This window comes from Petaurus breviceps, unplaced genomic scaffold (assembly GCF_028583685.1).
Source record: "Petaurus breviceps papuanus isolate PSGF00001 unplaced genomic scaffold, PetGlider_PUasm1.0 90847, whole genome shotgun sequence".
Lineage (NCBI taxonomy): Eukaryota > Metazoa > Chordata > Mammalia > Diprotodontia > Petauridae > Petaurus > Petaurus breviceps.
In genome coordinates this window covers 24368106-24505454 of record NW_027187360.1, presented here as the reverse complement: position 1 = coordinate 24505454, position 137349 = coordinate 24368106, and the positions used below count along the sequence as shown (strand labels likewise).

The following is a 137349-nucleotide window of genomic DNA, read 5'->3' as shown; positions in this document are numbered from 1 at the left end:
ATATATATATATATATATATATATATATATATATATATATATATATAAAATGTATATTGTATTCCTCCCAGGAGAACATGAAGTCCTTGATGGCTAGGACTTTAGCTTTATGTCTTTGAATCTTAGCATTTAAAGAGTCCACTGACTATAGAAGGTGCTTAATTCTTATTGAATTGATGGAACCAAACTGAGATTTGAACACAGGACTCTTTCCTTGACACCAAACTGCACTTTAGGTTCCAGGACCCTTCGTTTGGTTGGGTCTTTGGTCATGGGACAATGGAAAAAGCACTGGGTTTGGAGTCAGAGAACCTGGATCCAAATCCCAGCTCTGCCACTTATTCTCTATGTGGGCAAATCATTTTCCCTTTAAGGTCACCTTCTAGCTCTACATCAGTGATGTTCTTTTTCCATAAAAGTGACAGAGGATTCAATTCCATAAGCATCTATTAAGCACTTACTGTGAAAAAAGAACTAGGGATACAGAGACAAAGCTACAAAATACATAGAAGACCTTCCTCGAAGATAGCTGTGCTATATTTGGGCTACCCATCTTGTATATACTGTGTTGACCTATTTCAAAACTTTGGTTAAAGGGGACAAACAAATATTGATAAAAGGTTACAGTATTTATTCCCATAAAGCTAGTGAACTTGTACAAAGAGTCCAGGAGCTGAGTCCTAACTGATGAACAAAAAGATGAGTGAGCTTAAGTATATTTTAGGACCATACCAATTCAGGGTGGCTGTGTCACATAAATTTATGATCCCCATAAATGTTAAATCATTGTATGTAAAAGGAATTTTCTTAATTGAATAAATGGTAAATACAATAAAACGAGAGCTGACAAAATATCAACTGAAATTATGACCCAGGATATTTGTGTTTTCTTTACCATTAACATTCCATAACACAGTGTCCATATATCCAAAAATACTAAGATAAGAAAAAGTCGGGGTGGCTAGGTGGTACAGGGGTGGCTAGGTGGCGCAGTGAATAGAGCACTGGCCCTGGAGTCAGGAGGACCTGAGTTCAAATAGGACTCAGACACTTAACACAAAAACTAGCCATGTGACCTTGGGCAAGTCACTTAACCCCAGTTGCCCTACAAAAAGCAAAAAAGAAAAAAGTCCCATTAATCAAGTTTATGCCTCAAGTTAAGAATCTCATCCTTAAGGGACATAAAGTAAGCCTCATCTGCTTTGTTGACATAAGGAGAGTTATTCTCTGAGCTCACTCAGAGGGCAAAGACAAAGTTGGGTCTGTTTGGAATTTATGATCTCAGGATGCCTATTTTGAATCCTACTTTGAGACTTATCTGGTCTCTGGAGTTGCTGACACAGAAAAAGGTCTTTTTAAAGTGAAGCAAAGCAGTCTGATTAATTCAGACTTTGGCCAAAATATTATATTTAATGATTATCACCTACTATTAACATATAATCAACCTACTTTCCAGTCATACTATCCCTTCCACAAACCAATAAGAGATCAACATTTACTCACAAACCTCTCTGTCTCCTTAATGAACGTCCTTTCTCTCTCCCACTGTCTGGCTAGGTCTGACCAGCTTCCTGTGGGCTCTGCTTCCCTTCTGCAAATTCCCTCCATCATAGGCTCCATGTGACTACATTCAGCCTATCGGGGGGCACAGTTTACTTTCAAAGCAAGGGAGGTCTTCAAACTGCCCCCTAGTTCTATTCAGGGGCAGGGAAGATCTTCAAATTCCTATTCCCCTTACACTACCTCAGGGATGTGAAGACTTTCCCTGGCAGAATAGGTAGATGAGAACAGTTTATTCTAATAACCATGAAGGTGGTTAATTGTGGAGTGCTTAGAGCTTGGTTAGACATCAAAGATGCCAAGCTCACCACTGCATCCCAGGTCAGTCATCTTGACTTTTGTCTTGCCACTGGACTTTGGTGACTCAGGAAGAGAGTGAGACTGAAAACTGCAGCTTTGCCTCACTTAAATCTAATTCACCACAAGTCATCACCCCAGGATTTCAAAGGTCCTCTTTGAAAAGGAAGGACAAAGACACCACCCTTTACAATGCTATAAAGATAAATCATCTTCAGTGGCTCCCTACTGACCAGGATAAAATATAAACTCTGCTTTCTGGCTATCTTCTTTGGCTTATTTCATATTACTCTCCATTGGGTTGTTGTTGTTTGCATCTCCATTGTGGCAATCATTGCTTCTATTGTCTTCCTGATTCTGTCTACTTGAATTTGTATCCATTCACTAGTTTCTCCCCTCCCCCCACCCTCCAACTTCTCTGTAGTCTTCATCTGCATACTTTCTGATATATTGTATTATCTTTTCCTGAACATCTAATTAGTCTTGCATGCAAAATAGCCAACCAATGTCAACATTAAAAATACATTGTACATGGGGCGGCCAGGTGGCTCAGAGAGTAAGAGCTCTGGCTCCAGTGTTGGGATAACCTGGGGATCGAATCCGGGCTCCCAGAAATAACTGGCCACGTTACCTTGAGCAAGTTACTTAACCCTGATTGCTCATTAAAAAAAAAAAAATACATTGTACAAAAATGTTTTGTTATAAAGGATAGATCTCTGAAGGGAAGGGGGGGAAATGCTCCCCCTTCCCATCTTCCTCATTAACTAAATAGTTTATACTATTGTTAAGAGTCTTCTCACTAGTCCCAGCCTCTAGTCACTCTTCTTTTCAATTTCTCCTTCACACAGCTGCAAAAATAATCCTAATAATTTACAAGTCTAACACTTCCTTGCTCAAGTGGCTATTTGTTACCTACAGAATCATTTCAATTTAGTTAAACCAACATTGATTAACTGCCTAATGTATAAGGATCTTTGTACTAGATGTTGGGAAAGATTGGAAGTCTAGTTCCTGACATTGTGGAGCTCACAATGATGTAAGTGGCTAATGATGGAGTGCTAATGATAGACCCTTAAAAAGCCTTGGACTTTCCCACATGGCCCACCCCAGCCCACCTTAATTACTTAATTAGTTTATTTGCCATTTCTTAATCCCATCCAGATTTCCCTACAGTCTTTCGGTATAAAAGTTTCCATTTTTTCCCCATTAAATTGTGCGGATTCTTAAAATCTGGTCGATTGTATTGGCATCACAAATAGTGTGAACTCATTAGGAGTCTCACCCACTTCTATTGTCTATACAATAAACTTGCTACTGAAAGAAGACTTGAGTGGTCAAGTTCTTTGAAGACACACCCCCCGTCCTGTACCCTTACATTTCGGGGTTCCTAGCACCCCTAGATTGCAACAGGTAATAGAGTTTTCTCCTGGAAAGGAATTTATTATACAAGATGGTATTGGGCTTGGGATTTTTAAAATTTCTTCTACCACAAACAATGAAGAAGATGTAAAGGATACATAAGAACCAATATATATGTAAAATCATCATAAAAGAAACATAAAATCATCAAATAGCCAATTACATTTATTACACTGCCCAGAAAGGTAAAGACCCTCTGTGTATATGTTGAAATTTCCCACTGACTTCACATCTGTAGTATCTGAATGAGTCACAGAAGAACATCAGCAAGGTCCAGCTCTGCAGCATAGGAGCCAGCTTAGGTCCAACTTTAATCCTTCAGCTACAGAGTGGTCCTCTGGTTGGTGGTTCTCTTCTCTTCCAAAAAGCACACATTTGAGGATCTCACTCTAGGAAGCTGGTACCTGATCATCAGAGTCATCCTCATTATAACCCAAGGCTTCAAATGCTTGGGATTGCATCATTGACCTAAGAAGATCCACACTCAGCAATTTTATCAAGATCATTTGAAGGAAATTTATCCTTCCTACATAGTAATATGAGGTAGGAAGGGAGGTCATTATCAACTGAAAGGATGCTTCATGGAAGAAATAGTATTTAAGTTGGGCTTTAAAGGATGGGTATTCAATAAATGGGTAAACTGGGGGGTTAGGGAAAGAATAGAGAGTATAAGAATGATTTATGTGAGCAAAGACACAGAATTGAGAAAAGTACAAGGTAGATACAAAATAATTTAGTGAGATAAGACTAGAAAGGTACAATGGCACCAGAATCTGGAGAGTCTGAAGGAATGTGAACTTTACTAGATAAGCAATACTGAGTCTTTGAAGGGTTCTAGCACAGGAGTAACAGGATAGATTTTTTTTTAATTTTTGTTTTTTTTTTTGTCCTTTGGAGGGCAGTTGGGGTTAAGTAACTTGCCCAAGGTTAGACAGCTAGGTTGTGTGTGTGTGTTAAGTGTCTGAGGCTAGATCTGAACCCAGGTGCTCCTGGCTCCTGGGCCAGTGCTTTACTCACTGCCACACCTAGCCCACCTACCCCAACAGGATAGATTTTTGCATAAGGAAGATTAGTCTGGCAGTGGTAAGATGGATGAATTGAAGGAGTGAGAGAATAGAAATGGGAAAACCTGTTAGGAGGCTACGACAAGACTCCAGGAAAGTAAGTGATAATTACGGGCCCACTGTACTAGGATGGTAGCTGGGTGAATTAGGAGATGGATGTCGATAGTATTTCAGAAATGGATTTGGAAAGACCTGTTATGGACAAAGTGAAGGATAAGGGTAAAAAACCTGTCAAAGTCTGGAATGTAAAAGAGTGATGGTGCTAACAAAAATTGCGAAGAGAGAATAAAGACTGCTTTTGGGGAAAAGATAATAAGCTCATGTGTTCAGTTTTAATCCGTTGAATTTGAGGTACCTATAGGATATCCAGGTAGAGATGTAGGCAGTTGGAAGTCTAACATTTTATGGGAGAAGTCAGAGTTCTTCTCTGTGAAACCTTCCCTGATCCCCACAACTAAAAGAGTTTTCTCTTTCCTGGAATCATTCAGACCATTATTACAGCTCATTTTCACTTAAAGACAGTCTAACTGATATTTTATTTATGTTCATGTCTTTTCCCCTGTAAGATTCAACAGTAAGATTCTTGAAAGCAGGGTCAATGTCATCTTTCATCTTTGAATCCCCAGTAATTTGCTCAGTATCCTGCACATAGTAGGATATTTAATAAGTATTCGTTAAAAAGAACCAAACTCTCACTACTGAAGTCTTCTCAATTGCTCAAAACCTATAAAGTCATCAGCCAGGATTGGTAGGAGGAGAATTGTCGATGGATGGGGTCAGTATGATTCAATATTATGAAGTTATTTTTTTCTTATCTATTTTTAGTTTTTTGATCATTATTTTACTAGACTAGTTCTTCTGATCCACTTTTCCTTTTAAGACCTCCTTTGATCCCAAAACCTGCTGGGAGGGTAAGAGAAAAGACAGAATAGCAAACTAGAAACAGTCCAAAAAAGTTTATTTATTTGTCCTTTCAGTGAACTTCACTGAAGGAAATGTTCATTGAAGGCAGAAAGCACTTCTGGTATGAACACAGGGTCTGGAAGAAAAATATAGATTGAATGGCAGAATTTTAATTCAGAGTTTGTGTTTCTGCTGAGGTTCAGAAAATAGTCTCAGGATCCTGTAGCATGCAGAAGAACTGTAATTCTCCAAGACAACTGATCAGCGCTGCCACAGACCCATTTCCTTGCTCTCTCCATAAGACTGTGTTATAATCCCTGAAAGAACCCAACTGCATATTAAAAATCCTTTGCCTTGAACTAGAAGGAATAACCAGGCAAAATCCTTCTTGCATCATTCATTCTCCAAGTGTTAAGTCAGCCAAAAGAACCAACGTTTGTATAATAACTATATCATGTCATCATTTTTAAAGGCTCAAAAAAAAGGCATAATGACAAAAAGAGGGTACATTTTGTCTGACAAAAGGAAACTGGCATATGGTGGAGTAATACCAAGGCACTATGCCTTGCTAGATTTTATGTGCAGTTGTTTAATTAGTTGCTCCTCATAACATCTATGTAAAGTCACTTTTTTCCCATGTTTTCCATGAAAAAACTAAGGAAGAGACTCCAGGAAATTAGCTGTCTAAGGGAACAGAGGAATGTAATTTGAATCCATAAGTTTCTGATTCTTCATTTAATTTATTTTGCTTTCAAGTGTTTGAAAGGCTATCCTTTAAGATTGATTGGACTTGTTCTGCTTGAATTCAGAGGGCAGAACGAGGAACAACAGTGGAAAGCTGCAGAGAGGCTGTCCAAAATTGGAGGACTCTTCAGGAGGTAGTGATTTCCTCACCAAGTTTGGATGACTGTTTGTAATGGAGGTTGTAGAAGAGATGACTGGCTACTTAGCAATGAATGGCCCTTCTAAGAGTCTTTTATTCAATTAAATTCAAGAAATGATGGGGCTCTTAAACTTTCCCACAAATTTCAGTAGCCCAGATCCCTAGCATTTGCCTGAGGCATTGGCCATCCCAGTCAATAAATATTTCAACTGTCCTTTCACTGTATCACCCCCTACCCTTCCCCTGCCCCCAACACACACCCCAACCCAGCCCAGCCCTTCATTCTGATACCTCCAGACCACTCCATGTTACTTGCCACCCCTAGATCAGATCCAGATCTCCCCACAGTCTTTTCTCTACAAAAATATCAGTCTTATCCTTATCAAATGCACGAACTCACTAGGAATTAAGACACCCACCCCAACTGGTGTCTTAATAAACTTACTACTTGGACTGAAAAAAAAAAGCTTGAGTGGTCAAATTCTTTTGAGGCAGACCCCTGCCCTGTACCCTTCCATTTTGGGGTTCCTAGCACCCCTAGACTGCAACAGAAATATATATATTAAATGCTGTTCCAGTCCATGACAGCAGTTTGAAACTTCAAGGTTTCACAAAAAAATAAGATAGGCTGATATATAAACCCCATTCCCAATCCTCAACCGGCTGTTCCTTTGCTTCTATCCATCTCAACATTATCCCTACAACATCCCACTATAGATCTGCCCACTCCTTTTACTGTGACCTCTGGAATTCCTGCTACATAATTTTCTCTTCTCCTCATTTCTTGTCCTTATACTAGGGAACATCAACATATTGAATGACTTCTATATACATCATTTCTCATCTGGATGCTCTTCCAGACTTTAGAAATTCATCTTCTAAGGCGGCTTGGTGGCGCAGTGAGTAAAGTGAGTAAAGGAGGACCTGAGTTCAGTTCCGGCCTCAGACACTTAACACCCACACAAAGTAACTAGCCGTGTAACCTTGGGCAAGTTACTTAACCCCAATTGCCCTCCAAAAAGCAAAAAAAAAAAAAAGAAAAAATTCATCTTCCTACAAAATGGAATCAACTCTGAAACTCATACCTCTTCAATACCTTTTTGTCTCTGAACCCCTCTGATTAGAAAGGGTAGAAGGAGTGTATGTCCTCCCAGATCCTCTACTTAATGAGGCAGCCCAGGGTACCACCTAGCTGCAGGACTTCAACATATCTCCAACTCAGGCACCCTCTCTTCCCTCATCCCTTCCCACTTTTCAGTTTTTCTGTTATCTTCAACATTAGATTGTGTTGGGCTGTCTTTTACCTTTCTTTGCATTTCCAACACTTACGTAGCACAGTGCCTGGCATATAGTTGGTGCTTAATAAATGTTAATTGACTATTGTGAGTTGATTTTAATTGTTTTTAAGACTTAGTCAAGCTGCCGTAAGTCACTAACTCCATACCCTTTTAACTTCAGCTAAAGGTCAAGCTTTTGTCTTGTAAATACCTCCATCCTTTACTCAAGTAGTCTCTGCTTATTTGAATCTCAATTGTATTGCTTTATTTTATTTAGTTTTGTGTATGGGGCATTTTGGAGGACTATCATCTCTCATGGGAGGACTTGCCAAGCCCTTTTCAGGGCAGCTCATCCCCTTCTGGTGTTCACCTGATTCACCCAACTCTCACCTGTGGCTCCAAGAAGCTGTGGTATGGACAGTGACATGAGCCCTGGTAAAACCATCTCAGCAGACTGGCTAACCCAGGCTGAGGGGAACCAACAGGCCTCGAACCTGTTTGTGAACTAGGGGGATGTGTCTACCCAAGTATGTGAAGACTGCCCCTGGCAGAAGAGGGAGACGAGAACAATTTGTCCCCACTGCTATCAAGGTGGCTGAGTTGTACAGCCCTTAGAGCTCAGACATCAAAGGTGCCAAGGTCATTTACCACTGGATTTTGAAGACTGGAAGAGAGAGTGAAGCTGAAGACTTTGTGCAATTCTGCTTCAAATAAATCCAATTCACTAGCATGTCCAGACGTCACCCTATGATGTCATTATTCCTCTTTGAAAAAGGATAAACAATAACATTTCCACCCTGCCCCCAATAGTCCAAATTTGTAACCTCACCCACCACCCATTCAGCCTGAATTCTAGTTGATTCAACCCTGCAGACTACTATCATTGCAGCTAAATCCTGTTTTCTCAAGACTATTCCAATTTTCTGAAGGGTCTAAAGTGACTCGTCCCATCTCCTTATTAAAATGTCTACCAATCAGAATTGTTTTATCTTTTCCAGGGGAGGTCCAAATACTGTACTGTCAGGCCAGTCAGAAGAGAAACCCAAGTCTGAGGTGTCACAGTGAATAAAGTATCTGGCCTGGAATCAGGAAGACTCATTTTTCCAAATTCAAATCTGTCCTCAGACCCTTACTATCTGTGTAATCCTGGGTAAATCACTCAGCTCTGTTTTCCTCAGTTTCCTCATCTGTAAAATGAGTTGGAGAAGGAAATGGCAAACCACTCTAGTGTCTTTGCTAAGAAAACCCCAAATAGGGTCATGAAGAGTCAGACATGACTGAAATGACTCAACAACAAAAACCTAACTAATAAGTTGATCATGCTTAGGACCTTATCTCTTAGTTTACTTTAATCTACTCAATTCTTATGACCTATTTCTCTACTTAAGTAGAGTATATACCCAAAGATAGTTAAAAGGAAAATTTCTTTGGGCTTTTAACCTAATTAACAGGCAAAACTCAGGACAAAGAGAACTAAAAAGAGTTTATTAAAAGTATGTCAAGGTAGCAACAAGTTGATGTTCTGATCACTGGAGATCAGCTAGGGATTCAAGATGAAGCCAGTTTTTATTGATAACTTTCATAAAAAAGATAAAGACAATTTGGATAAGTAAAAAGGAATGGGCCATTTCATATCAGTTCCTCCCCATTTGCCTGTAAGTGATGTTTAACAGGTAGAAGTATGTGCTAAATAGCAGGTAATACAAAAGCTGCAGACTGAGTGACATTCCCCAGCAGAACTTCCATCAACAGAGCCTCCCCCTGGCACTGATTTACAAGGAGGGTCAGGGAGAAATAAAGCTACTGATTATAGTCATGCCCTTTATCACCCACAAGTATTCTCCTTCAGTGATCATGAGCCCCCAGGTTCTTTATCAAATCATAACCTTTTATCATTCCTTTTTCCCCTGTGACTTATGATACCTAATCCTGTTTAGAGTCTTCACAATGGTCTCCATCCCCTTTACCCTCACTTCTTTGGAAAGCTATCACTACAATACTATATGAGTCACACTCTCTTCTCTATCTTGGTTAACCAGCTAAACTCAAACATTGTCTTCTACTCTAGAATCCCTTTCTATTGCTCCCTTTTTCTATTGCTTATTATACCTTAAAAACCCTAACTCTAGATTAATTCTACTGTCCTCCTCTTTATTCCTATTGATATGCTACTGAACAGCTGGAATAAACCAAGAAATCCTGTTGATTGGGTCCATTACAAATTTTTAATCTAATCTCAACTGGGTCCTCACTGTAGCAAAGGCAACCTTTCTACTACTGAATAAATTCATTATCTCACTTTTCACAATAGCTGTTCCAAACCTTCTTAACTTTCCTTAAGTATCCCATGGTACCCCTTTCCCCCAAATTCTCAGCTGAAGATCTTGCTGAAAAAATTGAAGACTTTGCTGGGAACTCCTTCTCCTCACCTCCTTATCCTGTAGGCAGCATACAGACATCTTCCCTTACTAGATTCTTCCCTTAGGTCTTGAATGAAAAGATGGCTCTTTTTCTTTTTAATGCTAATTCTTCTAAATGTGCCCCAGATCCCATTCCTTCCCATCTTCTCTAGAAGATTGTCCCCACTACCATAAAGACTTTCTTATCTTCAGTCTCTTTCTACCTGCTAGTTCTTTACCTGATGCCTACAGACATATCCATGCCTTTGCCATCTTAAAAAAAAAAACCAACAAAAAAAAAGACCCAAACCTCTCCTTCATCCTACCATCCTCGGTAGTTATCATTCTAAGTCTATCCTTCCTTTTCTGGCTAAATTCCTTGAGAAAGCTGTTTTACTTCCCCTCCTTTTCTCTTCTGACCCTTTGGCAGTCTGGTTTCTAACCTTATCATTCAACTGAAAATGTTCTCTATAAAGTTAACAGTCACTTCACTAACAGAATTCAATGGCCTTTTCTCAATTCTTATCCTCCTTGTGACCTTTCTGCAGTATTTGAATAGCCTTCTAATTAATCTTCCTGCCTCAATAATCTCCCCACTCCAATCCATTCTCCACTCAATTGCCAAAGTGACTTTTCTAGAGTCTAGGTCTGATCCTATCACCCCCTCCCTCCATCATTCAACAAACTGTGGAGGTTCCCTACTACCTAAGGCATCAAATATAAACTTAAGTTGGAATTTTCTTCATAATTAATAATTTTCTTCATAACCTGGACCCTTCTGTGATAGTAATGGCATTTAAAGATTCCCCTGTATTGGCTTGGTTTTTCAAATTGATTGTGTTAAAACCCAGAGTTTGTTAATCCCACCTGTGGGATGGACTTGTTGATGTGAAAAGAGAGTCCTGAACTGGGAGGAGCTGGTGACCTAGATTTGGAGAGACAAGAGAGAGGCAGAAGAACTTTTTGGAAGCAGCACCTTGTGGAGGCAGAGAGAGAGACTGAGAGGATTGTTGAGTGCCGCTTTGAATCGCCCTGGACTTTTGAGACCTGCCCCCTGAGCTGCCAAGGACTGAGGAGACATGGCTGTTTTGCTGGTACTTTGTCTGTCCGTTTTGATGTTGTTTTGCCAGATTTGTCCACTGGTGAAAGACAGTCCTGTTGTTGAAGAAGTCCTGGAACCTGGCTTTTGGTTAAGAAGCCCTGAGACTGTCCTGCAGACAGAGAGTCTGGTCCACTGGTGAAGGACAGTGCTGTTGTTGCAGGGGTCTGGAGACTGTCCTGCAGACAGAGTGAATACTGTCCACTGGTGAAGGGCAGTGCTGTTGTTGCAGGGGTCTGGAGACTGTCTTGCAGACAGAGTGAATACTGTCCACTGGTGAAGGGCAGTGCTGTTGTTGCAGGGGTCTGGGAACCTTTCTGTTGGTTCAGAAGCCCTGAAGAAGGATTTTCTTGTTGTATGTTTACAGAAATCCTGGGAGAGGGTTTTGCTAATGTTTTCAGGGGTTCTAGGACTGTTCTACAGACAGAGGATGAATTAAGGAAGGGACTGGCAATGTATCTTGTGGCCTTGCTAAGCCTTGTCTCCCCAGGAACTAAGATTGCTGAGAACTTGCCTCGGGTCAAGATGAAGAAAAGACCTCCATTTGGGTATTAAGTGCTGTGCTTAAACTTGATGTAATTCTGGGGTAGATTCAATTGTGATCCAGGGGTGGGGAACTTTTGACCTTTTTGTGTTCTGTGGTTGAACAAATGAATGTACTTTACTTATGTTTGGAAACTAATCTCCATTTGAGAAGAGGGACTTTGTGGTGGACTAAATGAAGGTATAGCCTAGGGGTGGAGAAGTATTTAGAACAGGGACTTTGTAATTGATTGAATGATTGGAAGGTCCTGGGGTGGGGTAGTACTTGGAGATTATTTAATCACCCTTAGTAAATGCTGTATTTTGAATGATGTCATGTTTTGACCTTCTCTGTTCTTGGTTTGTCACTGAATAAAATGGAGAGCACCTATGCTGGTATTTTGAACCTTGGGAAGTTGCCTTTCCTTGGCAATTACATTACACCTTCCTACCTTTCCAGTCTTGCACTTTGCACGTCTCTATGCACTTTATGACACAGCAGTCTCCTTGTTCCTCATACATGTTCCTGCTCTGTCTCTTTGTACTAGTTGTGCCCCATGCCTGGAATGTTCTACTTCCCCATCTCCACTTCCTAGTTCTGGTTTCCTTCAAGTCTCAGATTAAATTCCACATTGTGCAGGAGGCTTTCCTGCTCCCTCCAACTACTATTGCCTTTCTCTCCAAGATTACCTTGCATTTTCTCTGTATATACCTTCTGTGGGCAGCTAGGTGATGCTGGATAGAGTGCTGGTCCTAGAGTCAGGAAGATTCATCTTCCTGACATCAGATTTGGCCTCAGACATTTACTAGTTGTGTGACCCTAAGCAAGTCACTTAACACTACTTCAGTTTCCTCATCTGTAAAATGAGTAGAGAAGGAAATGGCAAACCACTCCAGTATCTCTGCCAAGAAAATCCCAAATGAGGTCACATAGAGTTGGACGTAATTGAATAAATTCAGGGACTGGTTTTGCCTTTTTTTGTATTTCCAGCTCAGCACTGTTCATGGCACGCAGTGGGCACTTAGCATTTAATACTTGAAATGCTTGTTAATGACAACTAAGACCAATAAATTCTGCCTGGAATGCACTCCATCCTCATTTTTGCCCCCCTTTTCCCCTGGATTCCTTCAATTACAGCTAAAATTCCACCTTCTGTTGGAATCCTTCACAAATTCCTTTTAATTCTCGTGTCTTCTCTCTGTTGGTTATTTCCTATTTGTCTCATATGCAGCTTTTTTGTGCATAGCTGTTTATGTGCTGTTTTGTCCATTAGATTGTAAGCTCTTTGAGTGCAGGGGCTGTCTTTTGCCTTTTTTTGCTGCTGCCCAATGTGCCTGACATGTAATAAGCACTTAATAAATGCTTACTGATTGTATGACCAGGCCTATATTAACTTACATAAAGGAAGGCTTAAAGAGATACACTTTAGTGCAGAAATATAGGAACAAGGACAGGGCAACTAGATAACACAGGTAAAGGCCATGAGTTTTATAAGAAGAGATCAGGGATCTCAGGCATGTCTGGATGGTTTTCCATTTCTGATTTCATAAACAAGAAGACACTAGGCTTTGGACAGCAAGGTCCCAGCTGAACCGACACAGGGTATGGAAGTTTCCAAAAGTTTCCAGAAAAAGACAGGATAGGGGTCCCAGGCATAAATCGAGGGCATGTTTAGAGCAGAGAGAGCTGAGTGGCTAGTGTCCCCAAAACAGAACTGTGATGACCAACTAGTATCTGTCATGTACAAGTAACTATGCTTAGTGCTAGGGCTATAAAGACATAAAAAGTATAATTAATTCTTGTTCACAAAGAACTTATGTTCAAATGAGGAAACTGGAAAATCTTATGAAAGTTAAAAAAATAATGGGAGCAGAGGAGTAGACAAAGTGCTTTCAGGAATATTGAAAGATGGAGAGAATATTTGCAGCTTGGGAATCTAGAAAATGTTTCAAAGAGGAGATGGCACCTAAGCTAAGCTTTGAAGTAAATTTAAGATTCTTTTTTGTTGTTGTTGCTTTTTTGGAGGGCAATTGGGGTTAAGTAACTTGCCCAAGGTTACACAGCTAGTTTTTTTTGGGGGGGGGTGTTAAGTGTCTGAGGCCAGAACTGAACTCCTGGGGTCCTCCTGACTCCGGGGCTAGCACTTTACTCACTGTGCCACCTAGCCACCCAAGTAAATTTAAGATTCTGAGAGAGATATGAGGTAAAAATGCATTCTAAGCATTGGCGGCCAGGGAAAGGATGGCCTGTGTAAATTCATGGAAATGGGAGAAAACATGCAAAGTTTGGGGAACCATGAAGAGGAGTAATATGAAATAAGTCTGGAAAGGTAAGTTAGAGTCAGCTTAGGGAAGGCTTTAAATGCCAAGGAAAGGAGTTTGTATTTTAATTCTAGGAACATTTCAGAGACATTAAAGTGACCAATTCATGCTAATGACTTCATACTTTGTATTTATTTATATGATTGATATATGCTGTTTCCTTTGATGGGGGGCAGGGACTCTTTTTTCCCCCTTTGTATCCTTAGTGCCTAGCACAGTGCCTTGTATGTAGTAGGGGCTTTTTGAGTTCCAGATTCTATCCTTCCCTTCCTCTCTTCCCCACCCCCGCTCCCTGAGATGATATACTTATTGGATATAGGTTATACATGTGCAATTATGTAAAACATTTCCATGTTAGTCATTTTGTACAAGAAGACACGAACAAAAAAAAATGAAAGGGAAAAATTACATGCTGCAGTCTATATTCAAACAATATCAGTTATTTCTCTGGAGGCAGATATAGTATGCTTCATCATTAGTCCTTTGGGATTGTCTCAGATCATTGTATTGCTGAGAATAACTAAGTCATTCGCAATTCTTCATGAAACAATATTGCTGTTATTGTGTACATTTTCTTGGTTCTGTTCACTTCATTATGCATTAGTTCATGTAAGTCTTTCCAGGTTTTTCTGAAATCATTCTCCTTGTCATTTCTTATAGCACAACAATATTCTGTTATAATCATACCACAGCTTGTTTAGCCATTCCCCAATTAATGGGTATCCCTTTGACTCCCAATTCTTAGCCACCACAAAAAAGAGCTGCCATAAATATTTTTGCATAAATAGGTCATTTTCCCTTTTTTCTTTTTTTTTGATGTCTTTGGGATATAAACCTAGCAATGGTATTGCTAGATCAAAGGGTACATACAGCTTTATATTGCTTTGGGCATGGGAACTTTTTCTTCTTTTTTTTTTTGTTTTTTGGAGGGGGAAAGGTAGGGCAATTGGGGTTAAGTGACTTGCCCAAGGTCATATGACTAGTTTTGTGTTGTGTCTTTGGCCGAATTTGAACTCAGGTCCTCCTGACTCCAGGGCCAGTGCTCTATTCACTGGGCTGCCTAGCCACCCCTCCCCCTCAATCTTAACATATTACAAACAGAACTGCTTATTTCTTTCCCACCTCCAGCTTCTGCTAGCTTGCCTATTTGCCCTGCCAGCAGGAGCAGGCACCTAAAAGGCCCTTCTCCCCTAACTTTCTTATAAATGTTCCAATTCCCTTTCCCCCTCTTGTTTGGCTGCTGACCCCTCATATCCACCCTTATGGGGAAATGCACTGTAGGGGTGTGTTAGAGTCAGCTCAAACTGAGTCTTGAGAGGTGATTGTTACATTTTCAATGTGAGCATTTTACACCTTGGAAATCAGCAAAGGTTAAAAATCAGGGCTTAATTTATTATTTTTTGGCTGTCCAGATTTAGGAAAGTGATGGGGAAAAGTTAATAATGAAGATTAAACTTAAAAGTTTGTTATGTATACTTTTATTTGGAGAGCTGATTGTTAAAACATTACCAACACAACCCTGGACCTCAGGATCCCCACTCTACTCCAATCCTCAGCCCCACTTCCCTCAGTATGGTGAGCTGTGTCCCTTTAACTCCTCTCCATCCTCTTGCCAGGCAAAGATAACTATGCCACTTACAGGAACAGAGAATCACTAACTACAATTTTTCCTGTAAGATGGAGAATCACCAGGCCATACCATCTGCCCTGCAACTACACCCTCCCACCCACTGGGCTTTACCATCTGTCCTTCCACGATGCCCTCCAGACCCCCCAGCATTGCCATCTGTCCTCCATTCCCAGAATGTACTTATTTCTCACCTCCACGTCATAGAATTCCAGCTCCCTTCAAAGCTCAGCTCAAATGCCACTGCCTACAGAAAGCCTTCCACGACCCATTCTCCATATTGTGCTCTTCTAATTACTTTATATTTATTGGATATGTAGATTGCATTTACCTCTACGTGTATGTGTGTGTGTTTGTACACATACACACACACAAACCCACACACACATTGTTTCCCTCAAACAAAAATTCCTTTCATTTTTGTTTTTGTATCCCCAGTGCCTAGCACAATGTTCGACATGTAGTAAATGCTGAAAAATGCTTGATGATAGATTGATGAGCAATGAGGTGACTCTTTCAGGGTGGGGGTAGAAAAGGATGTGATTTAAGGTACAAATGGAAGAGTTGACCTTGGCAAAGAGGAAGGTTACCTCTTCCTCAGAGATTGAAGCAAAGAGAGGATGTGTGAGGAGGAAAGAGGGGTTGTGATGGGTGCAGTAGGGAAGTTAAGATAGCTCATGACAGGAAGTATCATTTTCTCAATAATGGAACCAAGATCATTTGATGAGAAAAACTAGCTATGAGAGGGTCTTTAGGAGCCTAAAGAGAAAGAAATTTTCATGCTTTTTTTGGGTCTTTTTATAGGGGGGAAGGTGGGGCAATTGGGGTTAAATGACTTGTCCAAGGTCACACAGCTAGTAAGTGTTAAGTGTCTGAGGCCAGATTTGAACTCAGGTCCTCCTGACTCCAGGGCCAGTCCTCTATTTACTGTGCACCTAGCTGCCCCAAGAAATTTTCAAATAGCCAGAGTAGGGAATGGCATAGTGAATAAGAATTGACTAAAAAAATATTTGTGGAAGCCCAATTGAATTATGTAACATGAATTTGTAGTCCCGACTCACCACAGTTTTTGACTTCTTATTCAGCAGCTTGGGGGGTAGGAATAGTTGGTTGTTGCCCTTCATTCTTGAAGAGGACCAAAATGACATCATATGTAGGAGTGAAGTAGGTGAAGAAGGAGTGGAGAAGGTGCTGGTGTGATCCAGAGTTGAGGGCTGTAAATGGCAAAAGTGAAGTGGACAAGGATACAAGGGCAAAGGACAGTGAATAGTTGAACTGGTTAACCGTAGGGTCAAGATTGTGAGGATATGAACATGAAACCATATGGGAAAGGGGCTGATAGACAAAGAAGACAGGGAATGAACAAGAGACTAGAGGTTTTGACAGAGAGCAGGCTTAGAAGGAATGTGGTAGTAGGAGAGGTGGGAGGACAGAAGATTTTGATCAGAAATGGTAAGTTTTAGAATTTAAAGTCATAGAGGTAGAACAGTTTTGGATAATGGTGAAGTTTCAAGCATGACCATCTTTATGGGTAGATGAGATAGAGCAGATATGAAAGTCATGGGTGTTGAGGAGATTAATGGACTAGGAGGCCAGGCGGTTGGAGAATGGTAAGGTAAGGTCAATTCAAATGAACGAACATTTTATAAAGTGCCTTCTGTGTGCCAGGCATCATGCTAGATGTTGGGGATATAGACAATAATGAAAACTGTTCCTGCCTCAAGGAATTAACACACTGTGTGTGTGTGTGTGTGTGTCCTGGACCCAGTCCATCCCTCCTTGCTCTTTCAAATTATTATTTACCTTAGGACCCAGGATAATAAGAGAGCTTCTGTATCTAATGTCATTTCCTTTCATCAGGAAGCTCTAGGAACATGTTGTCACAAAGAGCTATATAAAGATAGAAGGGACAACATTTAGATGCTGGTATCCAGAATTGGCCACCTTTATTTCCTTCTGGATACAGGCAGTGAGATCCTGCTGACATGGTACTAAGAATTTGGGAATGAGACTGTCTAGCTCTTGTGGCTCAAGGTTCTGCCTGTGAGGTATGTCCAATAAACTATAAGACACAGTATGCTGAGTACTATCTCCTGTAAATATGGGGACTCACTCCCCCATATCCAATCTGTTGCCAAGATTTTTGCCAATTTTACCTTTGTAACATCTTTCATATATGCCTTCTCTCCTATGACAATGGTACTACTCCGGTAGAGGCCCTCACAAGTCCCTCTCCATCGTAGTCCATCCTCCAGTTACTTTGTCAAGTGATCTTCCTAAAGTACAGGTCTGACCATGTTACTTCCACCCCCCCAACCAATCTCCATTCATCTCCATTCAGTCCAGTGGTGACTCCCCTATCGCCTCAAGGATCAAATATAAAATTCTCTGTTTGACATACAGTCTTTCATAACCTGCCTCCCCCCATATCTTTCTAATATTCTTACTCTGTATACCACCCTGTACTGTAATGCCAAGGAAAGGCAACTTCCCAAGGTTCAGAATACCAGCATAGGTGCTCTCCATTTTATTCAGTGACAAACCAAGAACAGAGAAGGTCAAAACATGACATCATTCAAAATACAGCATTTACTAAGGGTGATTAAATAATCTCCAAGTACTACCCCACCCCAGGACCTTCCAATCATTCAATCAATTACAAAGTCCCTGTTCTAAATACTACTCCACCCCTAGGCTGTACCTTCATTTAGTCCACCACAAAGCCCCTCTTCTCAAATGGAGATTAGTTTCCAATCTAAGTAAAGTACATTCATTTGTTCAATCACAGAACACAAAAAGGTCAAAAGTTCCCCACCCCTGGCTCACAGTTGAATCTACCCCAGAGTTACATCAAGTTTAAGCACAGCACTTAATACCCAAATGGAGGTCTTTTCTTCATCTTGACACAGGCAAGTTCTCAGCAATCTTAGTTCTGGGGAGACAAGGCTTAGCAAGGCCACAAGATACATTGCCAGTCTCTTCATTAATTCATCCTCTGTCTGTAGAACAGTCCTAGAACCCCTGAAAACATTAGCAAAACCCTCTCCCAGGATTTCTGTAAACATACAACAAGAAAATCCTTCTTCAGGGCTTCTGAACCAACAGAAAGGTTCCCAGACCCCTGCAACAACAGCACTGTCCTTCACCAGTGGACAGTATTCACTCTGTCTGCAGGACAGTCTCAGGAGCTCTTAGCCAACAGCCAGGTTCCAGGACTTCTTCAACAACAGGACTGTCTTTCACCAGTGGACAAATCTGGCAAAACAACATCAAAACAGACAGACAGAGTACCAGCAAAACAGCCATGTCTCCTCAGTCCTTGGCAGCTCAGGGGGGCAGGTCTCAAAAGTCCAGGGCAATTCAAAGTGGCCCCCAGCAATTCTCTCAGTCTCTCTCTGCCTCCACGAGGGTGCTGCTTCCAAAAAGTTCTTCTGCCTCTCTCTAGTGTCTCTCCAAATCTAAGTCACCAGCTTCTCCCAGTACTTGTCTCTCTTTTCAAGTCAACAAGTCCATCCCACAGGTGGGATTAACAAACTCTGGGTTTTAACACAATCAATTTGAAAACCAGGCCAATACAGGGGAATCTTTATATTCCATTACTATCACACACCCTCCCCTGCCCCATGAACTCTGAACTCTGCAATCTGGTGTCACTGGCCTCTTTGCTGTTCCTCAACAAGATACTCCATCTTCCAACTCCGAGTATTTTCATTGGCTATCCCTCATGCCTGGAATGCTCTCACTCTTCAGCCTGTCTTGTGATTTCCTTGCCTTTCATGGAGTCCCAGTTAAAACCCCATCTCCCTTCATTTTAGCACCTTCCCTCAATCGATTATTTCCAGTTTATCCTGTATATAGCTCATTTATACATAGCTATTTGCATGTTGTCTCCACCATTAGATGATAAGCTCTTTGAGAGAAGAGATTGTCTTTTACTTTTCTTTGTATACCTAGCATTTAGCACAGTGCCTGGAACACAGTAGGCACTAAATAAATCTTTATTGACTGACTGAATAGTGTCCTATTCCAGATGGGGGACAGGAGATAGAGAATCATAGATTTACAATTTCTTGATATTTAAAAAAAACATTCAAATAACCATAGAATTTTGGGTTATTTTGCTTTGGGGAAAAGTTCAGAAGAATTTAATGAATCCCTTTGACCCCATTTCCCAGTTCATACATTCTTATCTCCTGATGCTGGAGTTACAGCCCAGCACTAGCTCGAGTCCCTCAGTGTTTAATCTTGCTCTCCTTTTTGGTGCAGTAGAAAAAGCACAGGATTTGGAGTCTGTGGACATGGGTTCAAATTCTATTTCTGTGTAAGTCATTTAATCTCTTTGGGTTTCAGTTTCCTCATCTGAAAAATGAGAGGGTCGAACTAAATGGCCTCATATCCCACCCAACTCTAAATCTTTGACTATAAGGCTTATATGAACTACATTTTCAGAGAATCTGCAAAACAGTAAGTAATTATTTTAAAAAAACCCAACAACACCTGGGTTCCCCGCAAAAAGCCAAATAAAAAAAAAAACCCTCAACACCCATGTCACCTATTTTTTCCTCTCATCAATGGAGGAGGAAGAAAGGCTGAACTTTTCAGGCTGGTCCATCTACAACAGAGGGAGGGACATAGAAATAAGGGCGTTTTCCAAGAAGAAAAGCTGTCTATTATGACTGTCTGAGACTGCCCTTCTTTCCTTCCTACTACAGGCAGCTTCCATGGCATCAGGAGCAAAGGAAGACAGTTTCTAAAAGGAATGACTCCAACCTCAAAGCAACTTGCTTTGATCTGCCCATTGATGTTCTAAATAGATGACCCCTCTTTTCCTTCAACTCTTCCTTTTCCACTTCTCCGCCCCTCCTTTCTTCCTCCCTCCCTCCCTCCCTCCTCCTCCCCGTTTCTCCTCCCTCCCTTTTCTCTCTCCTCCCTCTGGATGGCTGCAGCCCCCTAGAGCTGAGTCGCTGGCTCTCTCTTTGCTCTTTTCCACAGCATTGCAGCAGTCGAGCCTACTGCAAGCAGCTTCCCATCTCTGCAGCCACCTGCGTCTTGGGCCTCCGCAGCTTTTCCTTCAGCCCCATAGCCTTGCAGAGCCTGAACACCCAGCACCATGGCTAGCACCGTATCTGGTAGGCGCCTGTACATCCCTCAGAATTCGACTGCTTCTAGTCTTTGCAGAGGGAGCCATAGCTTTTCAAGGGGCAGCTGGGCGGGGTTGGGTGGGTGGGGAGATAGGAAACCGTAGCTGCTATTGTCTTCGTCCTGGCTGTATGTTTTCAGAGATTTTGTTTTTTATACTAGAAAGAATGCTGGTCTTGGAACCAGATTGGAACGGAATTTCAATTCTGGAACCTATACGTATTGTGTGACCTTGGGCAAAATACTTAACCTCTCGGTGCCTTAGTTTCGTCATCTGTAAAATGGGATAATTACCCTTGCATTATCTACCCAACAGGAGTGTTTTGTGGAAAGCACTTTGTAAAACCATAAAGAAATAGATGCTATTTTTGTTTGCTCAATTCTCAGTTGCTTCCCCTCCCTAATCGAGAGTCAGGGTCCGCTGCCAGGTCAACCAAGCAGAGGAGTCCCCCTTAGGTGCCAGTATGAAGACCTGCCTTGTGGAGCAAAAGGGACTAGAGAAGCAAGGAGCAGAACAGCCTGGGGTCAAGAGGAACAGCCTGCTTACTGAGGATTGATTATTTGAAGGTAGAAAGTCCCGAGAAAGCTTGGTCAGAACCGCAGGATCTGGATACCTTGAACTAGCAGGATGAGAAATCGGAATAGGTTGGGGAAAGGTGAAAAGAGGAGAAAATATAAAAGGAGGATGAGGAAGCGGTGAGGGAGAAAAGGAATGGGGAGCGGCCCGCATTTGCAGTGTCTAGTCGCGTACTCCACTCCCCCGCCTCCCTTGCGGTAAGGAAGGGCAGGGCGCGGTTCATCTCCTTTCCCCAGAACCCCATAGGAACACCCTTTTTCATGGATTTGATACTACAAGGCGTCCTCTTTATGGGGTGTCCTTATCTACCAGTAATCTCCTCCCTTCTCTCACAACCTCCTTCCCCCCAGATGCCCTGCACCACTTGAGGGAGCTCCTGGGGCTGAGTGGTAGATGGGAGAGGGTTGAGCTTCCACTGCACTGGCCTGGGTAGCTGGAAGCTCAGCAGAATCCTCGAATTTCTCTTTTACGGGGTTAATGTTGCTCAGCCTCATGTTCCACAGAGACTTGGCACACGGGCCCAGGCTTTAAATGCTGATGGGGAGAGACCAGTGATCTGCGTAGATACAGTGAAAAGGAGGCAGCCTCCAGATGCATGGATCGATATCCCTGATACAAGTCATGAGCAAAGGAAGGGAGGTCATAGATATATTAAGAGATACATGATACTAATGGATTCTATTAGATTAACTTAAAGCTATAGATACACTGATTAATCAGCTAATAACAAAGATAAGGAGCATCCTCGGACTGGGATCCTAGTTTTAGGACCTCACTGCTGATGGTTCTAACTCCTTAACTGCTCAAATTAGTGACCTCTCTTTGCTTTTCTCTTTCTTACTCCTTTGCCCCTCCTTTTTCTTGTCCCTCCTCCTTAAGATTCTCCTTAGGTGAAGGGGATTGTGACAGAGGTAAAGTGAGGACTGTTGAGGAGCCATAGTGGAGGTGGTTTCGGAGACTCCTTCACAGCCCCACCCCCAAAGAACATCTCCGGAGGGGGTGGGGGACTGGGGAACACTCCCTGCAGTAGCAGCAACAGCTGCATTTTCTGCGCCTGGCCTAATTTTTTCCCATGTATCTTCTGTTCTCTGCTAGCTTTTGTTGGAAAGATTTTTCATTTGCAGTGGCTTGTCTCTGGGTTACCCTGTGGAAATCAATTCGATTCAATTCAACAAATTCATTGAACACCTACTATGTGCAGAAGAATAGACTGGGAGTACAGGAAAGGAAGCTAATAAAAAAAAGATGAAAAAAAATTAGTCCCTGATCCTCCAAGGCTTTATATTCTAGTAGAAGAGGGTGGGAGGGGGAGTCTTACTTGGTCTTAGATGGAGAGGAGTGTGTCCTTTATTCTGTTGCAGATCTGGCTCTGCTTTTATTAGTTCAGTTAAGAAAAAACAAACAACAAAGCCCCAGACCTCTCCAATTTGTGGTCCGTAAGTGAATGATACTGTGCATCTAGTAGGACTTTATGGCACTTGCCATTATTTGCTATCTCTTCATTAGGATTTTTCCCTTCCATTTCTCGGAATATTTTAAATTTATGGGGAAACTGATCCTAGTATCATCATATGTAGAGCTAGAAGGGACCTCAGAGGCCAACTAGTGCATCCCCATTATTTTATAGATGAGGAAACTGAGGTCCAGAGAGGTTAAGTGACCCAAGGTCACACAAGTATTAAATAGCAAAGGCAAGATTTGAACTCAAATCTTCTGACTACAAATCTGGGTTAAACAGAATCTTAGAAAAGACCTTGAGAGGACATCATATCTATTCTATCTCTGCACTTCCTGACAAGAACATACCTAAGCCATTTTAAACAGATGAAAATCTATTTTCTATTGCCCTCAAGACTCCAGAGAAGGAAATTACACAGCTTCTTGGGTCATCTATTCTCTTGGTCATCAATGTTTGGTAATTGGGACTGTCAGGAAATTATCTCTATCCAGAATGTTACTGTCTTTCCAATTCATTTCTTCTGATCCTGTTTCCAGAGATGAAGAACAACTGGTCATTCTCCTCTACATAATAATCCTTTGTAAATTTGAAAATAATTAAGCTCCATTTAGCATTCTCATCTTTATGGAAAATGAAATTATGAAAGGCACAGAAACAGGCTTTGGCTTTTACCTTTTAGATTACTGTTTTCTCCTGAACCCTTTCCAAATTTAATATACCTCTTTGAACTGTGGGGGCCAGAACACTACCATTTTTTGAAATGGCTGAATGATGCCGGCTATGACAAGAGTATTACATTGTGGTTCTGATTTTCTATATTCCCGGTAGATTTTTCATTTTGTTAGCAACCCAGCATTGCTGATTCATCTCCATAAAATGTTTCACTCTTTTGCCCCCTGGAGATTTTTCTTCTATGTTCTTCTACTTTAAAGGTCTAATGGTTGCCTTTCTTTATCCAGGGCATCACTCTTTTTTCCTAATTTAATTCCTTATGTTTTGATGTGGAAAGCATCTTAAAACCTAGGGACTGGGTTTTTATTCCATCACTGAGGGTCCTAAATATTAAGTAATACAGGAATGAGGCCCAGTCTTTGCTAAACAACATAATATTCTCTTGGGCTCATACTGAAGCAAAACTTTTAGAGTACAACCCTTCAGCTAGTTTGCACTTCATTAAGAGTTTTATTGTCTTGTACAAATACCCCCTTTCAAAAATGTTATTTAACATAAAAAACATTTTTTAAAAAAACCTCACTAAAGTTTATACACTGCACTTTAATACTCACAGAGTATTCCTCTCCTGTGCTTATGCTCCAACAAGAAGAACAAGTATTCGAGTTAATCTTTTGATCTCCCTTAGTGCCTCGAACACAGTAGGCCCTTAATGCCTATCTGTTGAATTGAATTGAATTGAATGCTTGAGAGAAGCCACATATTAAAGTGGCTAGAGTCCCAAACTTGGAATCAGAAGACCTCTTTGCTTTAGCACTTATACCTGTGTGATCCTAGGCAAGTCAAGTCAACTTTCTGAGTCTCATTTTTCTGGTTTGTAAAACGGAAATAATGATATCTGCCTACCTGCCTTACAGGACTGATTTGAGTCAAGCATTTTGTAATGCTACACAAATGTAAACTATTGTTATTTCCTAATCTGCTCTTGTCCTTCACTCTGTCCTAGAAGATAAAATTCACTGACAATTCTGTGGATAATTAAGCAATATTATCTTATAGAATCATAAAATTTAGAGCTGGAAATGACCAGTCTCTGCCAACAACCATGACTTAGAGATGATCTAGTAGTTGAATGTTCCCCCCCCCCTTTTTTTTACTGATGAGAAACTGAGATCCAGTAAAGTGAAATAATTTACCCACAGCCTGTGAGGGACAGAGTTGGGACTAGAAACAGATCTCTTAATTCTAAGCTCAGTACTTTATACTCTACACCACATATATTAGTTTGTATCTGATTGTTTTAAGCCTGTTTCCTATACTTTATAGATTCTCTAAAATTATAGTTAGTAGCCCTGGATGCAATTCAAGAGAATCATAGGATGAGGGGAAGTGACTTGCTTACAGCTATTAAGTGGCAGAGGCTGCAAACCTAAAGATCAATATGCATATGTTATTGCTATTATTATTATTATTGTTGTTATCATTGCCCAAGGTCACAATAGCTCTAAAGTGATAGAGCCTATTCTCACACTCAGGTCTTCTGATTCCAAGTTCAGCTTGGAGTTGCTGCTAATCTACTATACTAACATGGTACCTTGTGACCTCTAGAACTGAACTAATCTAACTGGTTGATTTATTTCTGAAAGGCCCTCCTCACTTTTGGGTCAGTTTCCTTTTATTCTGCTCTTCATATTGCCTGTTTTAATCTCTATGCTATAGTATAGTATGCTATTTTCTTTGGTAAAAGTTAAGCTGTTATTTTTAAAAAATTACTTATTTTTGAGATTCTTTTCTTTTTATTTGAAAAAAATAGGTTTTTTTATTTTCCCCAATTGCACGTAGAAACACTTTTTAACATTTTAAACAATTCTGAGTTCCAAATTCTCTCCTTCCCTCTTCCCCCCCCCCACCCCTGCCACCCCATTGAGAAGGAAAGCAATTTGATATAGGCTATAGATATGTAGTCATGCAAACATATTTCCATATTAGTCATGTTTTAAAAGAAAACATAGACCCTCCCCCCCAAAAAAAGAAGAAAAATAAAGAATGTTTTAAAAAGTATGTTTCTATCTGTATTCAGAATCTATCAGTTCTTTCTCTGGGGAGGGATAGTATTTAAAAACATTTTTTTTAAGTATTAATAAAAACATTCTATTACTAGGAATCCTTCCAAGTCTATTTTACCCTTTCTTCATCTTATATTTAACAGTGTTGGGTTTTTTTTCTCCCATGTCCTCTCCTTTCTCTAAAATCTCTACTGTTGAGGGCATCGTTGTTCTCGTCACTCAGGTTCACAATCTTAGAATCATCCTACATTCTTTCCTCACCTTCCCTGTCATCTTCAGTTGGTTGACCTTCACAATTTATCTTGCATCTATCTCCTGCTTTCCCCTTATACAACTACTACCCTAGTTTAGGCTCTTATTACTACTTGACTAGACTACTAAAATAGCCTTCTAATTGGGCTTCCTACCTCCAGGCTCCCTTCTCTTCCAGGGATCCTGTACACAGCTGCCAAATTGACATCCTTAAAGCACTAATCTGTCCAAATTAGTCAGAAAACTTCACTGGTACTCTTTGCCTATAGAATAAGATGTGACCTCCTTGATTTGGCTTTTTTTTAAATTTATTTTTAATTTATGGAATAAAACAAGTATTTCCATAACATAGTATAATAATAATAAAGATGATCACACACGAAACTGCAAATCTACTATGTACAAGTTATTATCCCTTTTAAATATATAATAAAGCTATTATGGAAATTCTTTTTTTTTTCCTTTTTTTTCCCTTCCCTCTCCCCTCTATTTGGTTTTTAAAGCCCTTCACAATCTGGCCCCAACCTACCTTTCACAAACAACCTTCTCCTTCACAAACACTACCTTCTAATTAAATTTCCCCTGTAGCTGCTCTCTGTAGATAACATCACATTTATTGGTAAGGAGCTTTCTCCACCAGTGCAATTTATAGTCCTGTAGAATTTCTGGAGTAACTGGGAGGTGAAGGATTACAACACCAGGAATTACAAAACCAGGATATAAAGGAGGGACGACTTGAACCCGTGTCTTTCTGGCTCTTAGAGGCCAGCTTCCTATCTGCTATGCCAAGCTGCCTTTCTACCTGGCTCCTCCTATCTATTGAATTGACAATCATTGGATTTCAGAGTAGGAATGAATGAATGAATAAAGTATTTATTAAGCATTTACTATCTGCAAAACACTGTGCTTTGGAAGGGACCTCATGGAGTATGTAGTCTAAACCCCTCATGGTACAATTCAGGAAACTGAGGTCCAACAGAGCATAAAGTGTTTTGACTAAGATCATACAGCTAATGAATGGCAAAGCCTGAATCCAAAGTCAGGTCTTCTGAAATGGAAGCTAACATTCTTTCCAATATACCAGACTGCATTCCACCTATATTGGCTAAACTCAAAGGAACTTTTACAAGGATACTAAAGGCAGGAGACCCAGAAGCATAGCAAGTTACGTGTTTGATAGAACATATAGTCACAAATTGGCTCTGCTGGCATTATGAAGCATTTTAGCGTAGGGACTTAAGAAATATTTGTTGTTATCATGTCAAAGGAATACTCAGGCAAGCCACCACAGTTTTATTCCACTGTTGGAAAGGGCAAGTAGCCATTGCCCAAACTATTTTAACCAGGTGTGCCACCTCAGTGGGTCCTGAACTAAGTCTATTTGAGACAAGAGAGGAAAAGTTTTTCCCGACTTCTCTGCACTGGAAATTTTAACCTTGACTTTTCCCTCTGTAGCCACTGACTCTTCCCTCTTCCCAATCTTCTTCCCATTTCCAATCAGTTGCCAAGTCTGTTGATACAGGATCTATGATCCCATATTTCTATGATTTTACATTCATAGCATTTCTCCTTTTCTTTCCCTTCTCTCCACTTACTTGGCAGTCATCTTAGTTTAGGCCTCCATCACCTTGCACTTGGATAATTGCAACAACCTTCTAATTGACCTTACTGCTTTCCAGTCTTTGCTCTCTCTAATTCATCTTACACTTAGGTGCAGAAATAATTTTTCTAAACTCCAGGTCTGACCATGTTAACTTCAATGCTTAGGACTTACCTTTGGTATCTTCCTACATTCTCTACAATAAGATGCAAACTCCTTCCCTTGGCATTTAAAGCCCTTTAAACTGTGCCTCCAATATAGCTTTCTGAATTTCACATTACTCTTCACATACTTTATGTTACAGCCAAACTGGCCTACTTGTTCCCCAAACTTGACATCCTAGCTTCAGCCTCTGTATAGGCTTCCTCTTAGTTTAACACCTTGCTTCATACCCTTATCATATCATTTTGCAAGTGCAATAACCATTTAATTAGTTTCCTTGCTTCCTGTGTCTCCCCTTTATAATTCATCCTCCATATAAACACCTAAGCCATTTTCCTAAAGCAGAGATCTAACCATGTTACTTACTTAGTCAATAAACTCTAATGGTTCCTTTTACTTTTAGGATCAAATATAAACTTCCCTTGTTTAGTGTTTAAGCATTTATATATTTAGCATTTACTATTTAGCCTTTGCAAATTGGTCCCAACCTCACCTTCTGGCCTCGTACATTTTTCCCCTTCATAAACTCTGTAGTCCAGTCAAACTGACCTTTTTCTGTTCCTCACATTGCACTGTATTTCCTTTTGCTTCAAAACTCATCTCAAGTACCACCGTCAACATGAAGTCTTTCCAGCCTTTCTCATTCCCCTTCTCCTAACTGTTCATGCCCTCCCCACTAAATTACCTTGTATTTATTTTGTATCTACTTAAGTATGTACCTGTTGTCTCTCCCCTTTGAACCTAAGCTCCTTGAGGGCAGAGATTGTATGCTGTGAAATCCTAGGTCCAGTCAAGATTTAAAAATATAAAGTTGGGGAGAATCTATTTCTTGGGTATAGCTGTAAAGACACTAAGAGGAGCAGAAGATAATGAGGAGCCAGGAAAAAGAGAATCGGAACCAGCTGGTGGTGACAGTCCATTCTTGCCTAACTTGGCGACCTTACAGTAGTAGGGTCAGTACAGATCTAGCATAATTTTCTATATCCATAGTCCTATAATAATAATAATAATAATAATAATGATATCTGTATAGCACTTGAAAGTTTACAAAATACTTTATACACATTTATCTTATTTAAGCATCACTCAGCTACAGGTATTAGAAACTTAGTATGGGGGGTGATTCGGTGGCACAGTGAATAGAGCACTGGCCCTGGAGTCAGAAGGACCTGAGTTCAAAGCTGGCCTCAGACACTTAACACAAAACTAACCACGTGACCTTGGGCAAGTTTCTTAACCCCAATTGCCCTACCTTCCCTCCTCCAAGAAGCAAAAAAACAAAAGAGAAACAGTATGAGAGAAGTTTTTAAATTTATCTTCATTTAGTTGTAGTGTTTTTTACTATATCCTAATTTTTAAAAAACTGATAATGTAGATAACTAGAGTATTAACTGTTGTGGATATTTCCTGTAATGGTACAGATTCAACCCATTCCACATGATTCGTGTCAATGATGTCTTATGGAAATCGGTCACAGGGAGTCCACCAAACATCTTGAGGGGTCTTTGTCTGAATCTTCTAACATTGTGTGGATATCAGTGTAACACTCAAAGTCTCCACTGGTTATCCCTTGTTTTTATGGCATGACTAGCCCACCTATTTTTCAGTCTGATCCCTGATAATATCCTTTAATCATTTCTCCTGAGCAAGCCTTCAGTGGTAATACACTATAAGTTACTCAGACCCTACTTTACTCTGCATTCACCTTTGGTTGGCTCTGATATTTAATCCTTTGGAGACAATATAGATTAGTTTCATAAAGATTTTTATAGAAGGGGCGGCTAGGTGGCACAGTGAATAGAGCACCAGCCCTGGAGTCAGGAGGACCTGAATTCAAATCTGGCTTCAGAAACTTAACACAAAACTAGCTGTGTGACCTTGGGCAAGTCACTTAACCCCAATTGCCCTACCTTCCTCCCTCCAAAAAGCCAAAAAAAAAGAGAGAAAAAGATTTTTATAGACATGGTAAAGTAGTAATATGATTCTTGTCAGTTCTCTCCTCCTACTCAATTTTCCTTATACTACATTTATTTGTGTACATGTTGCACAGTGGAATGTAAGCTCTTGGAGGGAAAAGAATATTTTATACATTTTTCTGTATCCTGGTCTTAGTATTTAGCATAGTACTTTGCATACAGCAGGTGCCAAATGTTTGTTGAATTGAACTGAGTGGCAATAATCAATATTTTTTTCCAGAACTCTGTTTTCAGTAATGATGAGGTCCATGCTACTTTAAAAGTATTTGGTACCTCCCCCCTTTTAGTTATCTGGAAAAGAGATATCTCAATGTCCTCAAAGTGGCATAGGTTTATATACAGTCTTCTTGACCTCTCTGCAATCTCTGACACTGTAAATTGCTCTCTCCACCTGGTACTCTCTCCTCTCTAGGCTTTTGTTGACTCTGCTCTTTCCTGGTTCTTCTTCATGTCTGTTTTTTTTTTTCTCAGCCTCCTTTGCTGATCTTTAAGTAAAGCTCTATCCTGGACTATTTTCTCTTCCCTCTCTATAATATTGTACTTGGAACCTCATTAGCTTTCATGGGTTCAATGACATCTCTATGCAGATGAAAGGATGTTGCACAGACTTCTTAAAGTCAACATGTCCAAAACAAGACTCACCTTTCCCCCCCAAACCCTTTCCTCTTCCCAGCTTCCATATTATTGTTGAGGGCGCCACCATTCATTCTCCTAGTCATATCCTTGACTCTTCACTTTTACTCCACCCACATATGCAGTTTGTTATCAAATCTTTCCAACATCTCTTATATATGTCCCCTTCTCTCTACTTAAACAACTATTACACTAATAGCCTTCTTCACCTCTCACCTGGACTATTTCAGTGACCTTCTAATTGGGTCTCACTTCTCCAACTCTCCCTCACTCTAATCTTATACTCAACTGTCAAAGTGTCTTTGAAAAAAAATTTTTTTCAGTCAATGAAAGAAAGGTAGCCACCCTCCTCTTCACTGAGAAAGCAAGAAAAACAAACCCCCTATTCTTCAAAACTAATTATTTTTACAATATTGTTACTGTATATTTTTCTGGTTCTGCTCACTTCACTTTGCATAAGTTTATACAACTCTTTCCAGGTTTATCTAAAACCATCTCTTTCATGATTTCTTATAGCACAGTAGTATTCTATCATATTCACATACCATAACTTGCTTGTCATTTCCCAATTGATGAATATCCCCTAAATATCTGATTCATTGTTAGAGAGCTGTAAAGAGAGCTGCTATAAGTATGTTTGTACATATAGGTCCCTTTTCTTTTATTTTTTTGAGTCTTGACCTTGTAGCAATTGTACTAAGTCAGAGGGTAAGCACACAGTTCAATAGTGTTTTCAACAGTTTCATTTTGCTTTCCAGAATGGCCATATCAGTTCACTGTTCCACCAATAGTACATGAATGTACCCATTTTCCCAACATTTGTCATTCTCCTTTTTTTGTAAACTTTGATAATCTAAGGGATGGAAGGTGAAACCTCAGAGTAGCTTTAATTTACTTTTACTTTTTAAATTTACTTTAATTTAAATTTTCTTTAATTACTCTAATTAGTAATTTAGAGTATTTTTAATATGACTATTAATAGCTTAGATTTCTTTCTCTGATAACTATCTATGCATATCCTTTAATCATTTAGCAATTGGGAAATGGCTCTTATTATAAATGGCTCTTATGTTATAAATGAAAGCTTTTTCAGAGAAATGCTGCAAATTCCACCCCACACCCCCATTTACTTCTTTTTGAATTTTAGCTGCATTGGTTTGGTTAGTACAAAAACTTTTAAAATTTTATGAAATAAAAATTGTCCACTTTACTTTCTGTGATTCTGTCTCTTATTTGGTCATGAACTCTTCCCCTATTCATAGATCTGATGGATGGCTAAATTATTCCTTGTTCCTCTCATTTGTTTATAATGTTGGAGAACTTGGGTCCTCCCAATTCCAGGTCCTCCTGACTCCAGGGCCACCTAGCCACCCCTCTGCCAGACATCTTTAGGAAACAGTGATAGTCTAATTTGGTGTCTTGTTCTTTTATCTATTTCTCATTTGTGAGTTTTAACAGCTTATTCCAACAGGTCAGGATAGAGTTGCCTCAGTTTTATGCCATATATTCTCATTTTTATTCTAATTTAGTATTGATTTTGTTTTGCTCTAACATGGAGGATGTCTGACATTGAAAGCTGATTCAGAAATGGCTCCCACATTGGCAACCAGTTGTTTTCTGTCAAAATATAATCAATTTCATTTTTTTTTTGCAATGTTATTTGGTGCTTGCCATGTCCAGTGTCTCCCAGTTTTCTTCTTGAAAAGATTACTCTTGATACATAGCTGTAGGACTTCTCTAAAATATACAAGTTCTTGGCCTCTCTTGTTTCTTACTCTTGAACCTATTTCCCAACTTATTTTCACCCTAGTTCTCCTCTTGTCACCTTTGCATCCACATAACTACTAAGGTACACAATGATTTAATTAGGAATTCTGTAGATACGGAGTTCTTTGTATAAATTATTTTCTGCCTCATCCCATGCAAGTAAGCTGCCATTTTTACTTCTTCCTAATTGGTTTCATATCCTACTCCCTACACAGTCTATTCCAAACATTCTCTACTCTCTTCAAACCTACCTCATTATCTATCCCCTGCCTAAAACTCTCAACTAAGGATCTTGCTTCACACTTAAGTAAGAAAATAGTGAGTTTACCATAAACTTCCTTTTCTCCTTTTTTTACACCTCAAAACCCCCTTGATATCACTCCCCTCAATTCACTGCAGGCTGTGATAAGGTAGTTCTTGACCTTGCCAAAACCAAGCCTTCCTCTACATATACCCCTGATCTCATACCCTCCTATTTTTTCCAGCATATTGCACCCATAATCATTTCCTCTCCCTCCATCTTCAATCTCTAATTAAATGCTCTATCCCTATTGTCTATAAACACACTCAAATATCCCCCATGCTTTAAAAAAAAATCTTGCCAGACCCTGTCATTTCCTCAAACTATCATCTTAGATTTCTCTGATTTCACAGCCAAACTTCTAGAAAAAGCTGTCCATACTCATTGCCTCTACTTCTGACTTTCTCACTCTATTCTCAACCTCTTCACTCTAGTATTCATCCTCACTGCTCAAATGAAACTACTTTCTTCAAAATTATTATTAATCTCTTAACATATCTGATACGCTTCTCAGTACTCATCCTTTTTGACATCTCAGCAGCATCTGACATTATTGATCAATTTCTTATGTATATTTATTCCTCTCTAGGTTTTCCTGAAACTGCTTTCATTTGGGTCTCCTCTAACTTGTTTTGACTGAAATTCCTCCTCAGTCTCCTTTGATAGTTCATCATCCACATCTCTAATTGTGGGCATACTCCAAGGTTCTGTTCTGGCCTGTGCTCTATCACTCTTACTTGGTGACATCATCAGTTCCCATGGGTTTTGTCATCTCTAGGCAGATGGTTCTTAGATCTTATATATCCAGATCTCATCTTTCTCCTGAGCCACAATCACACATCTTTAAATTGCCTATTGGACATATCAACCTGAATGTTCTGAGATAAATAAAATTCAACAAGATCAAAACAAAACTTATTCTTACCCCCAAGCCCATCCTTCTTCCTAAATTACCTATTTCAGTTGAAGGTGCCACCATTTTATCAATTGTCCAGGTTTGCAATCTCAACATAATCTCAATATTTTGGCTTCACATCCTACATTTCCAATTAGTTGCCAAATTTTGTCATTCCTACCTCTACAATGTCTCTCCCATCCATCTGATTTTTTTTTTTTACTCACAGTCACCATCCTAGTTCAAGACTTTATTGACCCTTCGACTATTATAATTACCTTCTAATTGGTTTCCCAGCCTTAAGCCTCAACCTATTCTAATTGTTCTTCCACATAGCTGCTTAAAAGGTTTTCCTAAACTACAGGTCTAACCACATCACTAGCCTAGTCAATAAACTTGATGGCTTCCTATGGCCTTCTTTGTTTGGCTTTTAAAGCACTTTATAACCTGGCTGTTTTGGTTGTTGTTATTCATTCATGTCTTACTTTCATGACCCCATGGACCATAGCACACTGGACCATTTTATCTTCCCTATCTCCTGAAGTCTATCCAAATTCATGTTTACTTTTCCCATGACACTATTCATCTCATCCTCTACCATCCTCTTTTCCTTTTACCTTCAATCTTTCCCAACGTCAGGGTCTTTTGCAATGAGTCCTATTTTCTCATTATGTGGCCAGAGTATTTAAGCTTCAGCTTCAGTATTTGACCTTCCAGTGAAGAGTCTGGATTAATTTCTTTAAGTATTGACTGATTTGATCTTCTTGCTATCCAAGGGAATCTCAAAAGTCATCTCCTTCTCCATGGTGAAAGCATTAACTCCGAAGTGCTTAGCTTTCCCCATAGTTCAATTCTCACAGTCATACATTGCTAATGGAAGAGCTTTGACCATATGGACCTTCGTGGGCAAAGTGATGTCTCTGGCTTTTACTAAGCTGTCCAGATTTGCCACAGCTTTCCTTCCAAGGAGCAAGCATCTTTTGATTTCATGGATACAGTCATTATTTGCAGTGATCTTCAAGCCCAAGAATATAAAATATGACACTGCTTCCATGTTTTCTCCTTTTCTTTTGCTTTTTTTTTTGAGGGGGGAGGGCAGGGCAATTGGGGTTAAGTGACTTGCTCAAGGTCACATGGCTAGTAAGTGTTGTATCTGAGGCTGGATTTGAACTCAGGTCCTCTTGACTCCAGGATTGGTGCTCTATTCACTGCACCACCTAGCTGTCTCCTCCTTTTATTTTCTAGTAAGTAATGGGACCAGTTGCCAACATCTTAGTTTTTTTGATGTTAAGCTTTAAGCCAGTTTTTGTACTCTCCTCTTTCAAGCCCTCATCTAGAGGTTCTTAATTCTTTGCTTTCTGCCATCAGAATGGCAGAATCTGAATATCTGAGATAACTGATATTTCTCCCAGAAATTTAATTCTAGCTTTTGATTCATCTAGCTTGGCATGTCACATGATATCTGCATATGGTAAATAAATAACAATATATAGCCTTGTCATGCTCTTTTTCCAATCAGTTGTTCCATGTTTGGTTCTAATTGTTGCTTCTTGGCCCACATACAGGTTCCTCAGGAGACAAATAAGACAATCTGGTACTTCCATCTCTTTGAGGACTTGTATTTTTTTGTGATCCACATATTCAGAGGCTTTAGTGTAGTCAATGAAGCAGAAGTCAATGCTTTTCTGGAATTCCCTTACTTTCTTTCTCCATGATACAGCAAATGTTGGCAATTTGGTCTCTAGTTCCTCTGCTTCTTTGAAAACCAGCCTGTTCTTCTGGTAATTCTCAGTTCACATATTGCTAAAGCCTAGCATAACATTGCTGGAGTGTAAAATGAATGCAATCGTTCAGTAACTGAACATTCCTTGGCACTACCCTTCTTTAGGACTGGGATGTAACAATCTACTTTCTGAGCCTCATTATACATTACTCTCTTTCCTGCACTTTACAACCCAACCAGACTAATCTTCTTGCTGTTCCTTACACATGATATTCCATCTGTCCTGCCTTTGCATCTGAAACGCATCTTTTCTTCCCCTTTGTGTCTTACATTTGTGTCTTTGTGTCTTTGTTTCCTTTTAAAACTCAGCTGAAATTTCACCTCTCTCTACATGAAGTAGAAGTGAACCCTTTTCTGAACCCTCTAGCTCCTAGTCCTTTCCTTTCAAAAATTACTTTGTATTTTTTGTGGTATATTTTGTAAATAAGTAATGGGGATTTGGCCCTCTCTCACCCTAAGTTAGCATGAAGCCAAGAGTGCACTACAAGTACAGTGGTTTGGCCAATGGTCCTCCTCCTTATGAATATCTGCAGAGTGTTTGCCTCTGCAATTCCCACATGGACTATGTAGCATATGGAAATATTTTGCAATTGGTACTGGTCTTTGCTTTAGCTATACACCTGGAATTGGGAGCATATTTGCAAGGTCATAGTTGATCTTAGCTTTCCCCTGTTGAATGGATTTCTTTCAGCCGGGGGAATTCCCATAACAGGAAATGCTCTAAGTGGAGATCATGTATCGATACTTTCTGGTTTCACTCTCTCAGAACAAAGTCCGCTACCTTGCCTCCTTGGGGTTCCAGGGATAGATACCTCTGAGGAGCTGGAGTCTTTTCTCACATGCCATCATCTTGAGCCCTCATTCCTCCATGTTCTTCTCTCTCATTTTAACCTCCAATGACCAATACCTTAGTGCCTTTAACCAATTAGCATCATTTTCTTTTACAAAAAGATTTACTTAAAAAATTTAGCAAGAACAGAAGCACAAACATTTCTGGGCAGCACTTCAGTGATACACTTTCTCTGATACCATCTCAGTCTCTAGGAGAGTGGGTTCAGACTTAATGCAGTTTCTGCATAATCTTGGGCCCACTAAGTTCACAATTTCTGCTGGAATAGCCCTTGTCTTGACTATTGCTGGTCTGGGCCTTTAAGACCCACTCTTCGGGGTCAATCAAAGAGGCTCCCATTTCCCATGTGGTTAGAAATTCAGAACTGGTTACAGAATGTCTATACGTTCTCCAGAGGCTACATGGGAATCACAGCAGTTACATATTCTTATAGGGTGTGATCATAGACCAGTCACCAATTATACTCATCATGTGTTCTTGGCTTCATTCTGGCTATGTACATGTACATAGATATGTGTGCACACATTATCTCTCCTGAGAGAACATAAGCTTCCTGAGGGCAAGAACTGTTTCACTTTTTTTTTTCACATCTCAGCACATAGCATAGTGCCTGACTGTATTTGCTGATTGGTTAATGGTGGTCTTTTTGCAAATACTTATCATGAGCACTGAAATATGAGATATGATTGAGCCCTAAAATTATGTTTCTTTTTGCCTTTGGATGAATGATAAAAAACAATTCTACCAGCTCTTTTATTTACATCTCACAAGAACTATTACCTCTCATAGGAGAAGTTATAAACAAATCTTTCATGTGGCTGCATCTTTCTTTCATAATGGTCTCATTTACAGTGAGAATGTCGAGCCAAGTCAAATCAATAAGCACTTATTAAGTACCTACTATGTGCTGGGCACTACAATAAGTTCTGGGGATACAAAAGTGGGGAATAAAAAGCAATCCCTGCCCTCAAGGAGCTCACAATCTAATTGGGAGGGGAAGGCAACATGCAAGCAACTACATACAAACAAGAATATATGTATACAACATATGTATACACACACTATGTATATATACACATACACTCTCACTTTCTCCCTTTTCTCTCTCTCTCTCTCTCTCTCTCTCCCTCTCTCTTCTCAAAACAAAATGTGGTAAGGTCAAAGAAGACATTCAGTCAAAATGTTGTAATGAAATTTAAAGAGAGAGAGAAAACTTTTAGGTTGGGTTGGCCATAAGGAAAGGCTTTATAGAGGAGTTGGCTCCTCAACTAAGCCTTAGAGGAGATGTGGAGGATAAACATTTCAGGCATGTATGCTGACCTACACAAATCCATGGAGGAAGGAGAGCTTAGGATGTGATCAGGGAACAATGAATGGTCCAAAGCAGGGGAAGAAAGGAAAAAGGTTATATTGGAATTAGTCTTATGTGAGAGCCTTAAATGTCAGGATAAGGAATTTGTATTTTATTCAATAGACAAAAGAGAGACATTGAAAGTGTTTGAGCAGAGGAGTGACATGGTCTGACACATGACTTAAGACAATTAATATGCCAGATATTTGAAGGATGGATGGAAGAGGAGAGACTAGGAAAGGGAGCCTAATTAAAGGGGCTGTTACAATATTCCAGTTGAGAGATGATGAGGGCCTAAATTAGGATAATGGCATTGTGAGAGATATTGTATAGGCAGAACAAATAGGGTTAAGCAAATGATTGCATATATGGGCTGAGGGAGAGGAAAAGGCTAAAGATAACCTAGAGTTTCCAACTTGTGTGACTGGAAGTATAGCTATGCCACCAACAAACAGAGATCTATGTCTGGAAGGAAGATAATTCACTTTTGAATATGTTGAGGGTGAGGTGTCAGCAGGACATCAAGGTGGAGAAGTAATCAGAGATGTGTCTTAGGAAACAACATGACAACAGTGTATAGGGGGGATTGGGAGTTGAGGTGAGCTAGGACTAGAGGTAAAAAAACTGATTAAGAGTCTTGCAAATGTACATGAAATAATCCTAAAACAATAAAAATAAGTATTACAAAATTATAAAGAACTTGGCTCTAAAAAAGAGATAAAGGACTACCTCCTTTCTCTTTGATGCAGAAGTTGGGGTTGATGGGTATGGGACACTGAATATAACACCAGAATTTTTTGGGAAATATTGATCAGTTTTGCTGAAGTTTTTCTCATTTTTCTTAAAAAATTTTTTTCTTACAAGGGATGGTTCCTCTGGAAGGAAGAAGATACACAGTTCTTAGGCAATATAAAAACAAAATATTTCAATAAAAAATATTTTCAAAGAGTCCTTTAAAGAGCAATCCTATATTCAATTCAATTCAGCATTTATTGAGTGCCTTCTGTGTTCAAGGCATTTTCCTAGATGCTGAGGATAAAAGAGAAATCTCCAGTCAATAGATGTACTTACCAAATCCCAGAAAATATCACTGACCACACATATACTAATCTACTCTGTTTCTCATGCCACGTCTATACCTTCTGGTCTCTGATATCCTATCACCCAATATCCAGTTCCAGATTAGGAGTGTTCAAACATTCTCCTGAGCTCAATACTACAATCCTGGCATTCTACTATACCTTCTGTTAAATAGTTCAGCATTGTGTATGCCTTCTCTGAAGGTTGTGACAATTGACATTATCTACAATTTCTACCTTACAATGTTAGTAGCAGTTACCCAAAATGAAATCCTCTCAGAAACTTTTTTTTTCCTCCTAAACACTTCTTCCTGGTCCCTCTAAACTACTGAGCTGTGAGACAATCTATTTGGTTCTATACTCATTGGCTTAGTACATTGGGTATGAGAGCCAAGGGTTTTTACAGCTGTCCTTTTAGTTATGAACCCTCACATTTGGAATGAAATTTATATTTATTAAGAGCCAACAGGGCAGCTAGGTGGCGCAGTGAATAGATCACTGGCCCTGGAGTCAGGAGGACCTGAGTTCAAATTTGGCCTCAGATACTTGACACAATTACAGCTGCGTGACTTTGGGCAAGTCACTTAACCCCAATTACCCTCCAAAAAGAAAAAAAAAAGAGCTATGTTCCACATACCATGCTAAATGCTTTACAAATATCATCTCATTTCATTCTTACAATCACCCTGTGAAGTAGGTGCTATTATGATCACTTTGATATAGTTGAAGAATCTGTTAAGTGACTTGTCCAGGGTTATTCAGTTGCATTTCAGTTGTGATATCATTGGTTCTCTTTGAGGACAAAGGATTGAACAGTCATGTCTGACTCTGTGACCTCATTTGGGGTTTCCTTTACAAAGACACTTGAGTGGTTTGCTATTTCTTTCTGCTGCTCATTTTACAAATGAGGAAACCGAGGCAAACAGGGTTAAGTGACTTGCCCAGGGCCACATGGTTAGTGTCAGAGGCCGCATTTGAACTTGGGTCTTCCTGAGTCCAGGTCCAGTGCTCTATCTGCTATGTAAATGTATGAGTGAGAGAGAGAGAGATTGAGAGAGAGAGAGAGAGAGAGAGAGAGAGAGAGAGAGAGAGAGAGAGAGAGAGAGTGAGTTTTTATGACAGGACCAGAGGGAATATTGCTTTCATTCTCATTCCATCCTGATTTTTGTCTCTGCAGCATACAAGGAGAAAATGAAGGAGCTGTCTGTGCTTTCACTTATCTGTTCCTGTTTTTACACCCAGCCACACCCAAACACTATTTACCAATATGGAGGTAAGTGTCCAGGCCACCACCATTTCAGTTAGCGAAATTCTATTCCCATAACTGTCTTTACTCAAAGTATCTCAGTTCATGCCACAGAGACTCAAAGCTAGGAGAATGATTGCCAGCTCACAAAGACTGCCCTGGCTTATAAAGGTGATTAGGGAACTGGCACTCCTTTATTTGGTCAGAAACATAGTGGGGTAACTACTTCTGGCATCTCCTTCAATACTTGCTATATGATTAAACAGAAGAGAGAAGTAAGAACCCAGAAAATCTTACTCTTCCCTCCCCCAGTCTTTATATTTGACTCTGGCCTTTCATTCATGAGCCTGGCTAAAATGCTTGGCAGAGTGTGAATGAGAGTCTCTGAATCAGAAAGAGAAGGAACCTAGTAAAAAAAAAAAAAACAGAAACAGAGTAAGGGAATCAGGGAAGATGCTGATTCAAAATATAGCCAGAAGTTAAAAGGCATGTCCCTCTCTCCTCCAACATATCTGTCTTAAACATGGACGTGCCCCAAAAGAAGATCTAAGGATTCTTCTAAGTCCCTCATCTTAATCCAGCCTTTCCCTAGGTAGTATGGATGATAAATGTATCAAACTTTCCTTCTTCTCATAGACATGGAAGTGAAGCAGCTGGACAAAAGAGCATCTGGCCAGAGCTTTGAAGTGATCTTGAAGTCTCCTTCAGATTTGTCTCCAGAGAGTCCTATACTTTCTTCCCCACCCAAGAAGAAGGACATTTCTCTGGAGGAACTACAGAAGAGGCTGGAGGCTGCTGAGGAAAGACGGAAGGTAAAGAATCTTCTCTCCTACCTGCTCTTAAGTCCTAATGATGGTGGCTATGACCTTAGCTTTTCCTGCTCTGGCTCTATTAGTCATATATATCAATATGTAAATATGAAGAAGTTTGGCAATCTTATTCTCCTTGAGTGTTGGTTGTTAAAATGCTGATCATTAGGGCTGGTGGCTTAAGTTATATTAGGGCTTTTCTTTCTCACAGACCTTTTTGTAAAATGTAGGGGGTTCTCTATAGTTCTTTCCACTCTGCCTTTCTTTGCCAAGACTATTGGATTAGAGAAAGGGTCCTGGGATCTTCAGCAGCTTGGAGTTGCTGGAACTGGCAGTTTGATGCAAGAACCAAAGGCAGCTCCACCCCCATATAAACCACACTATTTTGAAGAACTTGAATGAAAAATTTCACCCTAATTGGATCCCAGAATGTGGGACCTTAACATGTGACAGGGCATTTATCAAATGACTACAGAACTATGTTAGAGCAAGCTTGAACAGGTCTCTTGAAAGCCAGTTGTTAAATTTTCAGTGAGACATTTACACCTCTAAAATCAGCAAACACAGATCAGGGTTTAATTCGTTTTTTGATTGTCTAGACTTTAAGAAAACGATGGAGAATATGTTAATAATGTAGATTAAACTTAAAAGTACATCTTGCTGGGGTGGCTAGGTGGCACAGTGAATAGAGCACCAGCCCTGGAGTCAGGAGGACCTGAGTTCAAATCCGGCCTCAGACACTTGACACAATTACTAGACATGTGGTTTTGGGGGCAAGTCACTTAACCCCAAATGCCCTCCAAAAAAGCCCCCCAAAAATGTACATCTTGCATACATTTCCCCCTTCCCCCCAGCTGGTTTTTAAACATTTACTAACTCACCCCTGATGTTAGGCCAGCTGCTAGAACAGGGATTCCTAACCTCAGAGTCACAGAACCTCAAAAGTTCTTATGGATAGATTTCAAGGTCTATGAACTTGGATGGGAAAACTTTTCTTCATCTTTATTTTTACTAACCTCTAAATGAAATTTAGCACTTCTTTAATTTGAATGCAGTCAATAATGTGTCCATAGGTTTCATCAGATTGTCAAAGATGTCCATGACACACAAAAAATTTAAAAACTACTCCTATGGGGGCTTGCCTAGCATTATGCTTGCAACATACTAAGTATTTAATACCTACTGACTGCAGCTAATACTGTTTGTCAGAAGGGGTATCTTTTCTGCATCCCAAAGCATCACCTTCTAGCACTGGGCTAATGGGAGTACTAACCAGGAGTACCTAGTTGGCAGAAAAGACAGTTAACTCTCCTTTCCCCCCCTTCTATAGCTTCCCCTTGGGGACTTTCCTGCATCTTTGTGGAATTAATTGGCATCTCAGGACCCAATAGGTCTTAGGGGAATTAATATTATTCAGAAAATTCTGTTGCCACATTCCCTGCCTCATTGGATCCCTTGGACCCCTGAAATGCTAAGTTATCCCTGCCCCTGTGGCCAAAGCCTCCCCATTATTTTGGTTTCCTAAATAGGATCTAGTCTTAGTCTATTAGAGGCTAGTCATCTTTTCAAAACCTGCTCACTGTTACTGAGTCACTGATCATTTATCTGTTCTCAGCTCTGACTGACTGGTACACAACTGAACAGAACTCCATTCAGTTAAATTCAGCCGGTATTTATTGAGTAGCTGTGTTGTATCTAGCCTGGTGTGTTGGTAGTATTAAAAATTCATTCAAGTCAACATACATTTAATAAGTGCCTCCTGTGTGCAAATGTACTGTGCTGTGCACTGGGAATACAAAAATGAAACAGTTCTTGCTTCTAAAAAATCTAGTAGTATCATGATGGGGATAAGGAAAATATACACAGCATGTAATAGAGCACAATAGGACAAGCAGACAGACATCTAAACAGAATGTTGTGGGATGCTCGAAGTGCTTGGTCAAGAGACTTATACTTAGTTGTTCTGGTGTTTCAGTCACGTTCAACTCTTCGTGACCCCATTTGGGGTTTTCTTGGCAAAGATTTGTGGTTTGCTATTTCCTTTTCCAGCCATCTTTACAGATGAGGAAACTTAGGAAAACAGGGTTACACATAGTGGGTGCTAGCAAATGCTTGTAAGATTAAACTGGACTTATCACTGGTAGAGAGGATAGAATAAGCATTTCTATAGTGTCTACTATGTGCCAGGCACTGTGCTAAAGTGCTTTTTACAAATATAATCTCATTTGATTCTTAGAATAACTCTGGAAGGTGGGTGCTGTTATTATCCCCACTTTACAGATGAGAAACTGAGATGGACAGAGGTTAAGTAACTTGCCCAGGGTTGAACTCAGGTCTTCCTGATTCCAGGCCCAGTACCATCAAGTTTTCCCTCTATCTGGGGGAATCAGTGAAGGTTTCAAGAAAGAATAACACTCAGTTTTGACCTTTAAAGTAGAAAGGTTATAGCAGGCATAATGTAATAAGAGGTATCATGTTGCACTGGCAAGGGCTAGCCTTGGAATCATGACTGTTCAACTTTGACATTGATTAGCTGTGTAAAACTTACTAGTTGTATGACTATGGGCAAGTTATAACTTCTCTGAGGCTCTATTCCCTTGTCTGCAAAATTAGATGAATGAAGACTTGTGCTACCTACCCTTCCAGGGTTATTGTGATTAAAACATGAGGTAGAAATCCTCAAGTGCTATAGAAAATGTGAGCTGTAATATTTGGAGATCTAGAAAGATGCTATTGCAGTCATGGCGGGCAACATATACACAGGTACAGCTGGGAAAAAGCAGGATGAAACAGGGGTGCTGTGAAGAGGCCAAAAGAACACTTACAATGTCATACACATCATTCAGTTAACCAATAATACGCTGCACACAGCTGCATCTTCATTGGTTTGCAATGAGACAAGGAATACATTATTACCAAGCCCTACCCCATATATCTATACATAACTTTTTTTTTTTTTGCCTTTTTGGAGGGCAATTGGGGTTAAGTAACTTGCCCAAGGTTACACGGCTAGTTTTTTTTTGTGGGTGTTAAGTATCTGAGGCCAGAATACACTTTACTCACTGCGCCACCTAGCCGCCTCTTAACTGGCTCCTGTAATATTGTTTCAATTAATATTATGCTTGCTCATTAGACAGGGAAAGTCTAAATGTCACATGACATTTAGGTAAAATGTATATGTTATTCAATACATAAACTTTATGTCATATATTTACATGGAATATATAAATACAACTTTGTTGTTGTTCAGTTGTTTTTCAGCCGTGTGTCCAACCCTTTGTTACTATCCCATTTGGGGTTTTCTTGGCAAAGATACCAGAGTGGTTTGCCATTCATTTTCCAGCTCAGGAAACTGAGGCAAACAGGATTATGTGACTTGCCCAGGATCACACAGCTGGTAAATGTCTGAGGCTAGATTTGAACCCAAGAAGATGAGTCTTCCTGACTCTAGACCTGAACAAGCTCTATCCCTTGCACCACTTAGCCGACCATAAATATGATTTACTACTACATAAATATAAATACTGCTGCTGTTACTGCTACTAGCTTGCAAAATGCTTTTCTCCACAGTAATATTTAGTTCAAGTAACTCAGTGAGTAAGCTCAGGGAAGGGTGGGCTAGCGTAATTTTTAATTTAAAAAAAATTAATTTTGGTTTCAACATTCATTTTTATAAGATTTTGAGTTCCAAATTCTCCCCTCCCAAGATAACATGCAATTTTATATACGTTACATATGTACAATCTTTTAAACATATTTCCACATTACTCATGTTGTGAGAGAAGAATCAGAACAAAAGGGGAAAAAAAAAAGAAAAAACCCCACAGAGAAAATAGTATGTTACCATCTGCATTTAGGCTCCATAGTTCCTTCTCTGGACGTGGATAGCATTTTCCATTATGACTCTTTTGGTGGGTTAGAGTAGTTGGGAAAAGCTTCTTGGGAGATGAGACTTGAAATATTTAGAAAATTTTCCCATCCATTTCCCTTAGGGAAATTCCTAGGCAGGAAGCACTTTAGCAGGTAAACTATTATTACTGCAGAGAAGAATGGGCTGCTGACTGAATATATGCTTGGAATGTAATGGGAGATAAGGTTGGACCTTTCCCATTTAATTCTTTGTGTTGTAATTCTGTTATTATACAGGGTATCCCCAAAGTCTTAGTGCAGTACTAGGCTCTTAAAGTTTAAAGATAACAAAATCTTACTTAAAACTTCACTAAGACTTTGGGGATACCTTGTAAAGTTTATAATCTCATTCCCCCTATTTGACAGCTCTTTTAATTCAACAAACACTAAGTACTTATTTTATGCTGATAATAACAGCTAGCATTTCTGTAGTGTTGAAAATGTTTAAAACTCTTTACATGTATTATTTCATTTGATCCTCACAATAACTCTGTAAAATGGGTGATATTATCATTCCCATTTTACAGATGAGGAAACTAGGGCCAAGGGAGGTTAAATGACCTAGCTAGAGTCACGATGATGTCAGGAACAAGATTTGAATTCAGGTCTTCCTGATTCTAAGTTCAATATTCTATCCATTGCTCCATCTATGCTAGGTACTGGGGGTAATGGGGGGGGGAGGAGGAGTGGGTAATAAAGATTGCAAAATAATATATAGTTCAGTCTTCCATGGTCTTATATTAGAGTGGGGAGGGGAATGTAGAACAATACAACATATTCAGATATAATACAAGGTAGAGGGCGACAGAGGCAAAGAAAAGAGAAAATTTGTGAAGGGTGAGAATACTCTCAGTTGTCATCTTTCAATTAATTAATCAACAAACATTTACAATGTGCCAGGAACGGTACTAAGCATTGGAGATACAAAGAAAAAAAAGGGTCTGTCCTCAAAACTTCTATTCTAACAGGTTAGACAACAAGTACATGTTTAGATAGAGGATGCATACAAGGTAGATACAAAATAACCTTTAGAGGGTTACAGAATGACAAATATTCCAGGCATAAGGTTCAGCCCATGCAAATACAGAGAAAATGTTGTGGTATGTGTGAGGGACAGTAAATATGACTTGGATTGTAAAGTTTTTGGATGGGATTGATAAGTGAGATTAGAAAGGAAGGGGTCAGATTGTGAAAGCTTTAATACTTGATCCAAAAAATAGCAGGGAGCTCTGCAGTTTATGGAGGGGATGGGTAGCATGGCAATACCTGTGCCTTAGGAAAAATCACTTTGGCTGCTCTGGGGAGGATGAATTGGAATAGGCAGAGATTTGAGGCTGGGAGGTTAGTTAGGAGGCTACCGTAGACTTCCAGGCATTCAGGTCGGAGGAGGGAGAAGCCAGAACTGTCTTGGCTTTCATTTCTGCGCATCTAGTGCCAAAGTGGGGTCTTGCACATGAGGAGCGTAATAAATGTTTGTTGAATTGGAGGATTTGATGTTTTAGCACTATGGAATGTGACTCTGCAGGGGACTGACATGATTAAAGTAATGGTTTTGGGAAGATTACTTTTTTTTTCGAAATGGGGACAAACAACCTTCTAATCCCACGGCTGTGAGAGAATAGCTTCAGCACCACGAGTCTACTCTTGAAAAAGCAGTAAATTATGTGCCCCATTTCTGGTTGTGTTCCATGTTAAGGGAAATTACTGTGTGTAATGTACTTACGTTGAATAAGGAATAGATCTTTGATCCTTTCTGCTATCTGCCGAGGGAAGACTGGTGACTTTATGTAGTTGGGTAAGCAAAGCCTTTTAGTGTCTGTGGGAGGGAGAAGAAGAGGGGCCCCTTCAGGAACGGATTGCTGTATTTCATCTGGGGCCCTTTGGTTTGCCAGACTCAGGAGGCGCAGGTCCTGAAGCAGCTGGCGGAGAAACGCGAGCATGAGCGGGAGGTGCTACACAAGGCCTTGGAGGAGAACAACAACTTCAGCCGTCTGGCGGAAGAGAAACTCAACTACAAGATGGAGCTCAGTAAGGAGATCCGTGAGGCTCACCTGGCTGCTTTGAGGGAGCGGCTTCGGGAGAAGGTGAGTCCCACATCAGAACAAAGAATCCTTGGGAAAAGATTTCATCTTTCTCCAAGCCAGTAGGAAAGACTAACTTTACCTCCCCTGCCCTAAAAATCCCCATACCACCGAATACCAATGAAAAACCGATGGAAAGAATTCAGTTTCCATCATTAATACCCTTAGTATCGGGGCTTGGTGGGTTGGAATTATAATAAACATCCCTTATAAAAAATGTTTTCTCCAGGCTAGTTACTTTCAATGTAAATAACCTGCTGATTGTGTGTTATGTGCTTTGTGGGGTGGGTGTGTGGATCGAGAAGAATACTGAAAGTCAAGGCTTTCATGAGTCCTCAGGTAATTATCTTTCTACTCCGAAGCCTTTTCACCCTCCACCTGTCATACCCAACACCTTCCTACCTCAATTACTTCAATTAAGAAGCTCATTTAAATATTTGGCCCAGACCTTTCCACTCTCCTCCCCCCCATTGGACCCAGCATTTCAGCCAGGGTTGAATACAGTAGTTCTTTCTCTTACTGTAGACACTTCTGTTACCATTGTTCTGTTCTTGTTATTGATTTGGCCTAAAAACACCTTAGTTCTTTTGATTGCCACATCACCGTGCTCACATTGGAATGACAGCAAGAGAGTGGGGAGGGATAATTCATGTTACTTCTAAGAGCCTATTAGGCTATCAGTGCCATGAATCCAAGTTTTCCCCATTAATCTGGTCTCATCTATCCCTGAAGAATAGGGAATGAGGGACCAAAGTGGGGGTTGAAGGATCTGGACCTAGGTATGAGGTCTCTTCTTCCTCCTTGCTTAACCCTTCCGTGTCTTTGCAGGAGCTTCATGCAGCTGAAGTCCGCAGGAACAAGGAGCAACGGGAGGAGATCTCTGGTTAATGGGCTTTTCTATATGCTTAGCACCGGGTTCCTGATCAAACAAACAAACAAAAAAACATTTTAATTTTGTCTAGATGCAACTTTGTTTCTTTACTGCCCTGCCCCTTCTCTTCTGCCTACTCCTATGCTAACTTCCCTAGTTTTTGCTTCTCTCTTAGGATCCTTATCTGTCTAGTCCTTGTGGAGGGCCTTGCTGGCCTTGGAGAACTCTAAACAGAGTAGCCACTAGTTCATAAGAGTATAGTCAATCACATTAATCACCCAACAAGTCAATCCACTTGGTTCCTTCCTGGAATCTTTCTTAATCTTATGTAAAAGATGGAGACATTAATAAATTCAACCAACAGTGGCATGGACATGTGGATTTCTTATCCAAAGTTTGTTCATGATACTTTTTTTTTCATTTAAGAGAATTTATTTTGAGCCAGCTTTCAGAGTCTAGGGGATAGGGAATCAAAAGTAATCATTGCTTCTTTGATGACAAACCATGGGAAGAATAACAATATATCCATATGTCTTTAGGATTAGAGGAGGAAGGAAATAGGGTGGGAGAGTTAAAATTATGGCAGTTTCCCTTTGGGTTACTGGTTCTACCCCTGATGAGGCTAGAGGTTCCAAAAAATAAACATCACCTGGGGACAACTGTTAGTGGACTTGCATAGATGGTCTGTGTCTTAGCTTTATTCCTAGAAAATAAATGTTGGGGGACTGAATATATGGATGTCCAAGATTAACTCATGGCTTTTTTTTTTCATTATTAATCATATCAGTGCTTAGGGGGAATGTGGAGACTGAAGATCTACATTCTATGGTAGAAAGGAAGTTTGGAGTTGGGAAGCCTGGGGCTGTCTATGGTAGTTCCAATCAGAAGCATGGACATGTCTATTCCCTAGGACAGAAATTTTCACAAAAACATTAGGATAGGGATGATTAGGTATTATCAACCAATCCAAAGCAATCAAAAATCCAATACTTTGCAACAAGGGATAGTAACTTGTCCTATATGGTACTTTTCAGACTTTTTATGAAGAGGTAATTAGTACTAACTGATTTAACTCCTCAAGCACTACTTAGAAAAGTTCACCAGAAGCTCTGCTTTATCCATCTATATAAGTATATATGGTCCATAGTTTATTTTTCACAGAAGACTCAAAGATTGGAAGATAAAGGGACAATAGGTACTCATTTCTGTTGTGTGGTGGATGGAAGGCCAGGTTTTCTACTAACTGTAGAGGAGGCCACCAGTGTGGACTGATTTAAGAATGTGTTGTAAAGTTAATGTCTTACGTGTTCTATGAAAGCAACAACCTAGGTGGACACAAATTCCAGATCCAGACCATACATGGGAGCAGGCTGAATACTAGAAGACAAAATAAAAGGCAATTACTCATGACTTAAATCTTTCATCTTTTTTAAATAGCCAAACTGTAGTTTCTTTAGTGGCCATTAACCTAGATTTATGACTCTGAGCTTGGCAACTCATCTGTAATTTACTGTCTGAGAGCTGCCTAGGGTACTGAGATGTCAAGTGACTTTCTCTGGTCACACAGCTTATCTGTCATAGGTTTGGATTTGAACTCAGAATTTCTAGATTCCAAAACTGTCCCTTTATCCACTCCCATCAACTATTCTATGATTGGTAGACAGTAACAATTTTAATTCTTTTCCCTTCTTATGTCTTTGAAACTTGGGAAAATTGGATACGATTTGCTTCTAACTTCTAGCACTTATTAAATATTTATTTTATTCACCTCTCTCCGGCACTCAACTCTGGTAGTGTAACTAAGTTATGTCACCTGAGAAGTTATTCCATAGGGCATAGGTAGCTCACAGATAGATCAGACTAATGATCTATCCCTGTGAGTTTGAGGTGGCCGGGATCTTAGAAGTCAACTAATCCTACTCCCTCATTTTCCAGATAAGGAAACTGAGGTACATAGATAACTTGTTCAAGGTCAGGTAGTAGTAAAAAGTGATTATATTCAATTATCTTATGATTTAAGTCTGGGGAGAGTGAAAAGGGCTGAAATCCACCTAAGTATCTCCTTAATTGAATCTCCCCCAAACATTGCTTATATTTTCTATTTTAATGATGGGAAAAATAAACAACAAAAAAATCCCAAAGCTCTAGCAGTTCCAATGGGGTTGGGCCATCTTTAGTGTTGCAATTCCTTTCTCTTAAAGTGTAAGAGCCACTTTATGGCCCTGTTTAAACTAATCTGAGAACTGAGAACAAATTTTCCTTTCCAGACATTTGCTGAATCTAGTAGAAAAAAACAGGTTAATTCCTCTTACCTCCTAAAGCACTTCCATGAATAAAAGCCAAGGCAGGTAATATTCACAATTACCTTAACTTGGCCAAAATATTCCTTTTACACAAAGTTGTTAATCTACTCACAAAAATTTAGCAAGTGTTTGGCTAAGTATGTAACAGGTGCCAATTTACCTCCCATCCTCTTTGGAAAGATGATCTACTTTAAATTTCTCTCATGATGGAAGCAGTGTTGGGGAAGTGGTGAAGTTAGTGCTACTTTGTGTTTCATTCATGTTCCAATGTTAGGTATGACTTAAATCTACTGGTGGGGACCCCAGCCGTCAGCATCAGAGACTGAGTCCCCACAGCTGAACCAGTTTTGCAATTATTTCTCCTCAAGTTACTGAGGACTCACCACCAATACTGCCTCCAGAGGGAGCTGGAGGCCATGATTAGGATTTAGCTGTGGTCAAAGGCTAAAGTTGTTTGGGGGCAGGGAAAGGGAAGAAATGAAACTGAAGGTTGAATTTCTTAATAGTCACCAGTTTCTAGCAGGTAGCAATTCTCATAGCAGAAATTTACTATAATTCAGACTCATCTTACTCATATAAGGTAAAATTTAAAAGTTAAGAATTACTTAAGTTAAATTAATAGTAATAATAAAATCTCTGTGTATGTGCTAGGGTGTAATGGTTGAAATGGTTCAAATGTGGATGTCCTGCACCTGTAGGATATGGGAAACTGTCTGCAATTTATTAACTGGGCTACTCTGTGATTGCTTGGGGTATAATTCCAAACTGAAATATGTAAATACTTTTTATTAGTAATAATCCTAAGAAATGTTGTTCTCACCAGTTTGAATACAACAGAGCAAAACCACTTTCTCTTTAGACAAGGGGTGGGGACAGATATGGGTTAGGAAATAGGACAGCCTCGGGGTACACAAGTCATTCTCAAAGGAGGATATGGAGTTGGAATTAGAGAGACCTACAGAGTAGATTTGGACTTAAAGCTAAGGATGTTTGCCAGTGCCTCCTTCTCAAGAAGACTTTAGCCTAAACTTCAGTTTCCTCTAAGTAGCAAGTGATGGTAATCAGTTTTCCTCTTAAGTCCTGTTTAAGGCCTAAGGTATATATAGCTTAAAAGAAAATGAAATGGGCAATATAAAAAGAATCAAGACCAAGGTTCCATATTTCTGTGAACTGAAAACGTAATATTCCTTACTTTAATCCTTAGATGCTATTAGATTTCTTTGGGAAAGACAGTTGAACTGCTTCACAGGACACAGAATTCCAATGCCCTTATCAGTTGGCTAAGAGGATATGATCCACAGCATCAGGGAAGGCCAATGCCATTCCTCAAGGACTCTTTCTTGGTGGCTTTGCCTATTGCTTTGATTTCTTGCTAACTCACTTCGATTGTCCAAGCTGGTCATTTGGTTAGCTTGTATCAGGAGTAGGCAGTTTGGGAAAGGCCTCCATCTCTTCTCCTAATTCCTATAACCTTACTCTTTACCTATGTCTCCCAACCTCCATTTATTAAGGAATAACAGCAAGTCTTAAAAATAATTATGGGGGTTTCTTCATGCTGTCCTGAACCCCTGGCATTCCCTAGGTTGTAAAGAGGCAGGTAGTATGCTTTGGTCATGGAGAATTCAGTAGAAATTAAAGTTTTTAAATAAAATCTTTAGTGCTGGAAATTGCTTCTGACCCCTCAAGGACAAAAACAGTACTACTGTTGATTTTGTGTAAGATCAACAATGTAGAGGGTTATACCTTCTTTCACTCATGTTTGCAAGTCACTTCTGAGCTTACCTAGATTTCAAATCGCATCCCCAGAAAAGGCACAATGCCTGCCCCTTACATCTGACTAAAAAACCTCAACTATCCCCTCCTCTTCCTACTAGCTCACTGGGCATTATCAATCATTCAAGGTTGGAAGGGAAGCCTTAACTTGTATGACACAAGCAGCAATTCCCATGACTAGGTAGGAAAAGAACTGTTTTCTTTTTGATTACTTCCTATCACAGCTTTCCATGACTTTAAAGTAGGAAAATAAGGGAGATAAAAAAAATTGAAAAGCTACCATTAGAAACCCTGGAGAAGTAAAAATGTTAGAAAAGAGACTGGGATATTGTAAAAGGGGGTAAGTAGGGAAAAACCCAATCCAATGCCATTTTCTCTGTGCAGAGTTGGCAGATGAGACCAGCTATTCTGGGAAGAGAGTGTGTGTGTGTATATGACAGGGATCTGTGCTCTTAGGACATTTGCAATTATAGCCCATTTCCTCTTGAAACTTTTGGTTATGCCTCCCCCCCTCCCCAAACTGTCAAATCAGGGTAGTCCTGGTATAACATTCACACCACTTAAAAGGCTGTAGTCATGCAGTAGGAAGGAGGTTGGTTTTGTTCTAAACATTTTTTGTGGTAGAAATATAAAGATAAAATAGAAATACCGATTGCAGACTGTCAGTGTAAGTAGTTGTTTACAAATTAATACACACTCCATACAAAGCCTGTTAAGTATCCATCTAAAACTGAAATTTCAATGTTCCATTTGGGTTGGTCACTGAGCCAATGTGGTTTTTCTAACAATGATCTTAATTGCATAGTTCACCTTTATCTGCTGTACTCTAGCATTTTATCAAACCTGCATTATTTCAAACATACATCCGTAATGTGTATACATCCACTATGAAGCATATAGATGTGCAGACACGTACATCCACGTAATATGTATACACTGACACTTTCATCCCCACATGGTGAGAGAAAGGCTGATTATGGTGCTATAGTGATTTAGTTCCTAACCATGCTAGGGGATAAAGTGATATAGGATGACAAATAATGCATCCTTTATGGAACAAAGAGGGAGTGCCGGCCACTATGAAGGCTTCTTCTATCATTAAGCTGGTGGATCATATCCTCTATGTAACCAATTCAGTTTCTTTTAAAAAAGGCCAGACCACTGACAAAGAAAGTCAAAGCCAAAAAGGCACTCAGTATAGCCCTCAATGGATCAAGTTTAGGTTTTAATGTCACTGGCCCTACACAGGATCCATTCCTCATGAAGTTGTGTACAGCTTTCAAATATACAAAACAAGAGCTTGTGATGGATTTCCTACCAATTTGACATCATCTAGTTCCTTTAGTGCATTTCATTGTCAACTTAAGGTTGTTGTTGTGCAAAAGAAGTGATGATAAAAAAGAATAAAGTTGGTATTAAAACTATGTGCTTCTTTTTTAACTAAAGAAAATTTCTGATGCCCAGAAAGTTGAGGTAATATTAAATAATTAAAAAGGAATAAAAAAATTACTTCACCACTAAACTGGACTAAGCATCAGGTTTCCCTAAGAATTCCCTTAATCATTTTCTCAAACATGTTAATATTAAATGTCCCCAAATATTGAACTAATAAACTTTACTATTGCCTATGTTGATCCAGTACAACCTCCAAACTTCTAGGGCATTTATATTACAATAGGTAACATTTACTTCACGATGTACTTGCTTTCAAGACTGTTATTCTGGCTACTAACATGGACATATATATGTCTATATATAGATACATATATACACACACACACATATGAATGAACTAGACCAAGTCTTCAGAATACATGTTACCTGCTATAATGAAGAGCATCATATTACACCCCTACAATGACATGACTTGAGATGTTTTGCAATGAGATTTCATTATAGTAAGATACTGGAAGATATCTGAACCACCCATCAAATTAACTGGTTTTAAAACAAATGGTTAGAAGCACAATTGAGTGAGCTACAAAATTCACTAAGGTTCTTTTTTTTTGTTTTTAAAAGTTTTTATTGGCATATTTTGCTTTTACAATCACATACATTTCCCATTCTATACTCCATTTCCTTTCTCAGAGCCATTCCTATAATAATGAGGAAAAAGTGGTTTTGCAAAAGCAACCAATATAGCAAAAAAGTCTGACATTCTAAGCAGTGTTCCACACTTAATTTCTGGGGGAAAAAAGGAGGGTTTGATTTTTTTTTTTTAACAATCTCACCTCATCTTCAGAAGAAAGTTAGCATTTATTAAACACTATGTGCTAGGCACTTTCATAAATATTTTACTTGTTCCTCACAACAATCTTGTGAGGTAGATGCTGTCACCCCTATTTTACAGGTGAGGAAACTGAGGGAGGTTAAATGACTTGCCCAGGGTCACATAGCTAGTCAGTGTCTGAGGATGGATTTTAACTCAGGACTCTGTACTCCAGGTATAGTGTCACCTAGCTTTTCTTTTGTAAATGAATAATATCCACTTACAACATAATAGTCATTTATATGCATGCTTTGCTTCAGTTTGTAGCATTTATATAATAAGCATTATCCTTTTCCCCTCTATTCACCATATTAAACAGTAATATTTTATTACTCACATATTACTATTTGCCTTTGGCTTTTCAAAACCAAATCAATACAGAGCAAAGGCATAAAAACAAGCTTTATCTTTTACTGTATTTTATAAAATTATTATTTAAAAGGACACAAGTTCCTTTTATAATGCAGGATATGCATACACATCCAAATACAGAGCTCACTTAAAATTCGTGGGTATAATTGGTGGAATCTTTTGGAATAACAATTTATGTAACACATAAAGTTTACAAAGCACTTTCTTTACAACCTGACGGGATGGGAATAATACCTGCTCTACCTACTTCACACGTGAAGAAACCTGGGCTCAGAAAAATTAAAAAGAACCCTCAAAAATAGAGTCAAGTGGAACCTGGATATTCTGACTCGACCACTTCGATTTTTATCATCAATACTGGCTCTTTGGCTAACATAATGGAGTATTTTGCCTTTGTTAAAAAAACAAACAAAAGGGGCTAGACTCACTATTGCTAAAAGATCATGGTAAAGTGGAATCCTTAAAAAATCCCAACTTCTTTACCTCAGCATCAACAAACAATTTAATAAGAGGAAATTATTCCCCCTACTCTGGATACCTCACCATGGTGACTGACTGCAAGAAACACCTAAAAATGGACAGAATTAAAAGGACTGAAGATCACACATGTAACTAAAAGAAACCTTTCTAAGAATTAAGACACTGAGATATGAGATTTTAAGACATGAGAAATATAAAGTTGGAACCTTGTGGCCACCAACACTGGAGAGGAGAAAGAACAAGTGTTTCTCCAAGTGACTAAAATATTTTGCTGGGGCGGCTAGGTGGCCCAGTGAGTAAAGGGCTGGCCCTGGAGTCAGGAGGACCTGAGTTCTGTTCCGGCCTCAGACAGTTAACACCCACACAAAAAAACTAGTCGTGTAACCTTGGGCAAGTTACTTAATTCCAATTGCCCTCCAAAAAAAAGCAAAAAAAAAAAAAATTGCTACTCCTTTTGGCATAACTATGAGGCATTTCTAAATAAACAATGAGACAGTGTAATCAGGAGTGATTCTGTCAAGATTTCAAGGGCTTACATATACAGCCACTTACATTTTTTTCTCACGTTAACTGGGGACATTATTAACACGGAACTGGGAACATTATTAACACCCATACATACTACCAGAATGGAGTAATGAATAAAAAAAAATACTGCACTTGGGGAATAAGCAAAGCAGAAGTTCAAATACAGACTCTGACGCATACTTTCCTTATAGGGTTGTTGGGAGCAGGGTTAGCTGTAGGCAAAACTGAGGAATTTGCAGGATTCTTAAGCGTACCTCAAGAGAAACTCAAGACTGTCACTTGATTTCTGCTAGATTTCTCCCAAAGTAAAAATTTAATTTCCGACCCATCATCAAAATACAACATTCCTGTATCAAATTTCCTACAAGGTGAAAGGGGTAACTTGTATTATGATGCCAATTTTACAGGCGGGGAAACAGAGGCGCCCACAGCTGGATTTGTTGAGGGTTGTTTCCTGAACATTCCCATCATTCTCACTAGACTACAGAACTACCTTCCTGTTTTCCTCTCTAGTTTCACTTAGCGATCCACCCACAACCAGCTTCCCTCAGTGGAGGCAGGACGATACCAGAGAAGACGCCCAGTTCTCTCCACCCAACTTGAAGACCCAGTCGGCTAAGCGGTTACTCGCTGCAGCATGGACCCTGCCTTCTACGCGCAAGCGCGTAGGGGCCCGCCCAGGACTTATTTCACAGTTCCCAATCAGCCCTGCTCCCGCCTCCCTACGGAGGCTTTTCAAACCACAAGAGCACCAAAAAAGTCACCCCCCTCCCCCTTCCGCACCCCTCCTGCGTGCGCGCCCCTCGCCTCCTGCGTCACCCGGGAGGCGCGTGCCCGAGCCGCCGCCGCCGCCGCCGCCGAATATCCAACAAGGAGCGAGCCCAGTGGCCGCCGTCCTCGCCAGCGGAGTCACCGCCGCCGTCCCCTTCCCTGCCCCCGTCGTTAGGCGTTTGAGCAAGACTGGTTTCGGTTCTCCCCGAGGTAAGCGGCAGCCACAGTGGGGTCTCCCCGGCCCGATCCCTTCCTCTCACCTCCCTCTCACCCCCCCGCGGCGAGGCCTCTCCGGCTCCCCTCACGCACCCGTCCGTCCAGTCAGGGGTCCCTGCGGAGCGTCAGGACGTTACGGCAGGAGGGGGGGGAGAGGAGGAGGAGGAGGAGGCGACGGCGACGGCGACGGCGGCGGCAACGGCCGCAACGGCCGCCGGCGGCAGTGACTGCAGCGTAAATACGGCGTGAGACGAAGCCGGCTGCCGCGTGCGTCAGGCCATTCCCACGCCCTCCCCCTCGCCTCGCGCCTCTGCCCCCACGGGGGGAGGGGGAGAACAGGGGGGAGAGGAGGGGGGAAGAGAAGAAGGGACTGGGACGTGCTGTAAAAAGCGGCCTGGGGGTGGGGGGGAATTTGGTGGTGTCCCCGCCAGCTACCCCCGCCGCCTCCTCCAGCTTCCCGGGGCGGGCGGCGCGTGCATGCCGTCCTGCTTCTCCCTTTTCCGGAGAGCGCCGTAGCCAGTAGCTTCCTCCCTCGCCCTTGCTCGCCCGTTCCCTCCTTCGGAGCTCCTCCTCCCCCGGTTGCATGCAACATGCAGGCCTCCTCTCCGCATCCGCATGCCCCGAGAATAGCTCCCCGCGGCGCCCTTTTGGTTCCCTCCATTACATGCCTAGAGCTGGCTCCCCGCCACCCCGCGGCCTCCCGGCTGTTGCATGTACCGTGTCCAGGTTGGTCCGAAGCCCTCCCCGCCCCTGATGGTGCTGCCTGCAAAATCTCGCTCCCCCCGCCCCAAGTGGAGGCTCCCTGAGCTGGGTCTGCGGGCTCTGCCCGGCTACCTGGCCCGGAGTTTCCCGAGCTGGCTGGCCCGGGTGGCTGGGAGCAGGAGGAGGAGGCAGAAGGAAGGAGGGGGCCCCCCGCGCCGCGCTGGACGGGGTTGGGCGTTATGCCCTTCTCTGCGACGCCGTTGGGAGGCGGCGTTTCCGCCCTCCCTGCTCGGTGTCGGGGCCGCTCGCCGCCTGCGCCTGGGCCCCGGGCCCGCCTGGCCCCTGCTGGCGTCTGCTCAGCCCGGGCCCCCAGGCGCTGCTGCCATGGGCTGCTTGGCCAGATACCCCAACACTCCTGAAACTAATCCTCCTTCCCCAAGCACGGCCTCGATCCTCTTTCATCCCACGAGTTCCTCTATTAACTGAGGAAAGTTTTTTTTTTTTTCAGAGCCCCCACCCCGATTTTCGGAACAGCATTATGCTGCCTTCTAGAAGGAAAATCAGTACTTTTTTTGGGGGGGGGAGGTGGGGAAGGTCAGAAGTGTTACAAAATCAATATTAAGGGAGCTCATGAACACGGAAAATAACTTTAGAAAAATCTTAATATGCTAGAATTTATGTGACTGTCACATTTGATGCAAAATTTGAATTATTTGACCGGAATGTCATTGACATAAAGTACTGTGCAACCAGTAATGCACAGCACTGATGTCCATACACTTAAGGTTCCAGATCTGAGTTTCTCCGAATTAAGATACTCGACCTAATTTACTTAGCCAAATTCTTGCTTTGCCAGTCTACTTGACTATGTAGATCTACCAGTTTTGTGGGTAAACTAGGAGGGGGAAAATTCATATGACCATTTCTAGACCTTTTTTTTCCTCATTAAAGAAAAGTAATTGCAATAATATTCTTGCGTGTTCTGGGTTGGGGTCTGTCATTTCACAAGGGTGGATGATGAGAGTTTTTAAGTAAAAATAGAAGAGACGACTTTTTGTGGACATTAAAGTAGTGTGACCCCAAAAGTGTGTGCAAAATCATTTCTTATGGATGTTGGGAGATTTGATGAGCTTAAGCAGTGTTTCTGCTTTATGAAGAACTGAATGCATTTTAGCAAAGTGAGTGAGCAAACCTACCAATCGTAGGTGTGTTCAAGTGGGAACTTGTACATGTAACATTTCTATGTGGGTGTAGAGTATCTGTGTAAAAATCAGAAGCTCATCTATATATTTCTTTTCTGGTTGCTGAGATGTGGGGGAGTACATACCTCTGGTTGAAGCTGATGTTTTAAAAATAGTTTTAAAAGAAACAAAGTATTGGTTGATGATACAGCTGTGTGTGAAGGATCCATCTGCTTTAACTGGCATTATTTAGCTGACTAGTAAAATATGACTATAAATATATAGTCTATATATATATAAATGATAGTCCCTGTTAATTTAAAGACTAAGGAAGTAATTTTAATGAAACTTCTTGAACAGTTAAAATTGAAAGGATACTACAGATAAATATTTGAGTTAGGAATGTAAAATAGGTTTAACTGTTAAATTGCATTTTAAAAATTGATTTTCTCTATTTTACTGCACATTTGCTTTCACTTCACACTCATTTAAAATATATTCCACAGCTTTCTTTAACAAAGTTTTTTTTAAACAACACTTTGATATAACAAGGTTTAAATTAGGTATTTTAAAGAATACTGTTCTGCTCTTTTTGTATTAAAAATAGACTCATTTACAGGAACTGCATTAATATGGACTTGACTGTATTTTGTATAGAAAATATTTTTCATTGATAAGTACATTTTTTGCATTACTTTCCTTTGAAGAAAGATGAATTTTAAATACCAAACAATAACTTGTTCATTAAAAAAAAACATAATGATCCTAGTTGAGGGGGAAATATTGAAATGATTACTGACTAGTCCCCCCAAAAAGTTGGGTGCCAGTTTTTGGCTTTCAGTATTTATGTGTATAGTGCACATACTGTGCATGTGTTTTATATACTATTTTTGTGGTAAGGATAAGTTAGTTACACATTGCCTACCCACATAATCATGCTAGTTTATTTTTTGGATGTCTGTGGGTATCATATCTTCTATACCAGATTAAAAGCTCCTTGAACACAGGATGGGCCTGTATTAGCCCTTGAGCTAGTAAGAAATTGATAAGTATCATGAAATTGTTTTATTGTCACAGTTCTCATTTCCCTCTGTTACTTCTTTTAGCAAATTGGCTCTTGAAAAAAACACCAAGTTTTAATTCTATGAAAATAAACTGTATACAATATAGATTTCATTTGTACCAGTTTGGTTATCTTTCAGGGAAGCTGAAATAGGTGGTATGTATAACAAGAGGAATAAAACAGATTTTGATTCATAAGTTGTTTTCTTAGGAAAAAGGCTTGGATAAAATGTATGTATTAGACACATGTACATTTAGGACATTTTTGCCAAGTGCATTCATATACTCCCAAAAAAACTTTACAAAAACTTTAATTTTTGCCAGCAGGGTTCTTCAGATGTGCTGTCAGAACAAAAGACAAGTTTCCATGAACATTTTTTTGTTTTGTATGACATTTTGTCAAAAAGAGAAAGACTAGTATTTCCATAAGAAATGGAAAAAGTAGGCTTTTTTGATTTTGAGTGTACTGATAGCACATTGAAGTTGAAACATTATTTGTTTTTACCTTGTTTTTGTGTACAGGCTCTTACCTAAAATGTAGTTCATAGCTTTTTCTAATTTATATTTGGGCATAGACTGAAATCTGTTGTGTTTGAATTTACCACGATGTAGATTCTTTGGACCCCATATTGGAGATATGGAAAGTTATGTAGGTATACTGTGGAATCAAATCTTAATAACCTTTTATAACCTTAGTAACATTTTGCCATATAACTAGTTTATTTTGTAGCCAAGGATAAATGTACACGACCTCTATTAAATTTATTTCCATTTTAATATTAAAGTAGTCTAGTTTCCATTGGAAAAGTAGGAATTTTATTCAGCATTATCTGTTAAATAGAGCAATTAATCAAGCAAGATTTGGAAGGCCTTGAATTGGTGGGTAAGGAATTTGGAGTTTATTCAATAATGACAGTCTCCAAACATTAAGTGCATATTCTGTGCCGAGTCTGTGCTAACTGCTAGGGATGCAAAGAATGACAAAAACATGGTCCCTGCCCTGTAGGAGCTCCTATTCTAAAGAGAAAGAGGAAGACAATATGCAAACATAGGTATATTTCAGAAATTTTCACCTGAGGATATGCCTATGACACTGAGAGTCAAGTTTCTATTTAAGTTTGACTATTTTAGTGTAACAGCAAAACTCAGAGCTCAGCATAGTTAAAATCAACAGAGCAGTTTTCTGCAGGTAAATTATTAATAAAGATAAGAAAATGTGAATGTCCTTTTTTGGTTTAAATGTTTCCAGTTATAAAGAGAGCTAACATTTAAGAAGAAAAATTAAAATTAAGAAAGAACTAGAATTTGAATCAGTGTAGGATATTTACTTTAGAATTATTAGATGTGATTTTTTAAAAAGCTGTAACAAAATAATTGTTCATGTATGTATCTTAAATTTACAGACTTGTATAGAAGCTTTAAGCTGCTTATGTAAATGTGAAATTTATTTAAAATATATACTGTTCATAAAGTAAGTGTTTAATACACTTTGGAGTATAAATTTCAAACTGTAAATATAACTAGCTTCAATTTTGCAGCTTCTCTCGCAGAATTGTCTGAAAATGGAATCCATCTTCTGGAGATTCTGGCACAGGCTGGGTCACATGCAGCAACTGGAAGATAAACTCATGCATATGTGAACACTTCCCTTCCACTCTATACAGACATTGTATTAGCTTACTGTTTTGTTTAAAATTGAAATGTTAATAAACAATGTATTATGTAAGATTACTTTTTGGAGCTGTTTATTTATATACTTAAACCTACTTTTTTTTATTACTGTTTTCTGCGTTCATCACTTTCCCATGGCCCTCTAAACACAGTATCTTTCCCTTATCCTGTTAATAACTTGGAAGTTGCTTGAGTCTTACTCCAAGATGACCTTTATTTTCCTAGAATTCTTTCCTCATTTTTTCCCCTCGGAATTCCTTCCCCATTTAAACCTTTCATCTCAGAAGAATACCACTCTTAAGACATCCACCTATAATTTATTTCTTGCTATTTTTCCCTAAGAAGCATGGATTTTTTTTTTTTTTTGAGAAATGGTACTTTTCTTTCTCTGAAAGAAATTTATATTTAAGTACTGTCTTCATACTTAGTTGATTTCTTGGCTCTGATTTCTAGATCTAGGACTAAAGAGGAAAGTGGGGGGTAGGGTAGGGGAGATGGCTAGTTGGCACAGTGAATAGAGCACCAGCCTTGGAGTCAGGAGGACCCGAGTTCAAATTCGGCCTCAGACACTTAACATTTACTAGTGTGACCTTGGGCAAGTAACTTAACCCCAATTGCCCTGCCTTACCCTCTCCAAAAAGAAAAGCAGTGTAATTTGCAGTTTGGTGGACCTGTAAACCGAATTTGGTCACTATGCTCTCTTACCTCATTTTTTACTAGTCTTTCTGGTTGTTGAACCAGGAGTGTTGGGGGAACCATTCCCAGGGGGAAGAGGATTCTAAAAGCTGTGAGCTAGTACACCAGTCCTCATATTTTCCCATTCTCTTCATTATTTGTGGACCAAGAATTAATAGCCTGCTGAATCCAACTTAACCAGCCTCTTGTAAAGGTATGCACATTCTCCATGCCCACCCAAATGAATTTAGATCAAAAGCTGCTATTATGTCTGTTCTGTTCTTATTATAAGTGCAAAATTTGTACTTAAGTATGAGTGCAATAGTTAAATGGTCTGTTTTTCTTTGCTATTGAAATACCGTGAGGTGTAACTCCTGTGTATTCAGGCAGTTACTTAAAATTTGTCCTATCTTCCTTTTACATTTTGTTTTTCAGTCGTCATCTGACTCTTTGTGACCCCTTTTGGGGTTTTCTTTGCAAAGTTACTAGAGTGATTTGCTATTTCCTTTTCCAGATCATTTTACAGATAAGGAAACAGACAAAGAGGGTTAAATGACTTGCCTAAGGTTACACAGCTACTGAATGTCAGAGACCAGATTTGAACCCAAGAAGATTGACTCAGGGCCCTGCAATCTATATATCAGACAACTGCCCATATGTGTCCTTTTATATTAAATAAAAAAATAGTATTTATAGCTTTTTTAAAAAAAGGGATAACTACTGAGATATTCTTTGATAGATCTCTGTACCTTGAAGAAACTTTAGGTGCTAAGTACAGAATATGTGTTTAAGTGAAGGTTTAGATTTACCTTGAGCCATTCAATTTTGTACAGATTAAGTGTTGAATTGTACAGTTTTCTAGAAAGTGCCAGGTCACAAAAATGTAAGAATGTGTTTGATTTTGCCCAAAATATATTACCTCTGCTAAAAAAAGCAACTCAAAAGCCATGTCTTAGTGTTGCTTGATAGCACTGTAGTGAAAGGAGACACTAGTGATCTCTTGAAATGTAGCACACAATGTAGTATGGCACACTTTTTATAGTACCTGGAACAGTAGGTTTTATTAGTGATTATTGGAGTTGAGAGTTTTATAAAATTTGACACGGCTATTGTCACTTTAAATCTGATTTAGTATATGTTAACAAGGTTTTTCCAGGTTTTTCTTTGGACAGTTTAAATGATTAAAAAAATATCTGTCCATTCTTTTCTGGTATGTACTTGATAAAGAGGCAGGGATATCTAGCTGACAGTTTTCCTTGCTTATTAGTAAGTTGAATTTTTCTACTCAGAGTTGTAACCAGTGGTGGGTTATGGTGCAGCCACTTTGACAAGGTTCTTTTCTCCAATTCCCACATTATTTGGAAAGACACTATTAGCTGCTGATGAAAATCAGTTGCTACTTAAACCTTGAGTTGTTGAGGCCTGTGACACTTCCTTTGAAGTGCTGCCATACTTTTAGAATCTTTTCTGCAGGGCATTAGGCCAGAACTCCTGGAGGAGGGACCTTGGCTGCTTAGCAATACCTTATCCTAGCAATTTTTAGATTCACAAAAGTGATAGGACTTTAGATACTAATTTGTTCCTCTCAAATCTAAAGTCCTTTCATTTTTCTGAGTCAAAAATATTGCTAAGATGCTGTTAATATACTTGATCTCAAGGGGAGAAAGTATTGTAGTAAAAGATGGATCCTTGCCTTTAGTCAGTTAATTGCAGCTCAAAAGTTTTTATTTTTAGAATACTCCTATATACCTAAGACCCTTTACTACAGAAGACTTAACAGTTAAAGCTTATGTAATCTTGTACACTGTGCTTCGTGCATTTCATTGTGAAAACTGTTGTAATAGAAATGTAGTCATAAGTGTTCATTTTCTTCTTTAGCAACTTTTACCAAAACATCTCAGTTTCTGTGTGTCAAAACTTCTTAAAATAAGCTAGAAAGAACTGCTGTGATCTTTTTGTTGTACTGGAATTTTAGTGTTAACAACTTTTGCTCAAAATAATTGTGCCAGCAGTTGGATTGGGGGTTTACTTACATTATACATAGCATTAAAAAAAGAGTTTTGCCCTGTAGTTATTTAAGCCAAAAAAGATGACTTCCATGTGACCCATTTGTGATCTTATTTATTTTTTGGCCAGGACTTATAATCCTGGGGGAGTCACTGCATTACTGGTAATTGGTATCCTCATCTGACAAATCATGGCAACCCCTGATGTGAGTGTCCACATGGAGGAAGTAGTGGTTGTGACAACACCTGACAATGCAGTTGATGGCAGTGGTGTAGAAGAAGTGAAAACTGTGTTGGTGACAACAAACCTGGCTCCTCATGGGTAAGAATAATCTTTCATCTTGCTTTTTGCAAGGTTAAAAATTGGAATCTTGTTAGGGCTTTGTCCTCATCATCCCCATTACATTTTTCTTGGATTTTTTTTTTTTTAAAGAGTAGCATTCTGCAAGCTTATTTTTTAGAGGCAGCTTGATGGCACAATGGAACCCTGAGCTTGGAATCAGGAAGACCCGTGTTCTAATACAGCCTCAGACACTTGCTAACTGTGTGAACCTGGACAAGTTGCTTAACCTCTCTCTGCCTCAGGCTTCTCAACTGGAAATTGGGGGTAAATTGAGGGTACCTACCTCACAGGATTGATGTGAGTATCAAATGAGATGATATTTGTAATGTGTTTATTAGCACAGTGTCTGGCATATACTAGGCACTTAATAAATGCTTATTTCCTCCCTTTTACTTGGACACATTTATTTTACAGTCAAATTAGTTGACATGTTAAGTGACTTTTTTTTTAGAGGAAATAAAGCATATTGATCTTTGCCTGAAATCTAAGAAAGCAACTCTAACTCGATAACATTTGTTTTCTATTTTGCCTATATCAAATTGGTGTGCTAGTACTTTTTTTGCATGGCAGGTGAGCTGCCATGGAGGTGGTAACTATGGATTTTTCTTATTAAAGATCTTCAAAAACTTTTTCTTGATAGAATTAAAAATTTGATGATTTCTATTAAATTTCTATTAATAACTTCATTTGTGAATTTTTCTAATCTTACTGTATCCTATAGCAATAAAGAAATGTTGATTAATAAGAGGTTGATATTTTGTTTTCATTGACTTTTCTATATGTAAAAAAATAGCCATGTGATCAAAGTGATTATCAGTCTTTCTTTTTTAAAAAAAAAAGATAATGATGGTGGGACAGCTAGGTGGTGAAGTGAGTAGAGCATCAGCCTTGGAGTCAGGAGGACCTGAGACACTTAACTCAAATCTGGCCTCAGACACTTAACACTTACTAGTCGTGTGACCTTGGGCAAGTCACTTAACCCCAGTTGCCCTGCCTTCCCCCCTCCAAAAAGACCAAAAAAAAAAACAACAAACAGACAAAAAATAATGATGGTGATATAGATCCCATAGAGTGAAAACTTTAAGATTTATAAAAATGTATTTCTACCAGTATCCTTATGTAGAGGTAGGTACTATTAAGTATTTGCCTTTTGCAAATAAGGAAACTGAAACTCAGAAAATGAAGTAAGTTTGCTTAAGGTCACACACCTAATGTCAGAGCTGTGAGCTCCAGGTCTCCTGACTCCAAGTCCAGTGTTCTTTCCATATTACTGTGTACTTCAATATCACTTTATGTGTAGAGAAGTATGTACTTTAATATTTTAAACCTAGAGGATGATGATCAATTTTGTACTGCTTTCCAGACCTGATAAATATTAGTACTTAGCAGATACTGTACTTGTTAACTTAGTTGCTGCAGCATAACTGAGGTTTCCCTACTGTTCTGCCACTAAACTGCTTGATTTAGCATATAGAAGTAATTGGAAGTTAAAGACTGGTGTTTATAGATATTTGCTTGTAACTTAAAGTGATTCTTAATCTAGGCTTTGAGACTCCTTCTTTCCCATTGCTTTCAAAATTGCCCTTGGGTAGTATTGGAATTTAGTGGGGTTTTTTCCTGGGATTTTTCCTCCTCTTACTTAGAATCTACTTGAAAAATATGATGTGTATGTATCTGAGCTTTCTTGCTTAGTAGAAGAGTATCTCTGAAGTATAGATTTAAAGGTGAAAGTTTGCATGCCTCTTGTCCTCTTTCCCTAGCTTGTTCACATTGGTGAGGTACAACTTCAAAGTCTACACAACCCACATTTCAGCTCTAACAGTTTTTTTTCCTTTCTAACTATAAATCATGAAGAGGAAATGTGAAAAAAAAAAAACCTGTCAAAGTAGGTGACTATTAATACCCATGTGAAAGCTATGATTTAAAAAAAAAATGTTTCATGGTCTCTTTATGGCCTTATTGGCCAATTGCACAGGGGTATCTAACCATTAGCTTTTGCATTCTCTAATTTGGTTATATAATGGGTTTATTAGCTTTCTAGAAACTGTCTCATTTTATTCTTACAAAATTTATAATTTGTGTTCTAGCATATTTTTTAAAAACCTATTAACTAATGAACTTTGAGTTTTATATGAAATAAGAAAATTAAGAACTAACAATAAAGGCAAATGTTTGTCACTTTTCGCTTTGTCCTAATTCTTGTGTGTATAATTTTAAAGAACTGCTCTTAATTTGTTAGATATTCATAGAGTCATAGAACTAGAATAAGAAGAAAAATTGTGGGTCATCTAGTCCAAGTCTCTATTTACAAAAGAGGAAACTGAGTCCCAAGGAAGTTGGAAATTGCCCAAGGTCATACAGGTAGTAAATGACAGAGCTGGGAATCAAACTCAGATCCTTTGACTCAAAGTTCATCATTCATTTCACTGGGTCACAGAAAGGAAAGTAGATCTGTACATTCCACTTTGAGCAAGAAATTTTCTAATACTTGAGGCAACTAAGGTAGATTATTTAAAAGGCTTAAAAATAGTTTGTCTCTGTTTCTGTTGGAATTTCCTATTTATCCAGCCCCTTACAGAGGTTTGTCTGATTGAGTTTGAAGTTTGTTTTAAAAGAGCAGAGACAAACCAATATCTTTGTGAGCACTGGATCTCTTCTCTGTTCTTGTCTGTTGGATATTTTTCTGGGAAAAATTTCCTCATTAATGAAATTCTAGTAGTGTTTTTTTTTTCCATTGTTTTATCTTGGCATCTAGCTGATTTCTGTTGGGTGGAAATATTTACTGCTGGGGATGAAACACGTTTTATGTGGCTTTTTTTCCTTTCCATTTTCTCTTACTAGAATGAAGTTATTCTACTCCTTCCCTGAAAAGGAGAGGAAGAGTTAACACCAAATTGCTATTCTTGGTTTTATAATGTCTCCTTGAGCATCTATTTAAAGGAACATTTCATAGTACTTTTCTATCTCAACAGTATATACCAACCTTTGCTTCAGAGTTATGATCTCTAAGGCTTCTCTACTCCTAAATGCAAATTTTAGTGAATTAAGCTCCTTTTAGCTGTGATTAGTATGTAGTATTGCAGCAGTGATCAATTTCCATGTAGAAGCCATCCTCCATAAATTCATTTGATGGAGCTTGTCAAAAGATATTAGATTTTAAAACTGGTAGGAGACTTGGGAAATTGCCTAGTCCGGCACTCACTTCATTTTGCAGATGAATAAATTGAGTTACTTAAATGACTTGTCCAAGTTGAAACAGCTAGCAGGTAGAAGAGTTGGAATTTAAACTTGGGTCCTCTGACTCTAATCTGGTTCTCTTTCTACCATGGCCATACAGCATCTATACTGTTCTGCCAACTACCTTATTCACTCAATTCACAAATTTCCTCTGAAGAAAAGGTATGAATGAATTGAGGGAGTTTCACATTTTTGATGTAAAAAATGGAAAGAGCATTGGATAAACAAGAGTATTCTGGGCTTAGTTTTGTCACTAACCTCTCTGAGCCTCAGGTCTTTCATCTTTAAAATAATAGCTGTCCAATTTACTTCACAGGGAGTGGTGAGGATTAAGTGAGATTTTCCATGTAAAGTGATTTGTATTCTCTAAAAATGCAAATTGTTATTTTTAATAATTAAATCACCTAAATAAAGATTTACATTTTCATCTCCACTTTGCACATGTGTCCACCAAAGTATGGTGATTTTTATACTAGTTGAACCTGGAAGTAAGCAGCACCTGACTTGCACTGAGTTGAAGGTACTTTTTAACCTTCTTGGCTTTTGTTTTTCTTTTTGTTTTTGCTGTTACTAGGATAACATTATTTCATGCGGCTTAAAAGTTTAGAAAGCACTTACAAAGCTGCAAAGTGGAAACCTCTATTTTGCAGATGAGGAAATTGAGGCTTAAAGAGGTAAAGCAGCAAAACAGGCTATTCGACTTGCTTCTTCTGACTTATGTCATATATTTAGAGGTTAAATGACTTTAGAGGCCATTGTGTGCCACCTCCTTATTTAGAGAAAACTGAGGCACAAAGACCTGTCCAGGGTCACATAACTGGTAGGTGCTTGAAGTGGGATTTGAACCCAGTCTTCCCAACTTTAAGTCCAGTGTTCTGTCTACTATGTACTTCCTGTAAGACCAGAACTATTTTTCTTTTCTCTTTCTCATTGATCTCTTGTCCCTTTTCAAGACACTTTTCCTTCCCACTGCTAGTACTTTCCCTTTGAGAATACTTTCCTTTTATACTGTACTGAGCTCATATGTTCATAGTTGTTCTCTCCCCCATTAGAATATAAAATCTTTGAGGGCAGGGACCATATTTTTGCCATTCTTTGTATCCCAACCCTTAGTGCAGTGTGTTGGCACATAGTGCTTAATAAATACTTGTTGGCTGACAGATTTCCATAGTCTGGCTTCTGACCTTATCATTCAACTAAATGACCTCTTTGCAATGTTACCATTGACTAATTAATTTCCAAATCTGATGGTATTTTCCCAGTTCTCAGTCTTCTTGACCTCTTTGTAGCATTTGACACTGTTGAACACCTACCTCCTCCTGGATACTTTATCTTCTTTGGGTTTTTGTGACTATATTCTCTTCTGATTGTCTCCTATTTGACCTTTTTTTCTCAGTCTTATTTGTTAGCTCATCATTCATATCATAGTGGGTATACCCTTGGGCTCTGTCCTGGGTCCTCATCTCTATGTGTTTTCTTTGGTGACTGCATCAAGCTTCCATGATTTTAAGATTATCTTTATGCAAGTGACTCTAGTTTGTATATATCCAACCTCAGTCTTTCTCTTGAGTTCTAGTCATACATCACCAATTGTCTGTTAAACATCTCAAGTTAGATGTCCTGATGACATTTTCAGTTCAGTATTTGCAAAACTGAACTTTCCCTTCAAAGCCATCCCTCTTTCTAGCTTCCCTGTTTTTGTTAAGGGTGCCACAATCCTTCTAGACTCTCAGGCTTGGCATTATTATTAATGCTTCACTTCCCCTTGCCCCACTTAATCTGATCTGTTGTCTCTTCTGGATATTTTAACCTCCACTACTTCTTTTACCCCTTCTCTACTCACACAGCCACCTCTAATTCAGGCTTTCATCACCTCTCACTTGGATTATTGTACTGTCCTCTTGCCCCATTTAAATGAATCCTCAACTGCCAAAGTCATAATCCATAGGTGCAGCTCTGGTCATAAACTCCAGTATGCTGCCCCTGTTGTTTCTAGAATCAGATGCAGACTCCTCTGTTTGGCATTTAGGCATTTAAAGCCTTTCACAGCCCTGCCACAATCTACCTTTCTGGTCTTACTGGCCACCTTGATGTAACCTGCACATATACAGATGCACACATCCATGTGGCTCTCTGTCTCTAATTTCCTAGCTTCTTCAAGAAGCCTTTCTTAATGGTTCTGTTCCCTCCTACCTCCCTAAACTATATAAATATATATATATACACAAAAAATATATAAAGATGTATAAACTTTCCCCCCCACTAGAAAGTAAACTTTTAAGAGCAAGGACTCTTGTGCTCTTGTCTTTGTATTCCCAGCACTTACTAGGTGCCTGGTAATTTTTTTTTAACAGCCTTTAATTTCATCTGTATAAAGGCAGTAGGTGTTGAAGTGGATAAAGTTCTGGTCCTGAAGTTAGGAAGACTCACCTTCTTGAGTTCAAATAGCATCTTATGCACTTACTAGCTGGTGACCCTTGGGGATTCACTGAACCCTGTTTGAGCTGGAGAAGGAAATGGCAAACCACTCCAGTATCTTTGCCAAGAAAACCCCAAATGACTTATGATGAAAAATCCTATCCATCCCTAGAATAATAACTGATGGAGTCTGAATACAAATTGATGTGTGCTTTTTAAAAAACTTTATTCATGAAGGGAGTTGTTCTATATTTTCTTTTACAACATGATGAATATGGAAATGTTTTTCATAATTACACCTATATTAAATTGCTTGCCTTCTCATTGAGGGGGCAGGGAGTGAGGAAGAGAATTTGGAACTCAAAATTTTTAAAACGAATATTAAAAATTGTTTTTACATGTAATTAGGGAAAATAAAATACTAAATAAGGAAAAAAAAAAAAGAAAACCCCAAATTGGGTCAAGGAGAGTAGGACAATACTGAACTACAACAAATAAGTAGCTCGTGAGGAACTCTACCATAGTATATAAATACCTACTCTTCAACTTAGGTTTTTTTTTTTTTTTTTTTGGCTTTTTGGAGGGGGAAGGGCAGGGCAATTGGGGTTAAGTGACTTGCCCGAGATCACAGGACTAGTAAATGTTAAATGTCTGAGGCTGGATTTGAACTCAGGTCCTCCTGACTCCAGGGCTGGTGCTCTATTCACCCCCCCTTCAACTTAGTCTTAAAGAGTTGCCTGGGGCACTAAGAAGTGAGATAACCTGTCCAGAGTTAGGTAGTATATGAATCTACTATGGAGCTTGCTTGCTGGTCTTCCTGACTTCAAGGTCGGGAATACTTGACAGTAATAAGTAGGTACTTAACAAATGCTTTTTGTCTGATTGATTACATCACACCACTTTCCCTGGTTTTTATCTGCTTTCAGATTCCAGACATATACACTCCTAAGAAGCTTGTTACTTAGAGTCGGGAAGAAACTTATAGGGCTAAAATTTCATAAATTTCACCTCGAAGCCTTATTCCTGAACTTGAGCCAGACAGTGAATCATATTAATATAATTAATCCTAAGTGCTGATGAACAGATTTCAAGTTTGCATTTTTAACAAACTCTAGTTTCTGACCTGGTTTAAAGTAGAACAAAACTTTGAAATTTTGGAAAGTAGTTAATTATCCGTTTTTAGTACCCGAGCTCACTGCACAGAAGGGCGGTTGCCATAGCAATTAATCTAGGTCCTTGACTGGAATAGGTTATTAATGGCCCTTAGGATGGACAGAAAAATTTTAAGCAAGATGCTCTTCATTGCCAGACATAATCTTTAAAGGATGCTGGTGCCCATTCTGCTCTTCAGAAGGAATCTTAGTATTTACAGGGAAAAAATGCCTACCCTGCAGAGTTATGAGAAATGTACTTCTTGAACCTTAAAGCACCATATACCATGTTTCCCCGATAATAAGACATTGTCTTATTAATTTTTTTGGACAGAAAAACACCAGAGGGCTTATTTTCAGGGGAGGGCTTATTTTAATGAACATTGACAGCAATTTTAATAAACAGGTAAATGTGAACAAAAAAAATGTACCTTTATTCAATAAGCAAATCACTGGGGAAGAACAAGATGACGCACTCACTGCTGCAGCTCTGATTGGATGCAGCTCGGAGCGCGGTGTGCGTTTCACGGGGGGGGGGGGGACGGTGCATACAGAGGGTACTGTAATGTAGCGTGTAGCGCAGGGGATCACCTTCACTACAGTAGCAACCTCAATAGGGCTTATTTTCGGGGGAGGGCTTATTTTAGAGGAATCTTACACAGTAAGGGGAGGGCTTATTTTCGGGATAGGTCTTATTATCAGGGAAACACAGTAGCAGAGTTGTTATTAGTCACAAGGGGTTTGAGCTCAGCCTGTGGCAGTTTCCTTCTGAATGATGTCAGCCAAAGACAGACTGTCCTAAAGTATGTTATGCTCAGCCCTGATTATTATAAATGCACATATGGAAACACTCATGTATTAACAGAAACACTGGGGCAGAAAGCATGCTTGAGGAGGCAATGGAAAATACTTGGGGCTTTTATACACATGGTCAGATAAGACAGCTACCTTTTTTTGTACCTCTCATATATTTTCCATATTCTGTTTTGCATTATAAGGGGTATTCCAATAGCTTAAACTGCACTAAGACTTTTGGACACCCTGTATTTTCATGTATACATAGCTACCTCCCTTACCTTATTAAATCTTACAATCATTCTTGAAGGCAGTCAATAATAATATCCTATTTATCTTTGTAGCCTCCAGTTCCTGGCATAGCTTATTTTTGCTGTTTGTCAAACATATGATGTTCCTAGTAACCTATGAGATCCTTTCCATAGGCTTGTGTGGATTTGTATTGACTGATAGATATTTTCGTTTCTTGGGACTGATAATATTTATGTCAATCATTGGTGATACAGTCTTGATCATGAAATAGAATGCAGTTAACTGGCCCGTATTGGGTCCAAATGCCTCTTCTTTTTCTCATTAGCATTATATATACCATTATATGCCAAACTGGCTGACTTATTTCTTCCACCTCTTTGCTTTTGAACAGGCTGCCCCCATGTCTGGTTTGTTCTTCTCATTTCTATCTCCTAGAATCCCACATTACAATGTAATTCACTCCTAAGGGCAGAGAACATTTCATTTTTGTGATTATATACCTAGCATTTAACACTGTGCTTAGTATGTAGTAAATAGTCACAACACAGTGCCTGCCACATAAGAAGTGCTTAATAAATGTTTATTGACTAATTTAATAATACTTATTGAATTGAATCATGTTCCAACCAACACAGCGTAAGTGATAGTCCTTATGGAATGAGCAATGGTAGACAGAACCAGAACATTTCATTGAGATGATTTCCAGTCAGAGTTTAACTATGCCAACTTGTTTATTATTGTTGTTGTTGTTATGATGCTGTGTTGACTACCTGAAAGCTGTTGTCTTTCCAGGTCATCAGTTTCCATGAACAGAGACTAAAGTCTGGTAAACCTTAAATTCCAGAATCTGAATGCAGACTAGAAAGGAAAAGCTTTATTTGATCCCACAGTAACTTTTTTTTTCCTTTTTTTGCTTTTTGGAGGGCAACTGGGGTTAAGTGACTTGCCTCAAGGTCACATGGCTAGTTTTTGTGTTGCGTGTCTGAGGCTGAATTTGAACTCAGTTCCTCCTGACCCTATTCACTGCGCCACCTAGGGCCCCTTCCGAAGTAACTTTTGAACAGATTGTCAAAAAGAAAATTAAAAGACAAAGAGCAGGAAGCACCAAGTTACTTAAGAAATTAGCTCTGGAACTATGATTAATTGATTTTAATGAATTGATTAAATATTATACTTTTTTTGTATGTTTGTTGTTTTCAGTTGTGTCTGACTCTTTATGATCCCATTTGGGGTTTTCTTGGCAGAGATACTGCAGTGGTTTGCCATTTCCTTCTCCAGCTCATTTTACTGATTAGGAAACTGAGGCAAACGGGATTAAGTGATTTACCAGGGTCACATAGCTAGTAAGAAGTGTCATGAGGCTGGATTTGACCTCAGGAATATGAGATCAGCTGATTCCAGGCCTGACACTCTTATCCACTGTGCTACATAGTCACACATGTAATGCTTCTTAGCTTTCAGGATTATTTTTTTAGGACTTTAGGGATCCATGATTTTACTTAATTGTAAGGGCAACTATCCTGGGCATCCCTTCCTTAGGGTGCTAAATAAGGACAAGTAGTTGTTTGATTGACTGAAAACAAGAATATTAGAAGTGATTATCTGTAAAATTAAGGATAAAATAATTTTTAAAGTCCCTTCCACCACTTAACATTCTGTGATCTCTACCTATTTCTTGTTGGAGAGCAGAAACCAGGAGTGTACTGATTATCAATTCAGCATGGGACATCTTGTTAAAAGAGAAAAGTGGTCTTGACTCAATGGTTAACAAATAAAATAAGTCAATCATCTAGTAGGCAAGGACTAAGTGTTTAATATGTGCTAGCCACTGTGGTAAGAAGGGTATAACAGAAAAGGCTGGAGCAAAGGTCTCCTCTAGTTTGAATTCTAGTGGAGGAGATGGAATGAAAATAACTAAGTACATGCAAGATATACTGAGTAATAAAGGCAGTTTCAAAGGGAAGCTTTGAACTCTCTTCTAGAGAAATAACTATTCAGATTAGACTGCACTCAAGTTTAGTAGTTTTGATATGTGTACTAATTTTTAAAATTTTAATTGCTTATCAGGGGAGACCTTACAGAAGACAACATGGAAACAGAAAATGCAGCGGCTGCAGCTGCAGCTGCTTTCACAGCTTCTTCACAGCTGAAGGAAGCAGTATTAGGTAGGAAACATGCAAAGCATTTCTTTTTTCATCACTTATTCTCATTACTCTACCTAAAAATATTCTGAAAGACTATGTTTGCCTTTTATCAATATTGGACTCTAAACTTAGAAGACCTCTAACTTAGAAGACCTATTTTACTTTTTGAAGAGACTACAGGCCGTCATTTTTAATGAATTTTCTTTTTTTTTTTTAACTTCCATTATAGCAGTTTTAATTTTTTCTTAAATTAGATTATCTCTGATGTCATTCCATAACTTTAAAATTCTGAGTCTGTGATTCATCTCTGTTATTAATTTATTTGAAGACAGAGCTTATCATGGCACTTTGCTGCCCTCTTCTGTTTCATTCTTTTACTATGTTACTAGTTCATTTGAATAATTTATCAGAATTTATTGTTATGGTTGTATTGGTAACTCAATCAAAAACTATTTACAGAGAGTGTTAGTAGATATTTTTATAACAACTTCAATATTTTTCTTTCCATAAAATTTTTAAAAATCATAATAATTGAAAACAGTATAAGGAAATTTCAGTATAATTGTTTACCTCCTAAAAGAATTCTTCAGGTTCTGGACTTTTGACTTTGCTAAATTAGTGGGCATTTCCTGAATATCTTTTAGGTTTATAAGCAGCCCCAAAATTGATTTGTGTATTGGTTATTAGGAAGTTAGATCAAATTTCTCATAGAAATATTGTTTCTAGGTGGTAGGTTACCAGGTTAATCTAGATTGTAGCCCAAGTTGTAGCTGAACTATCGTGGCAATAATTTAAGCTACATCATTGATTAAATGGTTCTAGCTAAACCAGACTAATTGCTATTGCCAACCTCATCCTGTCATTTCCTCCTCTGTGCTTTAGCACATGCTGTCTTCCATGTCTGGAACACACTCCTTCCATCTGCTGAAATCTTTCTTTTCCTTTATGACCCAGCTTGGGTGACACCACCTCCATAGAATCTTCTCAGATACCTTCTAGCTATGAAGTAATCATCCCTTATTCATATTTCTCATACCATTCTATTATAATTTTTCCTATGGGCTTTGGCTATTTTTGCATGTGGATTTTTTTTTATAGTTATCTAAATGTTTGTCATATTCCTGTGTAGAATCTAAGTCCTTTGAGGGTAGGTCTTATCTTTTTGTACCTAAGGTCCATTACATAGCATATGGTAGGTATTTAATAAATGTTTGTTGAATTGAATTGAAATAGACTGTAATGGGTTAGCTTGAGAACTTTGCTACCACTTGTAAGCATTATTTCTATGGGAGATGATTTTTGAATTGCCAAATTGGAATTCAGGATGGTGAAAACACATTTGCTCTATAGTAAGAGTAAAAGGGAGTCCTTTATCCTTGTCTTTTTTTCCTCCCTGCAATATAATAGATGTTTATAAATTAAGTATCCTATCTCAGGAGCTGCCTATAACTGAATTTTCAGTCTGTAGATAATTAGTTGTGCTTTCTGCATTTGCAGAAAATAGTACTGAGAGATTGTAATTGATTTTCTTTCCTTTCCTTCTTCTTATCTGTATACCTTGTGAGAAGTGAAGATGGCTGAAGAGGAGGAGAGTTTGGAGACTGAGATTGTTTACCCCATCACCTGTGGAGATAGTAAAGCCAACTTGATATGGAGGAAGTTTGTATGTCCTGGCATTAATGTGAAGTGTGTTCAGGTGAGGATATATAACATTCTTCTGGGTTTGAGAGAGATTAAAGGAAGACAGACTTTATTTTTGAGTGGGAAGGCTAGTGGTGATACTCTATTTCTGAGAGTAAACCAGAACTTACATACAATCATGAGTTACAATTAGATTTTCACTTGAAAAATTAAAGAAGATTAAAATGTAACCCCCTTCTTGTCATGGAATTAAGCTCTTCATGTGGACTGGTAGGTTCTAGGGATTAAAAGGAACACATTTCTGCTCAAGTAACAGTATTAGGATTGTCTTATGCTATCTGGATGATCAAATCAGCAAGAATTTATGAAGTGCTTACTAAGAGCCAGGAACTGTGCTAAGTGCTACACATACCAAAAAAAGGGGAAAAATTTTTTTTTTGCCCTCAAGGAACTTACATTTTAAAGGCAGGGGAGATGGAGGGGGAGACAACATGTATATAAATATAGGCACATATAATATCTATATTTTGAAAGACTGTAGGAGGAAGCTATAAGTGGGAATTTTGTATTAAAGTTGTTAGACATTTCAAGCCCTCTGTACATTGTCTTTGAGTATCTTCTCTGTTCATGCACCAATTAAAAGAATATTTAACAGCTAATGGACTAAATTCTATTAGGAAAATTTTTGATTAAAATCATACCTACAAAGAAAACTGTTAACTAAGCTATACCTTCATTTGTCAACAAAGCATGAGATTTTATTACCACTTCACTTATGATTTTCACTATTCATTTAGTCAACAAATATTAAGTGGCTAGTATGTGAAGAGTATATGTATTCCTAGTTGTTTTTATGGGGCCTTGGGAGAGGTTTACTACTTTTAAGATTGTAAAGCTCTTTAAGAAAAAAATTGGATTTTGAAATATGAATCGTATATAAAAGACTATTCTAAGATAATAACCTTTAAAAGCATTAGATTTTTTTACAGATATCTCTGCTAAGCACACAAGAAGATCTTTTTTGGTCATCTTACAGATGTAAGAGAGAGTTTATATTCACATGTAGTGATAGCATGAAGTTCTAATCTCTACTGTAGGTAAGAGGAATTGGTTACTCCAATCAACAACCAATAGCTACTGGAAGCAGATAAGCACAATTAAAGATAAGAAGTGGGAAATGAGACACTTTTCCACAAATTGTTCTTAGCTCAAATTCTACTAGGAAATCAGGAAATTGTCCATAGAGTCTTCCTTCCTGAAGCACAGTTCTTACAATCAAAGCAAGAATCAGAGCTCTTTTTTCTCTCTTCTGCCAAGATCCAGTGACTCATCCCCATTTTTTTGCTTTTTTATTTTTTGCTTCCTAAATTTGACTATTTAGCCCTAACAATTATTTGTTTATTCAAGATGGTAATTCTAAAGTCTATTTTGTTAGAGGGAGAGACTCTCTGTTTACCATCTTGATATGGTTCCTTTATCTTTGTTCTCTCTATTCAAGTCCCTCTTATATGTACTGCAGACAAGATAGTCTATCAGTTATACAGACTGTCATAACCAATTTTGGATTTCTTTAGTGGGCATCCTGCCACCTAACATAACAAGTAAGCATTGATCTTTATTTTATTTTCCCAGGACACTCTGTAAACTTGTCTTATTCTAAATGTAGCTGCTTTCTCTATTGTAGCCAGGTCAACGTACATGTCATCCCCTATCCTTTCTGCTGCATCTAATATTTTATCTAAACTGCCCTCTATGTCTAGAGTAGGTTTCCATGCTATATCATCCTGGGTTTTCTTTTCATACTGTACTTATAATCCATCCCCTTTAGGAAGCCTTCTCTTATTAATCCATGTGCACCTCATACCCTATATCAAATTGTGGTTTCCACCTAACTCTTCCTTTTGTGTAAGTGTTAATATGAATTTTTTTGTTCATTCTACCAGAGATGTCAAATTCAGCCTGCAAAACTCCTGGGTGCCAAACCAGATTAAAATGTAATTAGGAAATGTTTAACAAAATAAATGAAAATATGCTATAACATCAATAATGTTAACTTGTGTTTTTGTTTTTTTGCCTTTTGGAGGGCAATTAGGGTTAAGTAACTTGCCCAAGGTTACATGGCTAGTTTTTTTTGTGTGGGTGTTAAGTGTCTGAGGCTGGAACCGAACTTGGGTCCTCCTGACTCCCGAGCTTTACTCACTGCGCCCCCTAGCCCCCCCAAGTTGTGGTTTTCTAAGTCAACATGTGGTCCAGAGGGATCTGTTTCTCTTTGAATTTGACACCACTGATATAGACAATACCTTTTTCTAGTCACCCATATTATAATTTATAATCTAATGTGCATTCACATATAGAATTTATCTATATCCAGTTATATATTGTCTAATACCTTGTGTAGCTTCTTCTTTGACTCTTCTTCTCAGCCCCTTAAAGTGGTGGCTTCTCAGGGTTCCATTCTCCTTTTGAATGCCCTCCCTCAGCAATTTCATCTACTCTCACAGCTTCAATTCTCATCTTTATTGGGATGATTTCCAAATTTCTATCTCTAGGACTAATTTCTCTCCTGAACTCCAGAGGCCTACCTCTAGCCTCAGTGTGCTGATAGCACTTCCAACTCAACATACCCAAAATAAAATTTACTTTTTCGCTAAAACTGACTCCTCATTCTCACTTCTCAGTTTCTGTCAATGTCACTGACATTTATCCACTCATCCATGCTCAAAATCTCTATGCTATCTTTGATTCTTTCTTCTCCCTCGTCATCTATAGGCAGTCAGTTCCCAATTTCTATCAATTCTAACATTTCAGTCAGTTTCAGGACTTTCTTTTCTGTTCTCACTGATATCATCCTAATATAGACCCTTATTGCCCTCTCAATGGACTACTACAGAAACTTCCTTGATGGCCTTCCTACTGACATTCTGACTCCTTCCCCACCCATCCTTCATACTACTGCCAAATTAACCTTCCTTATGTAAAGATATTCCTAGAATTTTGCTTTAATGCTCATTTCTTTTCTAAGGCTTTACCAGCAAAGTTCAAGCCCTGGAAGGTCATACCAAGCTGGTATGATGTAAAATATAGGCCTTAAAACATTTATCTGTAATCTCAGGAGCAATGTAAGTACAGTGGCTTATGACCGGTATGTTGGTCACTAAGTGATGATTTATTTGACCATGGCAACTCATGAAAGAGGGAAAAATCCAAAATGGCCCTTATTCCTTTGTGTCTCCCTTCCACATCCACAGTAGTGGAGGAAGGGGCAGAAGATGTTTCCTAGTTTTTACATCATTTCTGAACTTTAACTGTTTGGTGAATTGAAACGCCACTAAATTGTGTTTATAAGGTCACTTTCAATACAAATGAAATCAGTACACAAGAGGAAGTTGTAGCTAAATGGAAGGATGGCGTCACAAGCTCTTCTTGAAAGGCAATTAAAGAAGTTGTTAGCCAAATTGGTTTCATTGTGCACTCAAGGATAACAAGAAACTCTTTTTCAAAGAACACTTGGCTATTTTATATTTGCCCCATTCATGATGACAGTAGGTAAGGGCACCACCCTGCCACGAACATAGTTGTAGCTTATGAGCTATCATCTATTGCAGAGGATGAAAAAGTAGAGAAATTCTACAAGGAATAAGACAGGTTCCACCAAACCACATTAACATATACTTGGTTACTACAGTGTGAAGGTGAGTACACGGAAGTATGAAAATTATGTTGGGAAAATATAATTCAGGATAAGAAATGGAGTCAAAATCGTATAGATTATTCAGAAAGTTAATTACGAATAATTTTTTTCTGACATCACAAAAAATTAAGCTACCTATGTTTTAACAGACTCATTTGGTTACTCTAGGAGTCATTTCAGAATCAGACATCTATATATTGATTGGCTTAAAAGGCAAAAGTATTAAATTATAAGAAAAAAATAAAGATGAGAAACTGCTGTTATAATGACTCATTTAAATGAGATGTTGACTTTGAAAATGGGAAGTAGACAAAAATAAAGACATTGATTGTGATTATTGCCTTTCCTTAAACTTTAACTAGGAGACCAAAAGAACCTAGAAACTGCCTTAGCCAGCAAACAATTTCCTTGCCAAGTGGAGAGACATGGTAGCCGAGGTAACAACAGTTTAGAATACAAGCTCAATTGTAAAACATTGAGGAGGATGGAACATTTTGAGCAATTCTATACAACAGTGAAAAGTTGTAGAAGGAAAATAAGTCCCCAGAAAGCTGGACATGAAGTCCAACTAAGCCAGATTATTTCACAGGCATTTATCGAGTAAATCAGAAGGACATGTAGAAATGAAAAGGGTTAGAGCATTTCTATAGCAGTTTATTCTTTTCACTGAAGAAAGTGATGTGACTTTCTTTATTTTATACAACTCACATCTGTATGCATTATGCTTCATCCAAACTGGACTATATGAAATCTTTTATTTATAGTCAATATTTTCTTATGCCTGGAGTACCTCTGCCACCATCTCTCCCTTTTGAAATAATCCTCATCTTTCAAGATCCAGCTCAAATGTCAATGTTTCTAGGAAATCTCCCCCTAATTTCCAAAGTTGGAGTGCATCATACATCAAGGACCTATGATTTTGTTGATATGGAAACTTCCTCCATTGAGGCAGATTCCAATCCATATAATAGTTGCCTGAGGCTCAGAGAGGTTAAATAACTTGCTTACGGGTAATCAGCTAGTTAAGTGGGAGAGACAAAATTTGAACCTAGTTCTTCCTAACTCCCAAGGTAAAATGCTGTCTCTAGCCTTTGCTACCTTTCATTTACATGGAAATCTACTGACTCTTAGCTCCCTTCCTGTTAGCCAATCTTTTGTTTTCATCAACTTCAGTCTTTTTGAATAATCGGGTTTATCCCTAAAACCATGCCAGATCCTGATAAAACCAAAGATTTTGCCTGATCTAATAACTTCTAACATTCTATGCCATGAACATTACTTACTGCTAGAAGATTGCTGATACAGAAAATGATCCTAAATTTCCTACATTCTTGCATATTACTTTGTATTTACCTTACCGTCTTGTTATATTTTATTCTACACTATTGTAGCTTTATATTTATTGAATAACTTTTCAAATTTGTGTGTCACACACAGATTGTAAGCCCCGTGAGGGCAAGGATTACTTCTTAATTTTCTTTGTATCTCCTTCAGTATTTAGCATTGTACTTTGTGCATAAGTAGCACATAATAAGTGGTTAATGTAATGAATGAATGAATTCCTGGTAATCTTTGAATACTCCATAGAGTTTTGCTAATGATGATGTAGTCAGAATTTTACACTTGGCTACTGATTGTTTTATTTTTCTTTCTTCTTCAGTATGATGAGCATGTGATCAGCCCTAAGGAGTTTGTCCATTTGGCTGGCAAGTCAACTCTGAAGGACTGGAAAAGAGCAATCCGAATGAATGGGATCATGCTCAGGTCAGCCTATTTGGTAGCAAGCACCTGGATGTAGTCTCCCTCTGTTATGAAGATATAGTCTCCCTCTGTTATGAAGGCTCTTAGGCTGAGCAACAGGTTCTGATCCAGCAGTTGAGCCAATGAGTCATTGCTGCTTTAATCATTCACATTTGTCATTATGATTATCGTCAGAAATACCCAAAGTAAGCAGCCCAGTTGCCAGGGCCAAAGCGTCCCCTCTATATTTGCTCATTTGCATCTAGGTAAGCCCTTTAATGCTTCACTCTATCAATATTCATAAGTCTTTTGGTGACAGGAACCAAGAATCCTCTCTCCATTTTAAAAAAGCCAAACAAACAAAACTTTAGTAGTGGCTATTTTTTCCTGCTCAGAATGTTAAAAGTTAGTACCCGTGTTTCCCCGATAATAAGACACTGTCTTATTAAGTTTTTTTTGGACAGAAAAATACCAGAGGGCTTATTTTCAGGGGAGGGCTTATTTTAATGAACATTGACAGCAATTTTAATAAACAGGTAAATGTGAACAAAAAAATGTACCTTTATTCAATAATGATCATGTCATCTTCTCCAACAACATCGTCATAAGTGTCCATACCCTGAATTCCGTCCTGGATGTCTTGCGCCTCCATTTCCTTCAGAAGAAGTGGACCCAATCTGTCATGTCCAGCAATATAGCTCTCTTTAAATGAATATGTCTTGTCCAGGTAACCTGCTCGTAGTGCCTTGGCAACACAGCTGTCAGTAATTTTATCCCATGACTTCTTCACCCAAGTCACGACTTCTTGCAGACAGGGCTTCACAAAGTTTCCAAGCTGATTTCTTTCCATTCTGTTTTCAATGTAGTCATTGACTTCCATGCGCAAATGGTCCTTGAATGGCTTGTTTATTGCAATATCAAGAGTCTGGAGATAGGCAGTCATTCCTGCAGGAATCATTACTTGATCTATTCTTCTCTCTGCAAGGAAGTTCTTCATTTCTTTAGCGCGGTGAGTGCTGGCTGAATCCCAGACTATCAGACCTCTTTGGTTACCTCGCATAACAAGTGGCAGCATTAAATCAACCCACTTTCTTATAATGGCTTGTGTACACCAGGCTTTTTCAGTTTCAAGAACGTAAATGCCAGATACACGTTCAATCTTATCTTTCTTGCCCTTACTGATGATTAGAGGTGTGGCTTTCTTTCCATCCAAACGAATTGCCAAAACACAGGTGACCCGTGCACTTTCATAGCCAGTGGTGGGAATGTAGATTGACGTTGCACCCCTGTGATGAATTGTTGTTTGAGATCCTTGTCCCATAAACACTGCAGTTTCATCCATAGCAATCATATTGCAGGTTTGGTACTTGGAAATGTTGATCCTATCAATAAAGGACTTGAATGCAAGTGCACGTTTAATAACTTCAGCATCTTCCAGCTTAAACAGTGTTGTTGATCTTCTTAGGGACAGTTCATACCGTTGAAGGAAACCGTCCAACCAGTGTTGTGCTGCTTTGAATCCTTCTGAGACCATTTCAAACTCTGGTGCCATTGAAAGGGCAAATTCTTAAATATCAGCCCTGCGCACAACCAAGGCCTTTGCTCTCCTGTCAGCAATCCATTCACCAATGAGGATCTCCAAGTCAGGATATAAGGGCTGCCGACCTGATCCAGACCTGCGCTTTTTCCCTTTTCCCTCATCCACCTGTTGATTGAGGTTATTATAATCTGCTCTCCATTTTCTGACCATTCGAAGATCCAAAAGTTTTTCTTTACAGAAAACTGCAAGATTCTTGCCATGTGACTCCTCTACAATTGCTTTCTTACACTCAACAGTATAGCTCTTCCTTTTTGTACTCATGTCTGGGGGTCAAACAGACAGAATAATAAAATTATGACCATCAGTCCTTCTTTTCACTCCATCATGCCCCCTGAGTTCTTCTTTTTTCCTCCATCATGCCCTTTTTATCCTCTATCATGCCCCCTCACTCCCGTTTACATACCGGGTTTTTATGTTGTCCTGCCTCAGCTCTCCTCCGCGGCACTGCTCTCATTGGCGCCAGCAAGCAAATCACTGGGGAAGAACAGGATGACACGCTCACTGCTGCAGCTCTGATTGGATGCAGCTCGGAGCGCGGCGTGCGTTTCGGGGGGGGAGACAGTGCATACAGAGGGTACCGTAATGTAGCGTGTAGCGCAGGGGATCACCTTCACTACAGTAGCAATCTCAATAGGGCTTATTTTCGGGGGAGGGCTTATTTTAGAGGAATCTTACACAGTAAGGGGAGGGCTTATTTTCGGGATAGGTCTTATTATCGGGGAAACATGGTAGTTGAGCTAAAATCCTCGACTATTCTGGAACTGGCCTTGGTCTTTGGCATGAGGCTACTTGTCCAAAAATTCTGTAGTTGACTTAAGGACAGGTGACTAGTTATCAGGAGGGAAGATCATGGAAGATTTGGATAATTGAAGATAATAAGTGAAGCTAAGTCCCTAGTTAAACAAAGACAGAGAGAAGATGAGGAAGAGGGAAATCTGCTTTAGAATTTCAGAGAACCCATTTATAAGCTTTTAAACTTTCCTTTCTCTCCTTTATTTAGGAAACCAATATATATCATTTGCCTGATTTTTCCTGTATGAATAATCTAGCTACTCCCACTGAATCTGCCATAGTAATAAGAAGAAATTGAAACCAACTTGATACAAATTTTTATTTCACCTGACTTCCAGTTCCACCTTTTCAGTTGTCTCTTTAAGACAGCTAGATAGGTGGCTTAGTGGATAGAGCACTGGGGTCTGGAGTCAGGAAGAACTGTGTTCAAATATGGCTCCAGACACTTACTAAGTGTGTGACCCTGAGCAAGTCACTTAACCTTTGTCTGCCTCAATTTCCTCAACTGTAGAATTGGAATAATAATGGCACCTACTTCCCAGGGTTGTTATGAAGATCAAACGAAATAATATTTGGGAAAAAAAAGTGCTTAGCATAATGTCTGGTGCATAGTGGGTGCTATATAAATGTTTATTCCCTCCCCTTAAGACTAATTTCTGGCTTATAGTTCATCAGTTATACATTTGTGGCCCTTTTCTACATCTTTCCTTTTTTTGACAGCTTATTACAAAGTTAGTGGCAAAGCTCTTAGGCTCTTGTTTTCCATATTGTCTTCCTACAGGGAGTGTAAATGAAGCCTTTTCTATCAGCAGTTCTTCCATGAACATCTTGCTTGAAGTGTTTATCATATTGCTCTCAAAAACTTCTTTCTTCCGCCTTCTCTCTCCACCCTCTATCCTCTCTCTTTTCTCGCTTTCCCTCTCCATCTCTCTCTTTCTTTCCCTCTTCTTCCCCTTCCTCCCTTTTCATTTTGACTGAACTCATCATCCTTATGAACAACTTTTAGTAAGCTGAAAGGTTGAGTCACTTTAATCTCCCTCTTAATGTTTCCTTTGATTAATAAGAGTAACTGACATTGATATAGTGCTTTAATGTTTGCAAAGTACTTAATGTTGCAGAGTCTCTAATAGGTTCTGAAACTGTTCTGGGGTTATGTAGGGATTTGTCAACTACAAATGTTTATTATTATCAGTTTTAGAAGTATATTTATTTATATTTTCAGACATGTCTAATATTGCTATGCATATATTCCTTAGGCTCTTTTTTTAATACTTCCCAGTTTACAGATATAATTTCAAGTTGTCCTCTCTGCCTAGTGGCAGCTCCCAGTATCTTCTTTCATTTTGAGGTCTCCTGGATATATTTTCCTATTGCCTTTTGAGTATAATTGGGTCTTTCCAGATTATTGGTTCTCAGCCCTTTGGTCTCAGGACCTATTTATGCTCTTAAAAAATTATTGAGGAGCCCCTAAAGAGCTTTTGTTTATATGGGTTTTATCTATTCATATTTACCATATTAGAAATAAAAACATAATATTATTATGAAAATAGTTTTGACCTTGCTGTTCCCCCGAAAGGATCTTGATGACCCCCAGGGGTACTAGGATCTTAATTTTAGAATTGCTGGTCTAGACTTTGAAATGAACCTCTTTCACTCTCTTCCTTTGATAATTTACAATCTGCCCAAGTACCAAGAGTTCTCTGGTTGCAAGTCAATCCTAGAATGCTTAGCATACTATCCTCCTTCTTGATAAACTTGAAAAAGAAGGAATGGGACACTCTCAGGCTGAATCTATGGACTTAACATCTTTCAGCTGATACCTTTAGAAAAGTTTATTGTTAAGTAAAATTGAATGTTATATTCCTTCTAGTCCAATTAAATTTTTTTTTTTTGCCTTTTTGGAGGGCAGTTGGGGTTAAGTAACTTGCCCAAGGTTGCACAGCTAGTCTTTTTATGTGTGGGTGTTAAGTGTCTGAGGCCAGAACCGGACACGGGTCCTCCTGACTCCGCCGGCGCTTTACTCACTGCGCCACCTAGCTGTCCCAAGTCCAATTAATTTTTAACCAAATCTCTGCCTGGCTATTTTAGCAGTGATGACTTCTTTTCAAGTTGGCCTAAGGCACAGAAGACCTTATGACCTTTAATGCCCCATTCTCATTCTCTTGTTTGCCAAAGTTGGCTTCCAGAGGAAGAAGCCATTTCTTCAGCAGAATAAACTCTTTTTTTTTTTAAGCAATCAGGGTTAAGTAACTTGCTCAAGGTTACACGGCCAGTTATTTCTGGGTGTGGTGCTGAGTGTTTGAGTCCGGGGATTCGATCTCCAGGTCATCCCGACACTGGAGCCCGTGCTCTTACTCGTTGTGCTACCTGGCTGCCCCCAGAATAAACTCTTGATTGAAAAAATGGAACCTTTTGGCAGAATCTCTGTAGCAAAATGATCCATCCATCTGTGCCAGACCTTGGCAAACAGATTTTAAAATATTTAGACACAGACTTACAAATAAACAAGCTTTAAAACTAAACCCTACCCTCTCATGAACTTTCTGTCTTAGTTTTCCCTTGCCTGTATAACTTCGTTTTTTTTTTCTTCCTTTTGACCACAAATCAGTGACACCTTATATTTGTAAAGCACTTCATATTTTTTCAAATCGGTTTTTCTGATATTACGTTTTAAATTCCATTTATTTCATTTGGCAGAGGGAAGTATAAGTAAGTTGTTGATTTCGTAGACTATGGCCTGATATCAGAGCTATAGGGAAAAATATGGAAACTTTTTTTTTTTTTGCTTTTTGTAGGGCAATTGGCATTAAGTGACTTGCCTAAAGTCACACAGCTATTAAGTGTGTCAGGTATCTGACACTGGATTTGAATTCAGGTTCTCCTGACTCCAGGGCCAGTGCTCTATTCACTGCGCCACCTAGTTGCCCCTAGAAACTTTCTTTTAAATAACCTCTGTTTAGCAGTGATGCTATAGGAAGGAGGAAATGGAGAATCTTCATTCATATAGTAACTTTAAAAAATGTAGCTGATAGTATCTGCCTAGCAGTAATGAGTATCAAGGAAGCCAGAGATGAAAATAAGCTACTACTAGGGGCGGCCAGGTGGCTCAGCAAGTAAGAGCATTGGCTCCAGTGTTGGGATGACTTGGAGATCGAATCCCTGGGCTCAAACACTCAGCAATACTCAAACACACCCAGAAATAACTGGCCATGTAACCTTGAGCAAGTTACTTAACCCTGATTGCTTAAATTAAAAAAAAAAAAAAAGAAAAGAAGCTACTACATTATCTCCATTCCCTTAGAGCCCAAGGCAGAAGGGTTACCTGCACTGGGCTTTCTGACATTTATTTCTTAGGTTTTAGTTAGAGAGCATAAATTATACAAGCTCTTATATTCTAATATCTTAAGACTTTGTTGCCCATTTCCTTCTCCCCTCTGCTTTTTTTTTCCTGTTTGAATTTTGCTTCTAGAATGACATGGGAGAATGACTTGGAAATTGTCTAATTAGTTAGCTTCTGGAGAGGGGACTTTCTAATAGTTCCTTTTGTTAGATAATTTTCTCTACATGTACTTTGGGATTTACACTAATAACCAGAATTCTTAAGTGCTATTCCTTTCCTACTGGTTTGTACAAACATTCTTCAAATTACTTCTTACCACTATCTATGAGTCATTTTTACTAAATAATTAGATAATAGTCCATTATGAATCAAACACCATTATTTTTCTGTCTTTGACTTTACGAAAGCATAGTGGAGCATTTGAATTTTCAAGCAAAAACATAAGAAAGGGCACCCTTACCCTTTCATTGTAAAGCAAAATAATCTCTAGACCCAGCTGCCATGCAGGGACTTGTTCAATGTTTATAGTTTGGAGAAGGGGGTTTGTCAACTACTTCCTTCTTCTGGCTTTTCTACTCTTGTTACTTATTTTCCATTGGCTTTTTTTACTTTTCCCGTGCAGGAAAGAACAGATGATAAGAGGAATCTTGGTCCAGTTCATAATTTATGCAGTTTCACTAATATATTTCTGAAGAATCACAGTCATAGGATTTAGAACTCGAGAGGGAAATCTTAGAAAAAACTTCCCTTCTATCCTAATCTTCTATAAATAAGGAAATTGAAGCCCAAGAAAGCTTAGGGAACAAATAAATGGCAAAGCTAGGACTAGAATTCAGGTCTCCTGATTCCCAATCCAATGCCCTTTCCACTACATAACATTTTCTTTTTTTTTTTTTTGGAATTTAAGAGATCTTTGACAATAATCTAAATATCCCTTACTAAATTAAAACCTTTGAATAAATTGAAGGCTACTGCTAACTGGTTTAGCTACTGTGACTTTTCTTTTTGGCTTTTTGGTTTAGTGGAAAGAGTGTGTATTTGGAGTCAGAGGACCTGGTTTCTAATTCTGGCTCTGCCACTTAAACCTTTCTAACCTTAGGTAAGTCATTTAATTTCTGTAGGTCTCAGTTTCTTCTTCTGTAAAATGAGGGGGTTGAACTAGATCACTGAAGTAAGGTTTCTTTCAGATCTAAATCTATGATTCTGTGATCCTTTAGAATAAAGGCCCAAAACTTGCAGGGGCTGCTTGGCAGGAGTCTTAACATGTTCTCAGATGCCATAAAATCATTGTAGAAGTTTCTTTTGCCTGAATATAAATTGTTCTTTTCCTGCTTGTTTCAACTTAAGGAAGATTAAAAGATGATTAGATAGAAAAATAAATAATTCATATTTGAGTTGGGACAATTGTAAGTTTTGACTTCATTGTTCCTTCGGTGGTTTGTGATCAGTTTGTGATTATACTCTTATACATAATCCTTTGCCACAGGAAGATCATGGATTCTGGAGAGCTGGACTTTTATCAACATGACAAGGTCTGTTCCAACACCTGCCGCAGCACTAAAATCGACTTATCTGGTGCCAGAGTGGCTTTAAGTAGTCAGACATCAACAGAATACATCCCTATCACCCCTGCTTCTGCAGATGGTATGTTTTCTTCGTCCCCACCACTGACTGAGCTATATAAATATGACCTTATACTTAGTGACTATATCCTAGGGTACAGGGTTGTTTCTCTTGCTTTTTGTTACATTTTGCTTTATATTTATGTTGCTTCCCTTTCTAAATTTATTGTTCTGTTAGGTATAACAGAATAGTCACATAATCATACAATCTAATTTAGATAGTTCAGGTAAATGAGATCTGGTTGTTATAAACTCCCCCTTTCAGTGGTTTCTGCTTGCAAAATGAGAGATGAATAAGTGAGACTGCCTCCCTAGCACTGCAAAAATTCCTCCTTGCCTCACTGTGTTGGCCTTTCTGTTTATCTCTTTTTAATGAGAATATTATATTTAATATTTTACTACCTCATATAGGATTTTGAGTCCCATTTTCTGCCAGTTTATGAAATGAACAAATAACTAATAAATCATTTAACTTTTTTCACTGAAGTTTGCCTTAATTGAATTATTTATCATTTTCATCTGATAGAATTAAATAATCCCTAGAATTCTATCTTATGGTGTTTTTTTGAAAGCCATAATTAAATCCTAAATTTACTAACAATATTTCAATGGGCAGAGTTGGGTTTCCAACTCTTGTATTTATATTTTTTTAATTTATATTTTTCTTTTCTTTTTATTTATATATATAAATATATAAATTTATATATTTATAATATATTTTTATTTATATTTTTCTTTTCTTTTATATTTTTTTACTGAAAAACTTCATTTGAAAGGGTGTTTTTCTTTTTTAAAATAGTCCTAAAACGGTTCTTTTCTTAATAATATTTCAATTATAGCACATTTATGCCTTTTAGTACTTATGGAAGAATTTTGGGAGTACTAGGTGCATTTTATCTGATACTAACTTTAAAAGTTTGTATGATCCTTCTTAAGCAGAAAATGTGTAATTAAACAGTATCTTCTCTAAAATTCATATCAAAGAAACCCTGGTAAGACCTAGAAGCTTCAGGCACTTAGATATATAGTCATCGATGCTTCTTTTGCAAGTTATGAGGGAAGGGTGGACTTTTTAATTAAAGCATATTGCTAGTGAAGTTGTAGGTTAAGAGCTATGTAAAGGTTATTTAGCTTTACTTGCCAAAGCTGCAAATCTTTCCTCAGGTCTTGCAGATCATTTCTCCCTTTTTGTCAACTTTGCCAATATAATGGTTAATTTGTATTTTTCTAATTAGTAGTGATTTTGGAGCATATGACTATTGATAGCTTGGATTTTTTTCTTAGAAGACTGCCTATTCATATCCTTTGATCATTTATCAATTGGGAAATGGCTATTATTTTTATAAATTTGAATCCATTCCTTATAGAGCTTGGAAATGAGTCCCTTGTCAGAGAAACTTGTTACAAAGAATTTCCTATTCTCACATATCAGTGCTTTTGGTCATGTGATTGGTTTAGACTATGCATGGATCTTCAGAAATTCATCCCAATTTCTGAAAAAAAAAAAAAAAACCAACTTAATGCCTACAGATGGTTTATCAGTATTGAGGCATATAATTAGAAATATAATTTTTTTTTTTAGCATGTAAAGGATGTTAGGAATAATTTAATAATCCTAATTTTACAAAAGAAGAAACTGAAGCCAGGAAGATTTAAAATGATTTAACCACAGTCACCCAGCTAATTAGTTGTTTCCTGATTAATAGAAAAATGCTCTCTAGCACAAATGCCTATTCTATACTTGCTGTAACTCTGAGATGAATCTTCTTCATATTGTATTAAAATAATTCTTATGTTTTTGATCTTCCCTAGTCAATGCAAGCTAACCAAATAAAAGTATAAATTAGTGAAATTAACACAAATTACCTTTGAAATAACTAAGGAGTCTTATAAGGTTTGTGACGGTTCTACCCACTAAGTACAAAAGAAGAAAAGTTTGTAATCCAGCTCATTGAGGGCTCGGAAATTTTTCTGTTCTAAATAGATTCTTATAACATTTAATGTTGAGTGCCTTATACTAACTTAGAATTAATATCAGTTCATAAATCTAGTGTCTGAAAGAAAATTTAAAAATTAGTCCAGGACTAAAATAAATCAAGTTGTTGGCAAGCAAGAATATATGCTCATTAGAGAATATTAACCCATGATTCTTTATATTATTCATGTTCTCTGATAAATAGTGCATTTTCAATATGTGTGGAAAATGCTTATAAAAATTTGTCAGTCTTGCCCAAAGAAAAAAATTTAAGCTACCCAATCTTTATAGCTTTTTTTTAAAAATTAAATTACTTTATATAGTTAAGACTAGAATATGTGAAATTTTTAAAAATATTATGTATAAATGGTAGATTTGATCAGAAAATCTGGAGGAAACACAGGATGACCAAACTGAGATATATTCAAATAATTTAGAGTGCCTTATCAAGACCTTCAGTTTGTAGGATTATAAATCAAGACCGAAAAGAGACCCTAGAGGTCTTCTTGTCCAACTCCCTCATTTTATAGATGGGTAAAATGAAGACTAAAGAGGCTAAGTGACTTGTCCAACATCCAAGACACAGATAGTAATTGGAAGACCAGGGATTAAACTCAGGTCCTATAATTTAAGTTCAGTGCCCTTTCCGCTGTATCATATTGCCTCACTATTTTTTAGTCATTCAGTAAACTTTATTAGATCCCTACTATGGGCCTGGTACTGTGCTGGGCCCCCCAAAATAGTCCTTGCCCTTAAGAGTCTTGAATTCATTGGTGGAAACAACATGTGTACATAACAAATACATGCAAAATACGTATAAAGTAAATAAAAAGTAGTTTTGGGAGAGAAGAAACAGCTAAGGACCTAAACTAAGATAGTGAACATGTGAGTAAGAAAGAAACAGATATATGAGATATTATGGAGATAGACTGCATTATGCTTGGCAACTGATTGGATATAAAGGGTAGAAGAACATGGAGAGTTTAAGCTGTGAATCAGGGTAATAAGAAGGGATAGTGGTACTCTCAGCTGAGATCAGGAAGTTCAGAAGAGAAGGGTTTTGGGAGAAAGATAATGATATGTTTTAAATATGTTGAATTTGAGGTACCTACAGAACATTTAGTTGGAAGTGTCCAATTGACCATTAACAATTTGGACCTAGAACCCAGGAGAGAGAGAAGCTAGTGCTGGATATGTGTTTGTATGTGTGTGTGTGTGTGTATCTGTCTGTTTTGTCTCTTAGAGTTGTCTGCATAGAAATGACAAATGAACCCATGGGAACTGATAAGATGGCTAAGAGGAAGGCTGTAGAAAAAAGATGAGGGTCCAGAACAAGGTCCCCATAGTTACCAGGAATGCTGTGGATGATAATCAAGCAAAAGAGACTAAGAAGGAGCAGCCATACAAGTATGAAGAAAACCAAGGGAGAAGTGGAGAGAATATTAATGAGGGGAAGGTAGTCAACAGTGTCACATGCTTCATAGAACTCAAGTAAGAAGATGATTAAAAAATACCAGGGGATCTGGCAATTAAGCTATTATTGGTAGCTCTGGAGAGGGAAGTTTCAGAGGAGTGATACAACTGGAAGACAGATTATGAAGGGCTGAAAAGAAAATCAGAGAAGAGGAAATAGAGGCAATGAACCTAGGACTATGACTATGATTTAAGGAGTGATAAATAGGATGATAGCTTGAAGGAATGATAGGGTCAAGTGAAGGTTTTTTAAGAATGGGAGAAAGCTGAGCATAATTTTAGCTATAAAAGAAGGAACTGTGGGGGAGAGAAGGAGGGGGAAGAATTAATGATTGAGAGTTGGGGATGGGGTGGGGCAGTGTGCAGCCTGTTGGAAGAGATAGAACCTAGGGTAAAAGAGGAAGGGAGAATAGATATGAAGTGAAGGGTTCTTGAAATAAAGAGTATAGAAGAGGCAATTCCAAGAGAAAGACTTCTATATTTTCTTTCTTTTTTTTATTTTTATTTTAAAGCAATTGGGGTTAAGTAACTTGCTCAAGGTTACACGGCCAGGTGTTTCTGGGTGCTAAGTGTCTGAGCCCAGATTCGATCCCCCAGGTCATCCTGACACTGGGGCCGGTGCTCTTACTCGCTGTGCTACCTGGCCGCCCCTTTTCTTCTATATTTTCAAAAAAGTATGAGTCAGGATTCTCTTTTGAGAGGGAGTAGGGAGGGGCGCTATGTGGGAAGCTTGAAGAGAGAAGGAAAGATTTGGAATAGCTATTCTAGGTCACGGGATTTGAAGAAATTGTGATGAATCAAGTCTAGAGTGTTTGATGAAACATCAGCATTTATATTAAAGTCCTCTAGTATAAACTGAGATGGTACTTGAAATACTATATTTATATATTGATTACACAGAATCATAGAAATTTAGATCTGAAAGAGGCCTTTTAGGTCATCTAGTATGTAAGCTTGAGGCTGTTTTATTTTTTATTTTATTTTGTTTTATTCTCACTGCTTAATTTAGTGCCTTACACACAGGACTTAACAGATATACATTGGATTAGATCTATTCAGTTGCCTTACTTTACAGATGAGAAATCTTTGACCAGAGACATTAGTTAACTTGCCTAAGATTACACAGATATTTTGTAACAGATCTGGGACTAGAATCTAGGTCTCTTGATTTCCAGTCCGGTGTTTCCTCTATGTTGTACTACTCTTCTTAGATATAAGATTGACAAGTTAACTCCTGGTATTTCTCCTATCAACCTAAGAAGTCCTCAGTTTTTAAATCTAGAAGTATAGAAATATGGAAGATACTGAAAAATAAAATATCATCAATGAAACTTTAAAATAGCTATTATAGCCCTGTATGATAATAAGAATGATTACTCTTAGGATGAGCTTCCACAGTTTTAAATAGAAAAGATTCAAACAGAAAAATATCTACATTTTATCATGTTATTGATATTTATGGAAAAGATCTTATAAACTCGAGAGTAAATAATGGAGAAAATAAAAGTAGGAGCTTAATATGAGGCGGTAAATATTCAAGTACTGAGATGTATATATAGCATTATCTTGGAGGTGGAAATTAAAGAGAGCAGCAATGTAACAGGTAACAGAAAGGAAATAAACCAAAATTAAAAAAGAAAAGCTGCCTACTATTTTGAAAAACAAAATCTGTATAAATGATTGTGGGTTTGGTTTTTGTTCTTGTTTTTGTTTTTGTTTTGGTTGCAGTGAATGGGTCTCCTGCTACAATCACCATAGAAACTTGTGAGGACACTGGTGACTGGACTACCACCATTGGAGGTATAATGCATGAAAACCACAAGACAAAGGGTAGTGATTGTTGACCATTTGTTTTTGTCATTAATCATAAAATTGGAAACTCTTATTAGAACTCTGAGGAAATGAAAAAGGAGACGTTGAAACAAAGGAACCTGAAGGGAAGATGCTATATATACAGCATTGTAAAAATTATATGTATGGTAAGCTATTAGGGTATAGGAATTATATTTTATGTTATACTTGTACACATGATAAGGCAAGGTTTGGAAACTATAATTTGTTAAGTTAAGGAGAATAGCTGTCTAAGAAGATAGTGTCAGAAAGTAGACTTTATATAGCTTAAAATAAAAATATAAATAGTTTGGTCTGGAATGGAGTACAATCAACAGAAGCTAGTAAAAAAAAAGTTTCTTTGCCTCAAATCATGTGAGTCTGAACAAAAAGGCTTTAAAGCTGGAAATGGAGAGTGCAGGAGAAAAACTCTCATATATATCCACCAAGCTAGGTACTAAAAAATGTAACAAGTGGTATGTAGGAAGAAGATTCTGACTCAAGAGGACTAGTATTTCAAAGCAGATAATATCAAAGAAGAAGGAAACATGCAACCTCATATTCTACATATATATGCAAAATACGAGTAATAAGGTGAACAAAAGTTATTAAAGTGGGGAAGTTAATTACTACCTCCTGGGTATCATTGAAACTTGATGGGCTCCTACTCATGATTGGAATTTGATGAAAGAAGGGTTTAGTTTTATTAAAAACGAATGGATTAGTAAGCACTGTAGTTTAAGAACAAAGGAGGGAAAAACATGGTGAAGCATATTTCAATGACAGTCAGTAGAAATCATTCCAAAATTATATATATATATATTTTTTTTTTAAGCAATCAGGGTTAAGTAACTTGCTCAAGGTTACATGGCCAGTTTTTTCTGGGTATGGTGCTAAGTATCTGAGCCCGGATTTGAACCCCAGGTCATCCTGACACTGGAGCCAGTGCTCTTACTGGCCGCCCCTAAGCAATTGGGGTTAAGTAACTTGCTCAAGGTTATACAGCCAGGTATTTCTGGGTGGGTGCTAAGTGTCTGCGCCCAGATTCGATCCACAAGTCATCCTGACAGTGGAGCTGGTGCTCTTACTCACTGTGCTACCTGGCCGCCCCCCAACATTATATTGTGACATAAGTATAGTAAAGACCACTAACAAGAAGCATGAAGTAGATGAAAATTTCAGGAAATGTATCTCGAGTTTGACAACAAAAGGCCATCTGGATATCTAGTAGAGCTCTTTACCAAAATGAGAGCAGTCGATACATTCCTGACTTGCTTTATCATTTAATTCTTCAAAAGGTAAATGAAATGACCATAGGAACTCCTGTTCTGGACTTGATTCTAATCAGCAAAGAGGAACTGGTAGCTGAGATAGAAACCATGGAAACCTTGGGAAGAAATGCCCACTCTTTAAACTTTGTAGAAAAGGAGGGGGAAACCTTGGCATAATCTACTGTGCATCCTGTATTTGGGAGGAATTGATTTCAAAGAATTAAAGAGACAGGATAGATAGGACCTTATGGCCTAAATTTCTACCAAGAAAACTGGCATAGCATGGATGAGAAACTAAGTAAATGCAATTCTGAAAACAAACTTTTTCGTCAAGGAAGAAATAGTAGAACTCTTTTAAAGTGACAGATGTGGGGGTATAAGAAATTTCTTGATCAACTTATGTTGTTGTTGTTTTTAATATAAGAGACGGAAGCAAAGGCAGGTGTCAGGATGAACATAAAAGAATGACACAATCCTGTAAGAAGTGACAAGAATGCTAAAACTTAACATGATCTGGTGCTGGCAGTGACTACTGAGGGCAACCAAAAGTTTAAAGGAGGGATCCCAAGATTCTGGACAGAGGAAATTATGGTAGTGTGACAAAAAGAAAAGACAGAAGTAGTTATTTCTGATTTTGATTCTGTGTTTGCTACCAAAGAGAGCAGTTTTCTGTTGGAAAGGATACAGCAAAAGTTGTTGACAGGCATTTGAGAGAAAGGATAAGTGAGGCAACATAAACAGAGCATCTAGCTGTCTTCAGTGTGTTCAAGTCACTTAGTTTAGACAAATCACATTCCAGAGTACTGAAGAACTGGCTGGTGAAACTTATGAATTGTTGTCTGAGTGCTTTTTGAAAAATCATGGAGAATGGAAGAGAGGCTACAGGTTGGAGAGAGACATAGACAAATGTCTTGATTTTCAAAATAAGAGTGTCGATATTTATAAGCCTATGAGCTTAACTTTAATTCTGGTAAAATTTTATAATTATTTAATTTTTGGTAGCAGAGCATAAAAAGAGGTCTTGACTGGTTTTGAAGGGGATTGATCCCTTGCATTGCTCAATATTTGTATCAGTGACCTAGATAAAAGCATAGGTGACACAGTTATTAAATTTGTAGAGGACACAAAATTAGAATAAGTAAATTGATGAAAGAATTAGGATTCAAGAAAATTGACAGATTAGATAGGAGTTCTTAACCATTTTTGTGTCATAGACCCCTTTGGAAGTCTGGTGAAAACTAAATATTCTTTAAAATAATGTTCTTAAGTGCATGAAATAAACTGCATAAGATTACAAAGGAAATCAATTATATTGAAATAAAGATGTAATTTTTTTACCCTTAAGTTCATAGGCCCCCTGAAATCTATCCATGGACTCCAGTTAAGAACCTTTGGTCTAGAATTATGAACTAAATATATGAAATTTATACTTTAGTACCTAAGTGAATTTGTGATCTCATCATGTATATACTCTCCATTGGTACAAATCTCAATTCAACTTTTATCCTGCTGGCTTGTTTTTATTATGATCTTCCGTAGTGAGATTTCCTCCCCACAAAGTGTCCAGACAAGGTCTAGAGGACCTTCTAGAACTTTACATTTTGTGAATATTGATAGACTACTCTGGCTCTCCATCTGTTAATACACAATTGACTCATCTTTTTTTTTTTCCTTTTTTGGAGTGGGGAAGGCAGGGCAATTGGAATTAAGTGACTTGCCCAAGGTCACACAACTAGTAAGTGTGTCAGCTGGCTGAGATTGGATTTGAACTCAGGTCCTCCTGACTCCAGGATTGGTCCTCTATTCACTGTGCCACCTAGCTATCCCCTCATCTTCTTTTCTAATGTTATTTTACTTTACTTGTAGAAGGGATGTCATCATTGGAAATCATAGATGCTCCTTGAGATCCTTTACTTTTTTATATCCCAATAATGAAGGTCTTCTTGATATTCCTTTAAATATCTTGATATCTTCTTTTAAAGAAGTGTACTTGGTATCTGTTGTTTATTCATACTGAATTTAAAAAAAAAGTGATTTTTGTTTCAGTCCTAGTTAGTGTACATAGGCAAGAAATTGTAGGAAATTCTGTCTTTTTTCTCTCTTCCCATTTCTTTCTTAAGTTAAAAGTATTTTGTTTAGATTAGGTATGGGCATTCTTAAACTTATGTACTGTTTACGTGCCACTACCTCTGTGAAGCTTTTTCCTGATCCTCTTAGTTATTACCAGTTTCTTCAACTTTAAATTATTTTGTATTACTTTATACATACTTTGTATTTACTTGAATACATGTTGTATCCTCACAGTAGAAAGTAAACTTTGAGGGCAGGGATTGTTTCATTTTTGTCTCTATGTCACTGGTGCCCATTATAGTGCCTGGTACATAGTAGGCATCTAATTTTGTTGAATTGGATTGACTTGAAACATGCTATTGCCTGCTTGTGCTTACCATATCTCTGTTCTTTGAATCACCCTCTCCTTTGATTCTTTAGAGATTATAGCAACTTGGGATCATTTAGAAGTATTGTGTAATTTATCAGCATTAACCCAGCCTACTGATTCTCTTATTCATTTTACTACCCAATTCATTGTTATACCTTCCCCAAATATCTGTATTGTACTAATTTACTGAACTGGCTATCCAAGTCATATCATGGTCCACACAATAGGCATTTCTATCCATTTCGTTTTTCCTGTTTAGATTGAGGAAGCTCTGTAATGTGATGACTGCATCAATTCCCAAGTATTACTTATCAGACAAAAATACCTTGGAGACCCTTATCATCTGTGGGCATTCCCTCTATGATTGGAACCCTCTCTGCTTAAGAGATCAATGAGAGTGTGCACATCTTTGACAAGCACACACTTTCTTGTTATATTTCTCACTAAAATACTAATAGTCAAAAGGTCATTGAACAAAGTTATTTCTGTGATTGCATTTATCAAGTTTTGTATAATCTGAGTATATGCATGAGAAATTCCTTATTCCTTAAAGGAGAGCCCTCAAGGTTCTGTTTTGCTCTACTGAGACAAATGTCTTTTTCTTTTTTTTTGGTAACCAGCAAGCAATAAAAAATGGAAACTTGTATTCTTTGTACCTTTAAATCACTTGAAACAGTTAAAGGATATGGTCTATTATAGACAATCCCTTGTGAAAGCCTCCTTGTTCTCTTCTCATTTAACATCAAGTATGACATGGATACATATGTAGATCCTTCTTTTAAAGATTCTATAAACATGATTAAATAGCCATTATGGGTCACTAGTTACTGATAGTCTTAGTTACCTTTTAGGTATTACTATAGTCCGTGATTTTTTCCCCCCATTTTTGGGGGGTACATTCTTCTTTCTGTGATATCTTCTACAAAGAGGAAATAGGAATAAGTAAAAAGTTCTGTACTTGGGTTCAAGAAATTATCAGCAGAAATACAGAATGGGGAAGATGTGGCTACCTAATAACTCTTTTTTTTTTTTAAGCAGTCGGGGTTAAGTAACTTGCTCAAGGTTACATGGCCAGTTATTTCTGGATGTGGTGCTAAGTATCTGAGCCCAGATTCGATCCCCAGGTCATCCCGACACTGGAGCCGGTGCTCTTACTCACTGCACCACCTGGCCGCTCCTAAGCAATTGGGATTAAGTAACTTGTTCAAGATTACACAGCCAGGTGTTTCTGGGTGGGTGCTAAGTGTCTGAGCCTGGATTTGATCCCCAGGTCATCCAGTGCTCTTACTGGCTGTGCTACTTGGCCACCCCATACCTAATAACTCTTGAAAATGAATTGAACATTTTAGTGATCTATATAATAAGGACTAGTTAGTAATATGACATGGCAGCCAAAAAGCTAATTCCTTCTTAGGCAGCATTATAGACATTTAATATTTAGAACATGGGAGGTGACTCTGTCCTGGTCAGAGCAATCTACAGTACTGGGTTTAGTTATGGATACTTCATTTTAGCAAATAAATTGACCAGTTAGAAGTGGTCCAGAGGAGGTTAACCAGGATGGTAGAAGGCCATGCTATATGTTTACTGTTTGAAAGGATTGAATTTGTTTATCCTGGAGAAGAGAATGTGATAGCTATATTTAAATATGTGGAAAGGTCATTATTTTTCCTGTTCCCAGAGGACAGAGCTAAGAGCAATGAGTAGAAGTTATAGAAGTAGTTTATAGCTTAATGTGAGGAAAAATTTTCTAACAATTATAGCTGTCTGAAAGAAGAATGAGGTACCTTAGGAGGCAGTAGGCTTCCCATTGCTATATGATCATTCATTGGTAATGTTATGGAGGGAATTCTTGTTCAGTTGTGAATTGGACTAGAGGAGATTGGATTTTTCTTCCTACTCTGGAACTCTGAAATCCTGAAATGAAAGACCTGTTTCTTATATGCTAGGACTATGAAATTCCATTCTACTTTTTATTTTAAGGCTTAGCTCAGATGCCACCTACTGTGTGGCACCTTTCCTTCCCGCCCTAGTTGCAAGTAGTCTCTCCTTCTCAAATTACATTACATTATACCTGTTTGCATGTTGTTTCTCCCCAATAGAATGTTAGCTCCTCAAGGGAAGGGACTGTTACATTTTTGTTTTTGTAGCCCTAGACTCTACCATCGTGCCTTGTGTGTAGAAAGTATGTGATTAACCTTTTCTGAATTGAATTCTGAGAAGAGACATTGATAGTTGCAGTGAAACCTCATTCTTGACACTAGAGGTTATTTTCTTTTTATTTCTCCAGATGAGACTTTTGCCTTTTGGCGAGGGCTGAAGGATGCTGGTCTATTAGAAGAAGTAATTCAAGAGTTTCACCAGGAACTTGTAGAGATGATGAAGGGATTGCAGCAGCGAGTCCAGGATCCTCCCTTACAGCTTCGAGGTGATAATTTGATATCTATCATTATACTACAGTAGCCACAGATTTTCTCCTTGTATTGTTTGATGATTAATACATTACCTTCTGTAATGCCATGCACAGAAACTTTCCAGAAGAATGCTACTGTGAACACCTTTTAAGGTTCTGATTTTACAGTATAGTGATCACTCTGTTTATTCCATAACAAATCAAAGCAAGACATCCACAGAAAATCACAATATAATATTCACAACATAGTCTCAAAGTAAAATAGTCACTCTTAAGTTAACTCAATCAGTCACTTATTAGTAGTCTCAAAGTCTTCTACTCTTGGGGCAAAGTCTTGATTAACTCAATCAGTCACTTATCAGTAGTCTCAAAGTCTTCCACTCTTGGGGCAAAGTCTTAATTAACTCAGTCACTTATCAGTACCAATATCTCAAAGTACTCAAAATACAATCAGTCACTTATTCAGCAAAGTCTTACTAATTAAGTATCATACACAAAACCCTCCACCCCTTAGGTCACTAGTAAACTATAATTCCACAATTACTCAGTACCCAAGGAGAAGTCTTTTCATCTTGACTTGGGGCCTGTTCTCAGATTCCCTGGATCCTCTTCCGTGGTCCCAGATTCTACCTGGATTCACCAGACTGTCACCTGGGTTCAATGGCAGACAGCTCCTAGTTCCTTGACCAGCTCTCTGGGCAGGTCCTGCCCCACACTGAAGTTCACAGGGTCTGGTTCATGTCAGATCCTTCACCATTTCTGCTCCAGGGAATTCAAGGCTCAACCAAGCCACAAACAAACAAAGTCTCAGCGTCCCAGTCATGCTTCAGTCACCTTGGCTCCTGGCTCTGGGGCTCCAGGGCTCCTGGGCTCCTGGCTCCTGGCTCTGGCTTCCTGGCTCTGGACTCCTGGCTCCAGGCTCTGGGCTCCTGTTCAGAAGAAGCTCTACCACCACAAGTTCTCAAGACTCAATTCTCCATTCTTCTGTAGTTGTTCTGCCACCAGATCTCAGTCTCAAGGAAATTCTGACTGTGCCTCTCTGGGGCTTTTCCTTATATACACATAGCCTGTTTCAGCCAACCCCTTCCTGTTCTTCCTGTTACATCAGTAACAGGAGACAGGAGTTCATACCTTCTGTTTCCCCAACAGAGGCTTGATCAGTTACTAAGTGCTAAGTACCTGCTGCTTTTGCCAACACAAAGGGATTTTCAAATTCAAAATTACATTACCATTATACCTTCCCTCTTCTGGTTCTATTTTCTTGCCTCAAGAGAGGCAAGTTTGGGAGAATCTTAGCTAATATCCATCCTGTAGCATGGGCCTGACTGTCCTACAAAAGTCTGATTTTTAATCTGTCAGCCAGATATTTTTCAAACTGTTATTAGGAATTCTTGCTACTAGTTAAGAAAATTGTACCTTATTTAATTTATTATAAGTCAAATCTTCTGAATTGTATAAATAACATCAAAATCCTAAAGGAAGTATAGGCTACAGAGTAAAATTTAGATGAAAGATTCCACCTTTGATAGTAAGAATCTATATTAAAGGATCCTCAGGATTTGAAGAAGTTTTGTTTACCTTTTATAACCTCTTTCCATTAGTTAACTCTTACTCTGGTATCTTGGCTTGTTGTTTTCTTAAGGAACATGCCAAGATAAAAAAGTTGTTTTGGGGTTTAGTTTCTAATTCAAAGTCCTAGAAAAACTTTTTCCTTCTGGGAAAAGGTATAGATCTTCCTTTAGGAAGTTTTCAGTCTTCTTTCAGAGATTATTATTCCTATCTCACATTTTCTTTTAAAGATGCTGTCTTACTCAACAACATTGTACAGAACTTTGGAATGTTGGATTTAGTGAAGAAAGTCCTGGCTAGTCACAAATGCCAGATGGATCGCTCCCGAGAACAGTATACGCGAGATTTGGCAGGTATGTACCACTGGGTACAGAAAAACCCAGCTATAATTATGGCCAAGTATCATAATTTAGAAAAGACTGGTCTTCCCAAAATGCATGTTAAGAAATCTGTCAAACAATCATTATCTCCATTACTAGCAGCAAATGAACACTATATAAATTCAGAACTGCATATTATTGTTTTTAGATTATGTGCTGTCTTACCTATATTGATGCTTACTGTATTTTAACAACTAAACATTAAGTATGAAATGTTCATTTCAGTTCAATTCAGCAAACAGTTATTAAGCACTTCCATGGGTTGGGTACTATCCTACATACTGGTAAAACAGACAGAAACACAATAGTTCTTGTCCTTAAGTAGCTTACATTCTGTTGGGGGAAAACAGCATGTAAATGCATAAATAAATAGAAGTATGCATGGAGTAAATGCAAAGTAATTTGAGGGAGGGAGGAGAACTTTAGCAACTGAGGGGATGGACAGGTTGGAGAGGAGAGAGATTGGAGTCAGAAAGAGCAATTAGGAAGCTATTGCAATTTATGTGAAAGGTGATAAGGGCCAGATAGATGGTTGGTGATTGGGTGAGTGGAGGGAGATGGTGGATGAGAGAGACATTGTGAAGGCAAAAAAAGTAAAAGTTGGTAGTTGGTTGGATATGAGAGATGAGAAAGAGAAGAATAAGAGATCCCTTTGAGGTTTTGTACTTGACCGTTTAGAGGATAGTAGTGCCTCCAATAAGCATAAGGAATTTAGGATTATAATTCTAGAGTATGAAGGGATTTGAGGTGCCATATAGTCAAACCTATACTTTTTTTTAACAGATGAGGAAACTGAGGTCGAGGGAGGTTATGTGACTTGTTCAAAGTCACCCAGATGCTCTAATTTTCTACTCTACTGTGTTGTTCTTGGTCAAGATGTTTTTTTTTACATTTTTGGGATTTCTATGCAACATTCAGGTAGAAATGTAATTGGTAATATAGGACTAAAACTCAGGAGAAAAATAAGAGATGGACATATAGATTTGGAAGTGATTCTCACTGAATATTTGAATTCATGGGAACTTTTATGAGAATGCATGGAGAAATGAGAAGAAGGTATAGGGTAGACCTCTAGAGAACATATAGGGGCAGCACATGGATGAAGCTCCAGCAAGAAACTGAGAAAGAGCAGACAGCTAATTGTAGAACCAGGAAAGCCCAGGTAAGAGACAGTATCCAGAGGGGATGGTCGGTAGTGTCAAACACTAAACAGGTCAAAAAGGATAAAGATGATAAAGGCTGTTGGTTTAGCAATTAAGAAATTGTTGGTAACCTTAGAAAATGCGTTTCTAGTGTTTTGGTGAAGTCAGGGTATGTGGAATGAACGTGTGAATTTTAACATTACAGTCCTGGATGTGAATCTTTTAAAAATAAAATTTATTAATGATCTTTTTTCTCCTGTGTCTCTCAGTACTTATCTACCATCCTCTGAATCCCTGAGTAAAAGTTTTCCTGTGTTAGAAAACCAATGTGGGGGCGGCCAGGTGGCACAGTGAGTAAGAGCGCCGGCCCCAGAGTCGGGAGACCTGGGATCTGTTCCGGCCTCAGATACTTAACACCCACACAAAAATAACTGGCCGTGTAACCTTGAGCAAGTTACTTAACCACAATTGCTTTAAAAAAAAAAACCAATGCAATGAGCACATTTGAGAATACTTGTCTGATTTCTATACCTCTAGTCCATTACTTCTCTTCTAAGAGGTCTGAGAAGTTGTTTCATCATCAGTATTTTAAAGTCAGGGTCCTGAGGTCTCTCAAAGTTCTTTCCTCTCACATTATTATTATCATCAATATAAATTGTTCCACTGGTTCTGTATCATTTTACATAAATCCCTCCATATTTCTCTGAAACCTTCATATTCATCACTTTATGTGGAACAATAAAGTCTCATTATATTTGTATACCAGGATTTGTACTGCCATTACTCAATTCACGGGCACCTTTTATGTTTCTAGTTCTCTGCTGCCACAAAAAGAGTTGCTATAAATATTCTTGCTCCATATAGATCCTTTTCTTTTGTCTTTGATCTCCTTGGGGTTGACTATTCATAGGCATGTGAGTAAAAGTATAATTTAGTGACCTTAGCGATATAATTTCAGATTGTTTTCTAGAATGTTTGAATTAATTCATAACTCTGCCAATAGCAAATTAATAACCCTGTCCTCTCAAAACTCCTCCAACAATAACTGTTTCCTCTTTTGACATCTTTGCCTATGAGGTAGAACCTCAGAATTGTTTTAGTTTATATTTCTCTTATTAGTGATTTGGTATAAATTTGGTATAAATATAAATAATATATTATTAGTGATTTGATATAAATTTTCAAATGTTTACTTGTTTAAGCTTTTGCTTGAAATCCTAATATTGAACATCATTACAGCTACTTAAACTTTTTTAATAGCCATATTTAGTTAAATTAATTTCAATGAATAAAGTATAACTTTTTTCTTTTCCTGTATCAGTTTCTTTCCACCAACTGACCCATCTTCCCTACCCAGTCCTAGCCCCTAGTAGAAGTGCCTCTGTATGATAATTCACCACACTGACAAGAATGATAAAAGCAAAATAGTGATTATGGAGTGTGTGTGTATATGTATACATTCATGTATCTATATGAATACATTTATTCAAGAGTACATGTAAGAATACATGCATTCATATATATTATACATAGCACACACATGTATGCATACATACATGGAATGTAGAAGTCTCAAGGTTTATGATGAAATATGTGGGGGGAATTATGAGCCTTATTATTATTCTAAAAAGACAACAGAAAGAACATCAATTAACTACTAACCCACATAACTATTTTTCCATCTCTACAATGTTTTTATGAGAGTAATATACACACACTTTGAGGGAGTTCCTAATGAAGTCATTAGTCAGGCTTTCATAAGTGATATTCTATATTATATTACATCTTTATAGTCACATAATTTTATTTGAATTTTAGAGATCACTGGATCTCATTGTGTTTATTGTTTGATAACTATAAAAAAGCATTTGATTTGGTAGAGCAAAAACGTTACTCTAAAGGCTCTCTTCCAGAAGGTTTTTCCCTTGTATATGTGAAAATCATAGAAAGTACCTTGAAAGATAGAACAGTAGGGGGAACTTTGTTCAACAATTCTCAGATTATTCATATCAAGTGAAGCATAGGCAAGGAGATGTATGTTTGACAAAGGTATTTGTCACTGTCATGGAAGATAATCAGTATAGAGTCCAAGTCTAAGAGAGATTCCACATAAACCATCAGGACTTCCAGTTATTCCTGTTTATGGGTGACATTATGCTTATCACATCAAGCCTCAGAATATCATGGAGTAGTCTTCTCCAGATCCATAATCACTCAACTTTTTGGCCTACTTATCCAAATAGAAAAACCCAAAGGATAAATAGTGTTTATTGTTTAGACTGTGTTCACTTGCATAGACAACTTAGATTTGTCCTACCATATTTTAGATAAATACTGCAAACGAACAATAAGCTAGACCCAGAATTGAACAAGAAAAGGAGGTTTACCTTTGAGAATCTGCATGATTTTAAAAATTAAACAAAGATCCATCTTTTGAACACTAGTTTTCTTCCACTGGTGATGTATAACTATGATTCATGGAGTTTCATAGTTTCCAGAGAACTGAAGTTGAGGATCACCCAGAGGGCAAAAAAGAAGCACATGGTGAATTTGAGCAGACTTAAAAGTGCTACAAATAAGGAATCTGTGTAAAGGAGGCTATTGGAGAAATGCACAACAGAAAAAAAGATGGGCTAGTCACATAACAAAAGCAAGGGATAACTGATAGCCCTTTGTACTTTCTTCATTGGTATCCATGCAATATGATAAGAATGTGAGGATGGCCACCAGCCCACTGGGTTGAGCCCCATGGCAAATTTATGGGAGAACATGAACAAGAGTCACAAAGGGTAGGTTATAGTTTGCATCACTGAGAGAATACCTACATTATTTACCTTACAGATGCAGTGAATTATCTAAATTTTGTGATCTCTGCAAAGTATTCTAAACTTTTGATTTCTCATACTAAAATTTTTTCAGATGTTTCATAGATATGACTGGAGGGAGAGTTCTTAAGCATATAAGGGATAATGACTGTCCATCACAGAGGATGAAATGGGTAATATCAGTTATAAGAAATTGAAAAATTTTTGCACTAACAAATCAATGCAACTGAAATAAGAGAGGAAGCTATAAACTTAGAGAAGTTCTGAGATACCACGTTCATAGTTCTCCTACCTAGGTAAACTTATCCTTGTCTCTTTCATTGGTTCCTCATCTTCTTCCAGACACTTTAAAAAAATGGATACTTACCAAACTTCTGCCTTCTTTAATCTTCTATTTTCTCTTTATAGTCTTATCACAAGGCAGTTTCATTCATTCCTGTGGCTTTAGCTTCTGCCTCTATTTAGATGACTCCAAAATGTTTTTCTCTGGCTCTCATTTTTTTGTAAGTTCTAGACCTGCATCTCCAGCTCTCTACAAGAGAGTTCAGCTGGAGCTCTATTACTTTAAATTAAGTAGGCCCTAAATTAAAATTACCTTTTGTATAGACCTTCTCCTAACTTCATTATTTCAAGGAGGGATACCACCCTTTACCCATGAAGTCAGAATGTTAGAGCTGGAAGGATCATTTGAGATAATTTATTCCTTCAGATTCATCTTATGTATGAGAAAAATGAAATCTGTGATTGTAAAATCACTTGCCTTATGTCATACAGTAAATGTCAGGCTGGAATTCAAATCTAGGTATTCTGAGCCTTTTGACTGTCAATACAGTGATTTTTCTGCTATATTATGCTATTACTATGTTTGAAATGCTTGTCTTATCTTTGATTATTCTGTTTTGCTTACTTAGGTAGTTTCCAAATCCTCTTTATTTTACTTCTGATGATATATTTTGTATCCATCCCCTTTTCTGTTTCCACTAACAACACCTTAGTATGTGACCTTAATACTTCTCACTTGGCTTCTTGTAATAGTCTCCTAGGAGGACTTCCCAACTACATTTTTTCCACTTTTGAGTCCATCCTTTGCACATCCTTTAGTCCAGAATCAATCTCCATTGCTCTAAAAATTTTTGATGACAGAATGAAATCAGGTTTTTTTTTTCTTTTTTTTTTTACGGATATGGCTTGGGGGAGAGTTCTTAAGAAAATAAAGGATAGAGGTGATCACAAAAGATGAAGTAGATCATGTCAGCTACATGAAATTGAAAAGCTTTTACACTAAGAATGTGTGCTAGAGGGCAGAGCCAAGTTGGCAGTGTAGCAGGAAGAAGTCTAGTCCAGCTTCTCCTCGCCATGGCCACAAAGATCAAGAAAATACACAAAACAAGTCCTGTTCAAGAAATCTAAGGAAAAAAACTTTGAGTCATTGTTGCAATGTGCAGCCCAGGTTAGCACAGGGAAACTGACAGAGATGTGTGTGGACATTAAAGAAGGGTCTGACCAGCAGTATGCCTCATGGGAGATTCAGGCATCAGGTACTGAAAAAAGACTTAAGGTTTTTCCCTGGGGCAGGAAGAGATGTCAGAGGCTCCTACCCCTACCCCCAACTGTTGCAGGGTGTGCAAATGGGTACCATCTGGGAACCTTGTTGCTCACTATCCTGATCCTAGTCATAGATCCAGAGGAGACTAAGGAGAAGGCATCTATGACTAGACGTGGCCTTCCAAGATGAGGATTGGTTGTGGGTCTTGGACTGTGCACTGAAAGAGGAACAAGTTCAGAAGTAAGTAATAGCTGTTGTGGCTATGATCCCTGGAGGAGAATGGTTCTACCAGCTTAATTTGAAACCTGCAGTGGAATAACCAGTGCAGAAATAAAAGGGGAGCCTAGAGTCCTGTCCTGCAGAACTTCCCAAGTAGCTTGATAGTGACTGAGTCTAACAGCAGTCTACTGGAAATTTCAACCTGGGACAAACCCACAGACATATTGCTGAGATCCAAATCAGTCAGAAACCTGCAGAGCTCATACCAGGAGGACAGTGAGCAGACTTTGCCCTGGATTATACCACTTTTGGAGCACTGAAGGTTTGCAGGTCCCTGACATAACAGAATAATACAATATGGCAAGAAAGCTTAAGAAGGTCCCAAGAGGACAGAAGCTCAGCTCAAATGGTCCCCCCAGAAGTGTGCAGAGCCTGGCCCCAACATAAAGACGAAAGTCAGGAAATAGGTTGTGATAACAAACAGTCCTACCATAAAGAGTTGTTATGGTGATAAGAACTTGAGACAAACTCAGAAGAAAATGATTTTAAGAAAAGACTCAGAAAAAAATGCAGCTTGGGTAAAACTCCAGCTAGAATTCCTGGAAGAGATAAAATAAGAATTTAGAGAAAAAAATGATTAAAGACTGAATGAGAGTGATAGAGAAAAAATTGGAATAGAAATGAGAGCTATATAAGAAAACTACAGAAAGAATTAACAGCTTGGAAGATGTGTAAGACCTTACCCAAGGGGGGAAAATAATTCCCTGAAAGCTAGAATTGACCCTATGGAAGCTAATGACTCCATAAGATATAAAGAGATATTCAAGCATGTTGTTACCTATGTGGAACATTGTTCCATATGTGTAATTATAAGAGAAATTCAAATCAAAACACCTCTGAGGTTTCACTTTACCCTGAACGATTTAAAGATGACAAAAGATGGTAATAGTGTTGGAGGGGTTGTAGAAGATCAGGCACACTAATGTAGTGTTGGGTTTAGCTTCAATTTGGTACAGCCATTTTGAAACCTTTGTCTTGGGGGGATATCCAGAGAAAATGCCTGGAGCCAAGAGATTTGTGAAACAATAAGGAGGCCAGTGTTGCTGAATTTAAGAGTAAGTGCCAGGGAGTAAGGTGTAAGAAGGCTGGAAAAGGTAGTGGGGAGGCTACATTATGAGACTCTGAACACCACACATTTTTTATTTAATCCTGAAGATGATAGCACTGGAGTTTATTGAGTGGAGGTGGAGTGGGTTTAGTGACTTGGTTAAATCTGTACTTTAGGAAAATGACTTTTGTGGATGAATTGGAGTGGGGAGAGACTTGAGGCAGGCAGACCCATCAGCAGGCAATTGCAGTAGTCCAGGTGTGAGGTGATAAGGGCCTGCATCAGAGTTGTAACAGTGTCAGAGGAGATGTTGCAGAGGAAAAACTGACATGACAACAGATTGGATATGGGAGGTGGTGGTGAGAGATGTCAAGCATGACAACCCAGATTGTCATGAGGGGGTTGGCAGAATGGTGTTGCCTTTGACAATAATAAGGAAGTTGTTGGGAGGGTTTAGGAGGAAAGATAATGAGTTCAGTTTGGACTTTTTGAGTTTAAGATGTCTATTGGACATCTAGTTCAAGATGTTTGAAAACCATCTGTAGAAGGGAGACTGGAGATCAGTGAAAAAGTTAGACACTAATAGGTAGATATAAGAATCGTAAGATTTCAGAATCATCATAGAGATGATAATTAAATCCATGGGACCTGATGAGATCACCAAGTGAAGTAATATGGAGGGAGAAGAGCAGAGGACATAGGACAGAAGCCTGTGGGACAGCTATGGTTAGAGGTTGTGATCTGGAGGCAGATCTAACAAAGAAGGCTGAGAGGGAGTTGTCAGATAGGTAGAAAGAGAATCAGTAGAGAGTGGTTTCCCAAAAATGTAAAGAGAAGAGAATAGCAAGGAAAAGAGGATGTTCAATAATGTCAAAAGCCTGCAGAGAGGTCAAGAATGAGAAAAGGCCATTGGATTTGTCAATTAAGATCATTGGTAACTTTGGAGAGAGCTGTTTTGGTGGAATAAAAAGGTTAGAAACTTAAGGAGAAAGTGAGAGGAGAGAAAGTAGAGGTACCTGTTTTAAAATTTTGTCACAAAGGACAGAAGAGATATAGGAAAACAGTGGGGATGGAAGGCTCAAATGAGGGTTTTTTGAGGATGAGGGAGACTTAGGCATGTTTGTAGATAGACAAGGAAAGATTAAAATAAGTGATAGAGTGAGGATGATGGAGAGGGGTTAATCTGTTCGAAGAGATAGGATGGAATGGAATTACTTGTAGAGATAGAGGGATTTGCCTTATTAAGAAGAAAGGCCACCTTTTCTTTCTTTATTTTTGTTTATGGAGGGGGGAAGGCAGGGCAATTGGGGTTAAGTGACTTGCCCAAGGTCACACGGCTAGTAAGTGTCAAGTGTCTGAGGATGGATTTGAACTCAGGTCCTCCTGACTCCAGGGCTGATGATTCACTGTGCCACCTAGCCACCCCAGGGCCACCTTTTCTAAGACAAGGGTAAAGGAGGAGATAGTAGCAGAAAGCATATGAGTGGTAAGAGATGAGGAAGAGGGTAGAAGAGGGCGTTCACAGTGAATAGCCTCAATTTTTCCTGTAAAATATGAAGCAAGGTTCTCAGTGGTGAGGAGAGGTAGAGTGGGAGCCATGAGAGATTTCAGAAAGGTTGAAAAAGTTTGAAAGTATTTCTGTTGAGAGTGGAATAATAAGTTGACAAGGGAAATGTAGAAGGATTGCCTAGTAGCAGTGAGAGCCCAGTTGATATTGTGTACCATGCATTTGTAGTAGACCCAGCCAAAACAGTTGTGTGATTTTTTTCCATCTTTGTGTGAAGGAGTGAATGTAGCTTCCAGTACTCAGGCTTGGATAGATCAGTATGGATCTCTAGTTCTAGTCTTTTCCTGAGCTCTAATCCTGCCTCATAAGTTGCCTGTTCAACATTTTGAACTGTAAGGCTCATATAGGCATCTCAAACTCAACATGTCCAAAACAGAACTCATCTTTTTTTCCTAATTCTACTCTTCTGAACTTCTCTGGAACTGTCCAGGGTACTGCCATCCTTCTCCCAAAACCCAGGTTCACAACCTCAGTCTTATCCCTATATCCTCATTCTCACTCAACCCATATCTCCTGTCAGTTGCCAGATCATGTCCTTTCTTCACGTATATTGCATACTTTGCCCCACTTGATTCCCACAGCCACTCCACTTGATCAGGCTCTTTTCACCTCTGATTTTGACTATTACAATAGCCTACTTAATTGGTCTCCTTGCTTTAGGTCCCTCCCTACTTCAGCCCATCCTGACCCAGCCATCATCTGTCTTCTTGCCTTTGCAAGTAAGTGCTCAATAAATGCCTGTTGATTGATTAATTGATAGGTGGTAAAAAGTGACTTAAATGTCCATGCCCTTTGACCCAGAGATCCTTTTGTTAGGTATGTAGCCTAAGGAGGTTGAAAGGTCTTGTGTACAACAAAATATTTGTAGTAGCCCTTTGTGGTAGTAAATATCTGGAAACAAAATAGATTCCCATCTAGTGGGCAATGGCTAAACAAAACATGATACATGAATGCAATGGAATATTACTATGTTGTAAGAAATTATGAATTTATTACTAGTAATTACTAAAAGTAATTACTAAAGAGAAGTGTGAACTTAAATGAACTGGATGAAGAGTGAAGTAATCAGAACCAAGGAAACAGTATGCACAGTGACAACAACATCAGTATGAAGAATAACAGCCACAAAACAAAAGTAAATGTCTCAAAATTACAAAGAACTAGCAAGGTCCCAAAGAAGAGATAAGAGAGTACATTTCTCCTTATTCTTTTGTATAGGTGGAGGTACACAGGTCAGAAATTATTGTTTGTATCATTTTTATCAGCTTGCATTGTTATGTTCATTTGCTGCTAGAGAAGTAAGCAGGACAAGGAAAATAATCCACAATGAACACAACAGTGCAAATAAAAAAACCTGAATGCTGTGTAATTATAATGATCAAGCTTGGCTCTGCAGAAGAATTGAGAAAATGCTCCTTTTTCCCTTGGGTTGTGGAAAATTGTATTTTCTCATACTTGGTTGATAATGATGAATAAAACATTTTTTTAAAGACTAATTATGTGCAAAGTACTGTGCTAAGTGCCATTGGAAACAGATTCAAAAGGGAGACAATCTTTACCCTAAGGGTGCTTGCATTCTAATAGTGGGTGTTAATACATATAAGGTAGTAATATCTGGAAGGTTTTGGTAAGTCACAGAGATGGTGGAAGAGCCATAGGGTAGTTGATCCATTCCCAGTGGTACTACTGATTTGATTGTGAGTCTAGAGCTGGAAAGGTGGTCAGAGTACATGATTAGTGACAGATCAGATAGCAAGAAAATGGCTGGAGTGTAGGATGAAGAAAACTGAAGCCGTCTTAGATATAATAGATCATCAGAGGCACAAACAGAACATCACGAGCCTTTGGGTAGGAGTTCAGGATCTGAAAGGCTTGACTTTTCCAGGCATGGTCTTTGGTCTGCAGTGTATAGCAACATGGTGGATGGAAAGAAAGTACCCCTAGTGTAGGGTGATGTGTTTACTGGTTTTGCTTACCTGATTTTTTTTCCTCTTTATTAAAAAAAATTAGGAAGGGGGTTGGGGCAGGGAGAAGGTTTATTTTGCAAAGAAGCTAATATAAAAACAAAAAGATATCATTAAAAAAAAAGAATCTCCAGTGATTCCCTATTAACCATCAAATAAAGTTGAAATTTCTCTGCCTATAAATCTAAGCCCTCTACAATCTCATGTCACCTTTGCTTTCTAGCCTTAATTCATTTTATTCTCTTCTTTGCATTCCAAACATGATCTGCTTCGGTCAAATTGAACCACTCTGTGCCCTGAGTAGTTTATCCATCATGTTTTCTGATCTTTGTGCTTTTGCTCACATCCTCTCTCCCACTCTGTGCATGCTGAATTTTACCCATACTTAAACATCTGACTCAAATAATCACCTCTTCATAAAACCTGTGTTGCTGTCAGGGACAACCTTCCCTCTCAAACCACAGTGCTCATATTATGGCACTTTGTTTTGCCTGAGGGATCCTAACTAAATTAGGACCATAGCACAGTGCTCAGCATAATTGTATGTCATTTGATACATTTTTGTTGTTTTTGTATTCCACTTCAGTTGCAGATGGTACACTTTTTCAGTCATTGGCTTGCCTCATTTTGTTTCTTGTTTTCTCCCCTCTTTAGCTTTAGAGCAACAGTGTGATGAGCACCGGAAAAGAGCCAAGGAACTGAAGCATAAATCCCAACACTTGAATAATGTGCTAATGACTTTGACCCCTGTCTCTCTTCCACCGCCCATGAAACGTCCCCGACTTACTAGGGCTACATCTGGGCCAGCTGCCATAACCTCTCAAGTACTGACCCAGTCTGCACAGATAGCCCTCACCCAAGGAGTACCAGTGTCTCAGCTTGCCAACCTGCCACTGAGCAAAGTGGTATCTACTCTTCCATCTACCATATTGGGGAAAAGTTCAACCCAAGTTTCTCCTGCTAGTTCTCCAGCCTCACCACTACTTGGGGGATATACTGTATTGGCCTCTTCGGGTTCTAATTTCCCCAGCACTGTGGAGATCCATCCTGATGCTTCCAACCTCACTGTACTCAGCACAGCAGCAATGCAGGATGGCAGCACTGTGGTTAAAGTGGTGAGCCCTTTCCAGCTGCTCACTTTGCCTGGCTTGGGCACCGCCATACAGAACGTAACACAGGTGTCTCCTAGTGGTAGTACAATTGTGACCGTGCCATCTAGTGCTGTGGAGAGTGGGGCAACATCAGAGGAGCATACCACCATTGAGGTAACCACGGTGTCAGAAGATCATGATCAGAAGTAAAAAAAAAATTAAAACTTTAAAAAAAGGAGGAGATGGACCTGTAACAGAATACTTAAAAATGGATTGTATCTTTGAGAGCTGCCTTTTCCCAGTCTGTGCTGCAGAGTAAGAAAATGAGGGTAAAAAAGGTAGAAGGAATCAAAACTGGAGATAACTTGGCTAAAGTGGGTAATGGTGAGGCTGCTGAACCAAAGAAAGAAAGAGAGAGAAAACACCAAAAACAAACAAAAAAAAAGGTTAGATGAATTATACCAACTTATAAAAAATTTTCAAGTACTAAACTTTTCTCCCCCTTTTTTCCTGGGATATGTATTTTTCCATCTATTGCTTAATAGCATGGTTTCATGTTTAGAAATAGCAGGAGAATGACTAGTGAGAAACAAGTCTAGGTAAAATAGGAGGGTGGATGAAAAGTAGAGGATGACAAAAATTGAAGAGATATTTGTGATTGCGAACCTAAAGAACCTCAGGAAAATGTTGGTACTCTAACAGTAACATTGTATATCAATTCTTGGGGTTTTAATCCCAGGGTTTTCTGTCACTTTCTTGTCATTTCCTGTGAAGGTTAGTTTGGTTTACAGCATAAGGTATGTGGTAAAGTTCAGTTAATGCATTTTTGCACCAGATGAGGTCTGTATAAGACTTAGGAGCTTGGGGTGGCAAGTATCTGCACAACTTGGTGCAAATCAGTAGTCACATGTGCCTGTTTTGTTTTGTTTTTTCCCAATTCTAGCCAAGTTCCTTGCCTGAGGTCTGAGAAGTGTTCAAGGGAAAAAAGGGACAATAATAAAGGTCTTGGGGACCATACCCAAGTGTGGAAAATCCATGGATCCTATGGATTTGGTGTCTTCCCACAGTTTTTCTGTAGGTTTTAATTTGGATAGTTTCCTTCCTCCCCCTTCCTTTTATAATTATATATACATTATATGTTTATATAATGTATATGTGTACACACACAGGTCTGGGAGAAAACTTTAGAGGAATCTTCAAGGTGCAGGTGAATGAGTTCAAAGCAGGCCACACTGAGACACAAACTTCCTTTCTCTGTCTCAAGGTGGGTACTAAGAGGGGAGAGGGCACATGAGGGGCCAATAAATGTGAATATTTTACCCCAAACTAGGAAGATTGAGCTAATGAGTCAGTCTATTTGTCCTATATATGATCCTGACTAGGCCAGATTAAACAAGTAGTTTGAATATTTCAAAAAGAATCATTTCAACATTCAGGGAAAGTTAAATTTGTAGCATTTTTAACAAAAGAATGCTACGTATATAGATTTCCTAAGATGACTCTGGAGTTTGTATGTTTTATATTTTTTAAATGGCCTAGCATTCTGTTAGAATTTTTATCAGATAAGATTATCTGATGATGAGCTTATCTGAACCAATATTGAAAATTCTTGGGCTACTTTGCTTTTCTCAATGCGAGGACTTGGGGACCCTGTTCAGAGAAGAAGTAAGCCTGGGTTCTTAGTGGCCATTACAACAGCTTGTAGGTTGTTTTAAAAATTGTGTTACTTTCACATGTAGTAAAGAAGGAACCCTGGGAACTTAAGTATACCCCTATCATCTAGAAACCTGGGTTCCTGTGATTAGGTTTTGCCCAGGTGTTGGGATGCACCAAATAGTTATTAAAACAATAACAGGTTACCAGAAATATAACTGTAAGATTTATATAATGGTAGGGAACTCAACTCTTTGTAAATCTGTGAATAAGGTACATACAGTATATTAAATGTTGTTACTGGGTTATACGATTCTCAAATTTAAATTTGGTGGTTACTAAATGTTGTTCTCATACCTCACACATGCAGCTTTGTTAGCATAGATTGATTCCAAGCAGCCACCACTATAGCCACTTTGTCAGACTTAGCCTGACTATCTCTGCCACCTGAGCCTTCAACAACTGGAAGCCTGGTATATACAAATCCTGCTTAAATAGCAGTTGGATGTGCCTCAGCAGTGGTTTTCCCTGGCCTCAGAGCACCTATTTGGATTTGCCAATAACATTTAAATCACAAGTCCAAGTGGCTAAGTCCTAAAAGTTTAAAACAGCACAAATAGATGGCTGCAGAAAGATCGTGTGCAGTGATGTTCTTTCCTGCTCTGGATCTGGGTTTAGGAGAACCTAGCTCATAACCAGAGCATAGTAAGGAATCAAACCATTGAAGTCTGCCTGACTGTGAGGTCCAAGTTGCATTCTGGGTCAAAGAAAGAGAAGAAAAGGTGGTTTTTGCAGTAATCAGCTTTGAAGTTTCCCTTTTCTTTTTTTAAAAAAGGGAAAAATTCTTTCTCAAAGACTAAGGACATACAGGAGAATATCTTGCAGTAATCTGGAAGACGAAAGTGCCTGAGTCACAATTATAATTAAAGTTACCAATTTGGAAATTCTTGGATTTAAATTTTTTATTTTTCATAATTTTCTGGCCTTTGCTGACTCTTAAATTCCTTCTTCGAATTGCCCCCTGACTTATCGGGAAAGACTGATCAGCTCCAGTGTGTGTTCTTTCCAGCAGCCTCACAGCTTATTCCAGGGAGCTTGGTGATAAAGGAACTTGAAAGCTGTCAGGTATAATTTCTTAAGAAATAGAAGGAAGTGAAAATATTTATTGAAGTGATTTTTCTTATACTTCTTTCTGGGTATAGAGTGTGTCCTGTGTTGTAAGTTTACTTTACTAGGGCAGCTAAAACCATACAATCTCATCACTGGCCTAAAATACATTTTTCTTTATGTTTGTGCATGCACGTGTACTTGTGTATGCATGTATTTTGAAGGAAATTTTGGCCATAGCCCAGTTCCTGCCCTCATAGACTAATTATACCTTTGCTTATAGGTCAAGCCAGTTACATTTATTTCCTGTAACAGCCCTACAGCCCATTCATTTCATTGTCTAGCTAGTGGCAATTGTGGGGATTCTTTTTCCTAAGTACATCAGGGCAGCATGAGCAGGCCAGTAGGTCACTCAGTATCTCTTTACTCTATTTAAAGCCATCAGAAAACTGACTTAATTTAATGTAGTGTGGCTTTGAGTGGAGCTTATTTTAAATGCACCACACTATATTCCATCTTTGAATTGATTCATATACAAATCTATTGTTTTTCCTAAGACATTTCCACTTCTCACTTGTGACTTTCATCCAATATTGCTACTCTCTCACTGTGTCAGTTACTGAAGCCCTGGTGTCCTCTCTATTAAATTTTGTTCACTTTTTTTTTTGTTTTGAGTCATCTGGTTACATACCAATATTGACTTATTTATAGATACTTTTAAAATAATTTTTTCATACTTCAGTTATGAGTCATATTACCTGTAGGAGTCTGATTACATATGATATAAGTATAGGGAACTAAAAGGGAGTGATGGTATTGACTCAAATTATCTTATACATGATGTAACAAACCTAAGTCCAAAGGCTAAATGTTCCCCCAGTGCTGTAGGTTAAAGTATACTTACCACTTTCATTAAGCCCTGTAGCCTTACTATGTTAGCAATGGTTCAGCAGGCCAACCTAGCAACAGGTTTTTCTGATGCTCCTAGGATCCTCTGCTGATCTTGTCAATGTCCTCAATCTTGAAGGCTCTGTGTACTCAATGAATATCAGACTTATCAATGGTCACCCTCATATTTTCCTTTCTTAATGGGGTGCTGTTGTGATAAGAATCATGTCACTAATAAAAAAATGGTTATTACCCTTGGGAAAAGCCTTTCATACGGTTTTCTATTTTAAATACCTAATTGCAGTCTTCCGTTTCCATGCTGTCTGTAACATCCATAGTCCTTTCTAGCTCTAAATCTATGATCCTATGATCTCTTTAATAAATGAAGCTAAAGGACTAAAATGGAATAAGTGGGTCAGTTTCATTTCTTTTTCTTAAAGCAAGAGCAGAAAACCTTTTCTCCCCTTAATTTTGACATCTTGACCCATGGAAGGAAAATTCAGTTTTAGCACAAATCAAAAGCAACAATTAAGTGCCACAAACAAAATTCAAAAATTCGTTATTCATTGTTAGCATGTTCTTGACTTCTAGCTCATGGTCTTGCTTACTGTTCTCTCACTCCACTAACAATACATTATAAGAGTTGATAAACCACAAGCACTAAAAAGTACTTTTCTAAAAGTGCATCTTGTGAAGACCTGTATTTTATTTTTAAGGACTTGCCACTGTCTAGATAAAATCAAGCAGAGAAGGACAGCCTCAGACCTTTGGGCCATAGTCTTAGAGGATAATGCTACCAGTTTAAGTTTCCAACATAATTAGAAAATGATTTTCTTATAAAAGGGAAAGGATTTTTTTTTAAATATGTGAAGGTGTAGATCCATTTGTTCTTTACAGTGATCTTGGAGCCCTGTCAGTATCACTGTGACTCCTTAGTTAACTTTTAGTATTCATTGCACCTAATAAAAGCTGACTTTAACTGAATAAAAAGTTCTTGTTATTTTGAAGCCTTTAAATAATATTTTAATAATTGAATCTTTTGCTTCACTTGGAAATATTGGGCTAAGGCCAGGATGTGGAATTGGGTAATGAAGGGGCCTTAACTAGGAAGGTATGACTTCTGGAAGATACTGATGTATACTTACAGAAATCATACCCCACTTGAACTCATCTGCAAGCTAGTTGTTGCTTCTGTAGTTAACATTTTCATATACAGCAGCACACAACAGGGCCCCTCCCCTTAAATCTTGCTCTTTTCATTCTTTAATTTATGTAAATTAGCAGTGTAGCACATGTATTCTACAACACTGCCTTTTAGGACACAGGTCCCAGTTAGCATTGTTTCTTCTCACCTGCCCCTCAAAGGACACCGCTCTCCTTATATGGGTCAGGACTTTTAACCCTAAAGTTAGAAGAAAGAATACTTTGAAACCATGTGCAAGAGACAGGTTTGCCATAAAATAAAAACTGTAAATACAGACAGATTGGTTTTATTTGGCTTCCATTTACCAGAAGAGCTGGAATTGAAAGTTGCTTTTCCTAAGGGAATATTTGTTTCCTATCAGTGCCTGCTCAGAGATGATTTGGGAGGAAGGGTTGACATTTTGAGTTCTGTTTTGTATATTGTTTTTGCCAGTATCTGCTTGATATTTTGGTTTAAAATAAAATTTTTTTTTCATATCTGGTGTCTCCTGGTTATTGAGGATTTCTGAATCAGGTTTAGTTAAAAACATCCTACCTTTTTTTAATTAATATTTTACTTTTTCCAATTACACATAAAAACCATTTTTAACATTTTAAAAAAATTTGAGTTCCAAATTTTCTCCCATCCTCTTTCCCCTCCCCTCTCATTGGGAAAGCAAACAATTTTATATAGGCTATACATGTGCAGTCATGCAGAGCATATTTCCATATTAGTCACGTTGTGAAGGAAAACCTAGCCTCCCCTAACCACCACTGTCCTCCCCAAAAAACAACAACAACAACAAAAATAAGTTTTAAAAGTATGCTTTGATCATCCCTCAGACTCCATGAGTTTTTCCTCTGGAGGTGGATAGCATTTTTCATCATATGTCCTTTGGAATTGTCTTTGATCATTGTATTGCTGAGAATAATTGTCATTCACAGTTGATCATCATATAATATTGTTACTGTGTTCAATGAAAAATATTCTGCCTTATAGTGTCAGCTATTAAATGCACTTGAACTTTTGATACATAGTCAACTTAAAAGAAAATCTTTCAGGGAACTCATTTTTTTAAATCCGAATCCACAAACATTAAGTTTTTCTATGTGTCAGGCACAGACCACACTAGGGATATGGACTAAAATGAAAGTCTGTCCTCAAGGATATTATAATGGAGAGGATACAACACACACACACACACACACACACACACACACACAGTAAATACTAAGTAGTTTAGAGGGGTCAGGAGCATAATAACTCAGGGAGTCAGGAAAGTCCTGTTTTATAGGAGGTGACTCTAGAGGAACATTTTGAAGGAAGCTCGGTATTCCAGGATGTGGATGTGAGGAGAGGGAATACTCCAGGTTGTGGAGAGGGGTGCAGGTACTGTCCCAGAGACAGACAGCCTTTGCATAACTCAGAAGCAGAAGATGGAATGTGACATATGGGAAAGAGAATTAGTCCCCTTCTAAATCATCTGCAATCTGGCTTCAGTCCTCGTTCAGCTGAAAACTCCTCTCTCTAAGGTTACTAATGATCTCTTAATTGCCGATATCTAATGACCTTTTCTCAATCCTTTTTGATCTCTCAGCAACCTTTGACACAGGCGTTCATACCCTTCTGTTTACTCTATCCTCTGTAGATTTTTGTAACAACTCTTTCCAAGTTATACCAATCTGTTTGCTCTTTTTCAGGCTATTTTGCCGAATCTTTATCCATGTCATGCCCATTACTTGCTAGTGTCCCTGAAGGGGACTTCTACCATATCAGATCACTGTGAATCTCATCAGCTCTTATGGATTCCACCATCTTCTCTATGCAGGTGATTCTCAGATCTGTTTATAAAGCCCTAACCTGTCTCGACCTCTAAGCTCCCATCACCTGCTTGAACTAGATACCTACCAGGAGACATCTCAAAATCAACATGTACAAAACTGAACTCATTCTTCCTCATCAAACCCTCTCTTCTGAACTTTCTTCTTACTGTCATGAGTACCAACATCCTCCTAGTCACCCTTACTCGAAAGGCAAGTATCTTCCTCAGTCCCTCACTCTCATTCCCCTCACATAACCAAACCCTTTCCAAATCATGTCCTATCTCCACATCTATTGCAAATCTCTCCCCTCACTTAGCACTCACACAGCCACCACTCGAATTCAGACCCTCTTTACCTGGATTATTGCAATAGCTTCCTGAATTGTTCTCCCTGATTCTGGTTTCTCTGCATTCCAAACCATCACTAAAAGTGGTCTGATCGTGTTACCCCCTATACTCAATGAACTCCAGTCATTCCATCTTAAGTTCCAGGATCAAACATAAAATCTTCTGTTTTGCTTTTAAAAGCCCTTCACAACCTGGCCTCTTCCTACTTTTCCAGTGTCTTTGTATTTTATTCCCCTCCACACAAGCTTTCCTCCAGCTATATTGAACTACTTGCAGCTCCTTGTACACAATTCTCCACTTTCTGATCCCAGCCTTTTAACCTGCTGATTCCATGTTTGAAATGTTCTCTCTTCTCACCTTTGCATGAGACACACAGTAGGAGCTTAATAAATACTTCTTTTTGTTGTTGGCTTCTCTGTCTCCTTCAGTGTTTTTTCAGTTGTGTCTGACTCTTCATGACCCCATTTGGGATTTCTTGGCAAAGATACTGGGGTGGTTTGCCATTGCCTTCTCCAGTTCATTTTACAAATGAGGAAACTGAGACAAACAAGGTTAATTGGTTTGTCCAGGGTCACACAGCTGGCATGTGTCTGAAGCTAGATTTGAACTCAGGAAGATGAATCTTCCTGCCTCCAGGCCTGTTGAGGTCTAGGGGTGTTGAGAATCCTGGAATTCAAGGGCAAACACGTGGGTCTTGACTCTAATTAATTCTACCCAAGCCTTCTTTCAGCCAGAGACAAGGTTTATTAGAATACCAGTTGGGATGGGCAAGATTTTAAGAATCTGTGCTATTGGCCAGATTTTAAGAATCTGAGCATTTGTGACACTTGTATTGACAAGCAGGCCAGATTGAATATGAGCAATTTAGTAGGGTGGGGCAGGATGGACATTATCTACAGAAAGACTATGAGAAGATCTGGTTGTGATCAAGGAGTGACCAAGCAGTCTGGGGTGAACAGAGAAGGGCTCTAGATGGAAATAAGGTGTGGGAAGGGGGGGAGTGGCATCCAGACAACAAAGGGCTTTGGGCCAGGCTAGAGGTAATAGAAAATTGGAGGCTTGGGCATGGGACCACAATTAAAGGCCAGTTGACTGGGATGGGTAGATGCCTCAGGTGAACACCAAGAGTTGGCCATATGAGAAAGTTCAAGGAAAGTTGGGGGGCGGGGGAGAGCAGTGTTTCCCAGGACCCATACCTTGTGAGGCCTACCACTCTATCTGCTTACCTTCAAGATTCATCTCAAATCTCACCTTCTGTAAGAGGCTCTTCCTAGAATTTCCTCATCACTGCAAGTGCCTTCTCTCTGGTATTATATCCAATTTATCTATCATCAACATTAGCATTTAAATATTGTACAGGAGATTTAAATTCCAAACTTCCTATACAAATGCCATTAGATAACTGTTCTATAACTTTATGGTTTTAGAAAGCTGCCTCAGGCATTGAGAACTTAGATGACTTTTCCAAGGTCACAGAATGAATTTGTCTTAGAAACTAGACTTTTAAGACTGGCCTTTTATTCATTACAGTAGCCTAAAGTTTACAATACCATGAATTACTGAAAAGGTCATCATTTCCCTTCAAATTAGCTTGACAGTGACCATTTATCTTTAAAGATAAGAATACATCTATTTGAATATAAATAAAGCTTTGTTCATTTGTGTTTTCTGAATAGGCTATACACATTTTTTTTTAATTCTCAAATTTCTTTAGGTGACACCTTTATTTTTTGATAATTTAATTTTTGTTGTGAATACAATATCAATTTAATTATAATTGATTTCCCCTTATGCTCAAATCATAAATATGTCATATCCAGGTTATCAACCAATAAATACTTAAACAATGATATTAATTTCAAGAGAATTATTCATTGTGTTTTAGCCAATATGTAAAATTGTTTCTCACTATTAAGAATAAATAGGCAACTTTATTTTAACTTTGTTCTACATTTATATACAGTATACTTATGGCAAATAAAAATGCATTGTTAGGAATAAAACAACAAAATTGTCAAATAAATAAAGCTTCTCTTGACTTGTCTTTAAACCCAAATCACTTTGGCTTTCATTGAATGGGCAATAATAGCCCCAATCCAAGCCTTTGTGGTTCATTGTTTAGTTTAGAATGAGTGTAAATATCAATTGTTTTCTGTTCTGGCCTATTGAAATCTTTGTGATGGCAAATTGGGCCATCTTTTATCTTAATTCTTACCCTGCTGTTAGTCTGAATTGAATGAGCATTGCTTCCAATAAGCTGAGACTTGGGAAAGAAAGGCCAAGGTCACCCACTGCATCCTGGGCCATTGCAGTCATCTTGACTTTTTCTTACCACTGGACTTCAGTGACTCTGGAGGAAGGAGTAAGGCTAACAACATTGCACAGCTCTGCCTCACTCCCTCATGTCCAGTTCATGTGCAAGTCAAGACATCACCTTTGTAATGTCATTGGTCCTATTCAAGAAGGAAGGATGAACAACAACATCCATTTTATACTCTACTTATTCTATTTGTATATAGTTGTTTTTATGCTGTCTCTTTGGTTGGAATATAAACTCCATGAGGTCAAGGACTATTTTTGCCTTTCTTTATATTTCCAACACTAAGCACAGTGGTTGCATATAGTAAGACCTCAATTAAGTTAATAAGTTAATAAGAATATGCCATTTTAGGGGCGGCCAAGTGGCTCAGGGAGTAAGAGCACCAGCCCCAGTGTCGGGATGACCTGGGGATCAAATCCAGGCTCAGATACGTAGCACCACACCCAGAAATAACTGGTCGTGTAACCTTGAGCAAGTTACTTAATCCTGATTGCTTTAAAAAAAAAAAAAAGAATATGCCATTATACCCTTCATGGTCCATCTCAAATCTTACTTTCATTGTACGTACTTTCAGTCTGAAACTTCCATGATCATCTAATCAGACAAGATCTTTCCCTTGAAGTGCCATGATACTTTGTGTCTTATCATTCCTATAGCATTATATGTTGCCTTTTAAAAAGTTAATTGTAAAAATAATTTACGCTTACATATCAGAATAAGGTTTACTAAGTTTTCCCCTTTCATTTAGTTAATCATCCAACAAATATATGTCAAGTGCCATTGTGTGCATTATACTATGATAGTCTGGGGGAAATAAAAAGTTTAAGTAAGACATAGCTCCTCATTCATGGAATTTATACCTTAGGAAAGAATATGAACAAGAGGAGGATGGTCAAGTTGAGAACTTTAAAGGATAAACCCTTTTTGGTTTTTTGCTTATTTATAGTTTAGAATATTCATTTCCACAAAATTTTGAGTTATAAATTTTTCTCCCAGTCTTTCCCCTACCCCCCCCCAAAATAGCAAGCCCACTGAATACCCCTTCCCCCAATCTGTTTTCCTTCATATCCTTCCCCATTGCTCCCCCTCCAACTTTTGAGTAGGGCACGATGGATTTCTATACCCTAGTACCTGTATATCTTATTTCACAGTTTGCATATAAAAAAACCCAACAATTTTTTTTAACATTTGTTTTTAAAACTTTGAGTTCCAGATTATTTCCCTTCTTCTCTCCTCACCCACCCCCACTGGAAAGATAAACAATTCAATATAGGTTGTATATGTGTAGTTACCCAAAACATTTCCATAGTAGTTATATTGTAAAAGACTAAGTATATTTCCCTCCATCCTATCCTGTCTCCCACTTATTCTATTTTCTCCTTTGACCCTGTCCCTTTTCAAAAGTGTTTGCTTCTAACTATCCTCTCCCCCAATCTGCCCTCCCTTTTATCATCCCACCTCTTATCCCCTTCCCCCCTGCTTTCCTGTAGTATAAGATACCCAATTAAATGTGTATGTTATTCCCTCCTTAAGCCAAATTCAATGAGAGTAAGGTTGACCCATTCCCTTTCACCTTCTGGCTCTTCTCCTCCATTGTAACAGTTTTCTCTTGCCTCTTTTATATGAGATAATTTACCCTAATCTATCTCTCCCTTTCTCCTTTTCCCATTATATTCCTCTCTCATCTCTTAATTCTATTTTTAGATGTCATCCCTTCTTATTCAACTAATCCTGTGCCCTCTATGTACACATGTACACACATATGCACATACTCAAATATATATTTATACACACGTACACCTGTATACATATATATTCCCTTCAACTATCCTCATACCAAGAAAAGTCTCATAAGTTACTATTATTGTTTTTCCATGTAGGAATGTAAATAGTTCAACTTTAATAAGTTCCTTATGATTTCTTTTTCCTGTTTACCTTCTCATGCTTCTCTTTCTTCTTGTATTTGAAAGTCAGATTTTCTGTTCAGCTCTGGTTTTTTCATTAAGAATGCTCAAAAATCCTCTATTTCATTAAGAATGCTCAAAAATCCTCTATTTCATTGAATGACCATATTTTCCCCTGAAACATTATACTCAATTTTGCTGGGTAGGTGATTCTTGGTTTTAATCCTAGCTCCTTTGACTTCCAGAATATCATATTCCAAGCCCTCTGGTCTCTTAATGTAGAAGCTGCTAGGTCTTGTGTTGTCCTGATTGTGTTTCCACAATACTCAAATTGTTTCTTCCTGACTGCTTGCAGTATTTTCTCCTGACTTGGGAACTCTGGAATTTGGCTATAATATTACTAGGAGTTTTCTTTGGGGGATATTTTTCAAGAGGTGATTGGTGAATTCTTTCAATCTCTTTTCTTTATTTTTTTAGATTTTTCTTTTTGCTTTTTGGAGGGGGGAATGTAGGGCAATTGGGGTTAAGTGACTTGCCCAAGGTCACATAGCTAGGAAGTGTGTCAAGTGTCTGAGGCCGGATTTGAACTCAGGTCCTCCTGACTCCAGGGCCAGTGCTCTATTCACTGTGCCACCTAGCCACCCCAATTCTTTCAATTTCTATTTTGCCTTCTGGTTCTAGAATATCAGGGCAATTTTACTTGAAAATTTCTTAAAGGATGATTTCTAGGTTCTTTTTTTGATCATGGCTTCCAGGTAGCCCAATAATTTTTAAATTATCTGTCCTGGATCTATTTTCCAGGTCAGTGGTTTTTCCAATGAGATATTTCATATTGCCTTCTATTTTTTCATTTGTTTGGATCTGTTTTATAGTATTCTGGTTTCTCATGAAGTCATTAACTTCAATTTGCTCCAATCTAATTTTGAAGGAATTATTCTCTTCAGTGAGTTTTTTAAATTCCTTTTCCATCTGGCAAATTTGTCTTTTTAAGGCATTCTTCTCCTCATTGACTTTTTGGGCCTCTTTTGTCATTTGAGTTAGTCTGTTTGTTTTTTTTTTTAAAGCAACTGGGGTTAAGTAACTTACTCAAGGTTACACGGCCAGTTATTTTGTGTGGGTGCTAAGTATCTGAGACTGGAACCGATCCCAGGTCTTTCAACTCTGGGGCCGGCGCTCTTACTCACTGCATCACCTGGCCACCCCTGAGTTAGTCTATTTTTTAAGGTGTTATTTTCTTCATTCAGGTTATTGACTCTCTTTTCATGATTTTTTTGCATCACTCTCATTTCTCTTCCCAGTTTTTCTTCCACTTTTCTTACTTGATTTTCAAAATCCTTCTTGTGCTCCTTCATGATCTGTAACCAGTTCATATTTTTTCTTGGAAGCTTTTGATGCAGGAGTTCTGACTTTTTTGTCTTCCTTCTGTTCCATGCTTTGATCCTTTTTGTTCCCAACAAAGGATTTTATGGTCTGCTTGTGCTTCCTCTGCTTGATCATATTGCCAGTCAATTACTTGACTTTTGAGCTCTTTGCCATAATAGAGCTCTGCTTCCAAAGAGGAGAGCTTTGTCCCAAATCACTGGGATTTTTGCAAATGTTGTCAGAAGTCTTAGGAGGGTGTCTTCTCTACAGACAACACTCTGGCAAACTGGTGTTGCTCACCTCAGGACCACCGCCCAAGAAAGCAACCCTTATCCAAGATGGTTAAAGCAAGAGCAATTACCCTCTGAATGGTCACTTGATCCCCTGAGATCTGCAGGCCAGGAGCTCCTGTAGGTGGCAATGAGGCAGAAGCTGCATCCAACTGTGCCTCTGCCACCTCTCACCCTGGGGGCAGGGGCCGGACCGCACTCTTCCTTCACCTGGTTCCAACAGAGTTCCCCACTGACATTTTACTTTGTCTTTGGCATTTATGGGTTGAGAAGTCTGGAAACCACCACAGCTGCTGGTGATTCACTCTCCCAAAGTCTGCTCCAGCTGGTTTGTGCCACTGGTTGGAGCTGCCCCAGGGCCAGAACCACATGACACAAGACTGTGCTTGGCTCCCAGCTTGGTGCAATAGACCTTTTTTGTTGGCCTGCTGTGCTGCCTTCAGAAGATTTGTTTCTTTCTGTCACTTTGTGTGTTCTGTAGCTCTAAAATTTGTTTAGAGTCATTTTTTTTACAGGTATTAGAAGCTGGAGCCAAGTGGAGTTCCTGTTTTTACTCCACCATCTTGGCGAGGATAAACTCTTTTCTTTGGTCTTGAAAATAGCTTGTATAAATAACATTCCTTAACACTTGGGAAATATTGAGAAGTATGCCATTCCCTTGAATGGTCACTGACACACTTCACCAAAAAGATTAAATCATGATTGGGACATGATTAAAGAATAGCTGGACAACATCCAATAGAAAGCTATCTAGGGGTTTCAGTGGATGACAAACTCAATGAGTCAACAATGATATAGCAGTCAATAAATGAAATCTTAGGTAGATCAAGAGAAGTACTCTTTCTAGTACTCAGTTCTTTTTTTTTTTTAAATAGTATTTTATTTTTTCCCAATTGTATGTCAAGACAATTTTTAGCATTCATTTTTGCAAGATTTTGAGTCCAGATTTTTCTCCCTCCCCTCCTTCCTAAAATGGTAGGCAATTTGATATAGGTTATATATGTGCAATTATGTAAAAACATATTTCTATTTAAGTCACAGTTGTGAAAGAAGAAACAGATCAAAAGAAAAAAATCAAAAAAGTGGGAGGAAAAAGATATGCTTCGATCTGCATTCAGAGTTCATCCATTCTTTATCTGGATATGGATAGCATTTCCCATCATGGTCTTTTGTACTTGTCTTGGATCATTGTGTTGCAGAGAACAGCCAAGTCATTTACAGGTGATCACCATACAGTGTTGCTGCTACTGTGTGCAATATTTTCCTGGTTCTGCTTATTTCACTTTGCATCAGTTTGTACAAGTCTTTCCAGGTTTTTCTGAAATTTATTTTCTCGTCATTTCTTATTGCACAGTAGTATTCCATTACATTCTTATACCCACTATTTGTTCAGCCATTCCCTAAATGATGGACATTACAACTTACTAGTTCTACTGTACTCTGCCCTGGTCTGATCACATTTGGATATTTCGAAATGGAAAAGTATAGTTATTTTCAAGTATAGTAAAGACTTTCCTATGGAAAAAGGATTAGACTTGTTCTGCTTGATTCAGAGGAAAGAGCTGAGAGTGATGAGTGGGAGTTGCTGACAGATACATTTAGACTTTGTAATGATAAGAGTTTCCCAGAATTAAAAGGGACCCCTCTGGAAGGTGGTAGGTTTCCCCTTACTGGAGAGCTTCAAAAAATGACTAGATGAGCACTTTTTGCATATATTGTAGGCGGAAATCTTGTTCAGCTCTCATTGGACTAGATCACTTCTGAGGTCCCTTTTCATTCTGAGGTTTTGTCTTCTCCCTAACATGCAGGAGGTCTTCCTATAGAGCTTTTTTTTACCCCCCTTTTTTTTAGAGGGGGGAAGGTAGGGCAATTGGGGTTAAGTGACTTGCCCAAGGTCACACAGCTAGTGTGTGTGTGTGTGTGTGTGTGTGTGTTAAGTGTCTGAGGCTGGATTTGAACTCAAGTCCTCCTGACTCCAGGGCCGGTGCTCTATTCACTGCACCACTTAGCCGCCCCACCTTTAAATCTTTTAATAGTTTATGATTAACAGTACTGTGCTCAGGTTTACCATTTTGTTATTATCCCTCATTCTTACTCCATGACAAGCTTATCTCCTTTTCCAATTATATATGCTGAAGATCATATTCTTTTAAAATAAAAAAAATAATTTCCCCCAATTATTTCCAAAAACAATTTTAATATATGTTTTAAAACATATTTGAGTTCCAAATTCTATTCCTCCCTTCCTTTTCTAACCCCTCATCGAAAAGGCAAACAATCTATGATATAGGTTATATATGTGCATTCATGCAAAACATTTCTGTTAGTCATGTTGTGAAAAAAAAGTAAACAAAAATTCCCAAGAAAAATAAAGAAAAAGTATGTTTTCATTGACGTTTAGACTCCAGTTCTTTCTCTTTCATCGTAAGTCCTTCAGAATTCTCTTAAATCATTGTATTGCTGAGAATAGCTGTTATTCTCAGTTGATCATCATACAATATTGCTGTTACTGTATACAGTGTTCTGGTTCTTCTTATTTTACTTTGCATCAGCTCATATAAGTCTTCCCAGTTTTTTCTGAGAGCATCCTGCTTGTCATTTCTTATTGCATAAAATAATATTCCATCACAATCACATACCACAACTTGTTCTGCCATTTCCCAGTTGATGGATATCCCCTAAAATTCTAATTCTTTGCTACCCCTAAAAGAGCTGCTATAAATACTTTTGCACATATAGGTCCTACTCCTTTTTTTGTTTTGTCTCTTTGGGATATAGGCCTAGTAGTGGTATTGCTTTGTCAAAGGGTATGCATGGTTTTATAGCTCTTTGGGCATAGTTCCCAATTGCTCTATAGAATATTTGAATCAGTATACCACTTCACCAACAGTGCATTAGTGTCTCATTTTTCCCACATCCCCTCCAACATTTGTCATTTACCTTTTCTGTCATATTAGCCAATCTGATAGGTATGGAGTGGTAGCTCAGAGTTATTGCAATTTGTATTTCTCTAGTCAATAGTGATTTTAAGCATTTTTCCGTATGACTGTAACTATAGGTAACTTTGATTACTTTGTCTGAAAACTGCCTGTTGATATCCTTTATCAATATATATTGATATATTTATCAATTGAGGAATGACTCTTATTTCTACAAATTTGACTTAATTCCCTATATATTTGAGAAATGAGGTTTATTATGTATCTTCCTCCATCCTACTTTCCCCTTGTTTATTCTATTCTCTCTCCTTTTACCCTGTCTATTTTCAAAAGTGTTTTGTTTCTGACTTTTGCCTCCCCCAACCCATCTTCCCTTCTATCATCCATCTCCCTCCCCTGCCCTTCTCTTATACCCTTCCCCTCCTACTTTCTTGTATGATAAGAGATTTTTACACCCAAATGAGTGTGTATGTTATTAACCAATTCGAGCCAATTCCAATAAAATTATGTGAGGTTCACAGGCTTCGCCCCACCCCCTTCTCCCATCTTCCCCTCTACTATAAAATCTCTTTGGGCCTCTTTTATGTCAGATAATTTACCCTATTCCACCTCTCCCTTTCCCCCTTTCCCAGTGCATTCTTCTTCTTCACTCCTTACTTTTATTTTTTTAGATAATTATCCCATCATATTCAACTCCTACCCATGCTTTCTATCTATGTGTACTTCTTCTACCTGCCCTAATAAGAGAATGTTTTTAGGAAACAAACATCATGTTCCCATGTAGGAATGTAAACAGTTTACCCTTATTGGATTCCTTATGATTTTTCTCATTTACCTTTTTATGCATCTCTTGAGTCTTGTATTTGAATGTCAGATTTTCTATTCAGTTCTAGTCTTTTCATTAGAAATGCTTACAAGTCCTCTGTTTCATAGAATAACCATTTTTTTTCCCTGAAGGATTATACTCAGTTTTGCTGGGTAGGTGACTCTTGGTTGTAATCCCAGCTCTTTTGCCCTCCAAAATATCATATTCCAAGCCCTCTGATCTTTTAGCGTAGAAACTACAAAATCTTGTGGTATCTTGACTGTGACTCCATGATATTTGAAATGTTTCTTTTTGGCTATTTACAATATATTCTCCTTGACCTGGGAGTCTTGGAATTTAGCTATAATATTCCTTGGAGTTTTCATTTTGAGATCTCTTTCAGGAGGTGCCAAGGGGATTTTTTCAATTTCTGTTTTACCCTCTGGTTCTAGAATATCAATATTTTCCCTTGATAATTTCTTGAGAAATTATATCTAGCGTCTTTTTATGATGATGGATTTCAGGTAATCCAATAATTCTCTCCTATATCTGTTTTTCAGATCAGTTGTTTTTCCAATGAGATAGTTTACATTTTCTTCTAATATTTCATTCTTTTGTTTTTGTTTTATTGCCTCATTAAGTTATTAGTTTCCACTTGCTCAAATCTTATTTTTAAGGAATTATTTTCTTCAGTGAGCTTTTTTCCTCCTTTTCCATTTGGCCAGTTTTTGCTTTTTAGGGAGTTCTTTTCTTCAGTGAGTTTTTTTAACCTCTTTTTCCATTTGGCTGATTCTGCTTTTTAAGGCATTCTTATCTTCATTGGATTTTTGTGCCTCTTTTACCATTTGGCCTATTTTGTTTTTTAAGGTGTTACTTTTTTTCAGTGTTGTGTGTGTGTGTGTGTGTGTGTGTGTGTATGCCTCCTTTAATAAGCTGTTGATTCTTTTTTTCATGATTTTCTTGCATCACTCTCATTTCTCTTCCCAATTTTTCCTCTACCTCTCTTATTGATTTTTAAAATCTGTCTGAACTTTTCCATGGCTTGAGGCCAGTTCATATTTTTCTTTTAAGGCTTTTGTTATAGCAGTTTTGACTTTTTTGTCTTTTTCTGAGTTTGTGTTTTGATCTTTCCTGTCACCATAGTAACGTTCTGTATATACTCAGAATCTTCTTCTGCTGTTCATTTATTTTCCAGTCTATTTGTTAATTTTTAACTTTACGTTAAAGTGGGGCTTTGCTTCTAGAGTAGAGGGGGCACTGTCCCAAGCTTCAGGTTTTTTTGTGCAGCTGTTTTCAGATATAATTCTGGGGATCTGTAAGTCTTCAATTCTTCCTAGGTGGTATGAGCTAGGAATAGGAGTGTTTACTACTCTCCTGACCTGTGCTCTGCTCTGACAGTGACCACAAGTAATTTTTTCTGCACTAGAACTGTGACCAGCATCCCAGCTTCCTTGGGGCCACAAGCTCAAGTGCACTAGGGCTCCTCTTTGCACTGGGACTAAGACCTAGTACTGGGGCTCAGATCCAAGTATGGCATAAACATGTATGTTTCCTTACATATTATTAGTTTAGGGGATGAGGTTTCTTCTGATAACTGTTCATTATTGGATGAGATATAGGACCCCAGGCTTTGTGTCTAGGGTTTGACTCCCTCTCCTCCCCCTCCCCAAATACCAGGTCCACAATGAACACCCATGGAATTTTTCAGAGAAACTCATTTATCCAAATCATGGTGAAACAGAAATAAGAGAAGGTATACCTAGGATGATATATCAGACAATAGAGAGTGAAGGATCTCTCATTTGAAGCAAGGTAACTCAGCTCAACCAAGAGAGAAAGTCCCAGATCTCACCTAAAGGGAAATTCCCCAAAGTCTCTAGTGTAGCCAGCTGGGGATAGGGAAATGATAGAGAATACCAGCTCCTCTTATATCACCCCCTGAAGTAAGATTGGCTTCATCCACCTTCTCTCTTGAAACTGGAAGGCAGAAGCACCTGAAATGACTGAAAGCCCAAAGTGACTGCAGAGTCTGAAGTGGCTTGAAGATTGAAAAGAACTGAAGAGCTCCTTTCATTTTCCTTTTCGCCACCATTGTCCCTCACATAGACAAAGGGCATTGATCTCCACCAATAAAGAGATAGTCTTATACCAAAAAGCTTTGAAACTAGAACTAGGGTTTACATTTATAATTTCATTACATTCACCTTAAATTTGTGTATGAGTGGTTGTTTTTCCATTTACATTATTGTAGTTACTGTGTAGATTGTTTTCTTGACTGTGTTTATTTCACTCTGTATCAATTCATATCAATTTTTCTGTACTTCTATGTATTCATCCCATACATCATCTCTTATAGCACAGTAATTTTCCATTACATGATTATACTAGAATTTGTTTAGCCATTCCCCAATGGATGGGCATCTACTTTGTTTCTAATTCATTGCTATCACAAAAAAATGCTGCCATAAATATTTTGGAATATATGGGAACTTTTTTCTTAATGAACAGCTTCCTTGGGGTATAAGCCTAGTAATAGAGTTTCTAGTTCAAAGGGTATGGACATCTTAGTTACTTTATTTGCATAATTCCAAATTGCTTTCCAAAGTGGTTGTACTATTTCAGCTTCACCAACAATTTATTAGTGTACTACCTATCATTCCACATCCATTCCAACATTGATTATTGTCATTTTTTGGTATCTTTGCCAGTTTTCAGGATGTAAAGTGAAACCTCAGGGCTGTTTGATGTATATTTCTCTTATTATTAAGTATTTGAAGCATTCTTTTATATGGTGGTAATACTTCACCATTCTTCTTTTGAGAATTGTTTGTTCATGTGCTCTGACCACTTATCTTTTGGAGAAGAGTTACTAACCATATTATATATATATACACACATACATGTATATGTGTATGTATATATAGACACATACATATATGTATAGACACATCTATACATATATGTGTATGTGTAAATATATATTATATATATATATGATGTTTGTCCTTTGTTTTCAAAGAAAACCAATGACTTGCCTGTGAATTGGATTTAAGTGAGGCAGAATTATATAAAGTTGTCAGCCTCACTCTCTCTTCCAATCATTCAAGTCCAATGGCAAGGCAAAATTCAGGACAACTGGTGATGACCCAGGATGCAGTGGATGACCTCCATATGTCTTCCATGTCTCACCAATCTCTAAGCACTCCACAGCACCTGCTTTCCTGTCTCTTGAAAGGAGACCATTTTACTAAGAACTTGTATGAGGCAGGAGATCAGATGGAGGTCAAATGAAGTGGTACAAGGTCTCTCCAAAGAACTTTTCTATCAAGTGTGACACATGGGAAGATGTTGGCACTGGACTGCCCAGCATGGCATGCCTACATCAAAGAAGGCCCTATGTTCCATGAGGAAAGCAGAATCACCGTAGTACAAAGGATATGTGAGATGCACAAATCTAGAGATATCTCCATCCCAAATGTTCAAATGGATTCTTTGAGCTCAACCTGTGCTAACCTTCTAAGTTCATATCGAACTAATTAGTAAACATTGTGATGTCATTGGTCCTCTTCAAGTATGGAGGATGAACAATAGGACCATATTTGTCTCATAAAAGGATACAGGCAGGGTGCTTTTTTTTTCTCAATTTTTGAGAATAATCTATGAAGTATGATTACTAATTATTCTTTTAAAGTTTGATAGAATTCTCCTGTGAATCCAAAAAGACCAGGAGTTTTTTCTTTGATAGTTCCTTTACAGCTAGATATATTTCCTTTTCTGAGATTGAGCTATTTAAGATTTCTAGCTGATCTTCTGATAGTATGTATATTTTACATTTTTTAAGGTATTCTATTTCTTTTGTGTTCTCAGGTTTGTTTGTGAAGTATATATGTGTGTGTAATATATTCTGATTATTTAAAACATTTCTTCTGACTTTGTTTTGATTTCATCTCCCTCACTTGCTATTTTATTGATTTGATTTTCAAACCTTTTTAAAATCAGATTAGCTAAAGGTTTATCAATTTTGTTTGTATTTTCTTTTTTTTTGCATTTTGGAGGGCAATTGGGGTTAAGTGACTTGCCCAAGGTCACATGGCTAGTTGTTTTGTGTGTGTTAAGTGTCTGAGGCCGGATCCAAACCCAGGTCCTTCTGACTTCCAGGGCCGGTGCTCTATTCACTGTGCCGCCTAGCCGCCCTAAAGAATTTCTTTCTTTTTTTTTTCTTTTTGGAAGGCAGTTGGGGTTAAGTGACTTGCCCAAAGTCACACAGCTAGTAAGTGTGTCAAGTGTCTGAGGCTGGATTTGAACTCAGGTCCTCCTGATTCCAGGGCCAGTGCTCTATTCACTGTACCACCTAGCTGCCCTTTTGTTTGTATTTTCAAAGAACCAGGTTTAGTTTTATTTACTGTTTCTCTGGCATCGTTTTTTTTTTTGTTTCTAATTTATCTCTTCAAATTTTTAATATAATTTCTTTTGTACTTATTTGGGTTTTTTATTTGTTGGCTTTCTAATTTTTGAAATGTATATTAGTTCATTAAAACTCTTTTTCTATTTTATTGATATATGTTTGTAGGGATATGATTTTTTTCCCATGAGGACTGCTTTAGCCAAATCCCAGAAATTTTGATATATTGTTTTGTCATTATTATCTTTTTTATATAATTATTGTTTTTATGATTTGTTCTTAGCCCATTCTTTATTTAGGATTTCATTGTTAAGTCTCCATTTGTGTCATTTGTTTATGGTCCTTGATTTAATGACTATTTTTATTATATTATAGTCTGTAAAGGACATATTTACTATTTTTTGTCTTTAAGAATTTGTAATATTTCTGTGCCCTAATAGATTGTCAATTATAGTAAAAGTTTCATATAGTGCTGAGAAATATCTTTTTCTTTTTGCAGTCCCATTTAGAAGATGCCAGAAAGTAGGGGTAGAGTCAAGATAGTTGAGTGAGAGTTAGCATTTTTGTCTAGCTCTTCCAATACACCTCCTCTACAACAACCTAGAAAATGTGCCAGACCAAATTTTGATCAGGAAAACCAAGAAAAAGTCACAGTGAGTCATTTTTGCAGTATAGAACAACTTAAGAAGACAGACAGAAATGTCTGTGGACATTTGAGTGGGGACCGGCCAGGAACAAAGCACAGTGGTAGTGGCAGCATGGTGGAACTATGAATGTTCTAGTACCCAGGAATGGAAAAGGAATGGATACAGTACCATGGTAGGAAACACTGTGACAGGGAATCCAAGGATCCTGAACTAGCACTGGAAGCAGGAATAGGGGAAATCTGACTACACTGTTACTCATTACCCAGTTCTAGGTTACTGATCCAGGGAAGAAAAGATGAGCCTCAGTGGAGCATAAGACCCTAGCTGAGTACTAAGCACAAAACAAATACCAGAGACTGTGTGGATCTGAGCAAAGGAGCAGAGTGATGACTTTGTCTTAGTCTCTAGTCCAGTTTATAAGCCTGTAGCAGACCAGGAGCATTCAAGTGTTCAGAGGCAGAAAGGGAACTAAGATAGAGCACCGGGGCAGGAGTTCCTAGGAGATCCCAGAGCTAGTGCTGGAGTAGGAACACATGCCATCCAGCACTTCTGTCACCCATTACTCAGGTCTACAGCTGAGAGGGAATAGTGCCCTAATGAGTACTGAGCACAAACCAAATTCTAGAAGCTTAGTTGTGTGGCTCTGAGAACAGGAACAGAGTGGTGACTCAGTTCTAACCTTTAGCCTAGCACAAAAGTCTGCAGTGGGAAAACCAGGGCTAAAGAACAAGACCGAAGGGAACCAGCAGATTAATTGCTCTGATCCTGTAGAACTGCAGAGTGGGCTGTGACTGAGACCAGCAAAAATCTGAAATTCAGCATGAGCCAACTTTTGACTTGAGCTCTTTGCCATGGTAGAACTCTGCTTCCATAGAGGAGAGCTTTGTCCCAAATCACTGGGATTTTTGCAAATGTTGTCAGAAGTCTGAGGAGTCTTCTCAACAGACAACACTCTGGCAAATTGGTGTTACTCACCCCAGGACCACTGCCCAAGAAAGCAACCCTTATCCAAGCTGGTTAAAGCAAGAGCAATTACCCTCTGAATGGTCACTTGATCCCCCGTGATCTGTAGTCCAGGAGCTCCTGAGGCAGCCATTGCATCCACTGTGCCTCTGCCACCCCTCATCCTGGGGGCATGGGCCGGACTGAGCCCTTCCTTTCCAACAGAGTTCTGACTGACCTTTTACTTTCTTTTTGGTGTTTATGCGTTGAAAAGTCTGGAAACTGCCACAGCTGCTGGTGATTCACTCTCCTGAAGTCTGCCTCCCTGCAGCAACTCCTAGCATGCTGTGATGAACCCTTCCTGTAGGCCTGCCAGGCTGCCTTCAGCAGGAGATTTGCTTCTCTCTGTTACTTTGTGGGTTCTGTAGCTCTAAAATGTGTTTAGAGTCATATTTTATACATATTTGAGGTGGTTGTGGGGGGAGGTCATTGAATTTCCTGCTTCTACTCTGCAAACTTTGGTGTTTAGATTTATGGAAATGGGAGGATAGGGGAAGGATCCTTGGAGGGGAGTAGGCAAGTTATAGGAGGTCAAGGTAGTGGGTAGAAGTAAAGTAGAGGAGGCAGGAAGGATAGGAAACAAGAGATATAATCATACATTAAAAAAACAAAGCTTAGGAGTAGAATAGGTTTGGGAAAGTATATGTCTATATATGTATATATATATATATATATATATATATATATATATATATATATCTATAGCTATAGAGAAACATATCTAAACTTTATTGTAGCCTTCCTGGGGGGAGGTTGTGAGGAGGGAAAAAAAGAACAAAGTAAAAAATTGCACAGCAGAGAATAAAAGAAAACTCACAAGGAAGCAAAGAAAAGATGAACAATTCTCAACATGAGTATTATTTATCATATAGGCTTTCTTGCAATGAAAATTTATTGTTACATATTTTGAATCCTCTCATGTTCTATGATGTGCACAACATGCTTTTTTTTCTTTCTAATTTTGTATTTAGGTTCCAATACTTAAGTTTATGATATGTTTTTGTTTCTTTTATCTATTCTGTATTTGTGTTCTAGTGTTTGAGTCTAAAATAAAATTTTGGGAAACTGCTCCCCCCCACACTACTTTTCATATGGGATGGGTCTCTGGGAAGGGGGGAGGGATATGTGGGATACCATAGTGATATAAGGAACAGAAAATATCAATAAAAATTAGTTTAAAAAACTAGAAAACATAGAAATAGATGGGAACATTCCTTAAAATGATAAATAGTATCTATATTAAACCAAGAGTAAGCATTATCTGTAAAGGAGATAAGGTAGAGAAGCCTTTCTGATAAGATTAGGGATGAAGCAAGGATGTCCATTATCATTGTTACTATTCAATATTGTATTCGAAATGATAGCTATAGAAATAAGATAAGAAAATTATATTAAAGGAATAAACATGCAATGAGGAAACAAAACTATCATCCTTTGTAGATGACACGATGACTTACTTAGAGAAATATAGAGGATCTATTAAAAAACTAATCAAAACAATGAACAATTTCAGCAAAGTTGCAGGATATAAAATGGACCCATGCAAATCATAAGCATATCTATATATTACCAATAGAAGATGCCACCCATTTTTAGCTTTAGTTTCTCCAGCAGTTTGTTCAGTTCCACATTTTCCCTTTTATTTATCTTTCTGTTAGATTTATCTATAACTGAGAGGGGAGCATTGAAGTCCCCTGTCACTATTGTGTTTCTGTTTTATGTCTCCTTGTAGCTCAGCTAATGTTTCTCTTATGAATTTGTATGCTAAGGCATTTGGATTATGTAAGTCTATTACTGATATTGATTTGTTGTCTGATTCCTTTCAGTTTAATGTCATTTCTTTGTTTATGCTTTTCTGTTTTTTGAATGTCCAATAGCATGGTTACAACTTTTGATTTTTTTTGTAGATACAGTTTATTTATTTATTTTATTAATTTATTTGTTTACTTTTGGTTTACAAGATTCAATTCCACAATCCCTTGAATTTCAAATTTTCTCTCCCTCCCTGTCCCCCCCCCCCAACCATGGTGGCATGAAATCAAATATAGGATCTGCAAATGCCTTCATATTAAACATTAGTCAGGTTGTAAAGAAGGATTATAACTGATGGAATGACCAATGGGAAAGAAGAAACAAAATAAAACAAGAAAAAGAAAGAGAGCCGGTAGTTTGCTTTCAACTTTTGATTTTTAGACATTTACCACACATATTGAATATTTTCCCATCCCCTCAGTTTAAT

At 38.4% G+C, this 137349-nt stretch overlaps 2 protein-coding genes and 1 long non-coding RNA gene across 5 annotated transcripts; 2 read left to right on the top strand and 1 right to left on the bottom strand.

Annotated features, from left to right (window-relative positions):
- Positions 1-20277: 20277 nt before the first annotated feature.
- Positions 20278-52350, top strand: STMN3 (stathmin 3). Its single transcript, XM_069072618.1, has 5 exons — positions 20278-20501; positions 39112-39207; positions 39817-39992; positions 45791-45982; positions 46808-52350. The coding sequence occupies exons 1-5, from the start codon at positions 20483-20485 to the stop codon at positions 46865-46867; spliced, it is 543 nt and encodes a 180-aa protein (XP_068928719.1). The 5' UTR covers positions 20278-20482; the 3' UTR covers positions 46868-52350.
- On the bottom strand, positions 46520-55771 carry LOC138149522 (uncharacterized). The gene is made up of 2 exons (XR_011165347.1): positions 55656-55771; positions 46520-46898 (listed from the first exon to the last, which is right to left on the bottom strand). It is a non-coding gene; the product is annotated as an uncharacterized lncRNA (long non-coding RNA).
- On the top strand, positions 54873-117766 carry GMEB2 (glucocorticoid modulatory element binding protein 2). Of its 3 annotated transcripts, none has more exons than XM_069072615.1 (10): positions 54876-55556; positions 62990-63181; positions 73123-73220; positions 74768-74895; positions 80192-80295; positions 87490-87647; positions 92802-92873; positions 98905-99042; positions 100827-100949; positions 112002-117766. In XM_069072615.1, exons 2-10 carry the CDS (start codon positions 63051-63053, stop codon positions 112646-112648), a joined length of 1599 nt encoding a protein of 532 aa, XP_068928716.1. In that variant the 5' UTR covers positions 54876-55556; positions 62990-63050; the 3' UTR covers positions 112649-117766. The 3 variants fall into 3 exon arrangements, with proteins under 3 accessions (XP_068928718.1, XP_068928716.1, XP_068928717.1); XM_069072616.1 differs by lacking the exon at positions 54876-55556 and adding an exon at positions 55711-55829; XM_069072617.1 differs by lacking the exon at positions 92802-92873 and having other exon boundaries at positions 54873-55556.
- Positions 117767-137349: the final 19583 nt, after the last annotated feature.

Excerpts from the sequence above, each read along its gene's own strand:
- STMN3 (XM_069072618.1), top strand. Across the intron at positions 39,208-39,816 it reads CACTATTTACCAATATGGAG|ACATGGAAGTGAAGCAGCTG; the intron begins GTAAGTGTCCAG and ends TTCTTCTCATAG. Across the intron at positions 39,993-45,790 it reads CTGCTGAGGAAAGACGGAAG|ACTCAGGAGGCGCAGGTCCT; the intron begins GTAAAGAATCTT and ends TTGGTTTGCCAG.
- GMEB2 (XM_069072615.1), top strand. The coding sequence starts at position 63,051 with ATGGCAACCCCTGATGTGAGTGTCCACATGGAGGAAGTAGTGGTTGTG. Across the intron at positions 63,182-73,122 it reads ACAAACCTGGCTCCTCATGG|GGGAGACCTTACAGAAGACA; the intron begins GTAAGAATAATC and ends ATTGCTTATCAG. Across the intron at positions 73,221-74,767 it reads GCTGAAGGAAGCAGTATTAG|TGAAGATGGCTGAAGAGGAG; the intron begins GTAGGAAACATG and ends CCTTGTGAGAAG.